Here is a 139,288-nt window from a genome sequence, read left to right as displayed (position 1 = left end):
GCCGGAGGCTGCCCCGGCCAGGGCGCACGGGAAAGGCGAGAGCCGGCTGAAGCGGCCCGGGGTGCTGATCTCCGCCCTCACCTGGAAGCGCCTGGTGGCCGCCTCGGCCAAGAAGAAGAAAAACGCCAAGAAGGTGACCCCCAAGCCGGGCAGCGCCGGGGCCCAGCCCGACCCGCTGGTGCAGCAGCGCAACCGCGAGAACCTGCGCAAATCCCTAGGGGCGCCGCAGGCGGCGGGCGCGCCCGGCCCCAAGCAGGGGCCCCTGGCCGTGCCGGTGCCCACGGTGCCGGCCGGCCCGCAGCAGCTGCCGTCGGGCGGGGGCAAGCCGCCTCCGCCGCCTCCTCCGCCCCCTCCGCCCCCGCCGCCCGGCAGCCGCGCCCCGGGCTCCCCGCGCCGGGTCATCGTCCAGGCCTCCACCGGGGAGCTGCTCCGCTGCCTGGGGGACTTCGTGTGCCGCCGCTGCTACCGCCTGAAGGAGCTGAGCCCCGGCGAGCTCATCGCCTGGTTCCGCAGCGTGGACCGGGCGCTGCTGCTGCAGGGCTGGCAGGACCAGGGCTTCATCACCCCGGCCAACCTGGTGTTCGTCTATCTGCTGTGCCGAGAGGCGCTGCGGGGCGAGGAGATCGGCAGCCCGGGCGAGCTGCAGGCCGCCTTCCTCACCTGCCTCTACCTGGCCTACTCCTACATGGGCAACGAGATCTCCTACCCGCTCAAGCCCTTCCTGGTGGAGGGCGACAAGGAGCGGTTCTGGGAGCGCTGCCTGGCCCTCATCCAGCGCCTCAGCGCCAAGATGCTGCAGATCAACTCGGACCCGCACTACTTCACCCAGGTCTTCCAGGACCTCAAGAGCGAAGGGGAGACCGGCGGCAGGCGGGACTCCGGCCCCAAGCACTGGACTATCAGCCTGGACCGCTAGGAGGTCCCTGGGGCTCCCTCCCTCTGCCCCCACCGCCGCCAGGGAGCGGCCCGCTGGAGGGGGAGCTGCTGGACTTCCCTTCCCCCCAACGTCGCCCGCCGGAGCCGCCTCCAAAAACTGCCCAACCCCTGGAGCTGCCGAGAAGGCAGCGAGGACCGGGCCCGTGTGAAGGCGGCGGGGAGGGAGGGGAGGGGCACTGCCGGTTCGCATCTCCTGGGGTGGGGCTTCATGCTGTATGGGGGGGGGGACAGGCTGCTCTGGCCAAGGGAGACCCTAAACCATCAGCCGAGGTCTTGGCGGCGGCTGCCTTCCCCGGAAGGGAGCGGGCTGCATGGCAGAGCTGGGGGGGGGGGAGGAGGGGTGACTTGTCCTCCCAAATGGGGGGGGACTCTTGGATTTGGGGCTTTGTGGCTGGCCTGAGGCATGATTAGCCGGGTTACGTCTTTACGAGGGGAAGTGGCAGCCTCTCCGTGCCCTAACCTCACCTTCAAGGGAGGGGACCCGGCCCCCAACACCCCGTGTCCTTAGCCGCTACTGTGAATCACAGCACGGCGGGGGCCAGGGGTCGGGTTTGGTTTGTTTTTTTTTTAACCGAAAAGAGAAGGCTGAAATTCTGCATGCGAGTGTCTGTCCGGCTCTGCCGTTGTGGGTGTGTCACACGCAGCGCTGCGATCACAGCCCCTGGGTCCGGAGACTGGCTGACGGAACGGGGTGTCCCGCGCGGAGCTGACTGGGGGTCCCTGGGGGGGGGAATCCCGGCTAGGAGCAGTATTCCCCCGCTCCGCACACACACACACCGAGTTTTGGTCTCCATCCACCCCCCTCCGCCCGCTCTCTGGGGCTGGGGAGGGTCTGGCCCCTTCCGCTCTGCCTTGCCCACTGGGAGCCGAGCCGAGAGGGCAGCCGCCCGCCTGCTGTCTGAACGTAACGAGCCCCCGTCTGCCTGCGGGATGTTCGCCGTGCCAGTGTTGCTCAAATGTACAAACCAGAAGCAGATTGTTTTATATTGTATATTGCAAAGAGAGATAAACCTACGGAGACCAAGCAGAGCCCGGCGGCGGGCGGTGAATTTCTTAGCCCGGGGGCAGGGGAAGAAGCTGGATCACTGGGGTGGGTGTTTACGGTGAATACGTTTGGGATTTTGTGCTGAGCCGGGGCCAAGCATTTGCTCTTGGCTGCTGGTTGTTAAAATAGCAGCTTGGCAGTGGCTCCTTGGTTCCCTAGCTCTCAGCCCACTGGGGGGGCCTCCAGCAGGTTTCAGGGGGGCCGCCAAGCAGGGCCAGAGTTAGACTCGCTGGGGTCCAGGGCAAAAAGCCGCAGCCCCTCTGCCTGGGGCTGAAATCCAGGGTCCTGAGCCCCACCACCCAGAGCTGAAACAGAAGCCTGAGCAATGTAGCTTGGTGGGGGCCCCTGTGGTGTGGGGCACCGGGAAATTGCCCTGCTTGCTAACCCCTAACCCGGTCCTGGTTTATATATGCAGAAAACCAGTTATTGGGCACAGTTGGGCCATAGAATTTTTATAGCATGTTGGGGGGGGGGGCTCAGAAAGGAAAAAGATTGAGAACCTCTGGCCTAATGGAATATAATATCCAGTGGCCCTGCGAGCCAGCCCCTCCTGTCCCATCACTACACTGTGTTCCCCAGAACACTCGCAGGACTAGGTGCATTGCAAGAGCCGATCTGTCTCTTCCCCCCCCCCCCTCCCCATCTCTGTCTCTTTCTTTGTAACTTGCACTCCAAGCAGAACCTGCTCTGGGCTTTCGCACGACGGGGGTGTGACTGTATGTACTCCCTTGCAGTCTTTTCTGAATGACACAAAGAGACGCATTCTCTCCAATCCCATGCACCTAATCAAATAATCTGACAGCCAGCCTGTCCCTCCCAATGCAATGAATGCAAATGGTGCCTGCTTTAGGAGGCATTGTTCGTGTCTATCCTTCCCCCCCAGCCTTCGCTCTTTCCAGACAGGAAGTCTGGTTCGAGCCTGGGAGACCACCCCGGGTGCAGCCACCCCTGCTGGGCACCTTTTAATGACATCAGTCCGGGTTCGGGTTCGGAGGTCTCCGGGGGACTCTCTTTTTTTAGCAAGTCACGGGGCATTATTTGTCCCCCCGTGGTAACTTCACAGAGTCACGGATCCGCAGGGAGCGAGGCAGCACTGGATGGGCAAGGCCTGGCTGAATAATACACTCGCGCTTTAGTCACTTTCAAATTATTTACTTAGGATAATAATAATTTGCCCGGCTCCGAAGGTGGCCGTGTGATCTTCCGCTGCTCCTTGTGGTTTTCAGTTCAATTCGGAGTTGATTGCTCCCCGAGCTGGCGGGTCTAGTATGAGGAGAGCAATGGAGAGCGAGTGCTGTCCAAGGTACTGAAGTAGCTGGTCTAGTTGAGTTTGCTTTGCTTGCAAATCGCAGGAGTGATTTTCCCTCTAAGCAGGATGTTTTGGTGGCAGGCCAGGCCTTTCCGCCTTCCCCCCCGCCCCCCAGCAGTGATCTCTGCGTCTGGGGCTCACAATGTACAATTCTATGGGGTTAAACCCACAGCTCTGGTACTATGGTGACACCCCTCCTCCCCCATCCCCCACACACATACACTCAATATGGCTTGTGAGCCGCCTGGCATTCCAGCACTGTCCTCTCAACCTTCCTGCAGCTTCCTACCTACAAAGAAATGGTAACACAGTGTTTCCTTTTGATACACTAAGGTCCTGAGACACAGGTAGCAAGAGTGTGAGGGGGTAAAGCATTTAATTTAAGCCTGGGAAGAATCCAAGTGAAGTCAATGCTATGACTTGCACACTTAGTTCAAGCAGGTGCTTAAATGCTTTGCTGGATCAGGCCCAAATCCTTGCCCCCAGGCAGAATTGAGCCATGAGGATAATCTAGAGTTACAGGTGACATACAGAGGAGTAAAGAACCAGGCATTTTGAATTTGCTGCTTTGCAGCATATAAAGACCTGGAAGGGGGTTATTTTATTTTGAACATTCGGCTCACTAGGTAATCTCAATATTTGCTTGGTGGATTCCCCAAATGGTGGCAAACTGGAGTGAAAGTTTTTGCAGTGCTTCCTGGGAGGGATGGGGAGTCAAAAACGATCATAGTCTCCCAAGGTGCCAGAGTCATACAGAGGTGGTGTTGAAAACTTCACACAGCCCATCTAAAGTCCCTTCCCCTCTCCATAGCTTGGAGCTCCCTTGTGATGACAAAGGCTCTAGATCTCCAGTGCCTTCCAGGAGTCCTCAGCCAAAAGATAACTTCTCTTCCCCACGGAGAGATCAGCGTATACAGCTTGGACTCTGCTGGGAGTCAATGCACCACGGGAGAGTGAGGGGACAGGTAGGCTAGGGGTATCTGCACCCCTACTGGCCCATCTCCTGCTTGGCATTCTGCCTGGTCAGCATCTCTTCCCTGCTGTCCTTTGTGAGCCCCTGAGCCTGCATTTGCTGGATATTGAAGTGTAACCGGTGTGAGAGCAACGGCCTACCTGTATTTCAGAACATCAGACCCATACTCACCATTCCGGCAGCACTTGTCCATGCTAGATGTGCCTTTTACATGTCTAATGTACTTGTCCAGCCTGCATTACCATTGTATCTGAGCGCCTCACAAGGGAATCTGCGGGAGAGCCAGCACCCAAACCCAGGTCTCCCAGATTTTAGTCTAGTGCTCTAACCATTGGACCATCTTCCTTTTGCTGCTTTCTAATAATAATTTGCTGCCACATAGCACCTGTCAGCAATGGCTGTTAAAGGACTTCATTCTCGCCTTGGTGTGTAAGAGGTAAATCTTATCCACAGATCACAGTTGAGGAATTGCAGGGCCAGGGCCCATTAGCGGCCCAAGCCAGGAGAAGGAGTTGCTGCCACAGCCATGGTTAGAAACTGATAGACCCCAATTCCCAGCCCTGAACTTAAACACCCGAACTCCTCTATTTAACCCACCATCTCATCCCCCATCACAGAGGTCTTTAGGGGCCATCTCGGCTCTTAGTCAATGATTAATGTTCACTTAAAGTGCAATTCTACACCGAGAAGTGTCTGTGTGAAAATGGCACCTTCACGCTCCCCAAACCTGCTTCCTCTGTACCAGCCACACTTGCTCATTTCGGTGATGGAGACAGATGCCTGTGGTGTTAGCTCTGGCTGCAGCACGAGAACTGGATTCTACCTCTGTGTGCATGTGCAGAGCTCTTAATTCAGTTCTGATCTGGTTCACCTCTGCAAACCACGTCGCTGAGAGCTGGCTGTGAAAGTGGTGCGGGTAGGCGTGGTGTGAAAAGTCTTCATTCTCAGACTCCAGGGAGTGTGCAGGGCTGGCCATTTAAAATCCCACTGTTTGGCTTGTAGCAATAACAACACCTAGCTCTTGTCATCAGCAGACCACAAAGGAGGTAAATATCATAGCCCCATTTGACGGGAGGAACTAAGGCACAGAACAGTGAAGTGACTGGCCCATGGTGACCCAGCAGGTTAGTGGCAGCAGTGAAGTTGGGTCTTGTGATTTCCAGACCAATGCTTTCTCCGCTAGGCCTGGATCACCCTGGCAAGCTGCATGCGTTTGGCTGGAGTCTGTGCCAATCCCCCAGGTGGAGCTGGGCTCTGCAATATGTAGCGTCATTGTTTGCAGAGCTGGACCATGCCTCAAGAAGCATCACACATTTTAGATCAAGGAAACCCTCCGAGGCCAAGCTTGAAGTCATGTCAGCTCCAGAGCCAGGCGTTCAAAACACTGTTGCAGGGAAAGGATCTGCCGTGCACACAAGGAACCGTGCCCTTCCTGCACTTAATGTATTAAAAGCACCGGGCCAAACTGTGGATTTAGTAAAGCTAATTGCACCAAGGTAATTGAAGGCAGCTTGGAGTCACTAGAAATACACCCAGAATGAAAGATGATCTTACATGCTCTTGTGCATTTAAAAGCACGTATACACCAGCCAAGTGCTTCTCTCATCCGAAGCGTCATTAGAGCAGAGAGGGTCTTTGCCTAAGCCATGAGCTGGCCAGAGGCAGCACTGAAGTGAAGGCCAGCCCTGCTGTTGGCCCTCTGAACAGGGATAATTGTCACACTAAGGGAATGGAAATAAGAAAAGGAGTACTTGTGGCACCTAAGAGACTAACAAATTTATTTGAGCATAAGCTTTCGTGAGCTACAGCTCACTTCATCGGATGCATTTGGTGGAAAACACTGCACCAAATGCATCCGATGAAGTGAGCTGTAGCTCACGAAAGCTTATGCTCAAATAAATTTGTTAGTCTCTAAGCTGCCACAAGTACTCCTTTTCTTTTTGCAAATACAGACTAACACGGCTGCTACTCTGAAACCTGGAATGGAAATAGAGATTCAATTTAAAGTGGTTGCATCCGCTATTTGTCATCCCACTGGGTGTGACTTTCGCAGCTGCCTCAGGCAGTCCAGACACATGCAGGCACCAAGGGGTTAAAATCCAACCTTTTCTCTCTCCTGGGGGTCTGGCTATTTTAAAACATATCTCCCTGCATGGTATTCTAAGGAGTCATCAAGGATGGGGAAGGAGGGGGTTAACACAAGCTTCTACCCTCGCTTGAAGTCGTCCTTCTCCCACTCAGAATGGTGGATGGATGGGCCTTGCAGTGTGGTGGGGAATTTTAAATGACCATAACCACAGTCAATAGGAAACCCTCAGCAATGTCTTAGAAGGAACAAAGGGTAAGATTTTCAGCAGCCCTAAGCGACTTGGGAGGGCAAGTCCCACTGAATGTCAGTGGAGGTTGGGCCTTGCCTATGCTAAAAAGCTGTATTGGTTACAACTTTTCTCTGATCTTGGATTGGCAGATGCTCCCACTACCCCAAATGAAGAACCCCTGTGAGAGCCCAGGAAGGTGCACTTGGGAATTCCTTCCTGAAGGGTACCCTCAAGCTCTTTCACCCCACCTCCGGGGAAGAGCTGAGAAAGAAAAGAAAAAAAAGGAGATCAGCTATTGGCCCCAGCTAATTAAACAACGTGCACAAACCTCTTAAGACACAAAAATCCAATTCTGGATTTCTTAAAAAAGATAAATTTTATTAAAAAAAAAAGAAAAAATACTTCTGGGAACTTAGGCTATTGCTAGATTTTAAAAGAGTAACTCCAAGGATTAAGCCCCAAGAATAGCTTTCTTGAGGTCCAACAAGCAAAACAAAAGCACCTGGGGTTAGCATAGAGGAATCCACAAACCATAAAGAAATGAAAGGGACAAACCTCATCACGTCTTCCTAGACATTTCCTGATCCACTTACAATGAGGAGTTTCTAGGGATAAGTCTGATGATTTTTTTCATACCTGGCCCAAGCTTTTCACAGCACAGCTCTGCCCTGTCCCCTCTGCCCAGGAGAACAACCACCGACAGCCATTTGGGAGTCTTTGCTCCACTTTAAAAAGTTCTCACCTTCCCATTGGTTCTTTGGGCCAGGTGCCCACTCAGTGCCTTTTACCTGTGCATGGTAGTGAGACTTTTTAACCCTTTCCAGGTAGAGCAATCAGAGAACAGCTACTAAGAGGGATTTTATAGCTACTGGCTGGCTGGGTGTCCATCAAAGGGAGCTCCCCTGCCACCTCATTTATCACACACTTTGAAGTAGCTTTATGCAGAGGCATGGCTGGGGTGACTTGCAAACCCTGCTGTCCCTGGCAGTGTCAGCGATAGGTTGTCATGGGAGCCCTGGTGGGACAGTGACTTTAGCACCAGGCGGCAAACGGAAAGCCTGGGCTAAAGGCCGAAAGGCCAATCGGCCCTGACACTTCTCATCACCTCAAGGACAAAGCGGTTTGCACTGCGGGGGATGGAAGCTTGTTCTAGCCCATCAGGTCTCTGCTGCATCCAAGATGCTCTTTAATGGCCCTCTCCGTGGCCCTGGCAAACCTACCATTGACTTCAATGAGAGCCTGCAGGAAGCCACAGCTCTCTCTTGGGCCCAGCAGTGCAGGGCCCGCACCTGCTCCTGGAGGCGTCAAGGGGAGTTTGGGGGAGCGGGATCAGGTGGATAAAGAGGCCGGGCCAGGAGCCAAGAAGGCAGGACAGCGGGTGGTGTTGCACCTACAAGCTCTAGGGGCTGCTGACCCCACTTGGCTCCTTCTCCTGTGTGCTCCCTGAGCGAGCCAGGGGCTGTGTGTGAATTTCCCTGATCAGCTCCTGGAAAAAAATCTGTGGCCTGGATGAGTGCTTCTGGCCAGCCCTCCCACTCGAACCCGCACGAAGCTCTCAAACAGCCACCTCCTTTGCTTCCCTTTTGTTATTCCCCCCTCCCTGGCCTCGGCCAGCAGACTGGGTTCTGATGTCCCTGGCTGGGCCCGGGCTGGACTGAGTGGGGGTATCGACAGCCTGCATCGCTGCTAGCTAATTGTAATGTCCCCGGGCCAGGCACCCAAACTCGATTCTGAGCAACCCTCCGGGTCCCCTAGCGATTCCCACGGCAGCAGCCACCTTATCCCTGGGGCAGCTTCTCTGCTGGGGGGTCATGTGAAACACAGCTGCAGCCGATGAAGCTGAGCCCATTTATCGCCCTCCCCCCGGCCAGGAGCTGTCCCCCAGTGTGCTGGGTGCAGTACAAAGGACGAGGCATTCTGGTCCCAAGGAATTCACACCTGCAAGCTCGGGTGAACACAGCCCTGGGCCGGTGGGCTAACAGTGTACTCTGGGAGTAGTCCCCTGGAAGCGGAAGGGCTCAGGTGCTACTCAGCTGAGTGAAGGGGTCAGAATCCGGCTCTTAGGGTGAAAGACAAGGGCAGCTGCCTGGAGGCATTAACCAGGGCAAGAAGACAGAGGCAGCTCCATGTCCCTGTTATTGTATCAGCAGGGGGATAATATGGAGGGGGCCTGTTCTATCATGGTGAAGAAACAGACGTGAGCTCAATAGATGTTTATGGCTCCCTGGCTCATTACATCTCCACCGACGAAACTAACTTCAGCCCCAAACTGTCTTTGTCAAGGCAAGTTCTGTTTTCCCAGGAGGCTGGGCCTGGATCACACCCTTCCGTCAGGGCTCTGCATTAGCGCTGAATCCGGCATTAGAGTGTATTTATCTAGTCTGCTCGGGAAAGGGGCAGGATGGAGCCTGGAGGCCAGCCCTCCCCTCACTCCAGGGTGTAAAAGCTGGACCTGGCCTGCCTGATCCCTGCCTGTTGCCAGTGTAGAAATGCACCAGGACGTGAAGCAGGTCTCCACACATCCTGCACAAGAAGTGAGGAAGGCCCCCCCGGGAGCCGTCTCCTCTGCCAGCTCTTGCCGGCTCTGTGCTGCGCTCAGCCTGACTAGCGTTGTCTTTTGATCAATGAGCCTCTTCCCCTCCCCTGGTCCCTCCGTTCCCCGCCCCCCTTGGCATGGAGAGCAGGCGGCTGATTACACAGACTCTGCGATGCGACACCGGCAGTGCAGAAATCTGCTATATTAAGCAGCAGGTCCTGGAACAGGGTGTGCAGAAAAGCCCAGCACAGCGTGAGGGGGGAAGCACTGAGCGGCAGCAGGCCTGGCAGAGAGACACAGGTGGCTTTTCCAGGCGGAGCCATCAGACTGGGGGGGGCTACAAAAGGCATCACTGCAGATCCCCCTCCCGCCTGTCTGGCGTCCCATGTATAGTTGCCATTCATTGTGCCCATGTTCTTCCAGGCCAGGTCATCTTCCCACCTACCCCTACACCCCCACACCCCTTAAACCTTTGCTCCCAGGCCAGCTCCTGCCTGTTGCCCCATACGCTTGCCTTTTCACCTCCACATTCTTGCCCCTTAACCTTTTCCTTTGCTGGGCTTTCATGGGGCTTGGTTTTATAGCACAGCCAGGGCAGCTGCCACTCTGGGAAGAAAAAGCGAATGGGGGAGAGAAAAAAAACCCAGTTCCCGCCACAGAGACTGGCTCTGAGCTTAGCTGGGATCTAGCAGAGTGAACTGGCCAACGAGCAGGCAGCTGACCTGCTCCCCAGCCAGCCCACGGCACAGGGCAGTGATGGGCAGTGGGAGAGGCCTAAGGTTGGGGCTTGGATTCTGACGGCCAGGGCTGGGTTGCTGACTCCTTCTTGCTGTGCAGGGGCTGAGGCCAAGGGGCAGGCCTGGGGGCTAGATGGTGCCAGAGTAACAGCTTGACTCTCGGGGGGGATGTGGGGAGCTGGTGCCTCCCGGCCCATGCAGGAGTTAGACGCGAACAAAGGATCCTGCAGAGCTGGGCCACTGGGGAGCGGGACCGTGGCCTGGGGAGAGCCACTGAGCAGGGTCGTGTCCCACATCTGGCAGTGTCCAGGGCTGCTTCCCTTAGGGGAAAAGTGAGGGCTCAGCAGAGGGAGGAGATGAGCCCGTGGATGTCTGGGGAGCCGGCTAGGCTGGGGCATGCCTGCCCTGCAGTGGAGTGGGGAAGGAGGCTGCTAGGGGGAGTCTGGCTGGGGGAAAAGCCCAGGGCTTAGTTGGCACCGGACCCCCTTTTAGCTTTCCCCCACCACTGGCGAGTGTGGTCTCTGCTGGGGGTTAGGAGCAGAGGCTAAGGAGTTTGGACTCCATACAATTTAATCACCCTAAATACAGTCACTGGTGGAAGCTAGGAGCCTAAATACCTTTGGACTCTGGGCCTGAGTCACTGCAGCAAAACCCTCATTCCTCCACTGCCCCTCCTGGCCTCCAAGAGACCAGTAACTGCCAGGGGCTTCCCCTGCTCTTTGTCTGGGCTTAAGGGTGCGCTCAGGCCCCGGGGCCTGTGGGCAGGAGAAGGAGCCCATGAGCAGAGAGCTGCGGTGCCCTTCTCCAAAGCAGAGAGAGAAACGGGAAGGAAGGTGGCCATCAGCTCCATCCTCCTGGTCACACTGCAGAGCGGGGACCTGCCAAGGCGGGGAGGGAGGAGAAGCTGCAGGGGGTGACACATAGCTTCGCCTGGGATTGAGCCTAAATCCAGCTGGGCTCATCTCTCTGAAACAGAACACACCACCCGCTCCGCCAGAGCCTCTTGCTTTGTGTGAGGAAATGAGGGGGAATGGGGGGGGCCCGAGCCAGCTCCCAGGTTATTGTCAGGCCTCTGCTGAGCGGTCACAAGTGGCAGGTCGATTTCCCAGTTGAGGTGAAATCAGTGACTCAGAGACTGGGTGTTTGCTTAGTGCCAGGTGTTTATGTACTCACTGTGCCTCAGGCCTGGGACAGAAGTGGTCCCAAACGGCACTCCAGCAATCCCCTCATTCAGGGATCTCAGCTGAGCCACCAATACCTGCTACTCAAGGGGCTCTTCTGCCTCAAGAACTGACTAGCTGGAAAGGTTAAGACAGGGGACAAACTCCTTTGCTGCGTGCAACAGCTCCTTAGAGGAACTGTATCACAAAACTGAACAGGGCAGCGGTTTCTTCCATGCCCTGTCCCAGCGCCCCCTGGAGACTCCTGCTGTGACACCATGGCCTATGCCCGGTGGGTTGGGGACTGGAGGCCCTTTGCTGTTGTAGAGGGACAAGGAGCAAGGCTTCTCCCAAAGGATGGAGGGGAGGGTGGTGTTTACCTCCGTTTGCAAACAGGGCGAGCTGCAATCCGTGTCAAGAGGGGACAAATGCCTCGTCTTTGCTGGTCAGGCTTTGGCCAGGTCTGACCTTTGACATGCTGGGGTGCGAGCATGCCCGGCTTGTGAATTGGACCCGTGTGTGTCCCATGTGGATGAAAAACCCAATGAGGGAGGAGTGGGTCTTCCCGTGCGGGAGGTTGCCCGGATTGCCTTGAGGAATGCCAGGGCGTCGGCTTCCATTAAGTGGGTCACAAGGTCCATGCTGAAGAACCCAGACCCATGCTGACAGCCCTGACAGCTCTCACCCGCTCGCTCTGGCAAGGGTTGTAGTGAAGGCTTCAGACCCCCCCAGGCTCTGTCAATCTGGCTTTGGGCCTGCTATGGCTCGGAGACCTCCCTAGTCACCTTGGCCAGCAGGCGCCTCCTAGATGGGCCAGCAGACTCCGGGACCGGGGCTGTGCTGAGCAGGTTCTCTGGAGCTGACTGGGATGGGTGGGATGCTCTTGAGAGTTTCCTCGGGGAGAGATGAAGGGCAATGCACCACTCTTTGGGCTGGAGAGCGGCCGGGTTCAGTTCTGCTCACACCGGTGGGGCTGAGCCCTGGTACCGGAAAACCCCCGTGTAGCCGAAGCTGTGGCTGTTTGATCCCGCGAATGAGCACACGTGAGTGTTCGCATGGCCACATGGAGCTCGCGGGGTCAGCACTCTGCCCAGCAGCAGCTCTGATTAGCTGGCCAACAAATACCAGCAGAAAGGAAGTGTGGAAATGCTCACACAACAATGTCTGAAATGGCTGGGGGGGGCGTGGCATGGCTCTTTGTCTAGCCTAGGATCTTACCCGTGGATGACCCAACAGCAGTAGCCAGTCCCTGCCGAGCGCAGACAAGGCCTTGATGAACAATGGGAGGGGTGGTTTTCAGAGAGGAGGGGCAGGTTAGTGGTGACAGCTGGGCGAGGCTGCTGCTTTCGAATAAACCTTCCATCACAAGCCACCTGAGAGAGACCAACATGCACCCAAGCAGTGGAGGAAGCAGCTTGACAGCAGTAGCTGCTGCTGGGTGCCCGGTACTCCGAGCCCCCCAGATAGATGCGGGGTTACAGACCAGGCTTGCAGAGCATGTGCTCTGGCAGCTCTTCCTCTGGGGGTGGCACCACTTCTGGGACTAGGCTGATACAGCTGTCTCCCTGGCTTGGTGCAGTCTGGGATGTACAGATGCCGAGAAAGCGTGCGCGAGCCTGACTCCGGAGACAGGTGCTAAACCCTCTGAGGACATCCTGGAGGCTGCTGAGCCAAGCTGACGCCCTGACCCTGGCTCCGGGTGCGTTTGCGGATGGAAACAGCCTTTCCGAAGCGTCTTGGTTCATTTGCAGCATCTCGTGCTGCGACGCAGAGCTCTGCCCCCGATCCTTCGGGATCCCCCTTCACGCCACGCTGGGCCGGGCGCACTAGACAGGGGGACAGGCTGAAGATAGAGAGGAAAGGGAGGTTCTGAGGTGGCGTCCAGAGAGAGGTCACTGCAGAGTGAAGAAGGGTCCCCATCCAGGTGCAGACCCCCGAGGACATGGGCCCGGGGAATAGTTTCCCCACAGTGAGCGGTGGAACCCCCACCCCCGGAGGCAGCCAGAGCCTGCTGTAGGGAACAACATTGTCTTGGCAGGGCCGACAGCCCTGACCCTGCTGATCTGACCTGCTCGTCCCATTCCTAGATTTCACAGGCCAGACGTGCGGAGCGACAGCCAGGCTCTGTCCTGGGGGGTGATTGGAAGGTTTCCTCCAACCATCTGTAACTCCGGCAATGGCAGTTCAGCGGTGTTAAAAGCCAGATGCAGGGCACGCAGCCAGGGCTCTGGGGAGGGGGAGCTCAGCCAACCGCTGCCCCACCTGCAGGCCAGGAGCCAGAGGCACCCAGTTAGGGCCCCATCCTGCAGCTCCAACGTGGGTGAGTAAGGTGTTCCCAGCATTCAAGGAGCTGTCCATAAATTACGTAATGCAGTGGGGGCAGTAGGGGGAGGGGCCTTAATGTGGCATGTTTGTTTCAGTGTCGCAAAGTATTCCAAGGGGTGGGTGGGTCTTGAAAATCAGCAAAACACGTGTTATGTGGCTTGGGGGCTGCCCCACAGGGGGCTCGCAAAGGATTTTTACAAACTTTGTGTCTTTATGGGGGATCAGCAGGGCCTGAAAACGTGGGATTTTTCCCCATCTTTTTCTTTTTTGCTTTAGAACTATAAAAAAAATTTATGTCCATTCCTCCCTGGCTTTGCTTCCCCGTGGGGCAGGTACTCCAGGGCATTTAGTGAGAGTGGGGCTGGCCAGGAAGCAAGAATTCCAGAGCATGAAAAATTTTTAAGTTTTGAAATTGGTTTTAGTTCTGTCTGCACTGGACAGAACCGAGACCTTTTGAAAATGTGTGTGAGAAAAGCAAGAGAGGGAGGCTGACTCTATGGCCCAGTTGTGACGAAACGGGACTGTTCTTATGTTTCCTTTGAATACTGTAGGGGTGCCTCAGTTTCCCCTATGCAGTTCTTAAGTATCTAGGTGGAGGGATAAGGGTGTATGGTCATTGCAGATCCCTAGAGGGCAGGTCGTGTGCAGGGGTCTGGACACAGAGAATGGCCGACACCCTGTTTCCTGACACCTGATGGCCTGGCCCTTCCCCCCTGCAAGGTGAGAGCTAAAGGGTTGGAGAACAAGGAATCCGGTGACCTTCTGGCCCGGGAAAGGTACAAAGCCCAGAGGAGAAGGGGCTGGAGAGAGTTTCAGTTTGGGGCTGGCTGGGGACATGGAGTGAAGTGTAGATGGGGTTGTCTGGCACACTGGCCCCCAAAATGGACCCAGCTGAGGGGTCCTGGTCTCTGTACCTACAATCTCTGTATTAGACCATGTTCCTTCGTCTAATAAACCTTCTGTTTTACTGGCTGGCTGAGAGTCACGTCTGACTGGGAAGTTGGGGTGCAGGACCCTCTGGCTTCCCCAGGACCTCACCTGGGCGGACTGGCTGTGGGAAGTGCACGGAGGGGCAGAGGATGCTGGATGCTCTGAGGTCAGACCCAGGAAGGGGGAAGCCGGGTGAGCTGTGTCCCCTGCAGACAGGCTGCTCCCAGAGAGGAGACTCCCCCAGAGTCCTGCCTGGCTTCGTAGGGAGCAGTTCCCGAGCATCGCCCGGGGACTCCGTGACACCAGTCACTAAGGGTATTCTGGGGTGAGTCTCTTCACTCAGACCTGGGAAACATTCCCAACAAAAGTTTAATTGTAATGGCCCTTTCCCACAAAAAGCTCTAATTTGGTGAATTGGCATTTTCTACTGAAAAAAATATTTTGTTGAAAAATTCCCACCCAGCTTTGACACCGTCACTGAAGGGGCTGGGGGTGGGAGGGTTTGGTGGTGCTGGATCTTTGTCAAAGAGTACCTTTCTCCCAAGTGTGCAATAGCCATCAGAGTGAAGTGTGGATGGACAAAACTAAAGAGTTTCGAAGAGCCTTACTATAGACCCATAGACATGTGGGACTGGTGGTTGTCTGGCCCAGACCAGATGTTCGTAAGTGTCCCTCTGGCTTTAAAACTGAGGAATCTCTTATTGTCTCCAACCACACACAGGCCGCTGCAGCCCACTGGGGCCTCTGTTCATGCCAGAAACAAATTGCAGTCAACCCTGCTTGTAGCCTATGAAAATGATACCAGCCTGACTGTGTTTGTCTGCCACCCGCACCCTGTTGATCCATCTGGGAAATGATTAAATGCAGCCTGCTGACTCCCCAAGGTAGGCGGCTTATCCTACCCAGCGCTGGGCATGGCTCTCTGAAGGGAGAGGATCTAGTGTGTGGGCTGAGCAGGCCAGAAGGAGGAGGGGCAGAGGCCTTTCTATTCTCTTATCGTTCACGTTTGTTAATAAGGCCAAACACTGGGGAAGTGGGGATGAGTCGGGCCAGTTCTGTACCATGCGCGCTATGTTCGAGGTGCAGCGGAGGAAAAGCACCTGCATGGTGCAGAGAGACGAAGGGCCTGGTGCAGAGCCGGTGCAAAGAATGGCTTTGGGTCAGACCCCCGTGCGTGGAAAGGTGAGTGTTTCAGAGAACTGTGAACATGCGTAAACAGGGTAATAATGGGGGCACTATAGCGATCACTCTTCTGTGCCCTCATATATCTCCTCCCCCTCTGCCCTCACCTGTTTTTCACATTTCTATTTGGCAAACAGCTACATTTGTTCGCTCCCTCCTGACGTTTGAATGACGCTTAAACCCAAGAGGACTTTCTTGGTTCAGCTGCAATGCATCCTGCTCTTCATCCATGCAAAGTATCTTTCTTTGTGCCTCCGGCATCGGTGACAAATAGCGGCCCAGCTTTGGGCTTCGTGCTTGTTCAGGAGCGAGATGTGATGTTTTTGTAGGCCCTACAGAATTATAGACTATTGTTCTTTCTTTTGATGATGGAGCGAGAGGACTTTAAAAAGCAATCCTGGACACATGGGATCCTTTAGGGTTATAACAGGTGTGAAGGCTGGTCATGTTTCTCCCCCAAAACCCTTTTGGCTCTGGAAAAAGAGCAGACACTTTGCTCTAACTTACTGTTTTCCCTTCTCCACATCTTGATAATTCCTCGCTAGCTGGGACTTAAATCCCTGAAGAACAGCAGTAAATGTACAGCAGCTGCGGGTGTTTCTCTACTTCAGTGAGCTCTGATTAAGCCAACTGGGGCTACCAACACTCCTGCCTGTGGCTGAAAGCAGATGTGCGAGACAGATGTGCCAACAAGGTAAAGCACCAAACAAAGGAGCAAAGAGATGCAGAGGAAATTGACAGAGGGCAAGGTCGGGTGGGTGAAAATGACTCCCTCTCCCCCAAAGTCCATCATCCATCCCGGCCCTTTTCTGATCCGCTCTGGGAGATTCAAAGTGGATCCCTGCCCCTCCCCTCGGCAGCCTGCTGCAGCTAATTGTTGAGCGGGGACCTTATTAGGAATTCCTGATCAAAACTTGTGAATCAGGCATATGGCACATGGCACGGGGCGCGCCGGCCTGCTGATTGGTCGGATTTTGGTGCAGTCTATTTAGAGCTGTCAGCTGGTGACTGAAAAGTGCAGGGCTTGCCGCGGCTGGGTCAGTGGCTAATGGAGAACGCAGGATGCCTCTGCAGTGTGGTAACTATGACAGCCAGGAGGAGAAGGGGGGGGTGTGTGGATGGGGGGGATGCTCAAGGCTCTGACCGTTCCGCCCTGAGCAGGGTCCCTCAGATGGGGAGTACCGACAGGAGCATCCCTAGTTGCCATGTTAACGGCGTAATGACCTAGTTACTAGGGCAAGCAGCACGCAGGCACCCTCTAATTAGGCATTTCTGTGCCCCACATGGCTGTGGTGGCTCCCAAGTGCATAAAAAGGAAGAACAATCACTCGCTCCCTCCCTTTGCAGACGGCAGGAGTAAACAGCCTGGCGATCAGCTCAGAGAGATGATGGTGGTTATTACCATGGGGAAGCCCAGTCGCAGGGATGAGTTGAGATCTAAAGCACACAGTCCCATCTCTCTAGTGGCAGGGAGTTCCCCAGTCGGGCCCCAGGGCCTGTGATGGATCTCTCTTGGTCTGGAGTCCTTGTCCTCGCTGGGCATGGCGGTGAGGGGAGGTCATGGTTACAGATGGAGCCAGCTTTGATCCCACAGGGGGAATGTGAGTCTCAGGACAGAGCCCTTGCACTTGGCCCTGTACCACAGGGCAACCAGTGGAGGAGGTGGGATGTCAGGGGGATGGGCTCGCAGCACCTGGCATTGCTGAGCAGATGGGCTGCTGGGTCTGCACCCACTGGAGCTTTCTCAGGGTGGGCAAGTCCATCCCAGGGAATAATGAGCCACTTAAATGCCACGAGACAGTACAGGAGGCTCCATGGTCCAGGTGGTACCTCATCAGACCACAGGGTGAAATCCTGGCTCTCATTGGCTCCAGTGGGACCAGGATCCCATGTGTGGCCAGTGTAGCGATGAGATGGCTGGGGGCTCTGGGTCCAGAGGGGCAGTGTGGTCCAGAGAGTAGGGCAAGTGTCTAGGACTTCCCAGCTCTGTTACTGACTCACTGGGTGACCTTGGACAAGTCACTGCCCCTCTCAGTGCCTCAGTTCCCCCTCTCTTCCATGGAGGAATGATCCTGACCCTGCTTTGCGAAGCCCCCGGCCCTCTGGGGCTGCAAGGTGCAATGTCTGGTCACCTCACGGATTGCAGTCTGCTATTGGCAAGCGCCTGTTTGAACCGAGCAAGGCCCGGCCCCAAATGAACCGAACGCCGGCTCCGCTTGAGGGTGGTTCAGTGCTGGCTGCACCCACCGGCGCTGGAGTGGGCAGGATCATCCTTGCGCCAGCCCCTGCTGAGAGACACCCTGCTGCCCCTGGGGGGGACCAAGTGTCTCTCCTTCTTTGTGCCAGCTAGCATCGACCTGGCCTGTCCCTGCCAAAGGGATGGGCGCTCTGGGGAGATTGGCAGCAGGTACCCGGGGGGGCTGCAAGTCCCAGCTGAGCCAGAGTCTGCTCATGCTGATGTCAGCCCCCAAGGGATTGCTGGAGCTACCGAGCAAAATAGCCCCAGCCCTGGGCTGAGGTGCCTTAGCGGGAGGGGGAAGGATCCAGTGACCCAGAGCTCGCAATCCAGGGTCACTCTGATGTCATGGAGGTGGTTGATCAGGGGCTTAGTCAGCAGAACCCGCTCTCCTCGCCGGCTCCCCTTGCGGATGGCAGATTGCCCCCACTCGGAACAGCTCCCTCCCTCCCGGTGCCCAAGTCTGATGCGGCTCCGCCCCGAGGAGGAGGGAAAGGGCTGCAGCGCCCGTCCCCTGCTGTTGGCAAACTCCTAGTAAGCGGCTGATCCAGTCCTCATGCAGCAGCGACGGCCGTGGCATGTTCCCTCAGCCCGGCCAGTGGCTACCTATGGGCTACCAACATCCTGCAGTGGGAGAAGGGAGTTCACTCTCCACAGCCCCTTGTGCCTGGTGCCAGGGGTACCATCACACTCGGCTCACACAGGGGCCCCATGGTGACAACTTCCAGTCAGGAGCAGCCCTGGATCCAGGAACCTGCAATGCTTCAGGGCGGGGCTGGGCCAGGGGGCTGAGCACAGACGGGGGCTGGGGAGGGGGCAGAAGGGGATTTGGAGGGGCAGAGCTGGATGAGGCAGGGCGTGCGGCTCAGTGGAGATCAGGATGCAGGAACAACCCCTCCCAGGTCCATTTTTTTTAAACCTTTTTTCCTCAATATTTTGCCTTGATCTAGCGGAAGGAAGGCGCTCGGGCTGCTCCACTCCCTCCCACAACCTGCCCCCCACAGCTAACATCCACACGCAGGCGCAGACCAGTCACCAAGATCCACTCCAGCAAGAGACCGTTCATCCCTTCTCCCTGGCACAGGAGATAACCTAACCCCTGGGCACCCGTTCCTGAAGGCACGAGGTATTTAGGCTATTTCTCTGCTTCCTAGGTGCGCCCCCAAGGGCGGTGCCAGTGAGTCAGCTTCTCCCTGTGCCTGGATTTCAGTGCGGCCTTCTCCCCAGCGGAACTGGGCCCTAGGGTTTGACTGAACGCTGCCCGCCAGGGGCCTGAATGTGAAATCGTGTCCCCAGGCGAGCGCTCCGGGCCCAACATCTGGTCAGGAACTTTTCACCGCAATTCATTGTCTGACAGTTGGGTCTTGTCTCTTGCCCCCGAGCGATAATGAGGTCGTTGAACCCTCTGGGCCTGGCTGGGCGTCTCCGTGTGGGCGCTGCCATTAGGCAGGGAGGGTAGGGGAAGGCAGAAGCAGCAAGCGCCTGGCTTTCTGGGCTGCGCGGGGTTGGCTGGTGAGTGACTGCGTCCCGGGCATCCATCACTGGTGAACGTTGGCCCTGGTTGGCAGTGCCGGAGAATGAGCCGTGAAGCTCACTGGGCACGTATAGCAGCCCTGCCCTAGCAATAAACCTTCACATGGTCATTGCCAAGGCACTATGCAGACACTAATCCCCTGGGTGCCAGGTGAGTCACTGTCATCATCTCTGTTGTACAGGTGGGGAAACCAAGGCACAGAGCAGGGACAGGGCTGCCCCAGGCCACGCAGGCTTGGACCCTGCAGGGGACTCCCTCCCTACCGGGGAGAGAGATGCTCAGCCTCCGTGGCACTTTCACCTCTTGGCCCCTTTGTGGAGACTGGGAACCAGGCAGCCAAGCAGGGCAGCAGGTTTTCCAGGGACTCCTAAATACCACATTTTACGGCCCATGGCACCCACTGGGAAACTGCCAGTGGGGAACTGCTGGTCCCCTGGCAGCCAGGGCTTGCCGCAAATCAGTGAGCGGGAGGGCCCAGCTGGGTGCTGGTCCCTGCACCTCTCCAGCAGGGGGCACTGTCAGCCCTGGGCAGCAGGGATGGGCAAACACAAGGAAGCCCCTTCCCCACAGAGGACCCAGCCGATCGCAGGGACAATAAGCCCTTCAGGGATGGATGTGGCATCTTTCGCTCCCGCCTTTCGCCTCGCCACCCTGTTGCTGCCTTTCCACGTGCCACGGAGGCTAATGGGGCTGTGGGTGTCGGCTGCACCTGCTGCCCTCTCCAAATGCATTGCAGTTCCCAAAGGGCACGCTGGGGGAGTGGGAGCCGGTGCCTGGCACAGCCTGGGGGGCTCTTAGGGCCCTCAGCAGCCGGACCAGGCCCAAGGACAAAGCATCGTCTGGCCTTGGAATGCCCATTGGCGCTGGCCTTCTGCTGTCCCTGCCCATGTCTCCCGCCCCACGCGGGCGCTTTAACTGGCATCTGTTGCTGTCTGCGTCCTTTCTAATCAGCTTAGTGAACGGGATCAAGGGGGGGCCGGGGCTCAAGACAGGAGGCAGCTCGGGGGTGACGTCAGTGGCAGCCAGAGCATGCAAAGCGCCAGGGTCGGACGGGGCTCCGTGCCCTGCTCCCTTGGCTGGGGGGAGCCAGTGGGCAGTGGGCCTGTGCTGGGGTAACTGGCGCTGCACCTGGGGAGGGCACCATCGTCCCAGACGAGCCTCTGACTGTCAAAGCCACATCCCCCTGGTGTTGGGGGGGGGGGCTGTGGGGCCAGCTGGGTGCCACGGAGCCCACGCCCAGGGCAGAATGGGCCCATTGCATGCAGTGCAGGCAGGTAGGGCACTTTCACATGTGGGGGAGGGAGCACGTGCCTGATGGGCCCGATCCTGTGGGGTGTAGCCTCATCAGGCCCAATTCTGCAGGTGAGGCACCTTATTGGGCCCGATCCTGCAGACTGAATGTTGGGATTCCCTCCAAAAACTATGAGTCACTTTTTCAGGCCTGATCATGTAGGTGAGGTACCTTATTGGGCCCGATACTGAGGGGTGGGTTGCCTTATCGGGGCCGATCCTGCAGGATGAACTATTTTATTGGGCCCAGTCCCCCACTTATTATTATTTGCATTGCCATAGTGCCTAGGAGCCCCAGGCATGAAGCAGCACCCCGTTGCGCTAGGTGCTGTACAAAGGCAGCCCCCTCAGACTGCAGCAGATGGGAGAGGAGGGTGCTCAGCACTGGCTCAGTGCCAGGGAGCTGCTGTTTTGCTTGGCAGAGGGAGGCTCCCACACACCCAGGAGCCTGTAACCCTCCCCACTGCAAGGAGAGAGCAGGAGGTTTCTCTGTTTCCCTATGGGATCGCTGTGGTGAGCTGCTTCTGCCCAAATAGCACCCAGGGACCACCAACGATAGGCCCCAGCCCTGGCAGGGTGGGGTTTTAAATACAACAGGAGATGAAGAAGAGGCAAGTGGGACAAGGCTGTGACCCACTGGCTTTGTGTGAGAGGGATGGTGCCCCCTACTGGCTGCTCAGAGGGAGGATAACAGACCTGCTAGTAGTGCTGGCTAATGGCATTTCCCTTTAGCTCAAGGGTTAGAGGCCTGTGTCTATAGCACTGAAGAAGCAGCATTTTGAGCCCGGCACCCCATGTGTGGGAGATACCTGTGCCCTGTCTGAACCCCAGGCTTCCCCCTCTCCAAGGGACTGACAGGAACAGGGGATGGGAACCTGCAGTGGAGGGTGCCATGAGGAACAACGACTATGGCACAAACTCCCCCTGGTTATAACAACAACCACAAAGTGCACAGCCTCTGCGCCCAGGCAGTGGTACTGATGTATTACAATGCAGAAATGGGAGAATTGTCAATAATAAGCTGAAATGACAAAATGTTCAAAATTTCTCCTCTATTGGGTAAAAGCCAGATGATGTGATCATAGCATATGATGCGGATGAAACATTTTCTATTTCAACCATAACTCAGGAGGATGTTAAACAGCAGCTACTAGAAGTTAAACATCTTTAAAGCAGCGGGCCAACATAATGTGCATCCAAGAGTTTTGAAAGAGCTGACTGAGGAGTGGTCTGGCCCATTAATGTTGATTTTCAATAAGTTTTGGAATACTGGGGAAGTTTCAGAAGACAGGAAGAAAGCTAAAGATGGCCAGTATTTAAAGAGGATGAACAGGATGACCAGGATAATTATAGACCCGTCAGTCTGATATTGATCCCAGGCAAAAAAATGGAACGGCTGATATAGGATTCGATTAACAAAGAATTAAAGGAGGGTAATATAATTATCAGTGATCTGAAAGAAAACATAAAATCATCACTGATAACATTTTGCAGACAACACAAAGAGTGGGAGAGTAGTAAATTGTGAAGAGGACAAGTCACTGAGACAAAGTGATCTGGATCGGCTGGTAAGCTGGGAGCAAGCAAACTGTGTGTTTTAACATGGCCAAAGGTAAAGTCATATATCTCGGAACAAAGAAAGTAGGCTGTACTTATATTGGGGGGATTCTATCCTGGGAAGCAGAGACCAGTTGGGGGTCATGATGGATAATCAGCTGGACACCAGCTTTCGGTGCGACACTGTGGCCAAGAGGGCTGATTTGATCCTGGGATGCATAAATGGGAATCTCAAGGAGGAGCAGGGAGGTTATTGTACCTCGGTATTGGTCACTGGTGCAACATCTGCTGGAATCCTGTGTCCAGTTCTGGTGCCCACAGTTCAAGGAGGCTGTTGATAAATTGGAGTGGGGTCAGAGAAGAGCCACAAGAAAGATTAAAGGACTGGAAAACCTGCTTTGGAGCGAGAGACTCCAGGAGCTCCATCTGTTTAGCTTAACAAAGAGAAGGTTCAGGGGTCACTTGATCACAGTCTGTAAGTACCTCCATGAGGAATATCTATTTATTAACGCAGCGGAAGGTCTAACACGGTCCAATGGCTGGAAGTTGAAGCTAGTCTAATTCAGACTGGAAATATGGTGCACATTTTTAACAATGGGATAAATTAACCATTGGAACATCTTCCCAAGAGCTGTGGTGGATTCTTCATCCCTGACCGTTTTGAACTCAAGTTGGGATGTTTTTCTAAGAGCTCTGCTCTAGTTCACACAGGAATTAATTCAGGGCCGGTCTGCAGCCTGGGCTATGCAGGAGGTCAGACGAGATGGTCCCGAAAGCCCCTTCTGGCCTCGGAGTCTCTAAGATGAACAATCAGAGCTCAGCAGACAGATGGTTTATATAAAACAACCCAACAGGTCACTCCACTGCACACTCAACTCGCCCCTGGGGAGAGGATGAGCAAGCAAACCAGCCACCCGCCAGATGTTAATCATGTCACTTAATGCACGAGCAGCAAGTGCGCTGATGCCCCAGTGTGGCACATGGGATAGGACGCTAGATTCCATGGCGAGACGAGAATGGAGAAGAAAAAGCCTCCTCCATTCAGCACCAGGGCCCAGGGAGGTGGTTCCTAGGGCGAGATCTCCAACCTCCGCACTAGCTTTGCTGCTTCTCTAGGGCATTGCACACCAGGGGCTCCTTCCATTCCTCCTTCAGCTTCCCCCTCCCCAACACCCTGTGTGCCACCCTCCCATCCCCCTCTATTGCAGGGACTCCCTGCAAACCCTCCCCCATGTCAGGGGCTCTGTGTCTCCCCCATTACTCCCCCCATACGAGGATCCCCCATGCCAGGGGCTCTGTGTGGCCCCTGTTACACTCCCTCTGTATAGGGGTCCCACATCCCCCGCCATGCCAGGGACTCTGCGTGACAAATAAGAAAATGCCTCTCAGCTCAGTGTCAGACCTGTGACTGCACCTGCCGGCTGAACCCCGAAGCCGAAAGCTGGGGTTCAGGTTAGGGCTGAGTTCCCCTGCCACATGGGTGAGTGCAGCACCCAGCCGCAGGCCAGGCTGAGATGTAGCTGGGAGCTGCCCTGGGCCCCATCCTGGGGGCTCATTCCCGGGCCGTCCATGGAGCTGGGTTTTGGCTGTTTCCCAGTCTTCTTCCTAGACAACCATAACACAAACTGTATGGCAGAATGCAGGTAAAACCATGGAGCAGGAGACATACAATTCTCCTCCAAGGAGTTCAGTTACAAATGTAATTAAAGCATTTTTTTAAACAAGCATCATCAGTGTGGAAGCATGTCCTCTGGAATGGTGGCCAAAGCACGAAGGGGGATACAAATGTTTAGCATGTCTGGCATGTAAATACCTTGCAATGCCCGCTACAAAAATGCCATTTCTCACTTTCAGGTGACATGGTAAATAAGAAGTGGGCAGCATGATCTCCCATAAATGTAAACAAACTTGCTTCTCTTAGCAACTAGCTGAACAAGAAGTAGGACTGAGTGGACTTGTAGGCTCTAAAGTTTTACATTCTTTTGTTATTGAGTGCAGCTATGTAACAAAATAAATCTACATTTGTAAGTTGCACTTTCACGACAAAGAAATTGCCCTACAGTACGTGTATGAGATGAATTGAAAAATACTATTTCTTTTGTTTGTCATTTTTACAATTCAAATATTTGTAATCAAAAGTAATATAAAGTGAGTGATGTACACTTTGTATACTGTGTTGTAATTGAAATCAATATATTTGAAAATGTAGAAAAACATCCAAAAATATTTAATACATTTCAATTGGTATTCTACTGGTATTTGGCTGAACAGTGTGATTAAAACTGCAATTAATCATGATTAATTTTTTTAAATCATGATTCATTTTTCTGAGTAAATCGTGTGGGTTAACTGCAATTTATCGACAGCCTTAGTTTGAACCCCGGCCTCTTATCCTGCCCCCTGTGGCAAGAGAGAACAACTTTTCTCCGTCTTTTTTATGATAGCCTTTCAAGTATCTGAAAACCGCTATCATGCCTCCCCCAGTCTCCTCTTTTCCAAACTGAACATAGTTCGTTCCTTCAGAAGAGAGCAACCCCCAAACCACAGGCCAGAATCACAGGGTGGTGAAATGTGGGGCATGGGAGCTAGGAGGCTGGGCAGTCCTGCTCCCAAGCCAGGGGTGCTCGGTCCATTGCTCTGGATGAAGGAGCCAGGACCAGACTGCTTCTCATGCAAGCGGTGTAGGGCATGGGCCCACAGGGCAGCAGGAGACAGCTAGCTCAGCAGACAGAAGATTGAGGGGTGACTGGCTGGGGTGGATAAGGACATGCCCGAAGAGGAAATGCCAGCTGCCGAGGGGCCCTTGAATCTAGCGGAGAGAGATGGGCAGGACAAGAATCAACAGCCGGAAGCTGAAGCCAGACAAAGTCCAGTTATAACCTGGGCACTGCCTGGCAGCAGCGCGGGTGATTAACCCCTGGAACCCACTCCCCAGGATGGGGGGATTCATGGTCTCCCGACGGCTTCATGCCCAGACCAGCCGCCCTCCTGGACCATGCTGCAGTCACTGGGCTCCATACGGGGGTGACAGGGTAGAAGTCTCCGGCCTGAGCTCTGTGAGTTACGTGCTGAGAAGGGGAGTCAGCCCTGGGGATGGAGGCTTTGGCCACCATCTGGTCCTGTGGCCGCTCCAGCCTTGGTCGCTCCCCCATGCCCCCTGTTTGCTTGCTGTGGCATTAAGTTGTTTGGATTCCCCTGGGCTCTGGCCAAGGAGAGGTTAAAGCCGCTTTGCTGAGTCACCAGCGCTGGCTGTTTATTCTTGTGCTGGCTCAGACAGGGCCAGTGCGCTCCCTCCGCAGGGCCGATTCCCAGCAGAGCATCCCCACGAGCCGCTGGGCACCAGGCAACCGCCTGCCTTCCTTCCATGCATGCTGCAATGTCTCTGCAGGCCCCGACTGCTCCCTGCTGCAGCTCACTGCCGGTGCTGTGCGGGATCTGGCTGTGTCCTGCACGCCCACATGTGAAACGGCTGGCCTGGGGAGGAGCAGGGGGAGCCTTGCCCCAGGAGTAGAAGAGTGGTCATTACAGCCCAGCTGGAGCTTCCCCACTCCCCTCTCTCTGTCCCACCCTGACACCCCAGTTACAAGCTCCCTCTTCTCAGAACAGGCTTTAAGGCCATCACATTCAGCAGGATTTCAGCAGCACTAGAACTCCCAAAACCAAGGCCCGTGGTCATCTGAGCTAGGAGAGAATCCCCATTAACTATCAGCAGTATAGGGCCTATGACACACTATTCAGTTACAACCACTAGAGGCCAGAGGTGATGCATAATTAAGTAGCTAGTCACTCAAGAGACAACAGTAGTTTCCTCCTAATGCCCTACTGCCAACACACAGCAGGGCTGTGTGATTAGAGGGTCAGGAGACTGCGGGGTGGGGGGGAAGTTCCCGGAAGGGGTTGGCTGGAAGGACAGTTCCTAGTGAGGGGGCAGAGGACAGCAGGAGGGGGAAAGGCACAGCTGCTTCTGTTGTTCCCCACTCCCCAGCCCTGATCCCATTGGTGGTTGTCCCTGGCCACTTGTGATGTATGTTTTTGGAGCAGCCCACACCACATACACCTCTAACGGGAACAGGGCTTCTGCCCCCAGAGGTGCCCGGGAGCTCCGAAGCCCATGGAGAGGGGCATTGGTACAGCTGTGATGTGTGGAAAATCCCAGGGCGGGAATAGCAGGGGGCTGCGGGTCAGGACTGAGGGGCGCTGGCAGAGCTGAGGGAGAGGGAGCCTGTGACAGATTCGCTCACAGAGACCCCCTTGGGACTGTTACCTGTTGTGCCAAGACTACCTCCGAGCCCGTTTTCTCTGCCAGTTTGGGACTCCAGAACCCTGCCTTGTTGAGCCAGACATGCCAGCCTGCTGCAACCCAGACTCAGGGTCTGAACCACGTCCCCAAAGCTGCAGACTTTAATCGAAAACCACTTAGCAGGTACTCCTGCCTCCAGTACCCAGATACCCAGCTCCCAATGGGATCCAAACCCCAAATAAATCCGTTTTACTCTGTATAAAGCTTATACAGTGTAAACTCATAAACTGTCCACCCTCTATAACACTGTTTCTATAAGACTGATTAATACCTGGGGGAGCTGTTTGCTCCCCCAGGTATTAATCACTTACTCTGGGTTAATTAATAAACAAAAGTGAGTTTATTAAGTATAAAAAGTAGGATTTAAGTGGTTTCAAATAATAACAGACAAAACAAAATATGCAAGTCTAAGCCTAATACATTAAGAAACTGATTACAGATGAAATCTCACCCTCAGAGATGGTCCAATAAGCTTCTTTCACAGACTGGACTCCTTCCTAGTTTCTGGGCCCAATCCTTTCCCCGGTACAGCCCTTGTTCCAGCTCAGGTGGTAGCTAGGGGATTTCTTCATGACTGGTCTCCTTTGTTCTGTTCCACCCCATTTTATAGCTTTGGCAGAAGGTGGGAATCCTTTGTCTTCCTCAGGGTCCCCACCCCTCCTTCTAAATGGAAAAGCACCAGGTTTAAGATGGATTCCAATATCATGTGACATGTTCACATGTCATAGATTCATAGATATTAAGGTCAGAAGGGACCATTATGATCATCTAGTCTAACCTCCTGCACAACGCAGGCCACAGAATCTCACCCATTCACTCCCGCAATAAACCTCTCACCTATGTCTGAGCTATTGAAGTCCTCAAATCGTGGTTTAAAGACTTCAAGGAGCAGAAAATCCTCCAGCAAGTGACCTGTGCCCCATGCTACAGAGGAAGGTGAAAAACCTCCAGGGCCTCTTCCAATCTGCCCTGGGGAAAATTCCTTCCCGACCCCAAATATGGTGATCAACTGAACCCTGAGCATGTGGGCAAGACTCACCAGCCAGACACCCAGGAAAGAACTCTCTGTAGTAACTCAGATCCCAGCCCATCTAACATCCCATCACAGGCCATTGGGACTGGCCTGCACCTATGCAGTGGAGACTTGCGGGTAAACAGAGCCATCTACAGTCAATTGTCCTAGAGATTCCAAACCACCATTAATGGCCCACACTTTGCATAATTACAATAGGTCCTCAGAGTTATATTTCATATTTCTGGTCTCAGATACAAGAACGGTACATTCATACAAATAGGATGACCACACTCAGTAGATTATAGGATTTGTAATGATACCTTACAAGAGACCTTTTGCATAAAGCATATTCTAGTTACATCATATTCACACTTATAAACATATTTTTATGGAGTGCAACATCACAGTGCCCAGGGTTGGAATAGCAGGGATTCTGTGGGTCAGGACTGAGGGGCACCAGCAGAGCTGTGGGGAACCCCGCTGTAGTATACCAGGGGTGGGAGGCTGCAGGTGGGGATTGAGGGGTGCCACGTTCTTTTAAGCCATTCGCTGCCCCTCCTCCTTACTGCCATCCCTCATCCCTTGGTTCCTTCCTTCCCTCTCCTTGTATCGATCCCCTGCTCTGTAGCCTGGAGGAAAAGCAATGCCCTTTAATGGGCGCTGCAGGAGTTTAGCTCGATATTTCTATCAACATCTGAACCAGAACTGGAAATGGGTCCCTTCTGGGTTTGGATCCAACTCAGACCCAAACCTCAGGGGCTGGTTTCTAGCTGTGTCTACCCCAGGGGACTGTGTGCTGGGGGATCTTCGGCCTGGGTGGGGCCCGCAGAGCTGGGCAGGGTACAATGGATGGCTCATTGTACAAAGGATTTGGGGATTTCTAAATCTGGCTTCGTTCCAAAAAGGAAGAACACCAACAATTCCAAAATTTCCCCGAAGGACAATTCCTGACCAGAAATTGTTTCGGGTCATTCCAAACATTGCATTTCCCTTTGGGCTGGTTTAGAAATGTTGGGTGATACCCTACCATTGCCTCTGTCACTCAGACGCTGACATATAATAGCAAATTAAAGAACAATCCAAACACAGCAGCCCGTCAGACTGAAAGCTGGGCAGGTTTGGGTCTGCCAGGGCAGAAACAGGACCTGCCGAGGTTGTGCAAACTGGTTTCCCGTGTTTTAATTGGTTTTCCAATTGAAATTCCAGAGAAATCAACCCAATTTTCCCAAACGTTTTGCTGCCTGTGGGATACAACTTCATGGAAGTTTTTCTGACCAGCCCTAGGGTTCCTCACCCCCAACCCCACCCCACTCAGCCCCTTGCCAGTTGCTTCTAGTCAAAGCTGGTTCTGCCCTCCCTCTCATTCCTTTCTCTGGCCAAGTGGGGGTGCTGTGGGTCTGATTGAGAAGGCACCGCCCCCCCCCCCGCAGTGAGAGATCAATGACTGGTGACGGGGCATCTTGAGGTCAGGTCCCCCCCTCCTGGAGCTCTGCAGGGCTTGGTCTTGCAGCTGCTGCTTGCTCTGAGCTGGTGCCTGTGCCCAGCATGGCTGACCTGCCGCTGGCGATGGGGCCAGACAGGCCCATGGTGCCTGGAGCCCTGCTGGGTGAATGGGAAAGGCAGCTCTGCGGGGAGGTTCACCATTACGTCAGGTAGCACTGGGGAGAGCGTGCCATGAGGATTATTTCAGGAACACGGTCAACAGGGCAGGTGGCCCAGTGCTGGGATCAGGGTCTGGCTTCTGTGCACCCAGCATCCGGTGGGGAAGGGCTCCAGGGACTCCATTAGCCTGAAATTTGCTCATGCAAGCCCTGTCCCCATCCCCTGGCCCCAGCTCAGGATGAGGAGGGAAGAGGGGAGTTGGGAGAGGGAGGGGTAATCTGGGGCCAGGGGAGAGACAGGGCTTGCATGAGCACATGCAGGTCAATGGGGCAGCAGCTCCTGGAGCCCTTCCCCAGCAGCCGGCCCCACAGCTCCTCCAGCCATCCGCCTCCCCAAGGAAGGGGGGCCAGGGCCATGCATGGCAGCAGCGAGCTGGGACAGAATGGGCCCATCTTCCCCCTCCTCATAGCAAATCCCCAGTGGATGTAGCCTCCTTGCAGGTCAGGCCTCGCCCGGCTCCACCTCCCGCGAGGCCCTTGCTCTGCTGTGCTGGGGTATTTCGTCCGCGTCTGTCCCTGGCGACCGTCTCACACCACGTGGGCACCGGCTGGGCAGCACCATTCCTTGGGGGACGCATTTCACAGACCGCTGCTCTTCCAGCCCACAGCACAACCGCGCCGAGGAAGCCGCCGGGCCCGACCCCACGCTGGGGTGGCCAAGTGCTCGGTTCTCAACCAGAAAGTCCAGTCAAAAAGGGGACCCGACAGCGTCCGGTCAGATCTATGACAGGACACTCAATGTCCGGTTACTGCGGCAGGGGAGGTGGGGAGGCGCCGGCGCATCGCCCGTGCCAGCCCCTACTCAGCCGGGGCCGCCTCCTACCTGCATCAGGCGGCTGCAGCCCCCAGCCCCAGCTCAGCAGGCCAGTCCCTCCTGATGTGGGGGGAGCACCGAGTGATGGGGGGGAGAGGGTTAAGGAAGTGGATGGGGGCAAGGCCTAGGGGGAAGAGGAGGGGAAGGGGAGGTTGCGGCCCTCCTGCTGGAGTGTCTGGTTTTTAAATATTACCAAACTGGCAACCGAACTCTGCTCCCAGCTCTGCCTGTGCCCATGAGCAAGTCCCTTCCCCACTCCTCCCTGCCACCTCTATTTCCCCTTCCCCTGGCCTGTTTCCCCTCCCGGATGTGTCTGCCTGGTGCGGGGGCCAGGGCCGCGTTGGCTGGCACAGTGACCGCTCTGTGTTTTCTGTATCAGCGAGTTGCCCTGCCAGAGCCCGCCCCTTGGCCACAGGGCTGGCCCATGCCCCTGCCCCATACATGCTGCAGTGCATCGCCCAGTCCTGGGCCAAACCTCCCGTGTGACATGGCTCCTCTGGCTTCGCAGGAACCAGCTCCCCACTCTACCCAAACTGGCTGCCCTGGAGCTTAGAATCATAGAATATCGGGGTTGGAAGGGACCTCAGGAGGTATCTAGTCCAACCCTCTGCTGAAAGCAGGACCAATCCCCAACTAAATCATCCCAGCCAGGGATTTGTCAAGCCTGACCTTAAAAACCTCTAAGGATGGAGATTCCACCACCTCCCTAGGGAACCCATTCTAGTGCTTCACCACCCTTCTAGTGAAACAGTGTTTCCTAATATCCAACCTAAACCTCCCTCACTGCAGCTTGAGACCATTGCTCCTTGTTCTGCCCTCTGCCACCACTGAGAACAGCCGAGCTCCATCCTCTTTGGAACCCCCCTTCAGGTAGCTGAAGGCTGCTATCAAATCCCCCCTCACTTTTCTCTTCTGCAGACTAAACAATCCCAGTTCCCTCAGCCTCTCCTCATACGTCATGTGCTCCAACCCCCTGATCATTTTCCTGGCCTCCACTGGACTCTCTCCAATTTGTTCACATCCTTTCTGTAGTGGGGGGCCCAAAACTGGACACAGTACTCCAGATGTGGCCTCACCAGTGCCGAATAGAGGGGAATAATCATTTCGCTCGATCTGCTGGCAATGCTCCTACTAATGCATCCCAATATGCCGTTAGACTTCTTGGCAACAAGGGCACACTGCTGACTCATATCCAGCTTCTCGTCCACTGTAACCCCTAGGTCCTTTTCTGCAGAACTGCCGCTTAGCCAATCGGTCCCCAGCCTGTAGCAGTGCATGGGATTCTTCCATCCTAAGTGCAGGACTTTGCACTTGTCCTTATTGAACCTCATCAGATTTCTTTTGGCCCAATCCTCTAATTTGTCTAAGTCACTCTGGACCCTATCCCTACCCTCTGGTCTATCTACCTTTCCTCCCAGTTTAGTGTCCTCTGCAAACTTGCTGAGGGTGCAATCCACACCATCCTCCAGATCATTAATGAAGACGTTGAACAAAACCGGCCCCAGGACCAACCCCTGGGGCACTCCACTTGATACCAGCTGCCAACTAGACATTGAGCCATTGATCACTACCCGTTGAGCCCGATGATCTTGCTAGCTTTCTATCCATCTTACAGTCCATTCATCCAATCCATACTTTTTTAACTTGCTGGTAAGAATACTGTGGGAGACCGTATCAAAAGCTTTGCTAAAGTCAAGGTATATCATGTCCACTGTTTTCCCCATATCTACTGAGCCAGTTATCTGATCAGAGAAGGCAATCAGGTTGGTCAGGCATGACTTGCCCTTGGTGAATCCATGTTGACTGTTCCTGATCACCTTCCTCTCCTCCAAGGCCTACAAAATGGATTCCTTGAGGACCCGCTCCATGATTTTTCCAGGGTGAGATGAGGCTGACCTGTCTGTAGTTCCCTGGATTCTCCTTCTTGCCTTTTTTAAAGATGGGCACTATATTTGCCTTTTCCCAATCGTCCGGGACCTCCCCCGATTGCTGCGAGTTTTCAAAGATAATGGCCAATGGCTCTGCAAACACATCAGCCAACTGCCTCAGCATCCTCGGATGCATTACATCTGGCCCCATGGACTTGTGCATGTCCAGCTTTTCTAAATAGCCCTTAACCTGTTCTTTCACCACTGAGGGCTGCTCACCTCCTCCCCATGCTGTGCTGCCCAGTGCAGCAGTCTGGGAGCTGACCTTGTCTGTGAAGACTGAGACAAAAAAAGCATTGAGTACTTCAGCTTTTTCCACATCATCCGTCACTAGGTTGCCTCCCCCATTCAGTAAGGGGCCCACACTTTCCCTGACCTTCTTCTTGTTTCTAACATACCTGTAGAAACCCTTCTTGTTACCCTTCACATCCCTTGCTAGCTGCAACTCCAATTGTGCTTTGGCTTTCCTGATTACACCCCTACATGCTCGAGCAATATTTTTATACTCCTCCCTAGTCATCTGTCCAAGTTTCCACTTCTTGTAAGCTTCCTTTTTGTGTTTAAGCTCACCGAAGATTTCTCTGTTAAGCCAAGCTGATCGCCAGCCATATTTGCTATTCTTTCTGCACTTTGGGATGGTTTGTTCCTGCACCCTCAATAAGGCGTCTTGAAAAAACAGCCAGCTCTCCTGGGCTCCTTTCCCCTTCATATTAGCCTCCCAGGGGATCCTGCCCATCAGTTCCCTGCGGGAGTCAAAGTCTGCTTTTCTAAAGTCCAGGGTCCATATTCCGCTGCTCTCCTTCCTTCCTTCCTTTTGTCAGGATCCTGAACTCGACCATCTCATGGGTCACTGCTGCCCAGGTTGCCACCCGCTTCTACTTCCCCTACCAATTCTTCCCTGTTTGTGAGCAGCAGGTCAGGAAGAGCTCTGCCCCTAGTTGGTTCCTCCAGCACTTACACCAGGAAGTTGTCACCAACACTCTCCAAAAACTTCCTGGATTGTCTGGGCACTCCTGTATTCCTCTCCCAGCAGATGTCAGGGTAACTGAAGTCCCCCATGTTTCAGAGTAGCAGCCGTGTTAGTCTGTATTCGCAAAAAAGAAAAGGAGTACTTGCGGTACCTTAGAGACTAACAAATTTATTTGAGCATAAGCTTTCGTGAGCATCCGATGAAGTGAGCTGTAGCTTATGCTCAAATAAATTTGTTAGTCTCTAAGGTGCCACAAGTACTCCTTTTCTTTTTTGTGAAGTTCCCCATGAAAACCAGGGCCTGCGATCTGGAAACTTCAGTTAGTTGTCGGAAGAAAGTCTCATCTACCTCCTCCCCCTGGTCTGGTGGTCTGTAGCAGACGCCCACCATGGCCTCACCCTTGCTGCTCTCGCCTCTAAACTTAACCCAAAGACTCTCAACAGGCTTTTCTCCAGTTTCCTGCTGGAGCTCTGAGCAGTCATACATCCCTGACATACAGTGCTTCCCCTGCTCCTCAGCCTGCATCTCTCTTGGTCCGCCCCAGCCTCTTCCTCCGGCTGCCCCATAGCTCAGTCTCCCCACCCACTAAGAGAGACGAGGGCCCCGCCGTCCCCCAGCGGGGTGAAGTGGTGGATCTCTGAGCTCCCCTTGGCTCTATAAAGCCCTCACCTGAGGAGATGCCCCAGAACGGCACGGTCCAGGGCTCTGTGTCCCATGAGTACAGTGCGGGGGAGCATGATTGGGAGGGTCTGGGGACAGGCCCCAGCCGGGCTGTGACTGGCGGGTCTGCAGCCCTGTCCCTCCCTGGCCCAAAGCAGGGGCTGGCTGGATGTGCCCTTAGGAGATGGGCACAGCGAGAATGTGCAGCTCCACAGGGCGCTGTGCTCAGAGGGCCCAGTTCAGCCCAGCTACAACTCTGGGGGGATGGCGCCTGCTTTCACCAGGGCTGCGTTTAGTCCATAGGCCGTGTGCCCCGTGCCCAGCAGCTGCTGCCATCCCCACCGGCAGACGTTCCCAGAAGCTCCCTGGCCACACGCCAGACCCAAAGCAGATGCTGCTGGTCGGTCAGTGCAGGCCATCAGCTTCCTCCTGGAGCAATGCCAGCAGGCATGACCAAGGGGAGGGTCTTGATGGGCCCGGCTTAGCACCCAAGACACACGCTGCCTCCCCAGAAAAACTCCCTTGCTGCCTGGATGGGTACCATGCACCCCTGCCCCTCCCCACTTTCCCCAGCCTGGCAGCAGGGCAGTCTCGGGCATAGCCAGGGAAACCCGCCAGGGCTGGCACCAGGTACACCTGTCTGCAGGTAAATCAGGGCCTTACCCGTATGCCCAAGAAAACAATGGCACCACCCCGCCGCCCAGCCCCCATCAATCACTGCAGGCCCACACCAGTCCATGCTGCCCCCCGGCTGAGTCTGCCTGGGGCTGTCTGACCGCAGCAATGACACAGCCGGCTTAGAGCGTCGGGGCAGGGCCGGGCCCAGCTGAGTGACTTGCCAGCTGGAAAGCGCTTGGCTAAGTATCCCTGCCCTTCACCCCACTGGGTCTGCTGGCTCTGGGCTTGCAGACGCACAAGGGCAGCTGGCAAAGAGCCCATGAGCCGCAGCCACAGCAGCTGCTGGCCAATTCCCACAGCTGGAGCCGGGGAACTGATGCAGGGGCCAGGAAGGCCGGGGGCCCCGCGCCAGAGCCCGGAGCACAGCACCAGCCGGCTCTTCACGGTGACAGGTGTTGGCTGGGGGCAGGGGCTGTGAGCCTGCTGTTAAACGGGACAAGGCTGCCCCACCGTGCCTTCAGATATTGGTTGGCACAAGGATCGCTTCTAAGGAGCCCTTCACCATAGTGCCTTGGCAGCTGGGTCGCACGGTATTAGCCAGGGTGCTAGAGAGCTCATCTCTTTTCCCCTCTGTGACAAAAACATGTTCTATAAGGGAGCTAATACTCCACCCCACACACACACCCTCAGGACCCTTCCTCAAATGTGAATGAGCTGTAAGATTAATCCTGTTTCTGCCATGACTGTGTTATGTCTGGGTCATTTCTCTTCTCTTGGGAAAATATCCCCGTGACGGTGTCGCAGACCCACTCTGACCGCTGGGAGGGGAACCCACACCCCTGTGCTTTGGGTTCCCAGGGCTGTTTCAAGCTCCTGCAGCCTGACCAGAGCCCAGCCGCTGCTTCAAACCCGGGGTCCCGAGGCATGCTCTCAGGGAACCCCCCAGCCGAGTGCTGGAGCCGACTGGGTGCAGCACTGGCCCTGCAGACTCCCCGGCACTTGAACAGCCCCCCAACCCTCCCCCCAAAAGGTGTGAAACTTCTGGCTAAGTCCCTCGGAGCCAGGCGCTTGCTGGGAGTCTGGGACACACTCCACTTTGTTCAGTCTGTCGTCTTTATGCCCTTGATCATTCGGCACATGAAGAGCACAGTGCAGACACGACAATCAAACATCCTGAACACAATATCCTGCCCTACGTCGCCCTTCTGGGTTCCAGCAGGCAGGGTCCTCTGCCCCCCACCTGCCCTGCCCCTGTGGCAGCCCCCCCGCCCCATCTTAATCTGCTGCAAACTGAATCTATCTCACAGTCCCCACCCCAAGTGCCTTTGTAGACTCCTGCTGGCATCACTTGCTTCTTTTGTTCTGCCTTTTGTTACTTTTCCATTGTTTCTGGCCCTCGTCCCCTTCAGACAGGAGGAGGAAGCATCTTCTCCCAGTGAGGGCAAACTCCTTGTCCCCAGGCCTTTCACTCTGACTAGCCGATCAGCTGAGCGCCGATCACGCCCCGGTGTCACTGGCCCGGCAGAGACCTGACACGGACCTGGATCCGCTTCGCATGATGGAGCCTTTTCATGAGACCAGTTCACAGTGTTGGCCACAATTCCAACGTGGCCCCGTGTGACGCAGCAGGGAGTGTTGACCTGGGAACGTGGCAGGGGAGTTTCACTGGGGATGGGAGACCTGAGAGCCTGTCACCTGAACTAGGAGGGGGAGAGGGGAGGTAACACCTCGGCCTGGGAAACTGGACAAAGGCTGCAGGAGAGTCTGCTGGGGGGGGTTGGTTTCAGTTTGGTGCTGGGTGGTGGAACGCAGGGAACCCCAGGGCCGGGGTCTAAGCTCCCTGCGCCCCAGAAGGACTTGACTGAGAGGGTTCTGGTTGTACCCACAAGCTCTGTTTTAGACTGTGTTCCTATTGTCAATAAACCTTCTGTTTTACTGGCTGACTGAGAGTCACGGTGAATCTCAGGAAGAGGGGTGCAGGGCCCGGGCTCCCCCACTCTTCGTGACACCCCGGCAGTGGCCCCAGCACAGCACGGTGGGCGCTTTCTTTCGGTCTTAGCAGCTGGAACCAGCCATTGAGAATGCACAGCCCGAGCTGGGACTGCCAGGAGCACCTGCAGCTAGCGCAGGCAATACTATGATTGACCTGGGAACTGTGTGCACTTCCCCTCTCGATCCAGCTACCGTGATTTACCTGTGGGCAGGTGAGCCGCCCGAGGGCCTGCTCAGGGGTGGGATGTCCCTGTGGACGGGCAGCTGCACCGTCTCTTCTGTTAGCCCATGACTCATGGACACCCCCCTCCCTTGCAGGCCTCTGCAATACGGGCATGCGATGCTACCAGCTGCACGCGTGCTCTGCTCAGGTGCACACGGCAGTGGAGACCGAAGCCCGAGCAAGCCTGTCCGCGTGGTCGAGAGCCCAAAAGCTGCGAGCTGCATGCACAGCTGGGGAGGGGGCTGAGGAATAGCTTGGGGCACCAGCAGGAACCGTTCCCCCGAGAGAGAAGGGATCACAGCCCAGGGACCAGGCCCTAGCCGGCCAGGCCCTGCTTTGGCAGGACGGAGCCGAGCAGAGTGGGAGAAGTGGTGTCACGCCTGTATCAAACTGGGTGCTGGCAGGAGGCCCCATTCCTGGTCTGGCGAGACTCAGCTGGGGATGCTTGGGGCAGGGGGACACCTTGTGACAGGCCCTTGTACTGCAGCCAGGAGCAAAGCTACCCGTACCGCTGATCTATGGGAAGGGGTCTGTCTGTGTGTCCTTGGACAGGGCCTGCTTGTGCCCTCAGGCGAGTATATGCGGCGCCCCCTGACGCCAGGGACGATGGCTTACGTGGGTCTGAAGCCTGTGGTGCACGCCCAGACATACACTATTGTAGTCACCTGCAGCAGGGTTGTGCATTTGCTTTGTGTGTGTGAAGGGATGAGTGCAGAGGGTTAATGCCCTTCTCCTAACGCCAGCTGCAGGAGTGCCCCTTTAGCGTCTCTGCTAAAGGCCGATGTTTTGAGGTAGAGGGACAGTCTTTCTGTTCCAGGCAGTCCCCGTATGAGCCCTACAGTCATTGTGTCTGGTGTCTAAATTTGCTTCCCAGGACTCCGAGGCAGCTTTAGACAACCACAGCGTTAGGGGTCAGGGAACGCCAGACCCCAGCGAGGCCATGTCCCCACGTTCACTCTCAAAACAGCCCCAGAAATGACACTCAGGTTCAGGTGTAGCTGGGGGTGGGAAGGCGGCTCAGTAAAGAGCCTATGGGCAAGTAGCAGCCCAGAGGCAGCCAGCTGCTGGAAAGCGCTACAGGATCAAAGCGTTAGACAGACCCCAGGATTGCTGCAAGCACAACACAGTGCTCTGTGAATGGCCGGAGCGTGCAGACCCACAGCTGCGGTGCCCACATACTCTGGGGAGCAGTTAGCATGGGCTTTCTGGGGGCTTTCATAGCATGCCTGCCATTTCTGCGGAGGTCCTAATGACTATGGTTTCACAGCATGACAGTGGTCATGATTCTGAATCCCCCCAGGGGAATTCTGCACCACTGCACAAGGCAGAATTTGTGCAGAAATTAATATTATGCGCACAGAATTCCCCACTCTGCCCCCAGAAATGGACTGCAGAGCTGCTGGCCGCCATGATGGGGGCCGCTGGACTTAGCAGAGCCCAGCTCGCAAGTAGAAGACACTGTGGGGGGGTGTGGTCGGGGGGGGGAAGAGGGGAGCTGGAGGATTCCCAGCAGCTACAATTGCCAGCCCTCCCTGAAGGAGGGAAGAGGTGTGTAGGAAACTCCATGCAAGCCTGGGACCCAGGATCAGGCTGTTTCTGTCTCTGGATCCCTGAGTTTTGGGGGGGGCAGGGGGTGTGAGTGTCTGGACTGGGGGGGCCCCGCAGCTAGGCTCTGGGGGGATGGGGTGCAGGTTATCGTAAAGGTTTCTTTAACACTCTACTCCCAGGGGAATTTTTGTGTGTGTCTGTATTGTTACTGACATACTTGCTGACAGGTGTTTTGAAATAAATTACCAAAATAATGGAAACTGGTGTGATTATATAGAGTTATTTTGACAAATAAAATATGCAGAATTTTGCAGAATTATAAAAATCTTGTGCGCAGAATTTTTAATATTTTAGTGCAGAATTCCCCCAGGAGTAGACTGCTCCAGAGTGTCCAACTTTCCACTCTGTCCTGACTTCATTCCCCATTTTAAACTAGGAACCCAGCTCTGGGGGCCAGGCGTGGGGGTGGGGCTGTACCCGCCTCTCCAGAGTCCAGTACCGTGGGATTGTGGTGTTGGCTCCTAGTGGCACTTCCATGGGTCCGTTTTTTCTCCTCACACTTGCAGACGTCACTGGCAGCCTCCAAAGCAAACACCACCTGGGCAACAGGAGTCACTCCAGCCGCTGCACCGATGCATTCACAGACTGAGCCTTGGCATTAAAGTAACTCCCCAGTTTATTGAACGTGCCAGCACCACTCATGCACCCCACATTCTGCACCCACACACGTTTACTGAACCCCCTGTAATTCAGTGGAGAGGCCGGTCTGCCCTTCGGCTGTTTCATCGTCCTCCTCGCTGCGCTAGCATCCTGCCACATGGCCAGTACTCTTATAACTGCAGGGAGGAAGCCCGAGCTTCCACCCTGAATCCCAGGGCTCTCCAACCCTGCTACTGATCGGAGCCCCCGCTACCCCACATGCATCAGGGAGCCCCCCATCCCAGCAGGGCTCAGAGTGAACCATTCATACCATCAGCCAAAGCCGCAGGAGGGGTGCAGCGTTTACTAGATGCGACTGTGTGGGGGGGAGAGCAGCGAAGCCATGCCACATGCAACCAAATGCCAGAGACAAGGGGGCTACTGAAATCCCGTCAGGGCTCACTGAGCCCTGGAACCAAACCATCAGCCTCCAGCATAGCCCAGGTCATTCCAGATGCTCTCATCTCATTACGCGACAGACGGCCCCAACTCCCCACATCCTCCTGGTCCCTTCCAACCCCGCCACGCCTGTCTGCCCCGAGCAGCCACTGTGTGAGCCCGTCACTTCCACCCCACCCGCTGGGGGCTCAACTGCTGCCAGTTTGCTGCAGCAAAACCAGGGACTGGACCCGACCCAAGGACTTTCAGACAAACAGACCCACCTAGCCTGGTATCCTGCCCCCTCCCCCCCCCCCGCCCTGCTGCCCTGGATCAGAGCAATGGACCCATCTAGAGTAACCAGATGTCCTAATTTTATAGGGACAGTCCTGATTTTTGGGTCTTTTTCTTATATAGGCTCCTATTACCCCCCACCCCGTCCCGATTTTTCACATTTGCTATCTGGTCACCCTAGGCCCATCTAGCCTGATATCCCTCCCTCTCCCCTCCCCACTGCCCTGGGTCAGAATAATGGACCCATCTACCTCAGTATCTCCCCCCTATTTTCACACTGCCCTAAATGAGACCAGGGACCCATCTAGCCTGGTCTCCCGCTTCTGACAGTGCCCCAAACCAGCTGCTTCAGAGGCAGGCAGGCATTAATCTTCCTCCGGGGGAAGAGGGGGGATTTCCTCCTGAGCCCAGGGCCTGGCTCATGCCCTGCAGCGTGAGGGTTGGCGTTTGAGCAAGACTCTCCCGGCAGCCCACAGCAGACAGAGAGGTTGGGCTAGAGATATGGTGGGCCTGGGGCCTCCGGTGACCCGCAGCCCAGTGACCCCATCCACAAGCTGCCCTCTCCCCCACCACCCCCAGATGCTGCCCTGTGAGAACCTCACCCTCCGGGCATGGCTGGCATTGCCAGTGGGGCCCTGGCTCGGCCTAATTGCCTTCCTGACTCAGAGGGCATGAGGATGAGGTCAGGAGGGCCCAGCCACCTACTCAGAAAAGCCCCCTCTCCCCCGAAAGGGCCACAGAGCAAAGAAGGGGTCCCTCGGAGTGGAACCCAAAGGCAAACCCACCCCCACCCCCATCGTGCACACCGCCCCCCGCCCCCCGGCTGGCACGCCCCGGCGGGCTCTAATGGTAGTGGTTATTCATGTTGTTGAGGTGGGAGGCAGCCATGGCACTGAAGGGGGCGGAGGGCTGCAGGCCGGGGCCGGGGTAGAGGGTGGGGGCGGACCCCGGCCAGTAGGAGAAGCTGGTGGGTGTCACCCCCGAGGCCATGAGGTTGAGTTTGGAGATTCCCGAGAAGGGCAGGGGCGCCAGGTTGCCCTGGAATTTGTAGAGGGCGTGGTCGGGGGCGGCGGGCTGGCAGACCTGGGCCAGGCCCTGGAAGTCGAACTTGTAGGCATAGCGCTTGCCGTGCACCTTGGTCATGATGCTCTTGTCGTAGTAGTAGCGCAGGGCCCGGCTCAGCTTGTCGTAGTTCATGTTGGGTTTGCTCTTGCACTTGCCCCAGCGCCGCGCCACCTCGTCCGGGTCGATCAGCTTGAACTCCCCGTTTGTGCCCTCCCAGGCGATGCAGTTCAGGTTGGCGTGGTCTGACAGGAGCTCCAGGAGGAACTGCCACAGCTGGATCTGCCCGCTGCCTGCAAGGCCAAGCGGCAGGCGGTTAGCGTGACTGCGCCCGGTGTGGGGGGGGGTCCGAGCCTGTAACCCATCGCATCTCCCCAGGGCAGACAGACATGGGTCATCGCGGGGCTATGCCCAGTCCTGGCTCTTCACCCTGCCCCTCCACAGCCCTCAGGGCTCGCATCTGTCCCTGGCAATTGCCCTGAGCCAGGCTCTCAGGATCAGGCCCCTAGGTGCCTACACAGCAGGAGCTGTAGATGTGCTATGGACACATGGGGCCCTGAGCGGGAGCCCCCAGGCACCACAATGATCATCAATTTCCATAGCGCAGCTGGGGTCAGGGGCTGACACTGGACAAGTCCCATTCCCCCCGTCCTGAAAGTCTGGAGAGCTGCCCCGAGAGCAGCGTGTTGGTGGGGATGCCCCGGCCATGCCCAGCCCAGGAGTTACAGGCATGGGCTTAGACGGTGATCGCCCATGTGCCCGAAAAGCCCCAGAGCCGCTGCTCCCTGGTGCTGCCCTCTGGGGCGGCTTGGGGAGGGAGGTGACCCGCCTTGCCTGCCCCAAGTCACTGCACCCGGTAACTGGGGCCGTCTGGCAGCGGAATCAGTGCCCTGGGCTGGGGAGCAGCCAGCCCTGTGTGGACAGGTCCCAGAGAAACACGTCTGGCCCATCCCCAGCCGTGTGCTGCCCCCAAGTGGAGCGAAACCAGCAATATTATTATTGAGAGACACGGCAGGGGAGGTGATCTCTTTTGTTGCACCAGCTTGTTGTGGGGATGTGATGTGTTCGAGCCCTGGGGAGCCCTTAATGCAGGTGGAACAGAGTGTTTAGTGCACATAGTTAGCACATGTTGTAAGGGCCCATTGAATTGTCTCATTAGACTTGGTAAGGCAACCCCCATCTTTTCATGTCCTCTGTATATATATCTTCCTACTGTATTTTCCACTCCATGCATCTGAGGAAGTGGGTCTTAGCCCACGAAAGCTTATGCCCAAATAATTTGTTAGTTTCTAAGGTGCCGCAAGGACTCCCTGTTGTTTTTGCTGATATAGACTAAAACGGCTACGCCCCTGAAACCATTCAAGGGGGAGGGGCTGGTTAAGATCTGTGCAGTCAAAAAGGGGCGCGGGCTACTGGGTGACAGATCGTTGTAATGAGCCATAAGCCCAGGGTCTCTAGCAGGCCTAGCAGAGTTATGAACTGAAGCTCCCCAGCTCTGTCTTTTCAAAATGTTGTACAGGTTCCCTTTGAGGACCAGGACGGACCGGGGCTCAGACATGGAGTGATCACAGTTGTGTTCACCCGCGGGTGACAGAGTGTTTTTGTCTTTGATCTTTTTCCTGTGTGAGTTCATTCCAGAGCGCAGGGATTGTCTGGTTTCACCCACGTCACAGTTGGGGGGGCACTGGCTGAGACACACCACATATTGTGAGGGGCGTGTGCAGGACCCAGGGATCTTGAAAGGTGTGTAGTGCTAGGTGTTGATCATTGTAGCAGTGGAGAGATGAAAAAGACAGAAACACCCTGTCACTCGCTGGTGAACACTTTTCACGGTGCAATCACTCCGTGTCTGGACAGAGACACTGGATTTATGGCTTATTACAACAGTCTGTAACCCCCTCTGCTTGTCCTATGACTCAGAGGTGTTAACCAGCCCCTCCGCCTTGAATGGGCCCTTACGACATGTGCACTAAACACTCTGTTCCTTTGTGTCTAGCTGTGACGCTGGGAGAGCCTTTCCCAGCCCTGAGAGGGCCCTGTGTGTGCGGCTGGAAAGCTCGTCTCTGTCCCCACCAGGAGTGGGTCCAATAGCAGACCTCACCTCCCCGGCTGTGTCTCTCAGACACCCTGGGGCCGACGGGGCTGTAACAACACTCAGACAACAAATATTATTAACATTTCTATGGTGGTCGCGCTGCGCCCCCAGCTGAACGCCCTGCTCCTGGTCAGTGCTGGACAAACACGTAGTGAAAGACAGTCCCTGCCCTCAGAGCCTGCAAATAACTCAGCAACAAGAGGTGCTGGGTGGGGGACGGCAGGAGGTCAAACACCGCAGGAGAAACAGAGCCACATACATCAACAAAACGGCCCCTGTAACATCCCTCTGTGTGTGTGTGCGTGTGTGAGTGTAACATAACTGTGTGTGCCTGTGTGTGTGTGTAACATGCCCATGTGGTGCTGTGTGTGTGTAACGTACCCACTTGTACCTGTGTGTGTAACATACCCACGTGTGCCCATGTGTGTGCATGTAACATATCCGTGTGGTGCTGTGTGTGTTTAACATACCCGTGTGTGCCCATGAGTGTGTAACATGCCCCTGTGCATGTAACATACCCATGTGGTGCTGCGTGTGAGCACTGTGCACCCGGGTGTGCCTGTTTCTGTGTGCGCCACTCCCTCTGAGACTGCGGCTCCTACCACAACAAGTCCCTGCCAGGCCAATGACCCGGGATGCTGGAGATCGCAGGAGACAGAGCCTCCCAGGAGTGGGGCCTCACCCAGGGGCTCCCAAACATTTTATTTGGGAGACCCTCCAACCACATTTCGTCTTTTTGTGGCCCCCACTCAGGATTCTAGTTGGGGGGAGGCAGCATCCTCCTCCTCGCCATGCCAAGGGGACGCCCTCTGCCCTAGCACCATCCCCCGAATGCTGGCCCAGCGCCTAGGGCAGGCACTGGCAGGCTGGAGAGTGAGTGTGTCTCTCACTCACCCCACAGCGGTGGCTCTGTTCCGGGGCTAGGCCCAGCTTCCCGCTCCAGGCCTCACAATCTGGTGTAAACCTGAGAGGAGCCAGGCCCAGCCCTGCACAACAGCAGCTGCCACTTTGGGGTGAGTGCAGGGCGGGCTCACTCTCCAACATCCCCCTCTCCCCCCAGGGCTTCCCCTCTGCACTGGGCCTGCGACCCATCTGGAACCTTCAGGGAGCCACCGCTTGGGAAACTCTGGCCTAGACTGTGGAACTCCCTGCCACAAGACAGAAGAGACCCCAGGCTTCAAAGCAAATGCCAATCTCCTCTCTAAAAGAAAAGGAGTACTTGTGGCACCTTAGAAACTAACAAATGTATTTGAGCATAAGCTTTCGTGAGCTACAGCTCACTTCATCGGATGCATGAAAGCTTATGCTCAAATAAATTTGTTAGTCTCTAAGGTGCCACAAGTACTCCTTTTCTTTTTGCGAATACAGACTAACACGGCTGCTACTCTGAAATCTCCTCTCTGTGACTTAGCTTCCCCTCAGTCAGCTCTTCACACAGAGACAACTAGCATACCCCCCGACACACAGCCACCCCCGATATCCCCAGAAACCAAACTACCTGTAAGCTAATCAAGTCTTTCCTCCTGCAGGTGGGGAAGGAAGAGAGAGAGACGGTGATTGGGGTGTTTGTTATTTCTACCTGAAAGACTCAAGAGGGGTCAGGCATTGCCAGGCGGTAACAGACTGACAGAGGCTAAACTCCAGTGGAATTCAATGGGGATTTTCTCTGAGTTGGGAATGAGCAAAAGTGATAAAGGGTCTGAGGACTGTACATGTGTATGTGTGTGTGTGTGTGAGAAAGAGAGAGACAGAGAGATGGATGTATGTGTCTGTGTTCATGTGATGGGGGTGTGTGTCTGTGTGTGTATGTGTTCATATGCACGTGATGTGTTTTGTGAGAGAGATGGATGTGAGTGATTGTAGTGTGTGATGGTTTGTATGTGTGCCTGTAATGTGTGTGTATGTTATGGATGTGTGTGTGAGATGATCTGCGTGTGTGTGAAAGATGGATGTGTCTCTATGTGTAATGGATGTGTATGTGTGCATGTGACTTTCGTTGGTGTGTGATGGTTGTGTGCATGTGATGTGTGCATGTGATGAATGTGTGTGTGTGTGTGAGAGAGAGAGATGTGTGTGCATGTGATGTGTGTGTGTGATGGATGTGTGTGAGGGGTGTGTGTGTGTGCAAGTGACGTGTGTGTGAGATGGAAGTGTGTGAGGGTGTGTGTGTGTGCATGTGACGTGTGTGTGATGGGTGTGTGCATGTGATATGTGTGTGTGTGCATGTGATGTGTGTGCGATGGATGTGTGTGAAGGGTGTGTGTGGGGGGGGTGCATGTGATGTCTAGGGCACCCAGCTGGGTGGCCGCCCAGTGCATACATGTGTCTCGGTGTGGGAGCTGGGTTTGAAAGCATCTCCTCAGGGAACTGCCAATGGCTCCGCGTCTGGGGAGCCGGTTGTGTTAGTTTCCCGTTACCGGCAACACCTGCAGGCCAGGAGCACTGGGTTCGACTGGAGAGGCCCGGGGCTGCCTGGAGAGCTTTGCACTCAGCTCCTTGGGCAGGACCCCGATAGTCAACCCTCCATGGCTAGCAAGCAGAGCCGGCTGAGGAGCGAGTGACCCAGCTCCAAAAAGAACCAGCCAGCCCCCTGAGACAGGTCCCTGTCCCCTATCCTGCCACCAGCCTGCCTGCCCGCTAGCCACAATGCTTCAGCCCCACGGCAGAGCACTGGCTCATGCAGACCCAAAGGAGACAGCTGGGCACAGGCACTCGCTTGCCTTCAGCAGCCACGAGCCAAGGAAATTGCTGAGGAAGGAATCCCCTTCCCGTGGCGGGCAGGAACCAGGAGCCGGAGTGGGAGTGGGGGGCAGAAAGGCCAGTGCAGTTCAGCCTCTCAGCCCCACAGATCCCCCCCAGTCCCACACACTGACCCCTCGTTGGAACCTGCTCACCACTGCACCCAGAACCCCTGCACACCCCAGCATGGAGGGTCCCCCCCCAGTTTATTGAAGTTGGTGGGACAATATGCAGCTGTCCCACCAGCAGAGCTCCCTGGGCCCTACAGGGGGGCTCCGTGGGATTTGGGGTGCAGAGAAGGTGCCACCTGTCAGGGCTGGTCCAGGTTTACTTGGTCCTGCAGCAGTGCTGGGAGCTGGACTAGATGACCTCTCCGGGTGCCTTCTCTGATTCTGTGTCACTGGTCCCCATCCCCCTCCTCACAGGAAGGGCACGGCCTCCACACAGAGGGTCCCTCCAGGGCACAGAGCTCAGCAGACCAGCAAGCTCCAGGCCACGCTGCATGGACTCATGGGGCCATATTGACCCCTGGGGACATCTGCACTGAAGCCAAGGCTATTACACCAGGGAGGAACTTGGTCCATGAGTTCTTGTTGGATCAGGTGCTGGCACAAGGCAGGAGCAGACGGCCGGCCCGGCGTCCCATCCCATTCAGTGGCTAACATGGGACACAGTCAGAGGAAGTGGTAACCCTCTCCCAACCCCCCTAAAATGCACCTCCCTGGGTAATACCATCCCACGGGGCCTGACTCCCACCCTGCAGGGGCATGCAGCCTGATGGCACTCCAGCAACACCCAAGGGCCAGCCACACTAGGCGGGAGGGGATGGGCTGGAGCACATGGGTGGTAGGGATGGAAAACACCTATCAGACCCTCCAGACCAGCTCCTGGGGCCAGGGCGGGAGGGATGCACTGTACAGCTTTGCCCAGGCCCATGTGAAACAATCCCAAGCAAGGGAGCCCTCACACCTTCCCGGGGCCCAGCTTCCAGCCAGCTCCCACTGCTTGCCAGGGGGCTTGTCCAGAGATGGGTGTGGTGAGCGGAGATTGCTTAGGTGCCAAACTCCAAGCATCGTATTGCTACCCCGTCCTGCTGGCCTTATTGGAGGGGGTGGGGGGTTGAGGGCAGAGGCGCTGACTCCGTGGGTGCTCCGGGCTCAAGCACTGCAGAATAAAATAGGGGGTCCTCAGCACCCACCAGCCACAGCTGTTTGGTGGGGGTGCCAATCAGCTGTTTGGTGGGGGTGCCAATCAGCTGTTTGGTGGCTGGCAGGAGGCGCTTGGGGGAGGGCAGAGAGCAGCGAGGGGCCTCAGGGAGGTGGCAGAGTGGGGGCAGGAAGAGGCAGAACGAAGGTGGGGCCTTGGGAGAAGGGGCGGAGTGGGACCGGGGCCTCAGGGCAGAGCGGGGGTGGAATACCCACCAGGGAAAATAAAAGTCAGCACCTGTGGTTGAGGGTTAAATATGCCAGGTTCACCTGCTGTGGGTTATACTCAGTGCTATACTGCATGCAAGGGTTATTTGTGGTGTGAATTGAAATCCTGTTAAGGGAACCTCAGGCGTCTGGAGAGGCAAAAATTGGCCAGATTGTGAGCTGCCTGCCCTCTCTCTTCCTTGTCCATGCAGCACCTAGCACATGAGCCCCTGATCTCTGACTGCGTTTAAGGCCAGAAGGGATCCACTATTAGATCTTCTCGTCTGACCACCTGTGCGGCACAGGCCAGTGAATTTCACCTCGGTAGCTCCATAGTGAGTGCGCCAAATAGCGTCAGGCCTGGTTCTGATCTCGCTAGAGACCCCACATCCCATGGTGGTTCCCCATTGACATCAGCCAGTTCCTGGTGCATTTAACATGTGCTCCCGCAATATCGCATAGTGCAAGTGCCTTACCAAAGTCAGCGTGTGGTCCAGGTATGCAGTTACCTCTGTGAGCCAAACTTGCTATCTCAGCAAAGTCTGAAATCAGGTTTGTTTGACAAGACCTATGTTGGCCTCATTCATTATATTCCTGTCTTTTAGTCCTTTATCAGCTGAACCCTGTGGGAGTTTTTCCATTATTCTGCCTGGTACTGATGTCAGACTAACTAACCTATGGTTACCTAGGTCATCCCACTTGCCCTTTTCAAATATTGGCATAACTTCCTGTCTTCTGGTATTTCCCTTGTATTCCAAAATTTATTAAAAATTAAGATGACCAGGCCATAAATCTCCTTAGCCAACTCTTTTAAGACTCTTGCTACCTGCAAGTTATCTGGTCCTGCTGATTTAAAATTATTTAGCCTTAGTAGATGTTGTTTAACATCCTCCTGAGTTACTAATGGACTGGAAAGTACTTAATCTTCCTCATGTGATACAAGTACATCAGCCTGCTTCTTTCCAAATATAGAACATAAATATTTATTGAACACTTCTACCTTTTCTGCATCATTAACAATTTCACTATCTCTATCTAGCAACGAGCCTGTACCATTACTAGTATTTCTTTTGTTCATAATATACTTTAAAAACTCCTTCTTAATTTCCTGCCAGCCATGGATTTTTTCCTGATATCTTCGGCTTCCTTTATCAATTTTCTACACTTCACTACTTCTAATTTATATCGATTGCAATCTATTTCCTCTTTTCCCCATTTGTTAGGTATGGCTTTTTTTTATTTCCAACTGCTGCCTTCACCTCACCACTGAGCAGGGATGGGCTTTAAGTCAAAGTTGTCCTTTCACAATTGTGGAACCGTGGCTTTTTGGCCACCGAGTAAACTCTTCTTAAAGAGCTATCAATTTTCACCTATGTTCTTCTCTCTAAAATTTTCCTATAGGTCAATTTCACTGATTTTTTCCTCAGCTTTGAGAATCAGCCCTTTTGAAGCAGCAGGAATTTCTGAGTGGCTGGGATTGTCCTCCGTTTTCCCCCACTGGTTTCCTAAGAGTCAGGGTACCACTCATAATAGTGCAGATGATGTTTTCCCTTTCTCAATTTCATCCCATAACTCCCAGTTCAACCCCCGGTGTCCTAAATAACCCCCCTCCATCCTCAGGGTTTGCACCCCTCAACTACTTGCAGACAGTGGCCCCTTAGTCAAGCCCAAGCTGCGTCCAGTGATGCTGCTCTGAGTTTGTCAATAGCTTCCTGGTAATACACTGCCCAGAACAGGATGTGGGTGCTACCTGCCCACCCGTGTTAGCAGCACTTGGGGCCTGGGGCAGAGCAAACAATGCCAGCCGATGTTTTCAGAGCATTGGTGGGGCTTGCTCTGAGCATTCAGAATGTGGAATGGCCCAGGAGCCTCGTCTGTGCTCCCAATGCTGCCTGTCTGGGGTTAGCACTGGGGGCGATGCCTGGGAATTTAACCCCTGCTGTGCACCAGGTCTAGAGGGAGGCGGCTCCAGGGTGCAATGGTTCTGGGCATGCAGCCACGCACTCTGCTGGAAATGGCACACCTGATACTAGAATGACAGGGTCAGCTGGAGGGCTGGCTCCTCTTAAATCGTAACATTGGGAAGAGGGGGTGACACGGCACACGCATGGCCAGAGGGGATCAGAGCTGGGGTCCACCTAGCCCAGTGTCCTGTCACCCACAGGATACCCTGGTTATTTTTTGTAATATTTACTGTAACCGCTCTGGAGAGTCTTGCTCTCCTATGAATCACGATTACAAACAATCCTGCTAAGCCTTCCGCTGCACGGATATCTTGTGGCAGCGAGTTCCACTGGCTAAGTGTGCGTTGTGTGAACAGCTTTCCTGGGCTCTGCTTTGAATTTGCCCCCTTTCATTGAATGGCCCGTTGTCCTGGTGTCATGAGACAGGGTGAAAAGAACTTCCTGGTCTAGCCCAGTCCTGAGTCTGTGTGTGTCTGTCACGTCCCCCGGTCCTGTCCTCAAGGAAGCCGGTCCCGCTGCGTCCCCTCTCGTTTCCTAGCAGATCGGTTCAATCCGGCTGCCCGAGCACCCCTGGCAGCACCCCTTCCTCCCGGATATGAGGGGCTGAGCCGTCCCACAGAGCCGGGCAGGCTGAAAGGTCCCCTCCGCCTACAGCCCCTGCGCTGCTGGGCACAGTCACCTCCCCGTCTGCAGCTCCTGCCAGCAGCCGCCCCCGCCCTGCCCCGCCAGGGCTCTTCGTGCCCCTTCCATAACCCGGCTCTTCCCCCGCTTGCTCTCGGTCCTCTCCCGCTCTCCCCGGAGCTGGGTTTGCATGAACGAGGCTCAGGCTCTGCCCGCCTGGTGTTGCAGATCCGGGCCGAGGGAATGCAGGGGGCAGGGGTACTGGGTTCTCGGGGAACCGCACCCCAAAGCCCCGGGCGGGGGGGAGGCTGCGGCTCCGGGCTGCGTTCAGACCGGCGCCGCAGCCCCTGCTGTGTCCAGTCAGACCAGCGCTCCTCCTGGAAGGCGCTCGCCCAAGGCAGCTCCCGTTCACACCAGCCCCGCTCAGTCACGGGGAAAACGAGGCACGGGGGGTGTGCGAGAGGCAGACAGCCGCACCTTGGCCACTGCAGCTCCCTTGAAGGGGCGTCCCTGCGCTCTTCCCCTGGATCATTGTCGAGCAGGGGCCAGGAGACCTTTCAAACCTGCCCCGGGGGCTGGCGGCTGCGAGCTGCCAGGCCAGTGGGTTCCTCACAGGAACCGCTGGATTCATAATTCTCGGCGGGTGCCTGGCTGGGCCCGTAGACTGGGAGAGGGAACAGGGGTAACAGGGAACCTGGCCGGCAGAAAGCGCTGGTGAGGGTCAGGCCGGTGTTTTCATAGGGCGTTTGCTGGGCACAGTAGCGGAGAGTGTCTCCTCTGTGCCCGACACACCCAGGTTAGGTGCCAGCTGCGTCTTTGCCTGACCAGCCCCCAGAGTCCTGGGGAAATCCGACACCCAATTCGAGAGCCGGCTGCCCCTGGCATCCAGCCTGCAGCCGCCCCGACCCCCCCCCCCCCCGCATGGTCTCTCCGGGCGCTACGGCCTCTGTTCTCAAACCCCGCACTGCCACACCCTGATCGGTCCCTACACTTCAATAGCGCCCGATTTCATCGCGTGCCATGAATCGCTGTTCGGACACTGGGGCTAAAGGGAACAAACCCAGACAACCGGGTATTAATCGGGACAGAATAGCCGAGCTCATCTGGGGGTTTGTTTTTCCGGGATTGTCGGGTTTGGGTTGTTCTGTCCACACCCCGTTTATATAGATCCTTGCTGGCGGCGGTGTATTAAAAATAGCCAATAGGTCCAAGGAAACGCGGTTAAACCGTTTTGAGAACATTTCAGCGGCTCAGAGACTGTCCCGTCCCCCGCACACAGGAATGGATCCGTGCCGGGTAATGCGGTGTCTGGGATAGAGACCGGGACAGGTTTGCTATTTGATCATTTCGTTTCTTGAACTCCGCGTCTTCTTATTTGACCCCCGTTTCCCCTCGAGTTCCGCTTGACATTCGGATCCAAGGACCCACAAACCAGAATTTAATCCCCGGTGAATGCACAGGCTGGAAATAGTCGAGAGCTGGGCGTGAAAGGCCAGATCCGGAACAGAAGCATGGCCAGGGCGCCCGTTTACAAGGGACAGTGTTTTAAAGGGAGCGAGACAGACGAGAGTCTGTCTGAGGGGCAGATTTATAGGTGGGCGGGTTGGGGGGGGGGTTTCTTAGGGATCGGTTTTGTTTTAAATCTACCTCTTGACCTGAACATTAGACGGTGTTTGTTACATTGGGCGCCCCGCACCGGATTTGCAAACGATCAGATCGAAATTCTCCTCTGGAAACCCCGAGGGCAGGTTTCCGCACGAGAGTTCGCGGCCAATTCGGATTCCAGTTCGGCCAGCCTCTTGGGCTACCCTCCCCACAGCTGAGGCGGTGAGATTTGGGGGTGCAGGGTGGGGGGGAAGTTTCCCTTCGTTGTTTCCAATAATCCGTCGGGGTTTGGCAGAAGCTGAGCGCTGGGTCGGAAGGAAAACGTTGGTTTCGGGGGGGAAAGACGAATTACCACCACCTCGCGCCCCCGAAAACAAAGCCCGGGTCTCCCAGCTGATGGGGAGCCCGAATCGCTGGGTCCCGTCCCAGAACGCGGCGCTCCGATGCCGCGGAGCTAAATTCCGGGGGTTGAAAAGCGTCCGTCCCACCCGGGGATCAATTTCACCGCGAGTGGGAGCGGGGATCCCCCTGCCTGCTGCCCCGCTTCCCCCAAAGGGCTGGGTCGCTCTTGTGTCTCCCTCGTATTTCCAGCCTGGCCTCAGTGCCGGGGCGGGGGGCGAATACCCCTGTCCTGGCCCCGGCAAGGCTCCCAACCCTCCGCCGGAGTCGAAGGACGCGCCGCGTCCAGCGGCCCGGCAGACGGAGGCTGCGCTGCGAAGCGCCGTGTAAAAGCTCGGGCTTGAGTCCCGGAGAGGTGAGCGCGGAGGGGCCCGGCGGGAAGGACAGACGCCGCCCTTACCTTTCTGCACGCCGGGGCTGAGCGAGCCCCACGCCGGGCTCTTCCCCTCCTTGAACAGAGTCTCTCCGACTGGATCTGGAGCGGAGACAGAGACGCGTTCGCACGGGGCCACGTCCCAACCCGCTCCGGAGTCGCTTTGCCTCTCCCCAGCGCCCGCTGGGCGGCTTTTAAAGCGCTGCCCGGTCCCCAGCCCCCTGCGCGCCGGCGGCCGCTTCCCCCCCGCTGGGGCTATGAAGCCAGGAAACGCGTCCAGGAAAAAGGAAATCCGATTTCCGACGGAGCCCGGGGCGCTTTAAATAGGGAGAAAAAGCCCGCCGCCCGGGCAGGGAGCGGCGGGGAAGGGAGAAAGCGGAGGGGGCAGACGATGAAGTGCCAAGGAGCCGGGCTGCCGGCTCGGGGAGCCAGGGGAGACGCAGGAGCGGGCGGGGAGCCCTGGGAGCCCATCCCCGTGCCCTCGGGCCGGGTCCCGGCAGGGAGGGCAGGGGCGGGGGCCGAGCGCGGAGCCAGGCTCCGGGGCGGGCGGCGGGCCGGTACCTGGCAGGTACATGTTGAGCAGCAGCGGCTGGGCTGCGGCGCCGTGTCTCATGGCAGCTCTGGGGGCGGCCCGCGGGCTGCATGGTTTATTATTCCGGCCCCGATGACTGCGGCGATTGCTGCGCTCGCGCCGGGCGCCGCCGAAGGGGGGTAACTGGCAGCGGGACCGGGACGCGGGGGGGGCAGTTTCCAGGCAACTTGCGAGGGGCGCGGGTCCCGGCTGCAGCAATTTCCTCTGCAGAGCGCGCGCTGTAATTAAAGCCGCGATCCCGCTCCGGCCCCCGCCCCCCCTATCGGGCCCGCATCAGACTCTCCTCCAGGCCCCCGCGCCAGGCGGGCGGCGGGCGGGTTTCTATGGAGCCGGGCGCGGGCGCCTCCTGCATTTTCCGCCTCCTTAACTCTTCGCAAACAGCCGCCCGCGGGCCAGCTGCGAGCCCGGGAGCTGCGGGGCGGGGGGGCATGGCCCGGGCCCCGCCGCCTCCCCCGCTCCCGGACCCCCCCGGCGCGATCACCCCCGCGCCCCGAGACACCCCAGCGCCCCCCGGCCGGGGGCGGCCCCCGCCCTCTCACACTCACCCCGCCCGTCACGCTCACCCCGCCCTGTCACACTCACCCCCGCCCTGTCACACTCACCCCGCCCGTCACACTCACCCTGCCTGTCACACTCATCCCTGCCCTATCACACTCACCCTGCCTGTCACACTCATCCCTGCCCTGTCACACTCACCCCCGCCCTGTCACACTCACCCCGCCCGTCACACTCACCCTGCCTGTCACACTCACCCCGCCCGTCACACTCACCCCCGCCCTGTCACACTCACCCCGCCCGTCACACTCACCCTGCCTGTCACACTCATCCCTGCCCTGTCACACTCACCCCCCGCCCTGTCACACTCACCCCGCCCGTCACACTCACCCTGCCTGTCACACTCATCCCTGCCCTATCACACTCACCCTGCCTGTCACACTCATCCCTGCCCTATCACACTCACCCCCGCCCTGTCACACTCACCCCGCCCGTCACACTCACCCTGCCTGTCACACTCATCCCTGCCCTATCACACTCACCCCCGCCCTGTCACACTCACCCCGCCCGTCACACTCACCCTGCCTGTCACACTCATCCCTGCCCTATCACACTCACCCCCGCCCTGTCACACTCACCCCGCCCGTCACACTCACCTCCACCCTGGTACACTCACCTCGCCCTGTCACACTCACCCCCGCCCTGTCACACTCACCCCGCCCGTCACACTCACCCCCGCCCTGTCACACTCACCTCCACCCTGTCACACTCACCTCCACCCTGGTACACTCACCCCGCCCGTCACACTCACCTCCACCCTGTCACACTCACCTCCACCCTGGTACACTCACCCCGCCCTGTCACACTCACCCCTGCCCTGTCACACTCATCCCGCCCTGTCACACTCACCTCCACCCTGTCACACTCATCCCGCCCGTCACACTCACCTCCACCCTGTCACACTCACCTCCACCCTGTCACACTTGCCTTCTCATATTCAACCTCTCACCATGTCACACTTGTCCCCTCCCCATTTCTATCTCCTCTCATCATCACACTCATCCCTTCTTGTTCCTGCCCCACAGCATCACACTCCCTGCTACTCACACCCTTTCTTGGGGGATCACGCTCCACCACACTCCTGCCCCCCATCTGCCACTCACACTGTTCTTGAGATCCTGGTAGGTGCCCAGGGCCAACCCCTGCCTGGTCAGGGGCCACCTGCGAGAGCAGGTCTGGACGCCAGGACCCAGGAGGCCCCTCCCAGCAGTATGTCCCTATGCAGAGCCAGAGGTTGGCAGATAGTGGCTAACCAACCCTGGGGCAGCCTGAGGCCCACTGGCCTCGCTGCCATGGCCTGCTAAGGGGCTTGCAGCCACCATGGGTTAGCCTGGGCACAGGATCACCCCAGCCATGCCCCCTCCTACCCAGGAATGCCTTGTGCTGGGGACTCCTGGGGGAGGGGGGCAGAGCTCTGTGTCTGTGGAGTGGGCGGTCTTTCCAGGGGGGTATTCCCTGGCTGGCTTTACAGCAGCTATGAATCAGGGTGGCACAGGGGTCGCAAGAGTGAATCAGGCCCTGAGGGGTTAATATTGACTCAGACATTCATTTTGTTCCTATTAGGTTACAGTTTTCCCTGCCCCTGTCTCTGCCCCTGCCCCATTAGAGGCTGTGAGAGCTGCCTTGTACCCAAAGAAACCAAACACCCACCTGAATCCATCCCTATGGGTGTCTAGGCATTGTCACTTGTTCCAGCCCAGAGACACCCAAGCAAAGCTCATGAACATCTGGGCTGGACTCTCCCTGTCCTGCTCCGAGTGCAGTTATCCAACCCTGTGCAAAAAGGCGGGGTCCGAGGTGGCCGGTTTGATTGGGTAGCACTTTACTCCAGCTTTGCACAGCTGTGAATCTGACTGAAAGGCAGGTAAGAGGGGGAAAGGGTTTACTGCTCTAATGACACCTCAGCTTTTCTTTTAAATTGGTGGAAATGAGGAAGTTTGTGCTGTTAACGATCATGGAAAGGAGCTAGACAAAGATTTGTCCAGTTCTTTGGTACCCCAAATGTGAATGATTCATTGTTGCAATTATCCCTGTCTATAGAAACAGCCAGTTCTGTCAAGAACTGTTATATTCATGTGTAGTGTCTCGGAGTTCAGCCACTACCAGTCTGGAACAGTTGCAAACCGGTGTCGAAGAGGTAAAAGGCCCATATCCCACTCCCCATTCCCCAACCCCCTGAGCCAGGCAGAGTCCCTGATCTGGCCAGATCAGAACCAGTTCCCTAGAGATAAAAAGCCCCATATCCCACTCCCTTTCCCCCCTCCTCTCCCACATGGAATCACAGTCTTTCTTAAACAGGAGGCATTTATTAAAGAAAACAGCTATAAACTGTAGACACAAACAAACAGACTCCTCCACAGCTTGAATTCCAGCTTTGTTTCCATTGTTTACCAGGGACTACACCCCCTCTGGCCTGCTGTACAGCACACAGAGACCTCCAGTGGATGACTAATATACCTGCAATTACATGTCATTATCCAGGGAACGAAGGAGGTAATACAGCTCCTAGCTATAACCCCGCCGGCCCAGATTGCTATGCAGAAATAATGGGGGGACAGCATCTTTCCCACTCCCGGTCCCATCCCTAAACTAAGTGTGCAGAACATCATCCCTCTGGGTGTGCACAGGGAGATGGTGCCCCAAAGCTGACTTGGTAGGGCAGCCTAAATCTACCCTGCATTCCCAGAGGCCAAGTCCCTGCCCTGATGAGCTCACAGTCTAAATAGACACGATCCACAAAAGTGTGTGATGCTTTTGCCGGGGACAGAACAGGAATGGACTCTTAGAATTTAGTAAGTAATCTAGTTAGATATGTGTTAGATTCTGTTTGTTTAAATGGCTGAGAAAATAAGCTGTGCTCAATGGAATGGATATTCCTGTTTTTGTGCCTTTTTGTAACTTAAGGTTTTGCCTAGGGGGATTCTCTATGTTTTGAATCTGATTACCCTGTAAGGTATTTACCATCCTGATTTTACAGAGGTGATTCTTTTTACTTTTTATTTTATTAAAATTCTTCTTTTAAGAAACTGATTGTTTTTTCATTGTTCTTAAGATCCAAGAGTTTGGATCTGTAGTCACCTATGCAAATTGGTGAGGATTTTTATCAAACCTTCCCCAGAAAAAAGGGGGTAAGGTTTGGGAGGATTTTGGGGGGAAAGACATTTCCAAACAAACTCTTTCCTAATAATAATAATACCAGTATTAGACGTTTGGTGATGGCAGCGAAAGTCCAAGGGCAAAGGGTAAAATAGTTTGTACCTTGGGGAAGTTTTAACCTAAGATGGTAAAATTAAGCTTAGGAGGTTTTCATGCAGGTCCCCACATCTGTACCCTAGTGTTCAGAGTGGGGAAGGAACCTTGTTAGTCTCTAAGGTGCCACGAGTACTCCTTTTCTTTTTGCGATCCACAAGAGGGAGAGGATGGCAGAGGCCCTGTGTAGATGCTCAGATAGCCTAGGGAGATCATGGTATAAGAGTCTATGGTTTTCTCATTCCCTCCTCCCCAGGAGCCATCCAAGCAGCCCCTCGGCCTGGGTGATGACTGCCATGTGGATTGGATCTGTCCCTGATGCCCCTTAATCCAAGGGCGTGGGTTAGGAGTGGGTGTCCCAGGGCGGGATGTCGGAAAGGCCTGGATAATATGGTGGCCACAGATCCCGGTTAGAGTCATGTGCTGACATAAGGACAACTGGACATTCTGACCTGAATGGGGGGGCTCAGAGGGGGATGGAAAACCATCAGCTGAAATCTGGTGATGGGGGATGGGGTGTGATCCTCAGTGTACAGAACCATTGGCTTGTTCCCCTCCCCCTTCCTCCCTGCCCACGTCCTCCCTCCCGGCTCCTTCCATTCATACATGGAGCTTCCCCTGCCCGGCGGGTTCTCCTCGCGCGTCCCAGACTTGCTTTAGCTGCCTGAGTCCTTCTAACCAACGCAGGCAACTGAAAACAAGCCCAACACACAGAGGGGGCGAAGGGGGATCCAGTCTGAGGACAGCAGGGCCGCTCGTGGGCCAGTGGATGTGCCAGGCTCTGAGCCCAGCTCCCAGGTACCTGGCCAGAGAAGATGCCTGGGTCCCACCTGTATCCGAGTGGCTCGTTCTTTCTTCCCTGAAATGTCCTGAGGTGACCAGGGTGTGGCACAAAGGAGCCGGGGCAAGGGTCGGGGGCACCAGGCCAGACGACCTCTGAGCTCAGCTGTTGTTGAGGGAAAGGACAGGACCCACTCCACCAGGGCAGCCCGTTCACACAGCTGCAGCCTGCACCAGCCCTGCTCCCCCCATGGCCAGTGCATGGAGCCTGACTGGCCTCTCCCCCACACCTGGGCACAGGCATCCAGACAGGGGGCAGCTTACGTTCACTCTGCATGGGGGTGCCAGGCAGAGGCAAGAAGCAAAGAGCAGAGACTCCTGGGGGGAGCAGGGCAGTGCTGAGCCAGGGTGCAGGGCAGCAGGTGATGGGGGGCGGGGGTGCTCCTGGACCACTCCAGGGCAGAGATGAGCCAGGCTTTGGAGAACAGGAGGAAGATCCAAACCTGCACAAATACCTACTGTACTCAGATGCCGGGGTCCTGACCTCCTGCACCTCCTGTTTCAGCTCCTGGCCCTCCCCACGGCCCAGGGGTTGGGACTAGGACCGGACTAATGGGGCTGGGGGTGCAGGACAGAGCTGAGACACTTCAGCAGAGCTTGGCGGGGGGTGAGATGCCGAGCTGAGTTCACAGGGGAGCTGTGGGATGGGATTGAGGGGCATTGGCAGGGCTGGGTACATGCCAGAGGGCAGCCCAGGGTTGAAATAGTGGAGGGGGTAAAGGTTGGCATTGAGGGGTGTTGGCAGAGCAGTGGGGTGTGGGAGGCTCAGGGCTCGGATGGCAGGGGGCTGACGAGCAGGCATGGAGGAGGGGGAGCAGCACAGCGGGGGGAGTTATTTGGGCAGCACCTTCCCATACCAGTCGAGTCTCTCCGCAGCACTGGCAGCATCTCGCCGTCCGGAGCAGGAAATCCATGCCCAGAAAAAAGAGGGGAGAGCTGGTGGGTCATCTGGTGCCCCCCCAAACCCTGCAGGGAAGTTTCCTGGCCTTAGACCAGCAGGATGAGGAAAGTCCCAGCCCAACACATCAGGGCAATTCTCCAGCCCTCCTCTCCCAGCTCGCCAGGCCTCCAGCTCCCCTCGGAACCGGCTGCACCTGGGGAGCCAAGCACCAACCCAGCCCAGCTGCCTGCCGGGGCTCGACTCAGCGGGTGGAGCGAGCAGGCAGGGGAGAGGGAGCTGAGGGCTGACGTGTCCCTGGCCGGCGCGGGGAACTCAGGTGCGCTACCTGCCTGGGCAGGGTGGGCCGCAGCACTGGCATGTGTTTGTGGAAGGGGAGAGGCTGGCCAGCACTTCCTTAGATGAGCAGTGGGGGCAGGGTGTGCCGGGGATGGAAGCCTGATTGAACCGGCAGTTGGTGGGGAAGGAAGGGGTGGCTGGTTTCCTGGAGGGGGAGAATGGGTGGGGCTGGTTTATGGGGGTGTGTGGAGAAGGGGAAGGTGTTGGACCTAATGGGATTTTCATTCAAGGAGGGGGATCAGGGGGCAAGGGGACAAAGGGGGGGTGTTGCAGGGTAATTTTAGAAACCAGGATTCCCAAGCCATGGGATTAGGGGCAGCTGCTCCCCCTCTGTGTCATGAAAACAGAGACACAGTGCCCAATCCTCAAAAGTGCCCAACTGTGATGAAGTGGGACTGTTCTTAATGTTTCCTCTGAATACTGTAAGGGTGCCTCAGTTTCCCCTAGGCATTTCTTAAGTCTCTAGGGGGTGGGATAAGGGTGTAATTGTTGCAGAGTAAAGGACCAGGGTACATAAATGGCCGACACTCTGTCTCCTGGCCACTGATGGCCTGGGCCCTTCCCCCCTGCAAGGTGAGAGCTAAAGGGCTGGAGAACAAAGGAATCAGGTGCCCTCCTGGCCCAGGAAAGGGACAAAGCCCAGAGGAGGAGGGGCTGGAGGGGGAGTCAGTTTGGGGCTGGCTGGGGACGTGGAGTGAAGTGCAGATGGGATTGTCTGGCTCACTGCCCCCCAAAATAGACCCGGCTGAAGGGTCCTGTTCTCTGCACCTACAAGCTCTGGTTTAGGAGTAGCAGCCGTGTTAGTCTGTATTCGCAAAAAGAAAAGGAGTACTTGTGGCACCTTAGAGACTAACAAATTTCCTGTTGTCTAATAAACCTTCTGTTTTACTGGCTGGCTGAGAGTCACGTCTGACTGTGGAGTTGGGGGGCAGGACCCTCTGGCTTCCACAGGACCCCACCTGGGCAGATTCGCTGGGGAAGCGCATAGAGGGGCAGAGGATGCTGGATGCTCCAAGGTCAGACCCAGGAAGGGGGAAGCCGGGTGAGCTGTGTCCCCTGCAGATTCAGACTAGCAGCTGTGTAAGTCTGTATCCGTAAAAAGAACAGGAGGACTTGTGGCACCTTAGAGACTAACAAATTTATTAGAGCATAAGCGTTGTGAGCTACAGCTCACTTTGTGGGATGCAGACAGGCTGCTCCCAGAGAGGAGACTTCCCAAGAGTCCTGCCTGGCTTCGTAGAGATCAGTTCCAGAGCGTGGCCTGGGGACGCCATGACCAACTGCCATTGAAATCAGTGGGGTTCTGGCCCCTAACTACCTCTGAGGGTCTAGACCTACACCCCTTCCTCTCCAGGGCCTGGGACCCCTCGCTGTGGCTCCCCTACCCCCGTGGGGCAGATGGAGGAGCTGGGACAGAGAAAGGCCAGAACTTGCCCCAGGGCGCCGGAGCCAGGGAGAGAACCCAGGAGTCCTGACTCCTGGTCCGCTGTTTTAGCCCCTGTAAATTCAGGGATTCCCTGAGCAGCGCCAGAGCTCAGCCCAAGTGTCTGCTCCTTACACCCTACGGGGCCCTGACCCAAAGTCCCTGTGTGCGCCCCCCTGGGGGGGTGTTTGCAGATGAGTGGCGGGAGCCCAGCGCCTGGGGGTGTCCGCCTGGGCACCCCCTGTACCGCCGAGGGGCAGCTGGGAGAGGGGGCAGGTGCTGGGCCCTGTGGGGGGAGGGGGCGGATTATCCCAGGATCCGCACGGGGAGATCCAAGGACCGGGGGCGGGTCGGGGGAGGCGGAGCCCGGCCGGCCTGGAGCCGGATCCCGGTGCGGATGTGACAGCGTGGCCGGGGCAGCCGGGCCGGGAGGCGCAGAACCGAGCGCGGCCGCTTGGCCAGGGGCGCTCGGACGCGGGGTGGGGGCCCCCGGACCCCTAGTGTGTGAGGAGGGGGATTGACCGGGGGGGCTCACGGGGGCTCCTCCTCCTGGCCAGGGTCTGCCCGGGGAGCCGGGCTGCGCCCCACACGAGATGTCCGGTAACCTCCCGCCCCCAGTGCAGCCCCTAGTGTCCCCAGATGTGCCCCTGGCCCCAGGGAGGGACTGCCCTAAAGCCCCCTGGACTAGCCCTAATGCCCCCAGGGAATCCCCTCTTCATCCCCAGGGAATACCCCTAACTGCCCCACAACTCACCCCTAACTGCCCCCACGGATCACTCCTAACTGCCCCATAACTCACCCCTAACTGCCCCCACGGATCACCCCTAACTGCCCCACAACTCACCCCTAACTGCCCCCACGAATCACTCCTAACTGCCCCACAACTCACCCATAACTGCCCCCACGAATCACTCCTAACTGCCCCACAACTCACCCATAACTGCCCCCACGGATCACCCCTAACTGCCCCATAACTCACCCCTAACTGCCCCCACGGATCACCCATAACTATCCCACAACTCATCACTAACTGCCCCCACGGATCACCCCAACTACCCCTCACAACTCACCCCTAACTGCCCCACAACTCACCCTTAACTGCCCCATAACTCACCCCTAACTCCTAACTGCCCCCTCTGTGGTTCATGTGACCATTTACTGCTTCTGTTAGGGTTATCCCCCCTCGCCCCCAGCCCACCTGCCCCATCACGCCCTGCCCAGCCCCATCCCCTGGGCCAAGGCTGATGGTGCCAAGGGCAGGCGGGAGCTGCGGGACTTGTGTGCTAATGCCCAGGGTCCTCATTCACCCCCACCCACAGGTCAGCAGCGCTGCCTCCTCCAGCCCCTGGCTACGCTGAACCCAGGGGGTGTTGAAGCCACAGGACGCTGCACCCTGGGGGAGGGGGGCTGTCTGTGGCTGGTGTTCATAGGGGCCCCAGTCCCCGCGCTGTTTGCATTGTTCCTGTCTCTCATGGTATTTGGTGTATTTCTTCAAGCCCCAGCTGCCGGAGTCATGGGACTTTGGGAGACTCTCGGCTTCCATGGAAAGAAAAGGAAGTTCCGCGCCCTCTGGGCTGTGGTGAAAAGCCTGGGAATCTGACCCCCGAGGACTCAAAAGCAAATCAACACAACCCCCTGGATCCTCTGTGAAATATCCCGGTTTTTAAGCTGGGGGCCTTGGCTGGCAATTTCTGAATGCTTGGGATTGGCACCACTGGTTCATGTGTGGGCACTTCTGCCCGCCCCATGTGGGCAAAGAAACTCCACTGCCTGCCACCCCATCTGCTGGTCCTGCCTCACCAACCCCCACTCCCCTTCTGCTGGCCCTGCCTCACCCCATCCACTTCCCGGCTGCTTGCTTCAGCTGCCCTGGCTCGGTCTCCCACCCACCCTTACCCCACATTCTCCACTCATCCAGCACCGGCCTCCTGCCCTGCTGCAGCTTCCCTGTATCCTGGACTCTCCCCCTCACCCTTCCCCTGGGCCTTAGACCTTCCACTGCCTCTCTTGCCACCTGCCATGTGAGGCCTGGCTTGCACACACGCATGCACGGTGCTGCACAAGCCCTGCACGAGGAACTGCACTCTGCTAAACAATATCCCCTGGGATAGTGATTGCAGAGGCACTGTGCGTCCAAGCCGGGGATTGTGATGGGCTCAGCTGCATGTGTTGGGATCAGACCCCACACCTCTCAGTGGCCACAGTCCCACATCAGCCACCTTCCTTCTGCCCCTGCCGGGACCCACACAAGGGACAAGGGCCCCAGCTGAGCTGTTCGAGCCCGTTCTTTGGGATAGGCAGTATAGGATGCTCACTTTGCCAGCACCCGGCTTTTGATGTTACTGATTAAATGATCTGGGCAGTCCCTGTGTGTGTGAGAGAAAGAGCGCACTGCCCTCTCCTGGCTGCACTCAGAACTGCTCCACCATGTGTCAGACTCTATACTACTAACAGAGAAGGGGATTCTCCGTTACAGCAGGTGCTTTTTGGAGAAGGGGATCTGTCCCAGCTGTTGTGCATGGTGCCTGATGGTAACCCGGAGGGGCTAAGTGGCCTCTGAGTTGTTGCACTAATTTGCAACCAGAAAGACCAGCAGGTGTGCATGGAATGGAGGCAAACTGGCAACGGCGGGAGGGGAAAGTGGAGGGGACCTCCCCACCGATTGATCTGCGAGGGAAGAACTGAGCTCATGTGCCCAATGTCTCCAGACCCAGTGACCCACCTGGCTACCCGGTGTGTGTCTGATACAGTGCCACCCTGTTATGCTGTTTTCGCAAAGACTTCTGGCGCCCGAGTGCAGGTGCACCCGTGTGCGTGCAGCTGCCTGAGTGCACGTGCAAAGCCAGTGCTCCCTTGCACACACAGGGATGTCGAGCCCTGTCCCCGGGGAAGAAACTCAGCCACCAGGGGGAGAATCGGACCCAATGATCCAATGGCCCATTCTGGCCTCTTCGGCTCTAGGTTTTTGCCCTCTCCTCAATTTCCCTTTCCCCAGGCGCCTGCCCACATCTGGGCTACGAGCCCCTCCACCAGGGACAAGCTTGGCTCCTGCGGCTGCTGCAGAGACCTGGGGGACAATGGGGGGGGCCTCCCTTTTCATTTGCTCCTTTCCCTGCCCACCGGCCTCTTCATCCCGGCTAGCGAGGAGCCCGAGGGTTTGCTGGGGCTTTGCACTCTCTTTCAGGGGGTGCAGCTTTGGGGGGGTCCCCCCGAAACAGCCCAGAGTGGTTGGTGTTTTGTCCCAGCCACAGAGAAGTGGAAGAAAGAGGCCACGTTCCCCGCCACGTCCCTGCCCCACAGCCGAGCTTTCACCCCTGACAGAGAATGCGAGCGGCCGAGTCTGGTTGAGAGACGCCTTTATTCGCGAGCGGGTGTGGGGCTCTCACCCTCCAAGCCCCGTGGTGGGGCCCTGCCTGGCTCAGTGCTGGATGCGGCGGATGGACTGGACCTGGCTGGTGTGGGCCTGGGTGCTGAACTCCGTGTACTTCGGGAACTCGCCGTTCTGCCTGTCCCGCTCCAGCACGTACTGGTAGCCCCGGTATCCTGGGTACTGGTACGCGACCCACCTGCAGGGGGCAAAGCATCGCCATGGGGCAGAGCCCCCCCACCCCCAGCTTTCCATCTTCACTCCCACCCAGCCAACCTCCCTTGGTCCCTGGGGATCCTGCTGAGTGGGTGCAGATCCCGCTTCAGGGCTGGGGAAGGGGGATGCTCTCCCCACCCTTATGGGGCCTCCCACTTCCTCCCTTTGGGGTTGACAGAGACATGCACCCTCTTCTGAGCCTCTCTTGGCCTCCCTCAAATTTGGGGCCCCTTCCTCCCCCGAATGCTCAGCTCCTCACCCATTCTCCCCCACTCACAGTGCAGGTCTCAGCCACAACCTCTGAGCCAAGCTCAGGGATCAGGATGGTGCATAGGGCCCGGGATGGTGCACAGGGCCCAGGATGGTACATAGGGACCGGGATGGTGCATAGGGACCAGGATGGTGCATAGGGACTACAATGAAGTTTAGTGCCCAGTCCAGCCAGGCATAGGTGCACCCTGGATGGCCAGTGACCCCAGTGGATGTTGGGGGTGCTGAGCACACCACCGGCCGGGCCCAGTGGGGTGACTGTCCTGGGGTCACTCAGCCCCTGGCACCCCACGGCTGGAGGCTACTTACGCTCCCGAGTTCACCTTGATAGAAGCCACCTCTTTGCTGCCCCAGCCCATGGCCTGCAGCGAGGGGAAGTCGTCGCTCAGCTCAAACTTCCGCCCCTGGAAGTTCTCCGCCTCGTAGAGGGTGACTTTGCTGTCGCTGTGGTTCTGTGCGGGCAGGAGGCCAGTCAGGATGGGCCCCCACAGCCAGACGGGGCTCCCTGCTTGCCCCCTCTCCCGCCCCCTCATCTCTTGTGCCCTCTGGGCTCCGTGCCCGGCCCCTCTCCCAGCAGCTCTGCTCTAGACGGCCCCTGCCACTCGGGGGCTGGGCTGCACTCCCCCTGGGGCCTGGGGCAGGGCAGTCGTACCCCACTCAGTCAGCGGGGTGCCCTGGAGAAGGGAGGGGGGAACTGTCGCCCTGCCAGCGCCTGGTCTTTTCTTTCTCAGCTGCCTCCTTAACTTGAAATTGCCGGCCATGGCTGGAGACACCCTGCGCCAACTCCCAGTGCAGGGGGCAAGCGGTGCCAAGGGCTGGGCCGACCAGGCTGGGCCAGGGAAATGCCAAAGGGTCCCACGCTGGTGCCAGGTGCTGCACAGACCCAGCATGAGCCGGCCCCTGCCCCAGCGACAGAGACAAGGTGGACAAAGCTGAGGACACCCTGGGGAGCTGAGACACGCAGGGTCATGCGGGGAGGGCTTGGACCAGAACCCGCTTCCCTTGAGTCCCAGCCCAGTGTGTTCACCACCAGGTCAGCCATGCAAACCTCTCCTTTCCTCTCCAGCTAACCGTGCCCATGTCATTGCTCTCCCCTTCCAGAGACACCTGCCCCGGAGTCACCCGGGGAGCTGGGGACCGGAGCTGCAGGCCCATGCTGGCCATGTCCGTCTCACTCTGGAGGATGCCCATGTGCTTGCCTCTCCTTGGTGCCAGCGCCTGCCTGGGGGATGCGCTGGTACCCCCGTGCCAGGGAGAGCCAGAGGCAGGTGCGAAGATGCCAAATGCCCAGTGGTCTTGGCGCCAACACAGTGACTAGCCCTGCTTTGGCTCTCGGGGCTTCTCAAGGCCTGAGTTGTCTCTGCTACAGAGGGATGATGCAGACGCTCCAGGCAGCCATGGCCTGCGGCTGCCCATTGGGCACCAAGAGCCAAGGTCGGTACTTAGCCCGTGCCTGGGTGCCGGCTGGCTGGGAGACTGGCAGGCACTGAGGGGTTAATCTCAAGGACCACACTAGATGTGGCGCTATCCCCCACCCCCACCCGTCTGCGTTCTTCCCCACCGAGCAGCCCTGCCAGCGAGCAGCGATCTTATCTCAGCCCCTTTATTAAAGCCTGAGCATATCTGCCTGGCGGTTATTAAAACGCTGGAGCGGGATGCGGTGCTGGAGCCAGGGGACGTGCCAGGGTTTAAAGCCCTCGTGTCTCTGCAGATGGAGTGATAGGGCCACAGCCTGGCATGGGGGAGAGCCGAGCCCTGGGTGGGAATGTCCGGCGAGGCCCCAGCAATGTCCCTTCCTGGTGTCACTGGCCCCAGCTGGCAGGAGCGTGCACCCCATGCTAGGCTGCCCCTTTGCGACCAGGCACCCCCCTTCTCTGGGGAGCCTGGCACAGCCCAAACAGTGACACTTCGGTTCCCCTGCGCTAGCCCCACCTGCTCCCGGGTTGGGGGTGGTTTAAACCCAAGCACTGCCAGCTGCCTGGTGTGTTTAGAATCACAAAATCGATCCGTGAGAGGGATCCTAGAAGGGCTTTTAACCTCAGCAACCTACTGCTGTCCTGTAAAGGCAGTGACCTGGTACCTGTATGACTGTCTGTCTATCCATCCCCATACAACCGCTGTCTGTCTGTCTATCCATCCATCCCCATGCACCCCATCTATCTATCTATCCCTCCCTGCTCATCACCCAGGCATGAAGACAATTCGAGATTTCCAGGAGACTTTCCATTGTCTCCTTGGCCCCAGACCCCCTGCTGTGTCGTGGCCCCTGGGCCAGCTTGACGGGCGCATGGGCCAGCGTGGAGGGAGATGGGGACAATCTGGGGAGCGCGCGTCCGAAGGCGCGTCTGACTCACTGCGCATTTGATGGGCCGGAATGACAGCAGGTGCTCAGTTCGGTAGCCACTGTTTCCGCTCCAGGCCTCCCAGCGTGGGTAGTCACCCTTCTCCAGGATAAACTGCTGCCCCTGGTACTCCGGGTACTCGAAGCCCACCCAGCTGTGCGAGAGCGGGAGGGGACAGTGTCAGCAGCGCCAGCACATCTGCGGGAACCTGCCCCGGAAAGCGGGGCTGGCAAAGTCCCCAGGAGGAGGGGGCAGGGCAGGCCCCCAAGGGACCCAGGCTGGGTTGCCCCCGCCTGGACAGATCAGCTACCCCTTGCCCTCAGCATGGCCTGCAGGGAGGGAGCCCGTCTCTAGCCCCCTGCAGCCTTGGCCTCACCCTCATGCTACCCATTTCACAGCGGGAGAAACCTAGTCAAAGAGCAGGGAAGCAACTTGCCCAAGGTCACCCAGCAAGTCCGTGGCAGAGCTGGGGATAGGACCCGGGTGTCCTGCCTCTCTGGCGTGTGCTCTGACCCCTGCTGTGCTGTGGAGCTGCCCTACGGCCTGGCGCCTCGCGGGAGGCAGCGGCAAGGGACCTGCCGTGCTGCAAAGCAGCTGCCAGCACGAAGGGGCCCCCGGGCAGGTGAGGCTGGGGCCTGGGGCCTGGGGCCTGGGGCACTTACGGGCCATTCTCCACCTTAATGGAGCGGATCTTGCGGAAGCCACGGTCCATGATGCTGGGACACTCCTGCAGGAACTCGCTGCGCTTGCCCTGGAAGTTCTCCTCCTCCCAGGCTGTGAGCTTGAACTGGCCCAGGGCCTCCATGGGCGGGCTGGTCATTGGGAGCTCTCCAGCTGCAGAGACAAAGCCCACCTCAGCCCCACGAGACCTCTGCCCTGGCCCCCCAGAGCGACACGGCTCCAGCCAGGGCAGGGCACGAGTCTCAGCTAGGACCATGGGGGAATCTGGGGTCCTACAGCTCAATCGGCCCCATGGTTTGCCCCGAGGGGGAATAGCAGCAGGGCTGGGGCAGCTACGTGTTGGGATTGAGGAGTTAGGGGCATGAAGCCCAGGGCTGGGCTAGCAGGGGGCTGCGGGTCGGGAGTGAGGGGCACCGGCAGAGCTGGGGGTAGCCCAGGGCTGGGCTAGCAGGGGGCTGTGGGTCAGAAGTGAGGGGCACCAGCAAAGGTGTGCTGGAGCCAGGTTGCATTGTGCCATCCGTCCCATTCCCATCTCTCCCCAGTGCTCTCAGCCCCTCACATTTCAATCCATCTATTTCCTCCAACAGCTGGGAGAGCAACAGGCTCTCCTGCCAGCCCGGGGGGGAGGCCGGGGGGTGGAGGGATGACAGGACAGACCCTGGCTGGCAAATTCCTGAGAAACTCACTCCCGCAAAGGTGTGGCAGCAGCTGAGACCTCCCCCGCTCCCACCGCCCCAGGTCCAGGCCCAGCATCCTCTCCCCAGTGCCCAGCCCCAGTGGCCCCCCATTCCGCTGCCCACAGGGGCCGGCAGTACAGTAGGGGTCCTGCTGTGAGCCCTGCCCTTCCCCCCGCAAGCAGGGGACAGTGCAGCCACTGGGGCTGAGAGACAGAGCAGCCCCACAGCTCAGCCCCACGGGGTTCCGTCCTGTCCCAGCGCCAGGGCAGGATCATCCCATCTCTGGGGCGGAGCCCAGCAAGGGGGCTCCCACTCCCCATCCAGGGAGAATCCTGCTGCCCACGGTTGGATCCAAAGGAGGCTGCGGCTGGGGGTGGATGGCAGCTCAGTAAGTGGTGCCTGGATCCCCCAACAGGCTGAGCCTCTGTCCCATAAAGCTGAGGGGCCCCACATGGAAAGACGCCCCCCGCCCCAGCCCAGCCCAGCCACCTCCCCGCCCAGATCAGAGGGGCTCCTCTTTCTCCCACCCTGTGTCCTCGGCCTTCCCAGCTATGCCCTGCCGCTCTCTACACAGGGCTGCAGCCTGGCGCCCCTTTGCCCCAGGGCCAGGGCCAAGGATCCTTCCTGCCGTAGCCTGTCTGCACCCAGGTCGTGTTCCTGGACAAAGACAGGAGGGGTAACTGGCTGGGCAGCGCCGGGTCCATGAGCCAGGACCCCAACACAGCCAGGGACATGCTGCAGAGGTGTGGCACAGCATCAGGGTACCATGCGCTGGCTGCAGGCTGCCCCCCCCACAGGAGCCCCCCACACCCTAAAATCAGGGCAGCACGCAGGGCATGGGCAGGCTCCCTGTTCTAACACTGACTGGGACGCTCACACAGCAGCGGGGTGACTCCACGGCACGGTTATTAGGGTGCATGGTAGATATTCCCTTGTGGGAGGGCTCTGCCCCCCAGCTTCCCTAATCCCATGCCAGGGGGAGAGTGGGGGGGGGAGAAAGAGGCAGGGGGCAGCCAAGAACATGGGTAAGCAAGTCCCCGAAACCAGGATCCAACCCCAAAATACCAACGTGCCACACAAGCCGCCCCCCCAAGCGCCCCCAGAGAGTCTCGTGGGTGGTGGATGCAGGGGCACCGGAGGTTCATAGCCTGGTACTTACTTGGTCTGCAGGGACAAAGGCGAGGGTGGCGCTGCGGGGCTGGGGGCCTCCCAGGGCCTCTTATAGCCCGGCCGGCTCAGTGCAGCGTGTGCACAAGCAGGCAGGGCTGAGTCAGCGGGTGGGAGCCCAGGGGGGCGCGGGGGGCCAGGCGCCGGCTTGTCCATTCCACTCAGCCATTGTGGGGAGATCAGCTGCCAGGGCCGCACAATGGAAAGTGCTCGCTCCGGGGCTCAGGGGCACAATAGGGACAGGCCTGACGTGCCACTTTCCTTTCTCCCGCGGCACAATGCACCCGCACTGGGGGGATTAGGGGCAGAGCCCGGGCCAGGTGGGACGCCAGCCAGGGTGGGCAGGGGATAGTGGTGCCATGGGGGAGGGCAGGAGCTGCACTGATCACTGGGCCGCTTGACGAAATGCCAAAGGGACGCTGGGGCAGCCGCTTCCCTTCCTTGGGTCCCTGATGCCAACTTGTGCCAGGCCCCAGGCCCGGGGCTCACTACCCTGGGGCTTCTGGGGGGCTTGGCCCACCCCCCTCCCTCGTCAGACCCTCTCGCCAGCCTGTCCCCCACCTCGGCAGTGTCAAGCTGGGGCGGTGGGTCACAGCCCTGGGATGGGGATCGGCCCATCCCGGCGCTCCTCCTGCGGCCCCACACGCTGCTCCAGCAGCCAGCCAGGAACCCTGAGCTAGTCTGTGACCAGCGGGGGGGCTGTTCAGGGGTGGCCCCACAGTGGGAGCAAGGCTAGTGAGCCGCAGGGGGAGGAATAGAGCAGATTTCAGGGGATTCCCCCTTCTGTGCTCAAATCGGGCCCCTCTGGCCGTTCTTTTCTTCTCGCTGTATGGGTGGGGCCGGGCCGGTGGGCGATGCATGTGCCCAATTCCCATCCCTGTCTTCCCCCCCTCCACCCCAGGGGCACTGGGCTTTGCAGGGGGGCTGAGGCCGCCCTGTCTGGGGAGGGACCATTTTGGTTAAAAGCGGAGGCCACAGGGAGCAACTTTGCCTTTAGCTCCTGACATGGGGCCCGGCCCCAGCCCCAAACTGGCCCCGGCCTGCCTCCTCCCACACCGTCTGGCTGACAGCTGTGGTGTGAAAGGTGTTCCGGGGAAGGGGCAGGGACCGGGCACTCCTGTCTGGGAATGCCCCTAGGAAATGTCTAGATCCCCCTGGGCTCCCGGGAGAACAGGAGCAGCCCCCAAAGAGCCGTTCTGGCCTATTTGGGGGTGAGGGAGTGCTTAGAGTATGGGGCGGGGGTGGGGGTGCCCGGGGAGTCAGGACTCCTGGGTTCTCTGCCCTGTTCCGCCACTGACTTGCAGTGGGACCTTCAGCGAGTCCCTTTCCCCACCCCGTGCCTTAGTTTCCCCAGCGGGGGGTGACACTGGGGCGCTTTGCGAGCCCAGGGTGACGTGCGCCAGCTCCCCGCAGGGCTGACGCAGGAGCCAGACTGTCCGGCTTCACCCTGCTCCTGCCATGACCCAAGGGCCCCGAGGCTGAGAGCGGACAATCCCCCAAGCCCCCACTAGAGGGCGCAGGAGGGCAGGGATTGCGCCCGGGAGGACCAGACACCCGGGGCTGGGGCTGGGGCCGGGGCTGGGGCTGGGGCCAGGACATGGGCGGGGACGGGGGACCCGCTTTGCTGGGTGTTTTCTAATGCAGGAGGCAGCGCGGGGCCCCCGGAGCCGGACTGTGGGGATGAGGCTCCGGTGGGGCCCTGCCACGCTCTCGGCCGGGGATGGGAGCGCCCGGAAAGTGCCCAGGGCCGGCCGCGGGACCCCACAGGCCGGGCGCTGGCGTTGCTGTGGGTGCTTCGAGCATCTCCCCTCCTGCCAGCCCGGGAGCCCCTGGCAAGGCGGGGCGGGGGCTGGGGAGTCGGGCTGGGAACGGCGTCCCTTGCCGAGGGGGGCGGGAGTGGGAGCAGGGGGTGTCCCTGCCCGGCGGAAGGGGACGGGGAGGACGCAAAAAGTCAGAGGGTTCTGAAGGCGATGCCAGGGCCCAGTGCCAGCCAGGGCCCCGGGGCTCTGGGTCTTTCCCAGGCCAGCGGCTCCGGCTGGGCTCGCTGGGCGTTGTGCGAAGCTGGGGAGAGGCAGGGGGCAGGGAGTGCTCGACTCTGCCCCCAGGACGCAGGATCAGCCTCGCCCGCTCCCCAGCGCCCGGGCAGCGATGCCGCCCATCCCCTGGAACAAGCCGGCTCCCGGCGCGGCTGCCCCTGCGGCCATGCTGCCAGCGGCAGGCGTCTCCAGGCGACAGACACCCCGGGCTGGGGACTCGTCGGCCTCGAGGGCAGCTGCCGACACCAGCTCAGCCAGCACATTGGTGTGCCCGGGGCTTGCAGACCGGCTGAGCCCTTGGTCCTTCTGCCACCCTCCCCTCCCCCACCGGGGCCCTTGGTCCTTCTGCCACCTTCCCCTCCCCACCAGGGCCCTGGGTCTTTCTGCCTCCTTCCCCTCCCACCCTAGGGGCCTGGGCCGATCTCGCCCTCTCTGGAGAAGCAGCAGGTCAGAGACTGGACGTGAGGCAGGAGCTGGGGCTTCGGTGAGGCTGCTCCGAGGGCAGAGGGGGCGGCTCTTGGGCCTGCAGTGGGGAGGGACGGTGCTAGGGAAGAAGCAGGGTGCCCCGTGGCTCATGGGACAGCAGGGGCCAGGGCAGCCCCATTTCCTAGGCGCAGACCCCAGCAGTGCCCTCCCAGCAGAGCAGAGCTGGGGACGGGCTCTAGGCCAGGCGGGGCAATGCCAAGGCGCTGGGCAGGCAAAGGGAATGGGGGAGAGGATTGTTGCCCCCCACCGTGGGGGCCCTCGGTAATATTGACCGGGATCGGTCACAAGAACAAATGGGTATAAACTGGCCACCAGGAAGTTTAGACTCGAAATTAGACGAAGGTTTCTAACCATCAGAGGAGTGAAGTTTTGGAATAGCCTTCCAAGGGAAGCGGTGGGGGCAAAAGATCTATCTGGCTTTAAGATTCTCCTCAATAAGTTTATGGAGGAGATGGTATGATGGGATAATGGGATTTTGGTAATTAATTGATCTTTAAATATTCATGGTAAATAGGCCTAATCCCCTGAGATGGGATATTAGATGGGTGGGATCTGAGTTACCCAGGAAAGAATTTTCTGTAGTATCTGGCTGGTGAATCTTGCCCATATGCTCAGGGTTTAGCTGATCGCCATATTTGGGGTCAGGAAGGAATTTTCCTCCAGGGCAGATTGGAAGAGGCCCTGGAGGTTTTGCGCCTTCCTCTGTAGCATGGGGCACGGGTCACTTGAGGGAGGATTCTCTGCTCCTTGAAGTCTTTAAACCACGATTTGAGGACTTCAATAGCTCAGACATAGGTGAGGTTTTTCGTAGGAGTGGGTGGGTGAGATTCTGTGGCCTGCGCTGTGCAGGAGGTCGGACTAGGTGATCAGAATGGTCCCTTCTGACGTTAGTATCTATGAATCTATGAATCTATGAAGGAAAGGCTGCCTCGTTACCCTGTGGGACTTCCCACAGCAGGGTGTTCGGGCAGCAGAGGGGTCAGTGAGGGGTAACGACGCAGCGGGGGCAAGGGACCAGCTGTACACACTGACAGCCTGGCTTCTTCTCTGCTCCCCCCTAGAGCGAAGATCACTGCAGGGTTCCCATGCTAGCCCCCAACCCACCCCCTTTGGGGCAGTGAAGTCCCCGGTTGGGGCAGTGCCTGGGAGGGAGCTGGGCTGACCCCTGCGCCAACAGCAGCGGGCATTGGGTGGTGCTGGGGTGGGGATGGACCTGGGCCCTGAGCTGCATGGAAGGCACAGGTCAAGACCAGGCAATGGTTGGGCAGGAGGTAGGATGAGCCATTGGCCTGATCCGGAGCAGCCAGAGGTGTGGTTCTAGACTAGCTGGGCTGAACCAATGCAGCCGGAGGTGGGTTCTGGATTAACTGGTCTGAACCAAATCTTCAGAAGGTTGGTTCTAGACAAGCTGGCCTGAACCAACGCAGCAGAAAGCAGGCCACCATGGCTAGCGCTATGAGCCAGGGCCTGTGTCCCTAGTGAGCTGGCCTGGCCCCACATCTCTGCCCCAGCCCCCTGGATATTGACAGAGTCAGAGGGCAGCTCTGAGTCTCTGCCCCCAGTGGAGAGGGAAGTTCGGGGCCTGAGTGGGGAGCTGCCCTCCCCCCCAGCAGATGGAGCTGAGGCCAGGCCCTGTTTATCTTGCTCCCAGTTGCCTGGTGCCGTGTTTGCTCTGGGGATTGTTTCCTGCCACCAGCGCAGACACAGGTGGCTTTTATTTGCAGGGTCTGGCTGATTAGATCAGGGCGAGTGCGGCCTGGGGGAGCCTCATTTCCCTGCAGACTCACCCGACAGGGAAGGGATGCAAATTCACCCGGGGCTGGGCGAGGCCATTATCCTGCAGGGCTTGCCACCGCCAACCCCCCTGAGCCCCAGATCAGGGCCTGGCGAGCTGACCCGCTCCCCAGCCACCAGGCCGCCCTGTGCCTCTCTGCTCCAGGGACACCGGGGAGCGGTCACGCCGAGCCCCGCGGCACACACACGTGTGCTCACACACGTGCTCTGTGCCGGCGTGTGCATGCAGCGAGACATGCTGACACCCGCCGCCCCCGCTGCACCCCCAGCCACGCACCCCATCATGTCGGAGCCCAGGCCCACGCCCCTCGCTGGCCTGGACACGTGTGAGTGCACCCAGCCCCCGCCTGCCCTGACAGCAGCTCCTGACTGCAAACAGGCTGGCAGATGTTGCTGGGATTAGCCCCCCCGTCCCTCCCCCTGCAGATGGGGAGCGGCTGTAACCTGCTCTGCCTGCGGCTGCTACAGCCCCTTGCCCCCCCCCCCAGCGCCTGCTGCTTTGTGCCAAGGAATTTGGGGAGCATGAAGATGAGATCAAGGGGACAGGGGCTGGCAAAGCTTCCCCCACAAAGCTCTGCTGGTGCCCCTCACTCCCAACCTGCACCCCTGCTAGCCCCTGGGTGCCCCCCTGACACACTGCTTTGCCGATGTCTCTCCCTCTGGACATTTAGCCTCATTGCTGGGAGATCCCCGCCACCCGTGCCCCAGAGGAATGGTAGCCAGAGGCAGCGCGGCACAGCTGGATGGGCATCTCTGTGCCAGGGAATGGGGGGTGGGGGGGCAGCCGCTCCGGGTGGGACTGTGCTAAGCACTGAGTGTGTCTTTGCTCTAAGTAGGGGGCGGGGGTGGAGCAGCATGGGGCTCAGCCCCACTGAGCTCCTATTGGTACTGAGTGGGCTGGGTCCCTGCCCGCGGAGCCACCAGCCCAGTCAAGACAGCACCCGCGGTGGGGCGCAGCCGTTATGTTGGGGGCTGGGGTCCTGCCTGGAGCCAGGACATGCAGCGGGACCTTCCCCAGGGCACGTTCCAGAGCCCCTGGCACCCAGGCACTGTCTGTCCCCACCCTGTCCACCCCCACCCCCGTGAGCGGGAGCAGCCCATTACATGTGCCACCTTCATGCCTGCCAGGGACACGCTGCTGTGCCCGCCTGCCCCGGGACTGGGATGTGTGCTACCCCCAGATGCCCCCCCCGGGGGACCCCACACTAGGCTGCGACAGATAGAGCCTGGCTCCCAGGTGTGTGCCCCCCGGCGAGGCCCACGCTGCATGGCCTGCAATGGGGAAGTGGAGCCAGCGCTGGCTCCTGTTCCCATGGGGATTAATCCCATGTGAAGGTCACCGGAGCCCCGCCAGCTGCCGCTCTCCTGCCGGTGGATTACTGCCTAGGTGCGTACAGGGCCTGACGCCAGCACGGGCAGCACGCGCCACTGGGGCCAAGTCCCAGCGGCACCTGCTGGAAGCCCTTAAAGACCTTCGGGGCTCGGAGACAGGGCTTGGGGGGTCCTCTCCATCCAGCATTAGAGCTGGTCTACAAGCCACCCACCAGGCCTGCCTGGAAACGCCGGGCTCCATCCCAAAGGAGGCAAAGACACCCAGCCCCTCACGGGCACCCCACCAGCTGGGCACTGGGGATCTCTGGGCACCGTCTGCCCTCCCTGCCAGCTGGGGCCTGCAGGAGTGAGGGGCTGGGAGGGTGTAATGCTGGGAAAGGCCCAGCCTGGTCCTGCCCTGGAGGCGGACAATGGTAATGAATCCCCAGAGCCCTGGGTGCCCCCGGGCCCCATGAGGAGGCATCAGGCCCAGGGGGGCTGGGGAGGGGGCACCCGCCAGCCCATTGCCATGTCAGCCACAGCCCGAGCTCCCTGGGCCCCCTGCCAGGCCCGGCCAGCTGCCTGCGCCTCACCCTGCCCACCGCGCCCCGGACCACGCTCACCCGGCCTCCCCAGTGCCCAGCTCCCCCGGGCCCACAGGGGCTGAAAAGGGGTCTGGGCCATTAACCCTTCACTGGGCAGCTGCTCTGCCAGGCCAGGAACGTCTTCTCCGGGGCAGTTCGCCCTCAGGGCTTTGCCCAGCAATGCTAGCCGGCAGCGCCCAGCGCTAGAGTGTGAACCTGGGACGGTGCCGCTCCCCCCCCCAGGGGAATCTGAAGCTGTCCCTCTGCCCAGCAACCCCCGGGCACCTGAGCCCATCCACCTGGCGTCCCACCCCCTGCCAGCACTCCATGGATACAGGGCCCAGTGCAAGGTCTCTGGCCAGACATTCAAGCCCCCTCCCCACACGGGATCAGCCCCAGCCTCCCTCTACGAACATGAATCCCCCCCACCCCTCCCAAGGAGGCGGCTGCACCTGCCAGATGAGCCTGTCCACACGGACTGAGAACAAGCTTTGACCCTCAGTGCCAGTTGGGGGGCGGGGAAAGTTGGCGTCCCCATGGTGTAGTTGGGGAAACTGAGGCACTGGGCAGGGCAGTGTCACACCCAGTCAGAGGTAGAGCTGGGAATGGCTCACAGCTCTCCTAGGCCAAGCAGCCAATGCGGGGATTGGAGGCGGGGCACGGTGCCGCAGGGAACCTTGTCTGGGCGCATTCGATCGACACAGCACCCTCCTCCTAAGGGAAAGCCGGGGGGACCCTACTCCCTCCCTGGTGCTGGGGCGTAGCCCCCCTCAGACGGGCCAGGCAGCCACAGGCCAAGTGCCCCTGCCCAGTGCGTGCTGTGTGCACCAGGGACCTGGCTGGGCGCAGGGAGACGGGGACATGGGGTTCCTATAATGGGGTGCCCAGCACCTCCTGGGCATTCAAGGGCCGGGCAAGGCATCCCAGCCAGCCAATCAGAGCTGGTGTAGTGGCCTCCCTTACCAGCCAGTCAGGAAGCCCCATGCCAGCTTGCCGAGCCCCATCCCGGGCGCGGCATCGTGTTAGCCTGGCATTACCCACCACCGGGGGTGCCAACCCAGCCAGCCCCCCCCATGACAGCAATGTCTCCACAGCGACACAGATGTTTCCAAGAGGGGGGAGGCAAGAGACATTCGGCGGGAGGGGAAGAGCCCCACAGTGCATGGGGGGCTGGCCCCATGCCGGCCGCCCCTGCCCCCGCCCGGGTGAAGGCCCAGCTCCCTGCTGGCGTGAGGTGCACCAGGATGCAGCTGCAGGACGCTCTCGTCTGTTCAGCTTTCATTACCGTGAGCAAACAGCAGCGCCGCTGAGGCGATAACAGCAACAGGTGTGGCCGGGGCTGGGCCTGGGGGGAGGGAGCCTGGCAGCCACGGACCCCCTGGACCACCGGGCCAGATCCTCAGCTGACGCAGGACGGCCCCGCTTCTGGCAGCACCGTGGCTGTTCGCGCCGGCTGGGGATCTGGCCCACCCCCTCGCTGCCCCAGCTCCACCCTGGCCAGGGGCAGACAGGGCCTTTCCCCCCACAGTGCTGTCCTCCCCTTGCCCCACATTAGCGCTGCCCATGTGCCCAGCACGGGGCTGGGTGAGGAGGTCTCTGGCTTCTCCTGTGCCCCAGCACGGGCATCCCTCTGCTGCTCAGCAGGGAAACGGGCCCTCAGGACTCCTGGTTCCATTCCCGGGAGAGGAAACGGCAAGCGGTCAGAGCAGGGGGAGTCGGGGCTCTAGGGACTCCACCCTGAGCCCAGGGAAGGCACGAGAACAAGTGGCTGTGCCCGTCTCCAGTCTGACACTGAGCTGGTCCAGCTCCCTGCGCAGGGGCCGCCTTTCTGTCCTGTGTCTGTGCAGCGCCCAGCCTGGTGGGTCCTGGGCCAGGCCAGGCTCCTGGGTGCTGCGGCTACACAAATAACAACACAACGCTACACAGTTAGGTACCTGGCCGTCTGCTCGGGAAAGGTCCAGGGCTGGGCTAGCAGGGGGCTGCAGGTTGGGAGTGAGGGGCACCGGCAGAGCTGGGGGGAAGCCCAGGGCTGGGCTAGCAGGGGGCTGCAGGTCCAGAGTGAGGGGCACTGGCAGAGCTGGGGATGGGGGGTATCCAGGGTTGGGCTAGCAGGGGGCTGCAGGTCTGGAGTGAGGGGCACTGGCAGAGCTGGGGACGGGGGATATCCAGCGTTGGGCTAGCAGGGGGTTGCAGATTGGGAATGGGGGGCTCCAGCAGAGCTGTAGGGGTGGGGGTCTGGGGCTGGGATAGAAGGAGGCTGCGGGTCGGGAGTGAGGGGCACCAGCAGAGCTGGGGGCGGGGGTGTCCAGGCTGTACCAGTGGGGAGAAGCAGGGGATTCAGCCCCCAGAAGCAGCCGGGCCGGCCCCTTTCACCAGCACAAAATTAATCTAATGAGAAGGGAGACAATCCAGGCAGGTGGAACCGACCCTCCCCCACCTGCAATTAAAATCCCAGGCGGGGGCGGGGGGGGCGAGCGCTGCAGCGAGAACAGAACATCCTGCCCCCGGCACTCAGCTCTGCGACAGCTGGGCCTGGCCCCTGACGACAGCCCGGCTGCTGTGACAGCCTTGCACCCCCCCTGCCCCCCTCAGCTGCCTGTCCCAGGCGCCCGCATCTCCAGCACCTCTGCTCTGCTGGGGCCAGTTGGGACGCCCCCACCCCACACACACACCTGATGGGAGAGGGACCCTCCCCACTCTAAGGGGGCCAAAGGGGACCTGGAGCCGTTGGGGGCTGTGGCACTGTGACTGCATCTGCTCAGATTTATGCCATGACTGGCTGGGGGCCGGGGAGTGCTGGGCTCAACCCGTTCGTCCACCTGGCCCCGGCCTGTGCCACCCGGCGTGGGCACCCCAACCTGCTTCCCCAGGTGCCGCGTGGGGCGGACTCCTGGGCTTTCCTCGCGCCCCTTCCCTGGGGGCGATGGGACATCCAGCCCCTTGGGCCTGGCCACTCAGGGAGCCGCCCGCAGCTGCATCCCCTGCCCAGAGCGCAGGAGCCCGGCCGGTATCACCCTGCGACACCTGCTCCACTGGGGGGCTCCAGCCTGCCCCTTTGCCAGCCCCACGCCCGCTGGCTCGCTGCTACGGACACGTCTCCCTGGATGGCAAACTGCCAAGGATTCCCTCGAGGATGCTGGGGCCCAATAGGGGGCGCTGTCCCCTGGCAGTCACTGCTGACCCCAGTGTGGGGCTAGGGGGTGCCGTGCTCAGGGAGCAGGGCAGGGGGGCCAATAGGGGGCGCTGTCCCCTGGCAGTCACTGCTGACCCCAGTGTGGGGCTAGGGGGCGCCGTGCTCAGGGAGCAGGGCAGGGGGGCCAATAGGGGGCGCTGTCCCCTGGCAGTCACCGCTGACCCCAGTGTGGGGCTAGGGGGCGCCGTGCTCAGGGAGCAGGGCAGGGGTCCAATAGGGGGCGCTGTCCCCTGGCAGTCACTGCTGACCCCAGTGTGGGGCTGGGGGCGCCGTGCTCAGGGAGCAGGGCAGGGGGGCCAATAGGGGGCGCTGTCCCCTGGCAGTCACTGCTGACCCCAGTGTGGGGCTAGGGGGCGCCGTGCTCAGGGAGCAGGGCAGGGGGGCCAATAGGGGACGCTGTCCCCTGGCAGTCACTGCTGACCCCAGTGTGGGGCTAGGGGGCGCCGTGCTCAGGGAGCAGGGCAGGGGGGCCAATAGGGGGCGCTGTCCCCTGGCAGTCACCGCTGACCCCAGTGTGGGGCTAGGGGGCGCCGTGCTCAGGGAGCAGGGCAGGGGTCCAATAGGGGGCGCTGTCCCCTGGCAGTCACTGCTGACCCCAGTGTGGGGCTAGGGGGCGCCGTGCTCAGGGAGCAGGGCAGGGGTCCAATAGGGGGTGCTGTCCCCTGGCAGTCACTGCTGACCCCAGTGTGGGGCTAGGGGGCGCCGTGCTGCAGCGGGTGCCATCTTTCAGCCGAGAGGCAGCGCTGTGGCCCTGACCCCTGTGCTCATGGCAGGACCAGGGCATTTTCTCCAGGAGTCAGCTGTCAGCCTGGTGTCCTGGTCAAAACCCAGCACAGGTGATTCCATCCTGCCGCCCTCCCGCTGGTTCTGAGCTGCCTCCTCACTGCCTGTCCTAGGCTGCCGCACGCTGTGAAGCAGCTGCCATGTTCCACCCCAGAGGTGGCTACATTGCAGTGATGGGCAAAAGGATCCCTGTGCGTGGAGTCTGGGGCAGGCGACAGGAGGCCCAGCTGGCTCCCCTCGGCCTTCCCTTGGGCGACTGTGCCCCGGCCCTTCTCCTCCAGCCGGCTGGGGCCACCTTCTCCCTGGGGAAGGGGCAGCATCTCTCTGTGGCCCCGGTGGCTTCCCATTGTTACCCAGGTGGATGCAGCCCCAACTCCAGGACGTCGGCTCCTTCTGCAGCCCCTGGCTTCTCCCCCATGGACAAACTCCTGAGCCCCCTTCAGGCTCCCAAAGCAAGCCAGGGCCAGAGGCTGCTTCTCCAGTGGGCATGGCCGACTGGATCCAGGAAGGGGCACAGTCACGGGCGGTGCCCAGCGCCCAAGGGAAGGCTGGTTCGACCTCCCTGTCTGGTGTGAGACTGCTCGCTCTTCTGCAGCTCCCCCTCCCGGCTCTGGATCCGGCTGGCTCTCGGGGGGGCAGGGGGCAGGCTGGCGTCTCCCAAGCCGGAATGCTGTGATGCTGGCAAAGCACCCAGGGGCAGTGCCAGCCCCTGGGGCGGTGCGACCCTCCTGGGCGGGGAGGACCCATTCATCACCCTGCTGAGAACTGCAGGGGTGGAGCTCTGGGCTGCGGAGCCGGCAGGCATCCGCAGGGAGCAGCCTCTGGCCCGGGCGACTGCGCGCCCCCATGGGCACACAGGGCGGCTCGGTTGCACCCGCCCTTTGTCCGTCTGTCCATCCATCCGTGTCCCCCACGGGCTGCTGGAGAGGAGCCTTTGGAGGCACCGCACTTGGTACTCAGCCCTCCCCAGAATCCCCCAGGCCCTGGCGCCCTGGGGAGCCTGTGAGCAGCCAGCATCTGCTCCCGGCCGGCCCTGCCTGGCTCCACCTGGCTGCCTCTGCCCACGGCCTGCTTTCCCGCCAGCCAACCAGCACCTCCAGGGCACAGCACGCTGCAGAATCACACACACACACACAATCACACATACACACAATCACAAACATGCACAATCATATGCACACACAATCACACATACACACATACACACAATCACACACATGCACAATCACATGCCCACACAAACACACATGCACAATCATATGCACACACAGTCACACAAATGCACAATCATCGACATGCACAATCACATTCATATGTAATGACACACATGCATGATCACACACACACACAATCACACAAATGCACAAACATGCACATACAATCATCCCACATACACAATCTCATGCACACACCATCACACATGCACACACCCAATCGCATGTTCACACACTATCACATGGCCACAATCACACACAATCTCTCACATACAGTGGCGAGGGTGGCAGCAAGACCGACCGAGACAGCTCCTCCGGCTCCCCCCAGCCCTGTGGCTTCGTGTTGCTATTGCCGTGTGGGTCCCAGGACATTAGACGGACAGGGTGGGGGTGGGACCATCCTTTATTGGACCCACTCCGGTTGAGGCGAGGACAGAGACTGGAGACTTGGGTCTCTCTCACGAACAGAAGCGGGTCCAGTAAAAGCTCGTCCCTCCCCTGCCCAGCCACTTGGGAAGACACAATCGCACACACATGCCCATGCAAATCGCCCAGCCCAAATCCCACACACACTCTGCCCCAGCCATGCAAATCGCCCGCCCCAGGCCAGGTCTCATACCCACATACACAAAACACATGCAAATCCTGCCCCCACTGCCCCACTGCCGACACAATACCACGCACTCCAGGCTCCCTCCCTGTGTCTCTCACACCACAAATCGTAGCAATATTCAGGCTACGCCCTGCCCCAAAGGACCAGTCACTTGCCTCAGGCCAGTTACACCTTAGATCTCACACCAAAGAAAACACTTGTAGCCAATCCTATAATAAACTATCTCAGGTTTATTAAACAGGAAAAGGAAACAAGAGAGTTATTTACCAGGTTAAAGCAGGTAACCATAGCTACACAATGAGTTTCTAGCTTAAGTTTCCAAAGGTAATAGAAGGGTCTATGATAGACAAGTTTTATAGCTAGTTTTAGCTAGGGCTAACCCAGGCTGATTACCAGCACTAACACACAGGGGAGCCGGAAAGGGAGAGATAATAGACAGAAAATATCACAATGCCACTATCTAAATCCCTGGGACGCCCACACCTTGAACAAGGCGTGCAGATGTGGTCATCGCATCTCAAAAAAGATACATTGGAATTGGAAAAGGTTCAGGAAAGGGCAACAAAACCGATGAGGGGGATGGACCAGCTGCTGGATGAGGAGAGATTAATAAGAGTGGGACTTTTCAGCTTGGAAAAAAGATGACTAAAGAGCGGGGCTGGGCGGACATGACCAAGGTCTATAAAATCATGTCTGGTGTGGAGAGAGCGACTAGGAAAGTGTTATTTGCCCCTCTGTGTAACACAAGAACCAGGGGTCACCCAATGAAATTAACAGGCAGCAAGTTTAAAACAAACAGAAGGAAGGACTTCTTCCCTGTGACAAAGTGGGAATTTTTTAAAATATTTTTATGGTGCCTCAGTTTCCCCAATATGCTGCATTGTTACCTGGGGGGTGGGAGGTCTGTTCGCTGTCTGGGCAGGCCAAGACACAGGTGTGAATATTTCTCAGCTGTCTGGCCTTAGGTCCCACATCAAGGGAGCTCTTGAGAAGACAATGGCAGCTCCAGTGGCCCAGACATGGACACCTGGCAACCAAGGAGGCAGAGAGATACGGACTTCCCCGCCTCTTGGCAGGGGGCTGAGCCACATCTCCGCAACTCGGGAACAAAGGACTGGGGCAGGGGGATGAGGCAACAGTCAAGTATGGGCTGTCCCTGCAGATGTTTATGGAGGTGCAGTGTTCCCTAAGGTGGTACACATCTCCCTCCGGGACTGCCTCAGCTGGCTCGCTGATCGGAGCTCAAAGTGGGAAGCAGGGGGGCTGAAGGAACAGGGGCCCAGCCTGAGGAAGTGGTGAAGCCACAGGGCCTGCCCTGCTGGGGGCTGGCTCACTGACCCCCAAGAGATTGTTCCAAAGGTGGGGGTCACAGCATTGGTCCCGTGGATATATGATAATCACACAACACCCAAAAAGAAAAGGAGGACTTGTGGCACCTTAGAGACTAACACATTTATTTGAGCATAAGCTTTCATGAGCTACAGCTCACTTCATCGAATGCATCCAATGAAGTGAGCTCTAGCTTATGAAAGCTTATGCTCAAATAAATGTGTTAGTCTCTAAGGTGCCACAAGTACTCCGTTTCTTTTTACACAACACCCAGTACACCTGTGGAACTCATTGCTAGGGGGTGTTGTGAAGGCCAAAAGTATAACTGGGTTCAAAAAAGAACTAGATAAGTTCCTGGAGAATAGATCCAGCAATGGCTATTAGCCAGGATGGGCAGGGTCACAACCCCCTGCTCTTGGTGTCCCTAAACCTCTGACTTCAGAAGCTGGGAGTAGAGGATGGGGTGGATCAGTCGATAATTGCCCTGTTCTGTTCATTGCCCCTGAAGCGCCTGGCACCAGCCCCTGTTGGACGACAGGACACTGGGCTAGATGAACCATTGCTCTGGCTCAGTGTGGCCATTTTTATGCTGGCTCGTTCCTGGACCCATGCCAAGCCTCACACGTGAGTTAGGGACGGCGATGGGCGTGAACCAAGCGTGGCTGGTGAGCTGTTGTTATTAATTTGTTCTGCGGGAGCCTGGAGCCCACGGCCCTGCAGAGCCCAGTGCCGCACACACAGACAGCGCAGGGATGGGCCAGCTCACATCCCTGTCTGGGGACAAGACAAGAGATGGATTCTTGGGCACTGGGCCCGCTGCCCTGGCAGGCGCAGGGATCCCCAGGCCGGCTGCTGTTTGTTTCCATGGGGTTGGGGGTTGGCAGGACCTTGCACACGCTCTTTGTGAATAAACAAGCCTGCCCCAAAGAATGGCCCTGGCCTGCAGCATCCATTTCTCCTCCTTGTGGAAAGCCCCAAAACCGGGGGAACTGCTCTGGCATCGGGCACGGCCAGGGTCTTCGCCCTGGTTCTGCCACTGCCTCAGGCCGTGAGTGTGTTGCTGCGGTCTCTGCTGGTGCCTCTAGTTACCGTAATGCCCCTGAAGACATGCAGGGTTTGCCAAAGCACTGACCTGATTTAGGGGCAAAGTCCCAGGGTCATCCAGTGGGACACAGTCCTACCCAGCGCCCAGCGCCCGTCTCTTTAGGGCGAAACCTCACGAGAAGGACAAGCAGCGTCTGGGCCGGGTGTCCTTATGTACCTGGCTGCGGAGCTGTCGCTAGCGTGTGGGGCTCTCCCCCGCAGCCGGGTGTGTTATCTGAGTGAGCCCGGTGCTAGTGAAGGAGGCAGGGGCCCTGGGGCACCTGGTTTTGGTCAGGACTCTTGGCAGGGTGGGGTGGGGTGGGGTTGGGCTGGTCTTTTTCTGGGCTGTGTTTGTTGCAGGGGTTTTTCTTTCTTTCTTTTTAACTTTGTCAAACTTTTACTGCAAAAGGAAAAGGGGAACCGGGGCCAGAATCCGAACTCAGAGGGAAGCCCCGGGCTCGGCCACGGGGGAAACCGGCTGGTAGCTATTCCGGCTTAGCTCCTGCTGCAGCTGTGCTACTGCGGAATAGCTAGTCCGGGCGAATCCCCACGTGGACGAGTCCCCAGAGCCGAGCTCGGCAGGGTACAAACGTCCCCTTCTGGCTGTAACTGAGACCTGTCCACTGGCAACGGCCTTGCTCCAGTCGCATGCTTGGCCTATGGCCACCCCACGACCCCCGGGGTGCACTTTAGCTGCCCCGGCATGGGGCTGCCCTCCAGTGCCACCTGTGGGGGTCAGAGAGCCCACCAGGCAGGTGCACCTGAGACAGCGCCCCCCACAGGATGGCTGATGCCAGGTCAGCTGCATCCCGTCCTCAGACAGCTGCAGTCGGTCAAACCCACTTCTGTGCAGAGGGAACCTCCCCACACCCCCTGGGCAGCGCGGCCTCAGCCCAATGGGCCAGCAGGGCAGCGGGGCGCTGCTCCCACGTCCCAGCGGCTAGAGCTGCAGGAGGCCCATCAGGCTGGACCCTGCTGTTAAGCCCTCGTGTCAGAGTCACTGGTGCTGGGCTCTGGCTGGTTGCCTCGCTGGTGCAGTGTGATGCAGCCCCAGTGGGACCCCACCCAACCTGCAGGGCTTGGACTCCACGTCTTTCACCCACCCACCATCTCCGCCCCGGCCCCCAGCCCCTCTCTGCAGCCAGATTCCTGCTGAGCTTGCCAGGACTCCCACGTTCTGGGGAGCCCCAGGTTGCTGAGCCAGAGGAGGGAGGGGGTTGTCAGCAGGAGCAGTGATTTGTCCTGCAGTGTTGCCGAGGGGCCCTAGGCTGGGATCGGGGCCCATAGTGCTGGGCAGGTGATGACAGGCAGCAGACAGTCCCTGCCTTGCTCAGAGACAAAAGCTGGAGCCAGCCAGCTGAGGGGGCACAAGGGACCAGGGCGAAATCCATCCTCCCTCTTCCCCACTGCCCCAGGGGCTCCTCAGCCTTGACTCGCCCAGGAGAACCGCCCCGTGGGTCTCCTCGCTACGCCACTATGGGGCAAGGTCCTCCCCAGGGAGTCCTAGTGGCTGTGGGGGACCTGGGTTGTGGAGCCTTCCAGCTCTGAGTCCCTGGCCCCAAAGTAGCCCGGGTTGCACAGAGGACAGCCCGATGGTGAAGCGACACAGGGAGTCTTAGCTCCGGCCCTAGGGGAACCAAGGGGTGCACATCACACCAGGCCCTGTGGCTGGCAATCCCAGCAGAGAGCCCTCTCACCCCCAGGGTCCCTCTGGGGAAGACGAGGTGCTGGGAAGCTCACCCAGGCACGGCCCATGCTGTGGGTAAGGGCTTGTCTTCCCGTACAGCGGTGGGCGTCATCCCCCACCTCCCCAGGAGCGGGCGCTGGGCGAAGCTCTGTACTGGCTGCACGGGGGCTCGGTTGGTATCACTCCGTCGCTGGGGGCTGGATTTTTCACACCCCAGTGATGGAGTTACGCTGACGGGTCTGCAGCATAGACTCGGCCTTCAGAGAGAGCGGGCTCCCTGGGGCCCCCAGCCCAGCCCTCGCCCCCATGCGAGTCAGTTACCAAGTGTCTCACTGGGCACTAGGAGGGGGGGGTTAGCACAGGTGAGAGCCAGGTGCCCACTGCCCCTGCAGCTGGGGCTGGCTAAGGGGACAGAGCCATAGGGGGCCAGGCCCTGCTCTGTCACTTGGCACAAGGCAGCAGCTGACTACAAATACTTAATGACACCAAGTATGGGGGAGGGGGCTGAACTGAGAGATGCGACCCTCCCACCCCATCCCCCTATTGCTGCCCTGCTTGCCCTCCCCGCCCCGTGGGGGTGCTGGCAGCTGCTGAGAGTCCCCTGAACTCAGGGGAACAGTGAGACCTGCCTGGGGTGAAATACTGGTGAGCACCGCCCCTGCTGAGCCAGTCCCCGCGGCAAGGCAGGTGAGCTCCCGCTGGCTTTGAATGGACGGCACTCATGGGCAGGGGGTAACTCTGGCATTCCCATCTCTCCCCCCAGACTCCCCAGAGTTGCTGCCGGGAGCTCCATGGGGCTGTATGTGTACCTTGCACGCTGGAGGTGTGCACACTGCGTGGCTGGCACATCTCATGGGTGTACATTGCGTGTACCTCATCTGACATGTATGTAGGTTCCAGGCATGTTGGCCAGGGGGGCTGTATGCCACTTGTGTATATTGCATGTCACACATGATTCGCAGGTCATGGCAGTGGCACGTTGCATGTCCACCGGGAGTGCACCTTGCACGGGCATTGCATGGCGTGCGTGCACGTTGCACACATGTCACAGGTGTGTCACAGGCGTGCCGACAGGCTGGACCTGCCTAACGCGAGCCGAACGAACAAAACGTTCACGTCAGGTCTTGCACGTGGGGCTCGACGCCAGGCAAGTGCAGAGGTTGCTCCGGGCTCGGCCTGCTTACGCCCGTCCCTGGCCCAAGCCGACAACTGGACTGGGGGAAGACACCTGGGCAGGTCCCTCTGCCCCTTGGATCTGACGTGCAGGAGTGGGGTCCTGCCATTGCCCTGGGTTTGGAACCGGTTCACCCCAGGGGAAAGTCCGGAAGGCGCAGCCTGGGGGAACAAACAGAGCAGGGAAAAGGGGAGTTAAATGGCTGGGGGCAGGGGCAGAGCAGTGAAAAGAGAAGGAAGGAAATTAAATCCCCAGGGAGAGAGGGGCAGAGAAAGGCAGAGAGCAAGAGAGGAAGGGAAAAGCGAGGAGAGGGAGCAAGAGAGACACCGAATGTGGCAAAGCAGGTGGATCAGTGACTCCGGCTGAGCTGACCCCCGTTCCCTCTGCTCTCTGGGGTGAGTCCCTGGGGCATCGGAGGAAAAGTCCCTGGTATTGCCTCCCTTGCAACCCGACAGTTGGGGTGCAGCCCCCATGAGCCCTGAACACTGACCCCTCAGTCTAAGCTGAGGACAGTCCTGCTCCCAGCCGCAACCCCAGGCCCCAAAGGCAGCAGGGCTGGCAGGATCTCACCTGGTTCCGGGGACACGCTGGCAGCTGGCAGGTGAGTCGCTCACCTTCTCCGGATGGCTCCCAAGCAGAAAATGAGGGCGCCGGCGGCGCGGTGGGGCTTTTATAGCCCTGATAAAAATAGCGCTGACTCCCAGTGAGCAAGGGGGGCCGGGGAGCTGGGGCTGTGCAGAGCCCGGGGAGAGGGCTGGGTCGGCAATGGAGAGCTTCTCCCAGCACACCTGTCACAGGCTCTGTGTTTGCTCAGCGCAAATATTGACCCAGAGGAGGCAGGCTGGGCAGGGGAGGTGATTAGCCCACCTAGATTAGAGCCAGAGCAGGGCTCTCTGCAAACTCCCCAGGGCTGCTTTGTTAATGGGAGCCTGATGGGCTGACAGGAGCCAGGAGCCTGGGCGCTGGAGGGGGGGCGAAGGGGGCCAGAGGAGGAGACACTCATTAACCTGCCCTGGAACAACACCAGCTGTCACTTTTCCGCCCACCTGCCTGGCTCACTTTGCAGCCACGGGGCGGGGCAGGGGGAAGGGGGGGGGAGCTGTGGGGGTGCGCAGAGGAGCCGGGCCTGAAGGCAACCTGCATCGTTCCAAATGGAAAGGAAGGAAGGAGGGAATGGGGCAAAGGAGCGAGAGATGGGGTGAGGGTAAACAGCTCCCCTCCTGGGTGGGCTCTGGCAGGGCCTGGCAGAACATGGGTTTGGCTGGCATTGGGAAAGCCGGGGGAGAGTCCCCCATCCTCCATGCGGCCTGCGTTCCCTGTTCCCAGATGTGTCCGTTCCCCTCCAGCCGTGTTCAGACGCAGATTGTGAGCAGGTGCCCAGTTTGCCAAGCAAGCTGGATCACTCGGGATCTGGGACCTGTCACTTCATTATTTACCCCTCCCTCCATTCCTGTGTCACCTGCAGAACGTATTCGGGAGATTTGGGGGTTTTCTCCCAGGTCATTGCCAAAGATGTTAAACAGTGTTAGGCCAAGAACCGATCCCTGCAGGACCCCACTGGACACTCCCTGGTTCGAGGAGGAATCTCTGTTCACAATTACACCTGGAGACCTCTCCGTGAGCCTGTTTTTAATCCATTTCAGGGGGCCCCGTTCATTTGATAGGGGTCTGCTTTTTCATCGAAATGCTGTGCGGTACCAAGCCAATGGTAATGCCAGGGGATTAAGCAACCACATCTCCAGTTCCAGCAGACGCCCCCCAGAACGTGTCCAAGATACGGCAACAGGCTCCAGGAGAAACGCTCCAGAGCTCCCTGCCCGTAAGGCACCCGCGGGATCCCCAGGGCCTGCTCCGACTCTGAACTACGCTGGGATAAAGCAAGAGTCACTCCCCTGCAGTCAACAGAGCGACCCCAGCGTGAACACAGTGGGGGTGAGGAGAGCTCTCGCCCAGCTCGGTGAGGGGCTCTGTGCCAGACGGCCGTTGGATGGACTAGCTTCCCTCCACATGCAGGAGCCCTGGCAGGTAAATCGATGCTGCGGCTGCGTGTGACCCTTTCTCCCAGACAGACTGCCCTGGAGCCCGAGTCCACTATGTACTCGCACAGCATGGGCAGGACAAGCTTCCCCCGAACCCGCCAAGGGATGGTGGGCTTGTGATGCAGGCCCCTGGCCCTCCTAGGAACCAGACTGAGACACTCCCCCCACCCAACCCACTGCAAACACCAAGCAGCCATCAGGGAAAGGGGCCTCCAGTTCCTGCTGGCCTGGCCTGGGTTAGACACGTCCAGGGGAGGCTCCAGGCCCAACCCTTAGAGCAATCCAGAGCCCTGTCCCAGAGCACTGAGTTGCTGGAGCTGTTCGGCCTAGTGGGTGGGGACTGAGAGTCAGTTCGATGCCTGGCTCCGCCACTGTCCTGCTGCGTGACCTTGGGGAAGTTACTTCATCCTCTTTCCCCTCTCATCCTTTGTCTGTTTGGCTATTTACACTGCAATCTCCTTCGGCCAGGGACCGTCTCTCGTGGTGTTTCTACAGCACCATGTGCGCTGGGGTCCTGATCTGCACTGGGGTCTGTGCAGCACTGTGTGCTCTGGGGCTCTGATCTGTACTGAGATTTGTATAGCACCGTGTGTGCTGGGGCCCTGATCTGTGCTTGGATCTGTACAGCACCATGCACGCTGGAGCCCTGATCCGCACTGGGGTCTGTACAGCACCCGGCGCGCTGCAGCCATGACCTGCATTGGGGTCTGTGCAGCACCCGGCGAGCTCAGGCCCTGATCTGTGCTGGGATCTGTACAGCACCGTGCACGCTGGAGCCCTGATCTGCACTGGGGTCTGTACAGCACCCAGCGCGCTGCAGCCCTGACCTGCGTTGGGGTCTGTGCAGCCTGCATTGGGGCCTCTAGGTACCACCACACTAATAATGAATTGTACAGACCAAGGGGACACCCCCATACAAGGGAAAGGAGTCCAAGGGACCTGTGGAGCCATTCACTGCTCCTCGGCACACGGTGCCAGGTAACCCATGGTGAGGACTATCTCTAGGGCTGAGGCTCTCCCCGTCTTTCTGCCACACACGAGGCTGTGCTGCCAGGATGGACAGAGCGCATCAGCAGCAGGTCATGGCGGGGCTGCGGAGCCGTGCGGTGCAGACACACGGTTCTCACCGGTGCTCCCAGCCCAGGTGCTGTTTTGTTCTCATCTCATTGTCTCCCAGACAATGGCATGACTCGCCTGGTGTTAAATGTTTTAAGGAGTCAGGATCCCTTCTGTTCTCCCACCCCCCCCCCCCCGGGCTCTCCCCAGAAGCAGGGTCCAGGCCGCAGAGCAGCAGGCAGAGAAGAAAAGGCAGGGTTGCATATCGTATGAAATCCATGGCGACGGATCTCTCTGCTATCTAGCACTGGGCGGAGAGCATCTCATTAGAGCTGCGCCGCTGGTGAGAGCTCCCTGCTCCTACTCAGAGGAGACGTCAGTCCTCACCCCTAGGAGATCTATCGATTGCCCTCCTGGGAAACATCCAACACCCCAACCTGCAGGGAACAGACCACAAAAGTGCTCCCTTCTTTCCCTCTAAACATGTCCCAGGCAAAAGCAGGTCCTGAGTCTGCAGCACCTCCTAGGGCTGGAAATGACACTGCCCCGAGTGCTGGGCAGCCAGTATTCAGGCCTGGCCCGTGGGCAGAGTTAACGTGCAATTTCTCAGCAAACAGCAAGGCTACATTCCCAAGCTTCCTCCCAAGAGAGCTGGGCAAGCAGGTTTCCAGCACTACAGCCAGCTTGTCCCTCCATCCCTGGGGCTTCTCACGGTGTTTCCCTCTGTCCCTGCAGCTTCTCGTGATGACAGGTCACAAAACAATGGCACCCTGGCATCTTGAAATGAGCGCTTGGCATGTCTACAGCATCTTCCATCTCATGGCAGCACTTCCCAAGCCTCCGTGAATTCAGTCTCTCCTCCATGAACGAGCAAGTTTCAGTGTTGACCATTGTACAAATGAGATAAACAAGATGAAGCCACTTGCCCAAGATCATATGGCAAACGGGTAGAAAAGCTGGGTGTAGAACCCAAGAGTCCTGGCCCCCACATCCTGTGGTGGTGCCATAAGGTTTAGCAGCTAGCTGGAGACATTCTCCAAGCTCTTTAGACCTTTGGTAGAAGTTTTGTAATTGTATGCAGGTTCTCCTGTCATGCCTGGATATGGTACCAATGGCAACCTGGGTTTGCAGGTGGAGGGAGATGAAAACTGGCACCAAAGCAAAACGTTCAGCAACTTTTCTCCAGAACAGCCAAGGCAGAATCTATGATGGTGGGTGGAGCAAGCTGTATTTCCAACTTGTTAGCATCATCTCTCAATCCTTCTAAAGAGATGCTCCCTGGAGAGCCAGCACCATCTCTGGCATAACTCTGCGGAAGCCAGCAACCCCCAAGATTAAATACAGCCCCAGAGAGAGAGAATAAGAGTAGTTGTACCTAACAGCCATGGACCAATGTGTGAGAAAAGGCCAATAGGGCGCTACAGCTGGGGGAATCTCTGTTCATCACAGCCTGGTGGCAGAGAACGGACAATAAACATCAATCTCCGCTTTCTTGAGAAGGGTCGGATCTGTCACCAACAACCCCCCCCCCCAGCACCCAGGGCAGGATGTGAGCTGTTAACAACAGGAAAGCTGTTCTCCAGGCATCACACTGCATCTAGGCTACACATGCGGTCTGTTTGCTTTTCAATATTATGCCTTTAAACACATAATAATGCTTAGCACTTTCCAAACATTAACTCGGTCCATCCTGCCGCCCCATGAGGGAGGGGAGCTGAGACCCAGAACGACTCCGGCCAGACAACAGAGCGCATCAGACTAGAAGGCAGGAGTGCTTGTTCCCATGCTCAGACGACTAGATCATCCTGCCTCTCCGAGCTTTCCAGATCATCCCTGGTTCTGTTCCCCATCTTGATCCAGTGGGACCCCACCCATGGGGCGCACAGGTGCATCTTGGCGCAATGATGTGGTTCCGAGGACAGAGATGGAAGAGGGGAGCAGATCCCGGGCTGGTTTTGCAGATCTAGAGCTGAATGTTGTGAACAAGGGTAGAGGACTGTGGAGAAATACCCCTTTGAGGTGACTGTCTGAGATGCTTGCTGAGCCCGGGGAGGGGGGTCCCCTGGAAGTCTGGGATCGTGCTGCTGGTGGGACAGGAGTTGGTGCATCTTTGTGCTGTTTCTCCCTATTGAATTTGCCCCAATCACTATATTTTAAGAGCACAGTACAGGGCAGAGCAAAGACTCTCCTGTCACACCACCGCTACAGAGCTTTCTTCCAAGGGACAGACAGAATCGGGATGCGCCTGGGAAGAAATTAGCCAAAAGAATCCCTGTGAACCCTATGGCATGGGTCTATCTGTCCAGGGGTAGCCTACTGTCTAAGTACTTCTGTGGCTCTCGGCACCGGTCTCTGCGCTTCTCTGACAAAGGAAAAGTCTTGCTTTTCGGCCATTCTACTGGCCACGTGCTGTCACCAAGATTAGAAATACCCGCAGGAAACAGGGATCCCACCCACGACTGACGCCCAGGAACCCTCCCTTTGCTGATTCAGCCCCATCCTTGCTGAGCTGGAGGGGCGAGGAAGAGCTCTCGCCACCAGGGAGCTGGCCTCCCCGGGAGTTCAAAGCAATCTAATGAATGGGATCCCTGCTGCATGAGGATTGTCTGGGCCTTTCCCATTCTAGGGGTCAGTTGGCTTAAGAGCCGTAGATTCCAAAGCGAGAAGGGACCATTGTGATCATCTCGTCTGATCCCGTTTAACACAGGCCAGAGAACTGCCCCCAAGTAATTAAGAGGGTAACGGTCTACATTAGTTGCCAGCTAATGAAGTTGCCCCTTTAGCTCAGGCGGTAGAGGCCCGTGCTTTCAACCTGCTGGTCCCGGGAGCAGTTCCCACTGAGGAGCGATTTGATACCTTTGCTGGACAGCCCCCAGGATTCCTTTGGCCCAGGACTGCAGCTGGGCAGCCCTGAAGGTTATTACTGGAAGGAGCCTGCAGCCAGCTGCCATGGCAGAAGGGAGGCCCCTGTGTCAGGATTCCACCTGGGCACTAGGTTCACCCCCATTTGTGGTGTGATCCCGGAGTCCATAGGTCTATTTCACACCTCATTAAAAGTGTTCCCTCCAGCGGCATAGTGCCCCATACCCCGAGCTGGGACACTGAGGTCAGCACGGGCTCAGAGGGGTGGGGCACAGCACCCCCTAAAGATTCACCCACCCTGCTCCCTGCAGTACAGCACCCCTAGACTAGAACCATGCTGGGTCAGCACGGACAGACAGCATGGACAGTGCCCCCTATTGAATTACCAGCACCAGCTCTTCCCCTCCCCAGCCAGGGTGAGCTTGCATGATGTGCCAGGATCCCAACCCAAGCTGTGCCAAGCATTCCACGGACTGGGACAGGGTCACCCCGGAGCACAGGTTCCGCCTAGGCAGAGAAAGCAGCCAGCGCCCTGGTGCAATGAGCTGTGGATCACAATGGGCTGGGCGGTGGTGGCACCTCACGCTGTGCTCTCAGCTCAGGCGAGCAGAAGGCCCTGCTGGGGAGAACTGGAGCCCCAGCTTGGAGGAGGGGAGCAGGTTGCTCAGGAGAAGGATCCAGACTCCATCTGGAGCCCCCAGGCACCTGGCTGAGCTCTGGAGCAGCCAGATGGGCCCTCGCTGTCTCTGACAACAGGAACAGCCCAGCCCTGCGGCTTGGGGACATTTACAAACATGCAACTGCTGCTTGTAGCTGAGTGCAGGGTTCAGCTGTCACGTCCCCGGGTACAGCAAGCGGGAGGTGCCTCCTGCACCCACTGCCAGTACTGCTCTGGGCAGCTGGGGCAATACACCCCTCCCTCACTCCCCAGGCACTGGGGTATCGGGTCAGTACCACAGGACCCAAATACAGAGGAACATACAGTACCAGCACTGCCCTGGCACCAGGCACAATGCACTGCCCAGGCTGCTGCACCAGGGCCATGGTGCCCACACTGCCTGTGTGCTAGGCACAGTACGGCTGGCCTGGCTCATGGCCAGGCACGTGCCCAAAAGATGGCTGAAAAAAGGGGTAGAGGTGGGAGGCCAGAGCTGTGTCTTGTGTCCTGTGTTACCCCACACAGGAGCTAGCCGGAGGGGTGGGGCCCACTCTGACTCAGCCACACTCCTCAGAGTGACTCCCCCGCCCAGCCACTCCCCAGAGCCCACAAAGCCTGGGAGCAGGGGAGGCCTCGGCCAGGCGTCTGGGTGAACCATCTGGTACTTTTACTAATGGTGCTGGTGCCACCTATTGGCAATTGCTGACCCTGCCTGTTTCGGGTGAATCTCTCTCCTCTGACACTCGGGTCTTGGCTTGCCTGCCAGGCCACGGGGTGCTGAGGGGGAGACACAGACAGGCCATGCACAGTCCACAGGGGTCCCAATTCCCCCCACCCCCGGGGGAGCAGCATGAACGGCTCTGCAGGGGCCCATGTGCCATAACAGGACTCTGAGCGGCGAGGGGGGCCCCAGCTTGGCAGGAGCTCAGTCCAAGCATTAGCCACCTCACACTCTCCCAGAGAAGGGCACAGCCATACAGCACATTTTATTTGGGGGTAGCACCCGAGGGAGTCAGTCCTGCAGCCAGTCAGGTAGCTGCACGGCAGGCCGGCCGTTCCTGAGTGGAGCTGCCCCAGTTTCACTGACGTTGGGCATCGTGGCAGCAGAAGGGCCCGGGTTCCTGCTGCCGCTGCAGAGAGAGATTGAGAACCGGAACAGCGTGCAGGGAGGGAGTCGTCAGTGGCAGGCTCAATTTCAAAGTAGGCATGTTCAAAACCCGCGTCCCACCCACAGGGACAACCTGGGGCATGCGGGGGACACTTCACCGACAGAGTCCCGCTCCAAATGCCCAGCTCGCTGCAAAGCAAGATGCCCTCCACACTCAGTGCCAGGTGGCTGAACTCCCCTAGGCACAGCCACCCACCTCAGGTCTTGGGGCTGGCTCCTCTCTGACCTGGCCAGCAGTGGAGAAGGCCTGGTCCCCAGGAGCCAGCTGCCGTGGGGGATTCCAGTAGGGGCTGTGGCCGCTGCTGTTCCTCAGAGATCAGACTGAGCGCTGAACTCGGCTCGCATGGGCAGCGGTTCTGAGACATGCAGGCTATCTAGGCAGACCGGTTAATCTGAGGGTGACCCTCAGTTTCCTTCCCTTCGGTGGGGAGGCTGGGCCCAGGCCCTGGCTTGTGCGACAGCGATGCAGGGTGGCCAGGCATGGCTGGGCTGATGCCTCTGAAAGAGAAGAGATTCCCTTTGGATCTGGCAGCATCCAGCCTGCGGCCTCTCCTCAGGGCCTCCTGCACATCACCTTCCTCCTCCACCACACAGCCCTGGGGGATCCAGCAGGAGGAGCTGTCCCAGTAATGCCGGGAGATGGGCAGGTCAACCACCGAGCCTCTCCCACCCCATCCCAAACACTGTGCCTCTGGCCTTGCCCCAAATGCCGCTGCCCTGCCCATACTCCCCTTCCTCAGCACCCACAGCTGCCCCTTCCCTCAGGCAAATGGTTTCTCAGTGCCCGGCCCTGCTAGATGAAACCACTCGGCCCTGCCTCCCTTGGCCTCTCTGGCCCAACCCACAAGCAGTGGGTGTGACAAAGCGGGACTGTTCTTAATGTCTCCTCTGAATATTGTGGGGGTGCCTCAGTTTCCCCTAGGCAGTTCTTAAGTATCTGGGGGGTGGGATAAGGGGGTATGATCGTTGCAGAGCCCTAGAGGGCAGGTGTGTGCAGGGGTCTGGACACAGAGAATGGCCGACACCCTGTTTCCTGGCAACTGATGGCCTGGCCCTTCCCCCCTGCAAGGTGAGAGCTAAAAGGTTGGAGAACAAAGGAATCAGGTGTCCTCCTGGCCCGGGAAAGGGACAAAGCCCAGAGGAGGAGGGGCTGGGGAGAGTTTTCAGTTTGGGGCTGGTTGGGGAAATGGAGTTGGGGTGCGGGACCCTCTGGCTTCCCTAGGACCCCGCCTGGGCGGACTCGCTGTGGGAAGCGTACGGAGGGGCAGAGGATGCTGAATGCTCCGAGGTCAGACCCAGGAAGGGGGGAGCCGGGTGAGCTGTGTGTCCTGCAGACAGGCTGCTCCCAGAGAGGAGGCTCCCCCAGAGTCCTGCCTGACTTCACAGGGAGCAGATCCAGAGCATCGCCCGGGGACTCTGTGACAACTGGTGGCAGCGGTGGGATGTACTGCGCCCCATGGATGGTGCTTCCTGCAGTAAGTGACTGGGGAGCAGTAAAACAAAAGGGGATTGACGAGAACCAGGCATGCTGAAGGCTCAGAGAGGAGCGGTTTCGGGGGGCGGTTAACCCCTGGGAGTGTGTGACCAGCGAGAAGGACTGGGCAGTAATGGGGTCCCCCTGGGGACTGCAGTGAGCAGTCTCAGGGGTGGAGGAGCCTGCGGCTTGGCCCTGGGAGAGAGAAGGACTTTTGCAGTAACAGGGTTCCCCTGCGGATTGCAGCGAGTGGTCCCAGGGGTGGTGGAGTCTGCAGCTCGACCCTGGCAAAGAGGTGGTGACCTTGAGAAGGGCTGGCACCCTAGGGGCTCTCCCTGGAGACCGTGGGGAGCTGAGAGCACACAGGCCTGTGAGTCCACAGCAACTTGGGAACAGCAGAGTGAGGGCCTGTCACCATCTCCTTAAGAAGGACATTGTAACCCTGTGCAAAAAGAGAGGGTTGTGCATGGGAAAGTTCACCAAGGCACAGTTCATCGTGCAGCTGGAGGAGGATGATCACTCTAAGGAGCAGATTCCTGATCCCAAATGGGGCTATAGCAGGATCTGGGAGCAGCTGGAGTGGTAGCCAGGCATCCCCAAGACTCCTGTCCCCGACCAGACGAGGGTCTTCACGATCGGGTTCCCCATCGGGGGATCGGAGACGGACGGGATTGGAGCTGAGTCCGAGAGAGCAAGAGGACTGTGAGAGACAGCGAGAGGCCAAGAAAGAGCTGCAGAAACAGCAGCAGCATGAACTGGCGATGGTGGAGCGGAGAGGCAGAGGGGACCTCCCAGGGGTGAGTGGGGATAGATCCCGGGGTGCCAGTTCCACAGGGAATCTCGATACTAAATAGCTGCCCCTGGTTAAGGGGGGGATGTGGATGCCACCTCACTGCCTTTGAGCAGGTTGGCGATTTGAACCAGGAGGACCCTCCGGAAAAGCCCCGGTGTCTAGCTCCCTTGCTGGGTCCCAAGGCCATAGACTCCATCAGCCAGAGGGGTGGGGAGGTGGACAGGCTCCCACTTCTGACCCCAAACTATATGTCTGTGTGGAGTCTCCTGGGCTCAGGCCCCTCGGACCCCCAGTGGGAGCGGAAGGTGATGGTCAATGGGGAGACATTCTGGGGTGGCGAGATCCTGGGACAGAGAGAACTGTTGTCAGGCCCTGGGTGGTGCAGCCTCAGATGCTGTGGGGCTGTGTGAGGGTCCCAGGGATGAAGCCCCTCGCCCTGCCTATGGCCCAGATCCCTGTGCAGACCCAGGATGGGTGGGGCTGGCTGGTCGTTGGGGTTCTCCAGGATACCAGCTGCGAGACCCTGTTGGGGAGTGACTGTGTCTCTTTGGGACAGGATCCAGGCCCTGCTCCTGTAACGGCCGAGGGTTTGAATTTGAATCCAGGGAACCAATCGGCGGAGAGAGAAATGGTCAGTGAAAATGCAGCTGACTTGGCTGGCAGTGGGGAGGAGCTGCTAGGCTCAGGATACCTGCCTGCCTGTAACCAGACCCCTGGGGCTGGGTGGGACAGAGAGATGCTCCCCACCCCCTTGCACACCGGAGAGGGGGCTCACGCTGGCTCTGATGCAGTGAGGAAAGCAGCGAGCTCGCTGCCTACCCCCACTGGGACAGCAAGGGCAGCGCTGAGCACAGTGGGAGCTGAGACCCCAGCTGAGTGTGGGGAGACACAGGCAGGGCAGGGGATCTGTTGGGAGTGGCAAGGTGCTTGGTAAGGAAAGTCTGGATGAGCCTAGGCAGCCTTGTGAGCTGATGGCTTTGTCTAGTCAGCAGGGTGGGAAGACGAGGAAAGCGGCAGATGAGTGTCCCTGCACCTTACCTGTTACCTGGGTGGAGAATTGGGACAGTGAAGGAAACGTCCCTGTGTCTGTCAGGGGTATTGACTTGCCTATGGAGGGAGCTACCCTGATCTCCAAGCTGTTGTCTGTGAACAGCCCTGTGTGCTGGGACCAGGGGAATGATCCCGAGCTGGGTGTCTGGGAAAGGAGAAAGTGTGTCCGGCTCTTCTTTGTCTGTGGAGCAGACAGAAGGGGCCTTTCAGCCTGGGATGGTGAGAATAGTGCAGTTGTCTCAGAGTTGGTTCTGGATTCAGCTAAAGCCCAGGAAGGGAATGGCCCTAAGTTTGTGTCTGCTCGGGAGACTGGCCCTGTAACTAGCTCGCATCCAGTTAGTGTCTATGTAAAATCCCAGAGACCAGACAATTCTGGTGCTTGTATTTTGCCTGTTGGTAGTGTGTTGTTGGGAAAGGGTGAAGCAACTCTGTCTAATCAGGGTGAGATCCTAGCCAGGGCACAAGGAGAGCAGAAAGGTGATTTGATTGTGTTACCTACTGAGGGTGTGGAAACCTGTAGCAAGAAGGAAAAGATTCCTGAACTTGTGTGTGCCAAAGGGAAGGAGAAGGCTTCTAACCTTTTATCTAGGAAGTCTGTGAGTTTACCTGAAAGGGGATTGTGTAGGAATCCACCTGATGGGCCAGAGGTGATTCTGGATGTAAGTGAGACCCAGAAAGAGTCTGTTGTTGCTCAGGAAAGTGTTCCTCTAGAGCAAGCCCTATGTGAAGACGGTACGGGCAGAATTTCTGTGAAGGGTGAATTGTTGCATAGAAAAGCCCCTAGGGAAAGGAATCCTCATGGAGTCTTTGCAAGCAGTTTACTGCAACTGAAGGGTGTGAAAGTGATTTAATCAAGAAAGTTTCAGTTCCTAACAGCCAGAAAGTTTATGTTGTGAATGGATCCACTGACTTTCCTGTTGAAGGATCCAGTGTGGATAGCTCTGAGAAGGTCTCAGATGGAGTGAAAGCTGTTAAGAAAGTTGAACAGTCCTATAACCAAGTGGCTGTGTTTGGCCAGCTTGTTGGGGAGACAAGGTTGTTGAGAAAGGGATGTCTCCATGCTAGTTCTGTAAGTGAACAGTATGTGGCCCAGGTCAAGATGGGGTCCCTAAACCAAGAGAGCCTGAATTGCAGGCCTCCAGACTGGAGAGCTGGGGGAAGACCCGATCCCAGTTTGACCCCCCGGGGGTTTTGGGGTGGCAAAAGGGCACAGGCCGCATAAACCTTCCCACATGCGGCATGCGAGTGCTATCGACCAGCCCCGACCTAAGGGAGGGCGTGAAACTGGAAGGACCTGGTGTAACTCCCACCAAGGAACAGGAGAGATGCTGGGGCATCCATGGGAACGTTGGTGGCTTCGAACTTCCCCAGGTCACCGGCTAAAGTGACCCCGCTCAGTTCGGTCTCAAAGGGGGGAGAGATGTGACGAAGCGGGACTGACCTTAATGTCTCCTCTGAATAGTGTTGGGGTGCCTCAGTTTCCCCTATGCAGTTCTTAAGTATCTAGGGGGTGGGATAAGGGTGTATGATCTTTGCAGAGCCCTAGAGGGCAGAGAATGGCCAACACCCTGTTTCCTGGCAACTGATGGCCTGGGCCTTCCCCCCTGCAAGGTGAGAGCTAAAGGTTTGGAGAACAAAGGAATCAGGTGACCTCCTGGCCCGGGAAAGGGACAAAGCCCAGAGGAGGAGGGGCTGGGGAGAGTTTTCAGTTTGCGGCTGGCTGGGGACATGGAGTGAAGTGCCGACGTGGTTGTCTGGCTCACTGCCCCCCAAAATGGACCCAGCTGAGGGGTCCTGGTCTCTGTACCTACAAGCTCTGTGTTAGACCGTGTTCCTGTCGTCTAATAAACCTTCTGTTTTACTGGCTGGCTGAGAGTCGCATGTGACTGCGGAGTTGGGGGGCAGGACCCTCTGGCTTCCCCAGGACCCCGCCTGGGTGGACTCGCTGTGGGAAGTGCACGGAGGGGCAGAGGATGCTGAATGCTCCGAGATCAGACCCAGGAAAGTGGAAGCTGTGTGAGCTTTTTGCCCTGCAGACAGGCTGCTCACAGAAAGGAGACTTCCCCAGAGTCCTGACTGGCTTCATAGGGAGCAGTTCCAGAGCATCGCCCGAGGACTCCGTGACAGCGGGCAAGAGCTCTGCCATTTAAGGAAGTGCCCCCAACCCCACAGGTTTCTCTTGGTGGGTCAGAGCTCAGGAGAGGTGTGCGGGTTCTCAGCTGCAGTGAAGCCCTGGTATGGGGCTGCCAAGCGTAAGCGTCGGAGCTTGGCTGCTGCTCCATTATGCTCTGGGATATAGATACCTACTGAGGATCGTTCGCCCGCTGACCCAGCCCAGCTCAGGACTCGTTGTGGAAATCCAGAATCGCACAGACATGCTTACGAAGGGTGGGATTTCATCCTCACACACAGCCGGCCCCCTAGCCTCACCCAGCACCACCTCCTCTAGCACATCCACAGGCGCTAAGATACGGCATGACTGCCTGCATGTCGCGCCAGGAATTCCACATGGATGTGGAGCGTGTGCCCATGAGGAGGCTGGGGTTGGACCCACGTTCCTCCCCCACCGCACTCCCAATTTTAAAATGTGATCCAGAGTAAGGAAGGTTTGGATGTTTGCTCAGCCACCCCCTATTAAACAGGGGTGCACTGTAGGGCTCCAAACGACGGGTGTCCACCCATCCTCCCCCTTCTCCCGCTGGAAGGGAATTAGACGACACAAAGGGAGACTCCCCCCTGGAGCCTACACCCTTGGCCTGGATTCTCCAGTGCCTTGGCCATTCCTGCTGCCTCCCTCTGGATCCTGGAGCGGGCTGGTGGTCGCACTCTCTGGGAGGAACCTGCCCATTTCACAACTGGCGCATGAGCTGTTGGCAGACGGAATGACAGAGTCAAGCCCTGTCGCCAGGAGTGGAGATGTGCTACAGCCGGATACAGGAGGCATTCCCTCTCCTTACCTTTGGGTGGAGGAGGGGGGCAGGGCGATCACCCTGGGACGGGCCGTCAGAACCACCTCACCACGGCTGGCCTCCACCATTATGTTCTGGAGCGTGTTCTCCAGCACCAACTCCAGCAGGTTCCCGAATGCAGGCAGCCTAGAGAGCCCAGAAGTGCAGGCTGGGGATGTTTAATGCCGCAGCGAGAACAGCTGAGATTCCCCTGGCACACACCGGGCTCCAGCAGGTGCTCCTAGCACACAGGTGGGTGCCAAGGTGCCACGGCCAGTCGCACTGAGAGTGGAGAAATGCAGCACCGGACCCCACGCCCTCCCCTGGAGTAGCCCAGCCACTCTCTCGGCACAGACTGTGCCTGAATCACGGGCTGATGGGCAGGAGCCTCCAAACCGCCTCTTCTGAAAACCCTGCCTCATCTGCACTGAATCACTCTGTCCACAGCTGCTCTCATCTGCAATGCTGCGTCGGGTCAGGAGCACTGCATGCTGGGGCCTGTCACCTGCACAGGCTGCACCGCTGTACACAGGAGGGTGGCTAGCAGACTGCGCGGGAGAACTCAGTGGGTGGCCACACATAGTGCATGGCTAGCCCACTGGAGGTACAGTGTGGGAGGGGGAGACAGATTCATGTCGAAGGTGACACCAATGCCACACAGTGGGCTCCCCATGGCCATGCTCCCTGTATCACACCAGCCGGGGCTCCTCCTCACCTGGTGATTGTCTCCTTCTCCTCCCGTAGCTGTTCCTGCTGAAGGATGTCACGCAAGCTATCCGGAGGCTCCTCCCCAGCCGCCCTGGGAGAGGTGACCAGGCTCATCTCACATTCTTCCTGACTCTCCCCCTCCTCCTCCTCTCCCGGCTTGTCCTTCGCACAAGGGGCTGGGGAAAGAGACGCTCTGGAGGAGCCGCCCGGGCTCCGCTTCCTGCCCTGGTGCTTTGCTGATCCTGCAGCCCTGACCTGGTGGAAGTAAGGCAGGGGCTCATCCAGGCTCCTGCTCATCGCCTGGTGGAACTCGGTGTCCTCCAAGAGGCCTCTGCGATGGGAGGGAAAGGGACAAAGGAATCAGAAACAACAGGCCATGGTCCTCTCTGACATAAGTAGACACATGCCCGCGGGACTGATGTCCTTGCCAGTGTAGTGACCCCCTAGGGATCATTCTAAGCCAGCTGTTCACACTTGAGTCAGTGGCCAACTTGGCCCCCTGCTAGCCCTAGGGAAGATGGCATCGATCCCTGAGTGCCTATGCCCAGAGCCTGTACAGCTAGTTAGTCTTAATGTAGCATCCTCCAGTAGGATCTCGCACTCCGCAGATGGGTGTGGTCCAAAGGCCACAGCCGGGGGATTGGCAGTGCCTCTGAAGCCAGGACAAACAACACTTCCAGAATCCAGCAAGCCACTGGGAGCCACACCGGAGGACAAGCGGCACTCATATTTATTACAGCTCCTCCCCAGCAGCTGGCGGGCACGCGAGGGAGCACACCCCCTCTGGTCAGCCCTCACATTCCTGGCTTAGCCTGGCTGGCGATGCACAACCCCCAGGGTAGGGCTCCTGCACTTCTGTCTTTCACAGGCCCAATTCCCCATTCCACGCCATTGGTCCGACACAACGTTCCTGCCAGTGGAAGGCCAGTAGAACGAAGCGGAGAATTGGGCCCATCTCCAGCAGTCCACCCCCCCTACCCCCATTTCAGTGGGGGGACACTGATTCTGAAAGGAAAGGGGAGCCTGTACCTGATCACAGCAGCCAGCAGGTCAGTCACCACCTGCATCTCCTGTTCGGAAGAGCCAGTCAGTGCCAGAAGAACAGGGTCTGTCCTGACGCCTCCCTCGTCCTTCCGCCTGTCCACAGCCTTGTCTCCCACCATCTCCTTGAGACGCCTGCAAAATAAGAAAACCTAGAGGGGGCCTCAGAGACAAAGTACAGTGCCTGGAACATGGGAGGGGGCCTGAGGGAAACCAGGACATGATCAGGTAATTAGAATTGGTAGCTTCAAGCACATCACTAGGGACTGGAGCGGGACACCTGACTCACCCAACCTTGCACCAAGTAAGTTTTGGTGCAGAGAGAATTGTTTTTACCACAGCTCTGAGGATACATAACAACAGGGCTTTGGAAAGACATGGCCCCTGCCTCTCTTGGGACCCTGCAGCATCCAACGGAGGGACGATGTTGTAGAGCAGAGGGCCTGCAGTGCTGGCAAACAGCTGGAAGCAAAAGAGAACAAGGGAGGGCACAGAAGTGCCAGTGTGGAGCGGAGAGGCACCTCTGGGTGAGAAAATGGACTGAAAGAGCACCCCCCTGTGCCACATGCAGGCACTGCTGAGACAAGCAGCAACCACCTCTGTTGACACATGCAATGACCAGATCCATGTAGTTCCACAGGGAATTACGGATGCCAATAAATTGCAGCCAGTCTGAAACCTGTCTCTCAGCGCCTGGCTGAGTGACCTGTGCTCCCTGCCTACGATTCCAAGCAGCAGCCTTGTGCACCAGCTGACATGCATTACCTGGGCCAACAGAAGACTCGGGGAAGGTGTGAGCAGGGAGGCTGCCAGCAGGAGAGAGGACATGCGCTGGCAGCTCACTTGAGAGAGCTATGATTGAAACCCTCAGTCACCATCCCCCAAAGGGCCCGAATTGCCCCTCCAGAGGAACAGCTCCTGATTCACATCAGGACCAGTGAGAGGGGACCAAGGCCCCAGCTGTCTGCCAGGAGCCTTCCCAGTCTGTTCCCAACTCCCCAGGCAAGTGCCAGTGCATGCGGGGGTTACAGTGCACATACATCGATGGCAGAGAGCTGTGAGCTCAGCTCTTGCTCGGCTCCAACCCGGGGCACTCAGCGTTGAGGGATTTAATGCTGCTGACAATGAGCAGAGCACCTTGAGCCCCACCAGCATCAGAGCCCTGCAAGCACAGATCAGAGGATCGTTTTTCCTGGGCGGGGCAGGGAATCAGCTGGTGGTTTCTGAGTTAGGGCTGGAGGCAGCAGAGGGGAAGACAAGGTGCCACTTGGTGGTTCTCAAACTTTTGTCCTAGTGACTCTTTTACACAGCAAGCCTCTGAGTGCAACCCCACCATATAAATTAAAAACACAGATTTTTAAATATTTAACACCATTATAAATGTTGGAGGGAAGCAGGGTTTGAGGTGTAGGCTGACAGCTTGCGACCCCCCATGTAATAACCTCACGATCCCCTGAGGAGTCACAACCCCCAGTTTGAGAACCCCTGAGGTAAAGGGACACAGTGGCATTACAGATCCCCAGGTTCACTTCCCAAGAGCCAGGTGTCAAGCCAGATCTCAACTCAGGTTTCTGGATTCAGCCACCCTAAATTCCCCCTGCAGCTCACAGAGAAACATCCTTTGTCACTTGCTGTCCCAATGCAATTGCTGTGCACTGTGAAACAGCTGCCATGTTTCTAGTCCAAGGGTTGAGTCGACGTACACGGGCATGCGTCGTAGCAGGAAGAGCTCTGCGTCAGGTGGAGATGTAATTCCAAACAAGAAGCCTGTCTTTTCTTACCGGCAAAGGAAGTATTTGGGGAGCTCGGAGCAGAAGTTACTCAGGAAGTCGTCCATGGAATGGGACCTGGCTGTCACTCCGAGATGTAGCAGATGGGACTTGGGAGGCTTTGGTTTAGCCCACAGTCTACTGGCTTCTTTGTCCATCAGGTGCCTCCTCTGACTGCGGCTGACGGGTGGATTGGGTGCAGGGAGGTTTTTAATGGGGGGCAGAGTCTGTTGGGGAAGAAGAAAAATTAGCCTTTTAATGAGCCTACTGCCGGCACTAACTTCTCCTTCAGTACTGAGCCCTGGTGGAGGAAATGACCAGAACTGGATGTGGATATCTGATCTCACATCACCATCCACACAGTGACCAGAGAAGGAGGAAGCGTCAAAACACGGAGGCCAAAAGGGATGAAATGGAGACTGACCCCTCTACCCAGCCTTGCAACAGGTTAGCAGCAGAGCCAACTTCCTCTTTACATTGCCCAAGACCCAGGGCCTCAGCTCATTTCATGGCAGTACTAGCCTGGGTGATCAGCGCCCAGGTCTGAGTGCCCAGGTTAGTCCAGCCCAGGGGTGAGCAGCTGCACTGCAAAGCCCTGCCCAAGTCACTGCGCACCCCCATGTGTGTCGCTTGGATCTCTGGAGGCAGACCCCAGAGTTCTCTGTGCTGCATTAAGCTGAGTCCCTCTGATTCTTTCCCAGTGAACTGGAGACAACTAGTCTGTCGAGCTGGATACAGGTGGAATTGTGGGAAGGCACTGGAAGACTGTCGGCACTCAAGTGATTTAGCCTGCATCTTCACTCAGAGTGGAGTGCTACCAGCCCACGTGAAAGCCTATACTCCCAGTCATGCCAACTAGACTCAGTTCCCACCACCATCAGTCTCAGGTGAGAGGGTTTTGTGTACAGATGGGAAAGGGTTGGGGCAACACCCGGGAAGCGTTTGTGTTAACTCTGCAGTGAAGTCAGATCCACAGGTGAAAGGGCAATTCACTCTCTATAGTCACACCCTGGCTTCTCCGCTGACAAGGGAGAATTAGTAACATTTCTGTCAAGGACGCCCAAGTAGGCCGAGATCTCCCTACACATTTCACACAGGGAAGGTGGGTCATTGCCAGCAGGTTCGAAACAGCGTGCAGCTTCCACCTAAACTGCTCACCCCTTCTCAGTCATCTCCCTTCCCAGCCAGCCTCCCTTCCATTCCAGTCTGATGTATGGCGAATGCCCCCAGTTCCCCAGCCCCAGCCTCGGCCCAGGAAACTCCCCAGGCTGGCTCTGGCAGGTCAAGAGACTCACCATGCTAGATGCACAGAACCATCTTCAGTCTCAGTCTGTCCTACAATCCCTGCTCTTGGAACTCCCTGGGTCCTGAGACCCTCTCTAAGGTCACACCCTTCATCTCACAGCCCTTTAGTACAGCCCCCCACAGAGCGGCCCACATTCAAGACACCCTGACACACTGCCAATGAACTGCGTGGCAGGCACCACCCTCTGTCCACGGTGCCAAAACTTTCACTCAGCAGCATCTTATCTCCAGCCATCAATGTATGTTTGGTTCTAATTTAACCCACCTCTTCTGTAAAGCTAGCAGCCGACAGTCATAGCCAAACAGCCTAATTCTTCTATGTATGAACATCTCCTCCCAGCTTGGCAGTCTAGCCTTTCAAGCAAGAGTTTTACTGGCTCTGTGCACCCTGTCCAGCCAGCCTCCTTGCCCCGCATTCCCCAGTATCTCACTGCTGGGCTCAGTCCACTTCCGGGGATGGAGCTGTCTTACCTTGCACTGTCTGGTCACAGCGGGCGACTTAGTGAGTTTTTCTTCTGCAGAGGAGTTTGATGAGCTCTAAACAGAGGAAAGCAAACGAGAACCAGGTTCTGTTTTACCTCCTCCCAACCGCAACAGAGCAATCGCACTCCCCAGTTAGTCAGTTTCCAGAGCCTCCGGTTCTGCTCTTCACCAGGCTCTGATCAGATATTCTCTTCCAAATGTCAGATGATCTTTAGTAAATTCAGAGTTTGCTGGACAAGGATCATTTTGATTTCCTTACAAAGCTACCACATATGCCAGCCCTTCTCCAGTGTTACACATGCAGCCGAAGGGACTGAGGTATTCTTGTGGGTAAAGCAAAAGACTTGGAGCCAAGATCATCTTGGGTTCTAGTAGCCATGGAGCAACTGACCACATGAGCTTGGGAAAATCACATGATCCCCTTGCCTGTCATCGGCCCAGAGGGGTTTATTTTTAGAGAAGGCTCCTCACTGAAACCCAGATGCTCCTCTGCAGCTGAGAAGCTGGAAAAACAAATTACACACAAAGAAGCGTCTTGTTCCCTTGGGGAACTGAGAATTCCCAGGAGCTGTTCCTTACTCTGGCATGCTGCTTTAGATTGCTCTCGGCCCCAAGGTCCTGCTCGGTGATGGTGAATTCCACAGTTTGCCGTTCCTTCTCAGCCTCCCACTCCTGGAGCTCCTTCTCGTACTTAGCCAGTGGCTGCTGCATGACAACCTAGGAAACTAACCTGAGATTAGAAGGAGCAAGGCCAGCAGGAAGGTGTAGAGAGCTGCCCATGCCACATTCTTCCTGCAACAGCGTAAGACCATGGACAGTGTATGGTTCATGCTCTCTGGCTCATAATACATGATCGTCAATAATCATGCGAACCAGCCTTCAAACCCGCGGTCCTTTTCCGTTGCCATGCCTTCCAGGACCTTGGAGGATATGCCCTGAGTCCTGCAGAGATGTGGACTGATCTCATATCAAGAGAACTCAAGAGAGTATTAGCAGTATAGGTGTATCACACATTCTGCTCCTAGCAGTACAAGAAGCAAGTGCCCCCATTCAGTGACTGCCCCAGCTCAGTACATTACTCATTACACAAGCATTTCTCACAGTTAATCTTAGTGTGACGAGCCACAGCCACACCTTTGTCACAAGTGGGGATTGAACCCCAAATGCCTAGTGCTAAACACCAATGGCCTCCAGCCCATGAGCTAAAGAACTCTGTTGTCAGTAGTAGGCTGTTAATAGCTGGGGCCACCCTAGCGGGAGAATGACAGCATCACTGAGCCAATGAAAGAGGCAGGTACCCCCCACGTCTCACCTCACACACCAGATCCGCATTGTAGAAGCATGGGTTCCCAGATGCTTGCAGCGTGATGATGCAGTGGGTACCATCCCCGGGCTGCACGACTCCCATCTCTGGTACAATCTGTAGCGTCTAAGACACAGTGAGGACTCATTACTGTGACCTCTGTCCGGTATGGGTAACACAGGCCTCGGGAATTCTCCCGGGCTGCCCTCCACATGAAATTACTAGACCTGGGAGGGATCCTGGAGCTACCCCAGGTTTCACTGGTGTGGAAGGGTGATGGGGACCCAGGCTGCCGAACAGGAGGCGTGATGCACTACTGCTGATTCTGTGCAGCTAGGATCCACTCAAGTCCACTCTCCAGACCTCCCGTTCCCTATCTTCCTCTGAGCTCTGCTGCTTTGCCCAAATCCCCAGTCATCTCCTTCAGGTTTCTAAGTACCCTTCTTCCCCCATGTGCTAATGTACATGCCACCTCCATCAGACTGCCTGCTCTCCCATTGTTCTGACGCAATCAGACAGCAGGGTCCTTTCACGGCCCAGTGCTGCAGAGCTGAAAGCAGAACTTACCTCGCTGACGCTAGAAGTGCCAACGTGCCAGGCAAAGATGACTGCCTCGCTCTCGGAGGCATTGTTGAGAAAGACGAGCCGGCTGGACTTGCTGAAGACTGGGATGTTTCCAAGGCAAATCCTGTGCTGGGATAAGAAGGCTGTCTGGAAAAGAGAAACCGGGCAGGAACTTCAGCCAGAGAAGATGGGTTCACATTCCAGAGAGACGAGCACAGCTCTATTCTGTATCTGTCTGATGTCCAGCAATCGATGGGTCACGTTTGGCTAGCACCAGATACACTAGTCACTTATATAATGCTGGACATACAAAAAAAAAAGGAAAAAAAAAAAAAAAAGGAGGACTTGTGGCACCTTAGAGACTAACAAATTTATTAGAGCATAAGCTTTCGTGAGCTACAGCTCACTTCATCGGATGCATACAGTGGAAAATATAGTGGGGGAGATTTTATATACACAGAGAACATGAAACAATGGGTGTTACCATACACATTGTAAGGAGAGTGATCACTTAAGGTGAGCTATTACCAGCAGGACAGTGGGGGTGGGGGGGGAACCTTTTGTAGTGATAATCAAGGTTGGCCATTTCTAGCACTTTACAAGAACAGTAGGAGGGGAAATAAACAAGGGGCAATAGTTTTACTTTGTGTAATGACACATCCACTCTCAGTCTTTATTCAAGCCTAAGTTAATTGTATCCAGTTTGCAAATTAATTCCAATTCAGCAGTCTCTCGTTGGAGTCTGTTTTTGAAGCTTTTTTGTTGAAGATCTCTATCAAGCGTTCTTACAACTACAATACCCACCTGCTATAGTGAAGAAACAGATTGACAGAGCCAGAAGAGTACCCAGAAGTTTCCTACTACAGGACAGGCCCAACAAAGAAAATAACAGAATGCCACTAGCCATCACCTTCAGCCCCCAACTAAAACTTCTCCAACGCATCATCAAGGATCTACAACCTATCCTGAAGGACGACCCATCACTCTCACAGATCTTGGGAGACAGGCCAGTCCTTGCTTACAGACAGCCCCCCAACCAGAAGCAAATACTCACCAACAACCACACACCACACAAGAAAAACAGTAACCCAGGAACCTATTCTTGCAACAAAGCTCGTTGCCAACTATGTCCACATATTTATTCAGGGGACACCATCATAGGGCCTAATCACATTAGCCACACTATCAGAGGCTCATTCACCTGTGCATCTACCAATGTGATATATGCCATCATGTGCCAGCAATGCCCCTCTGCCATGTACATTGGTCAAACTGGACAGTCTCTATGTAAAAGAATAAATGGACACAAATCAGACGAAAAGAATTATAACATTCAAAAACCAGTCAGAGAACACTTCAATCTCTTTGGTCACTCGATTACAGACCTAAAAGTGGCAATTCTTCAACAAAAAAAACTTCAAAAACAGACTTCAACGAGAGACTGCTGAATTGGAATTAATTTGCAAACTGGATACAATTAACTTAGGCTTGAATAAAGACTGAGAGTGGATGTGTCATTACACAAAGTAAAACTATTGCCCCTTGTTTATTTCCCCTCCTTCTGTTCTTGTAAAGTGCTGGAAATGGCCCACCTTGATTATCACTACAAAAGGCCCCCCCCCCCGGCCCTCCTGCTGGTAATAGCTCACCTTTCTTGGTCACTCTTGTTACAGTCTGTATGGTAACACCCATTGTTTCATGTTCTCTGTGTATATAAAATCTCCCCACTATATTTTCCACTGTCTGCATCCGATGAAGTGAGCTGTAGCTCACGAAAGCTTAATGCTCTAATAAATTTGTTAGTCTCTAAGGTGCCACAAGTATGCCTTTTCTTTTTACAGATACAAACTAACACGGCGGCTACTCTGAAACCTGTCATCTTCCTTACAGGAAGTCTGCTCCGCTCTTACTAAGACCTTGTCTACATTACAGGTTATGTTAGTCTAACTTTCACACCCCTGCGTGATGTAAATAATCCCCTGAGCAACGTGACCTAAGTGCCGGTGTAGACAGAGCTCTCTCAGCACAAGAGCTTCTCCCGCTGACATAGCTGCTGCCTCTTGCAGAAGCAGCGTTAGTAAGCCAACCGGAGAGCTCTCTCCTGCCAGCTTAGAGCATCTCAACTATAAGTGATCACATTGAATCCTCTCAACTTGTGTTACACCACTGGAGCACTGGATCCGGGCTCTGGCAGGCCAGCTCTCACCTGGGCCACGCAGCCCGCAAACAAGTCCCACGACACTTTTCACTGTGAACAAGCTGTTAGTTGCCTGTTTAAGTAGCCACCCTGCTGTCTGTGTCTGGATCAAGTGATGCCTAGTGTACTGCTGTTAGCACATGGGTGTGCGAGCCTGGCCCAGGAACGAAAGGAGCATAGCTTTCTTTTAATGAATAAATGAGCAAGGAAAAGCTGCTGTACTCACTAAAGGTGACCGTTAGCTATCTTTAATCTTTAATAATGCAATGGTCACATGACAACACCCCAACAACCATCTTGATTCTGGTTCCAGTGGAGATGGAATTGCAAGTAAATAGTCTTTCAGGACAACAGCTACCATGGGCAGGAATCTGGCTTTTCCAATATCAGGCCAAGGTGCTCCCCATGCAATCAGAGCCTCTAGAAAAGAGGCCACCCACCAATTTCAAACCTTTTCATGCACTTCTGGAATGATTGCCTTTATCATGCTGTGGCTATGGTAATATCACACCTGGTGCTTACCTGCCCGGGCACTGTTAGTTTTGAAGAACCTGGAGTCACTGAAGGAGACAAGACTTGGTCGAACTGGGCAGTCTGTCCCATAATATGTGGATCGTAGCCTATTCCCTGGAAGGTGATCAGAGCCGAATCTCCCTCCAAGATGTGGATGGGAACATCCACCTGCCACAGAAAGGGCAACAGGGATAAATTCAGGGCTGCATTTTGAGGGACCCCCTTACAAAGCAATGTCTTTGCGAATGGAGCTGGACTGCAGCCTCCTCATTTGGAGTAAGTGACCTGTGCAGTGGGATTCTTAGAGACACTGACTAGCCAAGTCCCCCGAGACCCACTAAGTGCAGGGAGACTCGCTGCCTGCTGGGTATGTGGGTTACATAACAGTACTGTACAACAGATACCTCTTTGGAGTAACTACTTTTGAAAGACTTCCCAGTCTGGTCCTATAGCCAATTATGGATGTGTTGCAACTTCAAGAGCCTAATTCTCCTTTGCACCAAGGCCCCTTTACACCACGCAGACCCAAAGTCTCTAGTATTTAGGCTCTCTCTGTTCTCATCCTGATTCCTCGCCCCACAGTTTCATGGTGGGGCTACAGGGGGCTCCATGTCTGGCCACGGGGCCAGTGACACTAGATCCCTGCAAGCACAAGGTGCAGGGAAAGCTACAGTTCTGGCGAGGCAGAGCAGAGACCCCTGGCCAGGGGCACGAGGAGGAGAACAAGACCCCAGCTGTGGGGCACACCACCCATTACTGAATGGCTCCTGCCAGGGGATGGCCCCGCACTCCCAGCAGTAAGTGCGTGAGCAGGGTCATGACAACAGGGCTGCAGAGGGCAGCTGAACAGTACCAGACCCAGAAGTGACACCAGGCCCCTGCAGGCGCTAAGGCCAGCAGGGGCTGTGCTTCCCCATTGTAACCAACAGATTTTTTTTGGTCAATGTCAGTGTGCCAGGTGAAATTAATGTTTCCCGAGGACCAATGATTTAAATCAGATCCTACCAAGCCAATTTCTGATGTGAACAGAGAGGGCTGCAGGATCTTGGACTCTTCAGCTGCCCCAGGGAAAGCACTTTACACGATCACTCATTTAAACTGAGGAGCATCTTACAGAGTATGTTCTGGCTTCCAGTGGTGAGAAGACCCACTCGATGTGGCTTGTCATGCCGGGAAGGATCTCCCCCCTGGGATTCAAACAGACAAACACGGGATGCTGGAAATTCTCCTCCTGGATTTTCATCACAGAGTCCAGCTGAATCTCATAAGCCACAGCCATGGAGCCCCCATTGTACAGCTCATAGATCTGCAGGTAACAGAAGAGGGGTGTAGTGCTCACTGTACCAGGCTGAAGTTAAACTAGTTAGCAACAGCCCTCAGGCCTGAGATGAGGATAAATAAAGTTCATAAGTCAGGGCATTTAATAGAACAGAGGGTCAGAGGGAGGAGACCCCATAATGCCAGAATTTATAACAAAGGGTCTGGTAGGTGACCATACAAAGCCAACATCTATCACCACATCTACATACACTCTTTCTGCTAGCGCCTCCCACACACTGCCCACCGAACGCAGTTCTACTCAGGTCCAGTGGCAGCAGGCTGCAGGAATCAACAATATAAGCTAGCATCTTATGGGACAATCAGTCCAGTCAGATCTTTGGAGATGGGAATCAGAGATGGTGACCTCCCGCCCGCCTCCTCAGTGCAGAACAGGCCCTACTGCCCATCTCAAGGGCTTGGGTTAGTTCCAGTCTCAAACCACCCATGTGATGGGGCCTCACTACTTCTCTTGAGAGGCTATTCCACAGCCTAACAAGTGCCATTGCTTCCTTCCCTCCCCAGCACAGACCAGCATTCTAGCTATTTTGCTCTGCCTACTGGTAGGTGAGAGTCATGACCACTCACCTGTTTGGGTGGGCTGGAGCTGCCAATGGCGATGGGGGTGAACAGATGCTTAGTGGAGGTAAAATGAACGTACCGCTGCTCCCGTTCCACCGTCACGCCAATGAAATTCAACTACAGTGCAGGCCAGGGAAAAGAACAAGTAATTCTCTCCAGGAAGAAAGCATCATGCTATTACAGTTACAGAACTAAATCAGTAATAACAGGAGAGGCAGACAGAAGCTAAGAGGCATAAGCAAGGAAGTTACTGACCTGTACATTCTTCCTCCCGGAAGGTTTGAATTGCACTAATCCCCACCCCCGCCCCATAGGTGCACACTCCCAGCCCGACAGCTGTGAGACAGAGCTTTGGTGCTTTATCCCCTGTACTAGGAGATGGTACCCGCCTTATCAGGGAAGAGCTGTAAGTGATTCCCTTCCTCCAGTTCTCAGTCACAGGCCCTCACGCTCGGACAGTGACCCATTCCAGGGAGCTCTCTAAAGCGTAGGAGCCTAAAAGCTGCCACAGGAACCAACAAGCATAAATGTGAAGTGGCAAACCAGTGGAGTTATCAACAATGTCCCCTCTGCAACGCAGCAGAAAGGAACCTCAGAAGCTGGATGTCCTCCCCTCACCAGCTCTAAGGAGCCCCTGAGAGGGCAGACCTCGAGCCACACGGGGCAGGGAACTGCAAGCTACAATTCCCCGTTGGAGTGCACTGGAGAAACCCAGAGCTGTTTGATCTAGAGCATGACTTCAGCGTTGAGGTGGAGACTGCTGAGGAAGCCCCAGATACAGCCATTGGACAGGGTGTAGGCAGGGTTCACAAGAAGCTTAGAAGCCTCAGAACTCCACAGCGAAATGGCTGAGCCGGTTTCTCTTCCGATCGTATAAATCTTTCACCTTTTACTAAAGATTTCCATGGAGAGGAACATTTATGAGTTTCTACCCAATTTTTTTGTGAAACTTTTTTAAGAGCCCAGGTGGGAGAGCTACTAAAGCAAGGGGGAGACAGGAGCTGCGATGATCCACAGAATTCCTGGGTTCTCAGAAACCCACAGGAGATACTGATGTAGTTCTGTAGTTAAACAAGAGCCGAGTAGACAAGAGGCTGGTGGTGCCTCTAAAGTACCTCCTCACCCTGATCAGGAAGCTGATCCTGACACAAGAAGAGAACAGGCAGTAACAGATTCCCAAGGCACGATATCAGTATTTATCATCTCAAAGCACCGTACAAATACTTAGCGCCCCAAGGATCAGGGCTCCATTGTGCCAGGCTCTGCACAAATACAAGGGAAGACAGTTCCTGCTCCAGACAATTCACAATCGAGACAGAGAAGCAAGAGTGGGCATGAGATAGTCCCCAAACCCTGCACTCCGATGAGAGCGGGAGATTCCATTTCCTGAGCTTGACTCAGGGAGCCAGGCCTGCTGGCTTTATCCAGCGGGCCCTGTTTTCACAGGACTCTGATCCCCAAGGTGAGACACCTGTTCCCCTGGACACAGGGAATGTTACCTACAGGCGGTTGTCTCCATACAACTGACAATCGAAGTAGCAGGATGGAAATCGGAGAAAGATCAAAAGGCTCAGACTTGCTGAGATCAATACTTTCAATCCTGGCTGAGACCAATACTGATGGACTCTGTAGGCACTGGAAGTCTGCCCGTGACGATCACTGTCTGTCTAAGCATGCAAAGCCCAGAGACGGACACCCCCGCAGGGAGCAGGGATGCTCAGAGAATGCCAGCTCCAGATAACTATATGCAATGACCAGTTAATAAGCTTTTGAAAGCTTGAAGCAATTAGGGGTCCATCCTATGGATTCCACATGCCAGTGGGTATCCCCCCAAGATCCTGCCCTTCAGTGGAAGTGATCAAGCCCCCTCTCTGATCTGAGCTCTGGGAATCAGGCTCTATGTCTCAGAATCTCTCAACATCTACAGCCTGCAGTCGGCTTTCTTTCAAAGCCACTGATGGCAGCAAATTCTGCCCAGCCCACTCTCCTGATCCACCACTGTGCTCTGACAGTGAAGTCAGAGCTGCAGTGCTATGGATAATGGAGATTGGTCAAGCAAAGGGTTTCCCATGCCAAAAGCTACCACCTTTCTGGAAGGGTGGAGCATGCAGGTTCCCAGAGCGGGGGATTTGCTCCTGCAAAAAGTTTCCTGCAGGAAATCAATGTGGTTTCCTTCAAAACCCCCACAAACCTAGAGTCACCTCAAAGCCAGAACAAGTCACTTTAGACCATTAGCCTGCACCCCAGTGGGAGGGGAGGGGTGAAGGCCCCATAAGAGACCAGACTCCAGATGGAAAAAGTCACTTATGAAGAGAGGCAGTCCCAGGGGAGGGAGAGAGAGGTGGGAACAAATCCATCATCTTGATCCTTTCCGGGCTGGCTTGCTAGTGATCAGCACCAAGCTGTGCTTAGGGCTCAAAGATGGACAAAGAAAATCCATGCCTTGGGTTGGCCCACATGCCCCTAACATTATCATACAGACCCCGGCCTGCAGGCAGTCTGCTCTCCAGTCTGGAAGCTCACAGATGGCAATGACCCCCACCCCAGAGCTGCTTACTGATGCCATCTGAGATATCCCAGGTCCAGCTCTTGGGACAAATACTAAAGCAGCTGTTTCCCTTGAGGCTACGATGGATTCTCCAAATGGCTCCAAGCCCCAGTGAATTCCCAGGCATGTCTCTGTTCCTCTTCTTTCCTATCAGTGCAGGCAAAGAGCAATCTTCTGCACCATTCCTGCTCCTCTTGAGGGAGAGGAGCCATATTAGCAGGAGTGTGGTAAGCAATACACAAGAACTAATTGTTCCACTCTACTCCATGCTGATTAGGCCTCAAGTGGAGTATTGTGTTCAGTTCTGGGCGCCACATTCAGGAAAGATGGGAAAAATTGGAGAAAGTCCAGAGAAGAGCAACAAAAATGATTAATGGTCTAGAAAACATGACCTATGAGGGAAGATTGAAAAAATTGGGTTTGTTTAGTCTGGAGAAGAGAAGACTGAGAGGGGACATGAGAACAGTTTCAGGTACATAACAGGCTTTTACAAGGAGCAGGGAGAAAAATTGTTCTCCTTAACCTCTGAACAGGGGTCAGCAACATGTCCATGGTAAAAATGTTGAGGTCTGTGGTAATTTTTCAAGAAACGTTGAATGACTGATTAACATAACCCCCCCCACAGTGTCTGTCACTCAATACGGTAATTTTGTCAAGTGTCCATCGCGCAACACGGTGGTGCATAGGACAAGCAGCAATGGGCTTAAATTGTAGCAAGGGAGGTTTCGGTTGGACATTAGGAAAAACTTCCTCTCAGGGTGGTTAAGCACTGGAATAAATTGCCCAGGGAGGTTGTGGAATCTCCATCACTGGAGATTGTTAAGAGCAGGTGGGACAAACACCTGTCAGGGATGGTCTAGATAACACTTAGTTCTGCCATGAGTGCAGGGGACTGGACTGGACGACCTCTCAAGGTCCCTTCCAGTCCTATGATTCTATGGTTCTATATCATGCTTCAGCTCCTGTCTAGCATCCTCCATGTGCCATGGGCAGTGGGGGGGGGGGCATGCGGAAGGGTTTCCTCAATATCTCTCCCTTTTCCCCTTCTCTCTCTCCCCACAATGTATCAGTGCAGGAGAGGGAAAGTGTGGGGGAAGGGCAGCTCCTTTCTGATGCAGCATATCAGCACCCTTGACACATGGGTGCACTGTAGCCTGTACTACACTTGTGAGTGCACGGGGGGGTGGTGTTCCCTTCAGTGCACAGATGCTGCATCTGCCCCTCCACTGGTCCAGGTCTCCCTGAGCATGGGGGCCAGCGCAGCTCTCTGTATTGGCTGTGGCAGCTCCTACAGCACCGAGCTCTCTCCAAGACTCCTTCAGCATCATTCCATTCTCACTCTCCTCTGCACCTTGGTCTGGGGCAGGGTGGTGGCCAGTGGTCTTAAGCCACCAGAGTCTCTACCAGGCAAGTCAGAGCCATGTGCTCTACTGTCCTCTGGAGCTCTAGGCCTAATCCCTTGCTGGCTGGCTGGCAGGAAGCTGCCGGCCCCTCTCTGGAGCATGCCAAGCCGGCATCGCACAGGGAGCCTGTCCAAGGGCTTCTGGGAAAGGTACAGTTAAGCCACTGTTTGAACAACTTGTTCAACGGGCTGGATTCCCAGCTGACGATAGCCCTGAAAGAATGGAACGGAAAATAAAACACAATGTGAACTCAAAGCTCTCTGAGGAAACTTCAGAGACAGACAGGAAGGTTCAGGGGGTCTGAGCCGTGCCCAGCAGAGCATAAGGTGACTTTGGCTCTAACTGAGAAAGAGAAATTAGTTCCAACCCCAAGGAAACTCTCAGGGAAAAATGCAAAACAGGAGCAGCTCTTAGCTGCTTTGGTGATCTGCAAGGCAGGGAGAACAAGTGGCAGCTCCTCACTCATGGGTGGGGAGAAAGGAACTGACAGATGAAGGCATGTGGGCTGCTGTCCCCACCTTTGTACAGGCAGGACAAAATGTACCACCTGCTGGCACTGAAGGAATAGCTGCCTCCACACCTCAGAAGCTGTGGGAGATCCTGCCGATCACATGCTGGATCTCAGAGCAGGGATCCAACGCAGCTGGTGCTTTAGGAGAAGGCCCAACTCAGAGGGATCTGAAGTGAGACAGTGCTGATGAGGAGTGATGAAGGGAGGGTAAATATACCAGAGAGAGGGCATGAACTGCAGAGGTGAAGACTCTTGCACCAAATGTGTGGAGCGGCAGAGAACCAGCCAGTGTGAAACTAGGAAAGGGAGCCTGGAAGCAAGTAGAGAAACAAGGTCCATGAAATACCGCAGGGTGGGCAAGTGTGTGGAAGACTGAAAAACCCGGAAGGCCGTTTTGAGTTGGCTCCTGAAATGAGTGTGGAGCCAGTGGAGCCATCGAAAGATGGGGCTGCTCTGCACCCGCTGTACCATGTAACAATCCTCAGGGCAGAATCCCAGACCCCCTCCAAGGAGAACGCCAGTGGGGTTCAGGTGGCAGGACGTTGGCACCCATGTGGGAATTTTGCCATGGCGCTGACATTTGTAGCCCACTCTACAGGGTTCAACTGATAAAGGATAGGAACTTAATTAATGCCAGTCAACGTGGTTTTAAATGCACTGAGAACTGACTAACTCACAGATCTCCAAAAACAGCCATCGGGGGAACCCTTGTCGAATAGGGCGTTTCTATGGGGTCCAACAGAGAGCAGTTCTAGGCTTGATGCTATTCAACATTTTCATCCATGATCGGGATGTAAATATAAAATTGCTGCTGATAAAATTTGCAGATGACATAAATGTTGGCGGAATGGTAGTAATGAGGTAGGGCTGTCCTACAGAGTGAGCTGGATCACTTGATGAGCTGAGCTCATTCAAACAAACTGCATTTCATTACAGCCAACTGCAAGGTCACACATTCAGGAACAATGACTTCAGGCCACACCTACAGAATGGGGGACTGGAAAGCAGGGATGCTGAAAAGGGTTTAGGGATCAGAGTGGGAAAGCAGCTGAACGTGAGCTCCCAGTGCGATGACATGGCAAAGACGGTCCACATTTTAAAGAGGACATTGAAAAACTGGAGATGGTGCAGAAAAGAGCCACAAAAATTATTCAAAGGCTGGAAAAATATCCTAGAGGGAGACTCAAAGAGCTCAAAAAGAACAGGAGTATTTGTGGCACCTAAGAGACTAACAAATTTATTTGAGCATAAGCGTTCGTGAGCTACTTATATGCTCAGATAAATGTGTGAGTCTCTGAGGTGCCCCAAGTCCTCCTGTTCTTTTTGTGGATACAGACTGACAGGGCCGCCGCTGCGCTGGCACCTGCCAAAAAGCTCAGTCTGTTTCATTTCTCCAAAGGAAGGCTGAGGGGAGAAAACACTAGGTAGTAGAGGGCCTGTAATCTCAGTAGTCAGGGAAAGGCAGAATAAGAGCCAAGGGCTGGAAGCTGAAGCCAGACAAAGTCCAATTCCAAATAAAGCACAATTTTTTAACAGAAGGTGATTAACCAGTGGAACCAACTCCCACGGGAAGGGCTGGATTCTCCTTCTCTTGATGTCGTCAGCTCTAGACTGGAACCTTTCTGGAAGCTGTTCTAATGAAAGTTCTTGGGCTCAATCCTGGTGTAACTGGGTGAATGTCAATGGCCTGTGCCATGCAGGTGGACAGACTAGATGATTTAGTGGTCCCTAATCTATGAAAGGTGTCATGGGACCACAAACTGATTGAATCTGGGTTTCATGCCTCGTCCGCAAGAAGGCACCTCCATCACAGCACCCCCTAGCCCCAGGCTAAGGTATTGGTTTGATACTGACCCCACGGGAAGGCCACCATTTAGTGAATGCTTCGTGACTCCTGCATAAAGTACCTCCGTGTGGATTCAGCTCCTGGAACTCACTGGCCTACTAGCTGCGCTACAAGCAACGCCTGCTATCTTACCAGAATCTCACGGCCATGGGAGACCTTCAGCAGGACCGGGAGCCGATCAGTGCCGATGAAATCATGTCTAGCAGGGCAAGAAAAACCACCAGGGTCAGCAAGAGAGAGAGAGGAAAACATTAAAAATCTAACCCTATGCCTGGAGTGACAGAATCAGGGATCACACAGTGAATGAGAGACAATTCATTTCCCTGCTAAAGAGAGTCACTGTAGAATAAGGGCCACTGATGCAGGAAGGGGCACAATTGTATTTGATATAGACACGTACCAATTTACAGGCCCGAGCCCTGGAGTTTCTGAATTCCGGAAGAGTTAAAGATCCAGGATTAGACCCCAAGTAAATGCAAAGCTGGTTAATTTTTCTATACGGAGCCACTGTCGCTGACACAGCCAGTCTCTGGGCCCAGCCTGATTTTTTTTAAAACTACTAATAGATAAAACCACACAAACGGGCTCTGGAAAGAAGCTATCCAGCCATCTTTCCATTCCCCACTCTGTCCAGCTAGCACAGGGTTGGTCCAGAGAGCCCATTCCTGAATGCCTTGGCCAATCCAGTGTTAAAAGATATTAACGTGATTGCTGTAAAGACCACATTGGGGTCAGAAAAAAAGGGACAAAGTCAGAGAGACTTCTCTGGGGGTCTGCTGGGGATGCACCATGTGATGGGAGTGGTTCCAGTATTGAGGTACAGGAGGATCCTGGCAGGTACGCACTGACCCCTGTGGAAGGGAAGGCCCAGGAGAGGGGGGCATGAACTGTCACCTGTGTGAGAGCTGCACTGTTTGCTCCTGTTCTGGGAAGAGTCTTCCTGACTTTGGGGAAACACTGAAGAGCTGGTTCTCCTGAACTCTCATCTGGTGCAGCTCACTGGGGTTGAACTCTGTTTTTTCTGCCCAGTGCTCCACATCAATCTTCTGGTCAGACGGGAACAGAAAGGCCCTATGGACCCAGCAAAGCCAGTCAGGAAGCATGAGTGAGAATGGGCATCACTCCCTTGTTCTCATGGTAAATGTGCCAAGGTCTGGGATCATGAAGTTATCAGCTTTAGCACAAGTCACGGAAGTGTTGGAAATTCCTCACCACTACCATCCTGCCAGTCCCGCTTCCCCCCCCCCCCGGCTTGGTCTGCAGAACCCTCTGGAAACCCATCTGTGGGTTCCCCACACAGATAGAGCCATGAGTCTCAGGCCTGACCTGCAGGACACAAGATGGAGCCATGAAAACTGGAACAGTCCCGCACAGTTTGTGATGGGCAGTGACCCTTGCTTTTCCTCTGTAGAAGGGCCCCAGGCAGGTGATGGGATGGAGTTCAGCCCAGCCGGGTATTCAGAACCCTCCCGCTGAAGTCCCCTGTCAAATCTCCTCCAGTTCACCCCCCGAGAACATAGAGTCCCTTGGATGCCAACTGCACTCAGTGCCCCGGCAGCAGCTCTGTGTCCTGGGGCAGCAGCTCTGATTCCAGAGGAAGGCACTGGGTTTAACAAGAGCTACGTACCATTCCACCGGCACCACCCCATTGTTCTCCAGCATGAGGATAACCACAGACGGCTCGGCTTCAATTGGAGCAGCCCCAAAGTTGAAATCCAACAGGACGGGGGTATGCACGGGAGGGACTGGGCAGATGCTGTGAAGGGCAGAGAAAGAGGAGATGAAATCAAGCCAAGAGGAGGGAAAGCTCACTTGAGGTGCTGCAGGAGCTGGATGTAACACAACTCTGGGAGGCTCCTCCCTTGGGTACCAGCAGAAGCTAGTGACCTTCACTCCTCTCGAGGGCTCCACGCTCCAGGAACATCAGCTGCCCAGAGAGGAGGCACCCAGATGCTTAAATACTTTCCCCTCCTCCTGAGAGCTGCCTCTATCTAAGGTGGCTCTTCCCTCCACACTCATAAACTGCCACATGGGGAATCTCAACTCCTAGCGGGGGCTGAGCACTCTGGGTAGGCACAGCGCACTTAGTGCCTAGAGCGGGCACAACACAGGTCATAGCAAGGAACCCCCCTGGCTGACCCAGGAGGGCTACTGCCCTCCTGAAAAGAGAGATGACTCCACACAGCACAGCCAGAATGGAAGTTCAGCCAGACGCTGGGCCCTGGAGAGGAGATGGGGACCTGAGGGAGAGCAGGGCCCATCCAAGCTCACTGCATCACCTCTGGATGGCAGCACACAGGGGAACGGGGTGGGACTCATTCCCGTTCTCCATGCCCTGCTACTATCCAGCAGGCTCACACACACGCAGCAGGGCAATGCTGAGTCCATGGAGATGGACCCGAGAGGAGAGGGAGAAAGGCGAGGTGAAATTCCAAGGGTTACAGCCTCCCCGCAGAGGGGAAAGGACAAGACAGGGAGCACAGGCCACGGGCCAGGGAGAGGTGAGGAGCTGCCTGCTTTGGGGCTGAGAAGGAGTCAGCAAAGTTTCTAGGTGACACTGAGCTGCAAATCACACCCTCTGGCCATGCTTTCCCTGCCTGGATTGTACTGCAGGTGACAGACTCCTCTGGGCCAGGTCTCTAGTCACCTGTGCCTTGTGGGAACCCTGTAGGTGAGCTCTGCGGAGGTGGGGTCTCGCTCCAGGTACTGGTTCAGAGTTTCCAGTGCAAAGAGCCTCCAGAGGTGCAGCTTGCTGATGCCGCGGGCACTTCCTGCTGCACACACATCCGTGACGCAGATAGAGGGGTAGATGCCCGTCGCTACTACACAGCAGAGGGCCTGCTGCTCCCCTACGGTGTTTGCAGGATCCAGAGCTTGCGGGAGGAGAGACAAGAACTAGTCAGTGCAAATGCTGAGGGAAGCTGCCCAGGCTGGGCTAGAAGTAGGGTCTGGATCCTCAACGGATAGCCAGACCCCTGCCTGGGATACCCGGGCACAAGTTTCAGAAGCAACCAACACATGACCATGTCTGTTATAAGACACATAAAGGGAAGCTGCCTGGGTGGGCCATCGGCATGTGGAGGAGAAGAGACAATGTGGGGCCTGGGTGGACTAGGAACCATCTCTGCCTCAGCACCCCAGGGCTCAGCTGTGTCAAACACCATCTCTGCAGACAGCACAGGGGCAAGGGAGAAAGCAAAACATCCCCTGTGAGTCCAGTCAAGCTGTACAGCACAGAGACTCCCGCCGGCAGGAATAATCCTGGGAATGGAGGGAGGGACGCAGCTGGGAGCTGACATCTTCGCAGATTCAGACACAGTTTATGTCTGGCGTGGAAAGGGCCCCCTGGCTGGATGGGATGGAATGGCCTTTTTGGTTCTTCCCAGCAAGCCAGGGCTCTCACCTTTTGGCGTTGAAATGGTGTAACTGATTGACCAGGTGTAATGCAGTTGACGGGCTGGGCTGACGGTTACTTGGACAATGGCCTTTGACCTTGCAGGAATCATCCCCTTGTAATGATCCAGCTCTAAAGCTACGAGAGAAAGGAAAGGGAGTCAGTACCGGGAGGGCACTGACTTCTTGGTCTCAGTATAATTCTCTCTCTATGTATATATCACACTATATCATATATATACCGTGTTCAGAATGTACTTATTTGTTCTGCACACACCCAGTGTGCCATTTTCAGTCCAAACCAAACACGGAAACACACTAGTCCTCATGGAGGACTCTCCAGGACAAGCTCCAAGTGTCAATCTGGAGATTGTTTTGCTTCTAGCCCTGTTTAAAAAAGTGTGCACTGATGTCATTTTTAAAAGAAAGGTTTTTTTCCCCAAATCCAAAAACTTCTGAACTGATTTTGCTCAAAATTTTACCCTTTGAGCTGAAACTTTGAGCAGGACCCCAGCATGGAAATTTTCAGCTGAAGTGAGCAATACTGGTGGAACTGGTGAATGATGAGAACAGGAAGCTTTTGTTTTAGTAGAAATTTGTTACACCTTTAACAATATTGGCAGAGGTTTGTACTAGGTACCCGGTATAAAATGAGAGACAGACAGAGAGACACACCTGTACCTTCTCAAACAGACCAGCTGTCACAGAAAGAATAGGTGTTTCTTGAGCTAGCAAGAGCAATTCATCCATTTTAGAATGCCTTTGTCTGCAATAAAACAAGGCCCAGTGCCCCCCACTCCACCTCCCCAAACATTCTTTCAATACCTAGCGGATCGCTGAGGACTTCCTCAGGGTCACACGGTCCTGTGATCATCTGCTCCACGTGGAGGATGTAGTTCAGAGAACAGGTCCCATTATTCAACAATACAAGGTCACAGGACTGCAGGCTGCCAACCAGAATGTTCCCTAGGTCCAGCTGCTCCTCTTGAGCCTAGAGCCCAAAGCCAGCACACAAGAAGCAGGGTGGTATTGTTACATCACCGCCAACTGCTCAGGGGGCAGGACAAGGCTGCTATTGGGCTAGGCCAATATACACAGTGTAGCGCAGGGATGTGCAAAATTTGACTAGAGGACCCAGTATGTACCATAGAGATTATAAAGCATTGCCTGCTGGGACTTGTAGTCTTACTATGGACCTTTGCCCAACACATAGAGCAGGGGAGCTGCATAGGCACCTGATAACAAAAGGCCAACCCAGAAGCACAGCAGAGCGGGAGTAACATTCTTTCCTCTACCACCACCTCCCTCTCTCTGGAAAGAAGCCACCACTGGGCTCCAAGCACCCTCCTCTAGTACATTACTAGGAGGCTGGAGATTCTGCTTAGCCAATTAATCCCCCGGGGAGACACTCCTTCTCTTCCCCCTCTCCCACATGCTGGTACTTACCCCAATGGTGCCCAGTGCCCCCTCGCCAATAATCCGCAGGGTGTAGCGGGTGCTCTCAGGAGACTCAGGGGTTGAACTCCCTTGGGCTCTCCACACTGACACCCAGCTTCGCAGGAGATACTTGGTCTCCTTGCCAGGAGTAAAGGTCCATAACTGAGCCTAGAATCACAGGAGGGAGAGGGCATTCACTGGTGTTCCCAACCTCTCCGCTGCCCGGGCCAGGGAGTCAATTCCAAACACATTATGGAGCAGCTGACAATCCTGAGTGTATAAGACAGACAGCACCTTCCTCCCTCACTGGTGTCTTGGTCACACTCCAGCTACCATCCTTCCATTCAGCTTTGGCCTGATCCTGATTGTGTCTCTGCCCATTACCTGACCCCTGTTTTGGGGGTTCTTACTGGGAACACACGCCCAGACACTCACAGCCAGGCCTTCTCATATGCACCAGTTCTTGCTGCCCTCCACAGGAGGTGCAAAGGGAAACCTGCATAGTGGTTTACAATATATTTGCTCCTAGTGTCTGGAAGGAAACAAGCATGTGCTGGAGCAAATCTACTTCAAGATCAAGCTGGAGGAAGCTGGCTAGCTACCCTACCCAAGTCATGTACTGGCACCCTCCACCCTTGGCCTATGGGGCTGTGAACTACTGCCATGTGTTTTTGCTCTCAGCTCTCTACAGCTCTATGGTGGGTGGCGAAAGAAAATGACTTCAGCAGAACTCACCAAGGCTTCGCTGGGCTGGATGACCCCTGTGGCGGGCTTGACGGACAGGACCTTGCTGTCAGACTCCTGGATCTTCCACTTGAAGTGCATTGGCAACCTTGTGCAGTTCTTTATGGTGTAAGTGCGTGTGGTTGAGGTCCCCACACAGGTAGGCTTGAAGTACAGATTCCCATCTCCTTCTAAGAGCAACAGAAGGGACTCGCCATTGCTCTGGAGCAGGATCTCCTATGGGACTCAGGGAAAGGGAATATACCGTAGCAGAAAACCTTAGCTGAGCTCTGAAAGAATCAGGCAAATTTGCATCTCCTTCCAAAAGGCACCTGGGATCACAACAGGGCTGAGCTCAGAGGGGGAAGGACTCCGGACCTGCCTGTCATGCTGTCACGGAGAGTTCTGAAGAGAGCTTGGCACAAGGCAGGCAGGAGAACAAGGGGCACCAGGCCCTGGAAGGCACCTGATGTGCCAATAAGAAATGGGCATATTGATAACACCCTAAGGACATTTTAGAAGACTTTAAATTCCCATTTCCAAAACAGAAGAAACCAAACTACCAAAAAGGAGAAATAACCAGGCCCACGGTGAAGGTTATCACAAAGGGAGAGAACAGAATACAAAACAGCCCTTCTACCCTCGCCCTACCTGGGTGTACTCGGGATAGGAGTTCAGCTGCAAGGACAGGATGTGCTGGTGTGTGGCCATGTCCACCGGCTGCGTTGAGAGAAGGAAGATTTGGTGGGCTCCTGGGCCTATGTACCCTGAACAGGGTTTGACCAAAACGGAGGGACAGATGTCCTGGTTCATGCAGAAGGTGATAGGGGAAGTGCCAACGTTCCAGAGCAGCACACTGCGGTAGGTGTTGGTGTTTGGACCCACCGCAGGGAACACCTGATGGACAGAAAGCGAGCCGGGAGGGCTGGGTTTATTTCAGAAGGCCAGTTTACACAGGAAATGTTTGTCCAGTTGAATTTCCCTTTCCGAAGTCTGACAAGCACCAGCCTGAGCCCTAGGTGAACCCTGCCACTACTTCTAAGGAAGCAAGAGAAGAAAGTGAATTCACTCTAAGGTGGGCAAAGTGCAGCCAGCAGGCCGACAGCAACCCGTGGAGCTGTGAGGACTGCACCTGCCCACTCCTTTATTTGTCTGAAGTGGCCTGCTGAGACTCCAAGCCCAGCATGCAATGCTTTTTACCAATCCAAACAGTCAGGCTGCACACTGGGACCAGTGGCCTCTGCAGGCCCTGCTTCTGGGTTAAAGACAAAGATGGCTGCAATCTGCTCCACTTTATGCAAATCATGTGCGGCTATTGGGTTCTTGGCAAGTTACCAAGGCGGCCTCTGGGCTAGCTGGGGAGTCTCGCCTGACGTCTCAGGAGGACTCTTCCTAGAAGGCTGCAGGTTCCCGGAGACGGAGCAAGTCAGATATTCCTTAGCCTCATGGGAAGGACGACCCCTGTGCGGGAGAAGCAGCAGCAAGAGCACGGCTTACGTCGCACTTTGCCTTGCAGGAGACGTCTCTTCCAATGAAGTCTTGGTGCACTGCTCTGCTGCTGACCCCCCAGCCCAGTGGATGGAGACTGGCTAAAGGCACATGGGGAGAGGGGCTATCTCAGCAGTCCTTACCAGTGACAAGATCAGCTTTGACAGGAAGGACCAAGATGTTCACTGCAAGCTGGGACACAAGAGAACTGGGATACAGGGGGACCCCCCTTCACCTGTCCTAAGCTGGGAGTCTCCATACAGTAGGAAGCCACCCAAAGCATGTCTCTGACTAGGACAGCAGGAGAGAGGGTTCTGTACTCCGGGACTTTCCACATCAAAGATTCACCACATACTTCCATATGACACATGCTGACCACACTCACCTTGGGGGAGTCCAGGACATAATGCGGGATGAAGTGCTGCCGATCTGCTTCAAAGGTGTGGCCCCTCAGCCGGATGGTCAGGCACCAGGATGGACACATGGTGCTGTCCTCCTCAATGTTACTATAGTGTCTCAGCACCTGCAGGCAAAGGAGAGAGAGAATCGTGCATCTGTGGGGAAGGAATGTGTCATAGAACCGTCTTCAAATGAGATAGCACATGGGCCAGCATGAGCAGCCATTCATATAATTGCCACCCTCAGAGGATACAAAGGAGATGACATGCGTCAGGGAAGCAGGGCCGGTCAGGAATGACCTCCAGAGAATGACATCCCAATGCCTGGAGACCTTCGCTGTCTATCTTATGTACTTCTCTGGCCCCCACTACTACAGGTATCTGAGCTTCACAATTTTTAATGCATTTACCCTCACCACACGCCTATGACATGCTCTTATCCCCATATTACAGCAACTGAACCCCTGAGAAACTAAGTGACATGCCCAAGGTGACACAGAAAGCCTGTGGAAGAGCTGGGAATTCAACCTTGGTCTTCTGAGTCCTGGTCGAGTGTCCCAACTATTGAACCAACTCTTCGCTCCGCAGCCATCCTGCTGCTCACACTGACGGGCCTGAACTCAGGACATGGCAAGAGGAGGGTGTCAGTGAAATGATTCTCAACCATTTTGTTGTCAAACTTTGTGGGCATTTCCAAGCCCACCCACAGAGAGGGAAGGATCAGCAATGGAACAGGCAGCTGGTTGGGGAGCATTTATCCTCCTTAGGTTACTCACTAAGACCAGAGAAAGTCTGATATAACAAAACGCCATTTAAAGAAAGCCAACTCAGCCTAACCCACCCAGGCAGTGTTGTAGCAATGTGATTTCTCCTTTACTCACTCCCTACCTTGGGACTGGAGCACTGGGGTGGACAGATTTTAGGCCCAACAAAGTGAAAGCCATAGGTCTAGATTTCAGTCAAGCCCTTGACATTAATGCTGCTGCATTTGGTGTGGATACTGGTAATTCTTACTGACCTTGTAGAAGGCAAAGCCTTCCAGCTCTGCTGCATACAGAGTGTTGAGCTGAGAGGGCTGGAAAATGAGGCGAAAGGCTGTGGATTTCAGAGGTGGGATGTCACAGGTTTCAGGGGTCACCCGGAAGGGACTCTCCGGCCTGCATGTCCACGTAACAGTGATTTTTCCTTTGGTGTGATTGGTCAGGCAGAGAGGAAGTGGTTCCACCTCTTGGAGCCGCACACAGCAACCAAAATCAAACTCCCTCACGCTGACACTGATGTGAGGGGGAAAGATGGTGAGGTCGCTGGTTATGCCATCATGGAAATATTCGGTCATGGGGTCAATGTATGGGTACTCCTCAGGGGGCTTGTCTTCAGGGACCTAGGAGAAGGAAACAGATCTCTGTCTAGCTCAGGGGTAAACACTACAGCAAAGCACACTCCCTTGAGGGAAATGACTCCCAAGACATGGGAGCCAGGTGACCCCACAGCCCTGGCTGCCAATGCAACCAACAAGCTGTAGCTAAGCACAGAGGACTTCCCCTTTATAGCATGTTTCCCAGGAAAGCTCAGCATTTAGGATCCAAGAAGGCTCCTGCTTTTTAGCCAAATTTCAATCTGAAGTTGACTGAGGCAAGAGAAAGTCCAGCGATTCGTTCAATGGCACACAGTGGGATAAGTCGGGATAAGTCGGGATAAGAACTCAGGCAGATGAATGCCAATATATGCTATGTACATTTGTAACTGCACAATTAGCATGAAGGCATCTGCAGTGAGCAACCGGTTCCCTGCTGGGCAGAGCAAGGGCAGCGTGGCATCTGCCCAGGGCAGCCCATACCTGTGGAGGCAGCTTGAGTGCTCTGTATTCATCCATCTGCAGCTTCCCTGCCCTCAGCATTGAGCTCAGGATGTCCGGTGGGTAGAAAGTCAGTCCTCGTGCCATGTTGGTCCTGTACCACGAGAGGTGTCTTGGCTGCAGGATGGCTGGTTTAGTTGTATCAGAATGGCAGGTACCAAACAAATCCAGGAACAATGGATTCTGGGGAAGTGCCAGAAACACTTGCAGGAAACAGGCTACTTTGACTGCCCTCCGGCTGGCTGCTTTTCCTGTTATGCATCACCCCATCCCCCAGAGTGTAAGTTACAGTTACTGTGTAAACACACACCACCATTGACATTGCCTCTGGATTTGGCCCAATATTTTTGCTAGAATTAAGGAGGGATGTAGGTGACACACGATGCAAGGTCAGTGCACCAGACTTTCACTTCCAGACACCTAACCTGACTTACAAGTGAGAGGAGTATGCAGATCTCCCTCTAGTACCGGTGAACATCAACAATTTACCACACCACCCGGCAGAATACACCCCAGTGAAGAGTCTGCTCAGAAAAGGCCCAGACTGGATTAGCAGGAGACACAGTGATGGATTTACAGGGCTATGTAGGGGAGCCCAGGACTAGAAGAGAAGGAAGCGCTGCAGACAGGTCAGGGTTGAGGTGGGGGGCCCTGTAGGCCAGGCTGTGAAAGAGAGCCCCACCCTGGAACAGGAGGGTACTGCAGGTCAGGATTGAGGTGTGCTGGCAGAGCCATGTGGGGGAAGCTCATGTAGCACAACCTGTACCAACACAGTCTATGTTCATAGCCCTACATTCATCAACAAACAAGGTAGGGGAGGCAATTTGTGTTTCATTTTTTAACCTGGTGTTGGAGACAGACGTCTTGCTCTGAAATGAGCGCAGTTGCCTGGTATCTAACACAGCCAGACCGAATAGACGACACTAGCCCTTGATCCTATGCACATCTCCTCAGCAGAATGACAGGTAGCACTCTCCTGCCACTTGCAGATCCCTTCCTTCTCTGGAGACACATAACCACGAGATGAGCAGGGCTCTGCAACAGCATGTTACCCATCTCCTCTCTGATGCAAGTTCCCAAACAGAAAAGGTTTCCTTCGTTCTTGGACATCTCAGTAACAGCGTCACCTGTTGCCCCTCCTACCTGGTGATGGACGAGGCACACCACTCTGCGATAACAGATGATAGGGTGAGCAGGCCGAAACGTCACCCTCAGGATGAGAGTGGCCATCCCGCTTAGGACTCCACAAGGGCAATCAAAGGAGAAGACGCTCTCTCTGCCATCAATGTCAAACTGGTAATAGGCAGGGACATCCGAAATGTTGCTGATTTCCAAAGACTGCGTCAAACATTCTCCAAGGTTGAGCCAGCCAAAGTTCACGAAGGAACGTTGCAGGAACACTAAAGGACCTAGAACAACAACCAATGCCTGGGTCTTTCATACCAATTTCTGTCCCTCCAGCACACTCTATTCCAGCCAAAGTGGATCATCCCAAGTCAGAAGCGAATCATCTGACAGGTTCCCCGAATCAATCTGCCTCAGCAAACAGCTGGACGTGCTCTTCCAATAGCCTCATGCCTGAGCACAAGCGAGTGGTAGAATTTACACCCCAATATGGCCAAGAAGAACATGGAACCCTGCAGAAGGCCAGTCCCAGCCCATGTACTGGGGCACTCCGTCAGCCACTCCACTACCCCACAATGAGAAGGGGGCCTGAAGACACGGGGACTGTCCTTTGATACCTTTGCATGATCCAATCACCTTCAGGACCTTTTGTGTGAGGTTCCCTACTGGCTTGATGATGAAATAGTCCACACTCTGCACCCCTACTGTGTGGGGGCTAAAGCGCACAGAGATAAGCAGCTTCCCGTTGGCTGGAACCATGGCCTGTGTGACATCACAAGAGAAGACATAATCCCGGAGCAGAGGTTCCTTTGCTCTCTCAATCCTAAACGGGATGCTGACCTGAGGGGAAGACGAGCAGGTTCATATAGTTCTGGTCCAGACTAGATTGCTCTGCATTTTGAAGACTATCAGTTTAAGATCTGTGTTCTTATATCAACTGAGCCCTGCGTAGGCAAATGTACTTGTCTTTCACCTTGGAGAGCTGGGTCTTATTTACAGCGAGTCACAAGTGACGTGAGTTGGGGAGAACCTCCACCTGCTTTCTAGTGGGCATCTGCCTACATTCCCGAAGCAGCAAGGTTAGCTGCTTCTGTTCAGGAGACACCAAGAACGGGTTTGCCACAGGGTGCGGCAGGTCAGAACTGAGGTGCATTGCAGAGCTGTCTGAGGAAGCCAGCACAGCACCCACCTGCATGGTCACTGACTATCTGCCCCTCAGTCTGTTCAGTAGCAAACTCAGTCAAAACACTAAGCAACAATGAGGCCTGACAGCAAAATGCCCATCCGGAGAAGGGAGCTCACCCTCCTTTGGGGTCATCTGGCTACACAGTTTAAAGAAGGTGCCTTTCCTGATTTCCCAGGAAATGCTGCCATCTGCTGGGCTGCTTTTAGGGATGGTAGAGAGACAAGGTCAGCGAGGTAATATCTTTTATTGGACCAACTTCTGGTGGTGAGAGAGACCAGCTTACAGGCTTACACAGAGCTCTGCTTCTTTAGGGATGGTTGTCATTTGTGTCCCAGAAAGCATCAGCCAATGGAATGTAAAGCTGCAGAAGGGTGCGGCTAGCTACTGTTATTCCCACTCAGACTGATACCCATCTCTACTGCTTCCTGTCCCCTACCCCCGTCTGGCTGTTCAGCCACCTGTTTTACCGTGTAAGAATCTTAGACAAGGGCAGGGACTGACTGACTAACAGGGCTCTGGTCCCTGCTTGGGGCTTCTGGGTGCTTTCACAACAGAAATAAGAATAATCTAAAGGAGAAGGCTTCCTTAGTCTGTTTCTCAGGCTTTACAACCTGTGGTTGATTCTCCTCTCCTCTGTGCTTTTATCTTCTAAATCAATGATCCCCTTCCACATCCAACCCGTAAAGTGGGTGAGAACTGGCTGGCCGAACAGTGTGAAACAGGCGGTTTGTTTTGATGGAAAACAAACAAGGTTCTCGAGCCCCAAGGTAGAGCATGTCCTCCTCACTAGCGAGGCTCAGCCAAGCCCCAGGGGCACATCAAACAAGTTGCAGGAGAGGCACTTGGGAATGAGAAACCACCCATCTGAGAAAGACATCTCTCTGGCACCAGGACAGACAGGGATCACTTTGAAACCCAGGGCAGGCTGGTTTTTCCTCTCAGTTAGAACTATGCAACCCCATCGAAGTCAGCAGGGTTCGTGAGTGTATCAGAGCAGATTTTAGCCCCATCATTAAAGAGCATTGAAAGGCAGTTTGCTTGGCTAGTTAGAACACCATGGTATTATTTATATCGTGTGTTGCCACCTCTGACATTTGACTAATCAGCATTGGCAGATCTGGGTGCAGGGTGGCCAGGACCAGAATAGCATGGGGCTACGGGTTAGGAGTGAGGTGCCCTGGCAGAACTGTAGGGGTGCGGGAAGCCTGCGCAGTGCCTGTCTGCACTATGCCTGGCTCGAGCTCACTGCTAACTGCATCCACCCACCCTTTCCTCAAGCGTATTATTCATTTGCAAAGTTCAGTTTTGCTCTGAGAAGTGGCTGATGCCCAATGAAACAAGAGAGAAATGCATGGCTTTTCTTCACTGGCTATCAATCGATTGGTCTCTCTCGAATTCATCAGCCTTATTCCGTGCCCACGCTCCCAGCTTCCTAACACAGACCCCCCACTGCGCTCTCCCCTGCACACACCCATGTTATTTGTACAGCTTTGGTAGGGAGAATAAAGCACGCTAGCTGCCGAGGTCTGGGGGGAACACAGACTTACACCCACCTTGCCAACTCACCATGGATGGGTTGCAGATCTCCACGTGTCTCTCTACGGCGGCACCAACAGCCACAGAACCAAAACACAGCACGTCCCGGAAGTCCCCAGTTTCAACATCTTCACACAGGTCCCCAAGCACACTCACCAGAAGGCGAGGATATTTGGCTATTAAAAATTAGAACACACGATCAAGAGGCAAGTCCTTTTGTTTGTCACTCCACTGATAATGCACATCAGGCCCCTAGCTGTTCTCTTTACATCAGCAGGGCCCTTGGCAAAAAACAGTTCTATATCTTAGTAATTGTGGTTGTTCAAGATAATCGCCCACATGGAGCCACACTTTGGCCTTAGAAAAAAACTCCCATTGGCAGCACTCATGAGAGTACAGGCAAGGCTCCTGCCGCTTCTAGTGTTTTTACTACTGTGCAAATTAAATCACCTTATCTACCCCCATCAAGTTACTGAAGTGCAAGAGAATTGCCAGTTTGGACCAAGCTGCAGCATTGCATGCTGGGACCTGTAGTCTCCAAACTCTCTCTGTATTAAAGATGAGGATGACCACAAGTCATATTACAGAATTTCATGGGCCAATTTCAACCTGCGGGCTTCACTTTGGCCACCCCTGGTTCGCATGGGACAACAGGAGGGCCATTAGTCATGGCCTCTTGATGCATTTGTCTGGAATATGATTCCACAGACTCCTACGCTTATGGACTGTGCTGGCTTCTTTTGCCTTTACACTCTAGAAAGCCTCACCGATGGCTCTTAGCTTGATGGTCCTCTTCCATTCCTCACTGTCTCCAAACCAACACACTGCTATCGCATCATACACCAGTGCCATCTGGGGCTGGAAGGTCACCTTCACCACGCACTCAGAGCCTGGCTCCAGCATGCCACTGACAGGAGTCAGGTGAAAAGGGCTTGCCGTCTCCCAGTTAAATAAGGTAATTAGATCGCTAGGGAAATGGAGATGTGTGGTAAGCAGACATCAAACCCCCAACCCATCTCTTGGTGCTTCTCTCCCAGCATATTCACGCCAAGGCTGTGCCTCCCCAGTTGGCCCTTTGGGGCCAGTGCCCCACCTCCTGCAGCAGCCAACCCCTATGGTTTCAGCAGAAGGCAAGAGCCCTCCACAGTGCACTTGGACACTTAAAATGGTTTGTGGTAGATCCATCTGCACCTGGCTCCCTTTGTGCCATCTGTGCCATCTAGCCACAATTTATTGCCAATGGCCCCACACACTCACCATCCCAGGTTTAGAACATGTTAGAACATGTGACAGTTTCCAAACAAGAAAGGTCATTTCACTCCAGGGGAAGCCTGACTCGTTCCAGTTGGCCTGAAGCCCACCTACCTGCTTTCCCACCATAGCCCTCTTTCCCCACCTGCCCTGAATGTCCCATCACTGCTGGCCCTTTTACCAAGCCCTTCCCACTGCTTTGGTGATCTCCTCTGGTATGACACCCCCTGAGCCTACTGCCTTTTCATTCAAAAACAATCAAACCCATGAGGACTCCTAGTTTCCTTATTCTTAGATGACATCCTCAGGTGGCCGAGTCCCTCACCAGAGTAACTGGTTTGTATTGAGAAACAGTGAGCCCACTTTACAGCATCCCTGTGGCACCCATCCAGTTCAAGAAAAGATGATGTAAGCACAAAGTAGTTCAGTTACGGTGTGTGCCGCTGCAGCATTGCGAGGAGCTAACCAGTCCAGTTCTCGAGTGACAGTCCTTGGCATAGATAACACAGATGTAACACGCCGGGCCAGAGGATACCAACACACAACCAGTACTTGATGCTTGCTACGCTTTCCTCTTCGCTCTCTCTGCCTTCCTTTTTCTCAGCCACCTCTCTTCAGCCTCTTTGAGAATCAGCAGTTTCTATGCTGTCTGCCTCATCATGGAAGTGATGCACTATAGAACGGACTCGGTCCTGAAAGCCCTGCTGTCATTTCTGTGCTGCTCATTTACCAGGGAGGAGAGGCAAACTCAGAGAAGGGCTGAATGAACAAGCTCAGCCACCAGCCCATCTGCCTGCTCCCTAGGAAGGGGTGGGAATTTACTAACAAATATCTCCACCCTTTTCTGTGGGCTTGGGCATTGTTCAGGATCCCGACTCTTTGTGTACGGGGAAATGGGGTGCACACATGGAGACTGGAGGCAACTGAACCCCAGGGGCTGAACAGTGAAATCAGAGACCTGCTCACACAAACAGAGAGGAACCTCACGCCTCAGTGAAATGTATTGTACAGCAATCTCCAACACTCCCCTTCCCGGGCACACCTGTGCATTATGAAGAGAAGTGGTTGTTAGCCAGATACCGGAGGGGAGGAATGTTCAGAGAGGGAAGGAAATGTGATTGTTTCGACAGACAGTTATTGTGTGCAATTCACAGAGAAAGCACTTCGACCCTGGAGCGGGATTCGCTTTTTCAAATCAGATACATTGAAAGACAGAACTATGGACCACTGGGCCCGGTTGAAAGGCTGTGTTGAGGAACAGGCACTAGAGTGCCCTGGAGGTTTGGATCCCTTGGATACCTGGCATCTCCCTGCCACCATTCCCAGCATCAGAACCCCAGCCCACACAGGAGACACTAACCGCCAATAGCAGGGCCAGCAGGCTTTCACTCTTCTTTCACTAGAGGAAATTAAGGCTGGATCGTCAGCCCTAGAGACTGAAGGTTTCTGTTTACTCACAGAGCAGGCTCAGTACAGCAAGCTTCCCACACACTCTGCCCTGCCAGCATGCCCCAGCCCTGCCCTGGAGAGTCCACTTCTAGAAGTGAAAGGAGAGTTTAGTCTCCAGGGCTTCATTAGCCAAGACTCCCACCAGCGTGCCAGGTGTTCTGCTGGTGGGTGATGTAGACACCTGCCCTGTGAGGAATCACAGAAATATAGGGGCTGGCAAAGGCCTTGAGAGCTTACCTAGTGCATCCTCCCCGATGGCCTGTTATGCAAGTCAGACTAGATATAACAGTCCCTTCTGGCCTTAAAATGTAGGAGAGCCTCCCAATGCATTCCCCAGGCCAGGTAACAGGCTACAGAGATGAGACTTTACTTTCAATCAACAAAGGCCTGGGCTACACTAGAAAATTAGGTCATTTTAGTTATGTCAATCAAGGGTGTGAAAAATCCACACCCCTGAGTGACATCGTTAAGCTGACCTAAGTCCCTATGTAGACAGTGTTCAGGATCCTGAACAATGCCCAAGTCGAGAGCAGAAACAATCCGTTGACCTAGCTACCATCTCTCAGGGCGGTGGATTACCTACACCGACAGGAGAACCCCTCCCATCGGTGTCAGTAGTGTCTACACTGAAGCGCTGCAGCTGTCCTGCTGTAGCATTTCAAGTGTAGACAAGCTCTAATAAAATAGTGACCTAGATCTGAAAGGCTGTTTCCCACTTCCGTCCTCTTGAGCCAGCCAGTCCTCTTGATCAGGTGGAACTGGTGCACAGCAATGAACTGGTGCCTCGAATCCCAGTCCCAGCCCCTGAGCCCTCCCCTTTAGAACCTAACCCTGGAAAGTCTTGCACTGCAGAGATGGCTTTCCAGAGGAATGATGTCAGCCTACAATGGGAATCGTGGCAAGATCTAAACAATGAGTCAAATTTCAGAATAGCAGCCGTGTTAGTCTGTATTTGCAAAAAGAAAAGGAGTACTTGTGGCACCTTAGAGACTAACAAATTTATTTGAGCATAAGCTTTCGTGAGCTACAGCTCACTTCATCGGATGCATCCAATGAAGTGAGCTGTAGCTCACGAAAGCTTATGCTCAAATAAATTTGTTAGTCTCTAAGGTGCCACAAGTACTCCTTTTCTTTTTGCGAATGAGCCAAAGAAGCCAAATTGGCCCGAGGGCACAAAGAGGATGGCTCAGCCCCGGCAGGTCTGAAACGAGGTTCTGCTCAACCTGAAGCAGCCTTGCAGACTCACTCACCCAACGTTGCACAGGGGAAACGAGGCTTCTGTAAAATCGTGGACGGCACAGAGAGGCAGCTGGATGGTGTCTGGGAAGAACAGCTTGTGGCGTGGAAGCGTAGCTCGCAGGGCAATAGAGAACTCACCCTCAGGCTTTTCAAAGCAGATGCTGTCTTCATACTCCTTCTGCACAAAAAATAAGAAGAGAGAGAGCTGGGCAGTTAAACAAGACCCAGCTCCCACCTCACCAGCTGGGGCTCTTTCCCTGGCCACTCACCCTCCTCTGGGCACAGGGGATTCTGTCATTCCAGCACCATAGGAAGAGTGTTGGCGATGGAGTATGCACGATGGAGGGTAGGACGTGAGAGGTGCTAGGGACTGGCAATCACTGTCTCATGGAAGTGAATCATGCAGCCCCAGAGAGCACAGCGTTTGAATTACCAGATACATTCATTTAACCTTTGTTTGTTTCCCAGCAGTTTTCTTTTTTCAACCTCTTTAAGACCCTGATCCAGCAAAACACTTTTGCATGTACTTAATTTCAGCCTGCAAGACCTCCCCTTGCCTTCAGTGGGGCTCCTCAAGCACAAGCAGTTATGCATATGACTAAGTGCTTTGCTGGACTGGGGCCTAACTACATTTTATGTGGATGGAAGATGCCAGATTGAGTGTTGCAGACTGATGGCCTCTGTTTATCCAGCACAGGGAACTGCAAGGCACACATCTTCCACACTCCACAACCCCAGGGGGCCACACTCGTGCCTCGGAACTAATACTTGTGTGGGTGAGATGGCACCCCACTCTCTACGGACCAGTCAATCCTTGGTGTCTCTGCCAGCAGGCAGACAATTGCACGGGTGGCACGGTGTGATGTGGACCCCTGCCTGCCTGAAAATGGAACGAGACCATCAACTCATTTCACACAGGTGACCAAATCAGACGTGGAAGGTAACACCTTTCATGTCACCACTGACATAGTCCTGACTCAGACACAGACCTCTAGGCAAAATGTTCCATATCCCCTGCCCAAATGCCTACGCCAAACTCACCAAACTCAGACCGGAGTGGAACTAATGCCCTCAGCTGAAAGGCTTCCTACAGTATGCTGTGGGGGCTCAGATATACAAGTTCACAGTACATAGAGTTATATAAAGCAGCTGTGCACCTTGGCCAAGTTATAGATGCTGTGGGAGCCAGCACTTTGAATCCCTGACTTTTGTTTGCTCACATATCTTTTTTATTTAACCATGCACTCCACACACACACCGCCCCATCACCATCTCTCTAGTCCCAGCGCATGGACAACACATAAAAGCACACAATAATAATCAAGATTAACACATGACCAAAATGACACTAAATGAATTCCCGTCGACTGGAAAGAAAAGTGGGGGGAGGTTCTTGCCACTCGACCTGTCCTGCAGTCAATCAATAGCCCACGCACTGTGCCCAGAAGGTCAGTGTACTCAGGCTTTGTCGGGCCAACGGGGAAAGTGAGTTCCAGAATCAAGGGCTCTTCACTAAACCCCCCCAGTTCCAGGCCCCATATGGACAACAAGGGACTGTCAACTCAAGCATCACTGAGTTGAGAAGGCAGAGGCAATGTGTAAAATACAGAGAATGTACCCTGTGGAAACCACGTGTTGGCATACTCTGCAGAGAAGCCATGATCCCTCCATAGGAGGTCCCTTCAGGGCAGGACTGAGGCATACTAGCATGGGGTGTAAAGTTACCCTACTGCTGCCCATGCTGTACCCATTCTGAGGATGAACAGAAGCTGTTGGTCTCCAGGGCTGCCATTTCAGCACCTTCCCGCAGTGATGCATTTGCTCAAGAAATTTAAAAAAACCCCTAAAAAAAACCCCAAAGGACATCTGAGAAAGGGATCTGCTGACCCCTACGGCCCATTCCCTCCCTTCCCAGAGTCTCGCCTGGACGCAGATGTGATATAAGCAGCAGAAAGGCTTGTGGGAGGTACTGTTTTACCTTTTCCAAGGGACGGAAAATGATGGGAAGAGTTAAGGACATCCCAGGGCTCAGGACAATCGGCTGTGGGAAAACAGTGATGAAAAATCTTGTGGCAGGAGGTCTAGAAAATCAAATCAAAACAAGAGAGACATCAGAGGAGATGATGTCAGCACCTGGGTCAATTACCCCAACCATGATAACTTTTACCCTTCCATATCACCTTCCTCAGTCTCACCTCCCCCCGGCAGGTAGGGAAGCAGTATTACCCCATTCAACAGGGCACGGAGATGCTAAGGACAGTGTCTGCAAAACCAGCCTCTAATTTCAGGTGTCCAGATTGAAAAACTTTAGACCTCATCCTCAGAAATCCTGGGCACCCAAACTCCAACCAAACGCAGCAGGAGCTGCAGTTGCTCAGCATCCCCGAAAAAAATCAGGCCCCGGGTGTCTTAAGATGAGCATCCAAATACTTAAGGAACCCAAAATTAAAGGCCACTTTCAAAACTTTCGGCACCTGAGAGACTAACAAATTTATTAGAGCATAAGCTTTCGTGAGCTACAGCTCACTTCATCGGATGCACTGAGCTGTAGCTCACGAAAGCTTATGCTCTAATAAATTTGTTAGTCTCTAAGGTGCCACAAGTACTCCTTTTCTTTTTGCGAATACAGACTAACACGGCTGCTACTCTGAAACCTTTCAAAACTTTGAGTCCAAGGTCACCTAGCAAATCAGCAGCAGAAGCAAAAACAAAACCCTGGTGTTCTGACAATACCCATTTCTAAGCACTAGACCCCTTTCCTTCCCTGAATAATATTTTTGCATTGCCCCCCACCCAAGCAACCCAGCATGACTTATAAAGCTGCAAAGGGCAGAAACATGACAGTCAGAGCTGAGATGGTCTCAAGGGATGTGGGAGTAGTGGACTTACCAGATGCACTGGTTCTAGGCCACACCAGCGAGAACCTAATACTCATCCTACCTGAATTTCTATCCCCACTAGAAGCTGATTCACATTAGGGTTAGAAACAGCTCAAGGGCAGAAGTATTATTTTAAAGAAAAAAGCCATTTCACTTGAAAAACTATTGCCAGGAACAAAGCTTCTGTACCCAAGTTGGCACGTTTCAGATGGGGCATGCCCTGAAGCAAAGAGCACAGCCCTGCCCTGTGATTCGGAATGCATATTCTCCATCCCACTGCAAATGGGAGAAGGGACCCATGGAAGGGTCCATGGGGGTATCAGCATGATAGGAGGGATAGGGATGGATTGTTCCCACTAGTGAGGGGGCTCTCCCCTCCCCCCACTTACCTGTAACGCAGCTTCTGGGTTTTCATGTGAACGTTTTTCAAGGATAAATGTTTGGTAAACTCCTTTCCCAGCTCCCAGCCATGCCAGTGGAGAGCCTCTGCCACTTCAATGCCCCAGAAAGTGCATTTCTTCTCCTTGGCCTTCCTCACAGAGCGTTTGGGAGGCCTCAGTGGGGACATTGGCTTTTCCTGAAGGATGAGGGAGAAGTCACTCATACTGGTCACTTGCCTGTGCTGGGATCTCCAACTGCCACAAGAGGGGCGAGGGTCCATCCATCCTACAGCGCAGCCCCAAGGGTCGCTGGATGACTTTCATCACCCTGTTTCACGACAACACAGTGGCCTCCCCGAAAAACCACAGAAGTTATAGGGCTCCATGAAACAGGCAAGTAGCAATGAGAATGTCCTTGAAGGCCCCTTGCTTTAGCCACTCACCTGCCTGATGCAGCTGCACCCAAGTCTCTGGCTGGAGTCAGTGCTTAGCAGCCCCCTGGGCATCTGAGTGAGCATCAGGCACCTGGAACAAATGGGGGCAGGTTGTTCCTGTGTCCTGAGGGAACGTCCCACAGGGAACAGCCTGGCCTGGGAAACGGGCTGAACGGGGCTGTCCAGCTCCAACCGACAAATCCCATTTGAGCCACTGCCCGGGGCCAGGCTGTTCCCCCATGCTCGCTCCAGTCCAGCCATGGGACCCCCCCCAGGCTCCCACCCTCGACACCCACCAAGCTGGGCGAGGAAGCAGGGCCCCCCTCTTGGGTCCTGGTCAGGGCCCAGGCAGCCTGCAGGGAGCACAGTGCTCTGGGTGGGTGCTACCAAAAAGGTGTGGTCCTGGGGTGTGACTTCCCAGGGTGGGGGGGTCCCTGTCCAGGTGGTGAGGGGTACCTGGGGCTCCCCAGGGGGCAGGGGTTCAGTGGGGTCCTGGAGTACAGGTGAGGTTACCTGAGGAGGGGGAGGGGTGGGGGTAGCTGAGAAGGGGAGGGGCGGGGATGGGGGAGGGGTGCCTGGGGCTCCCCCGGGGGCGGGGGCTCAGTGGGGTCCCAGGATGGGGGGTAGCTGAGGGGAGAGGGGAGGGGGGAGGGGTGCCTGGGGCTCCCCAGGGACGGGGGTTCAGTGGGGTCCCAGGGTGGGGGTAGCTGAGGAGGGGGAGTGGAGAGGGGCGGGGTACCTCAGGAGGGGGGAGGGGGGCCTGGGGCCCCCCCGGGGGCGGGGGTTCAGTAGGGTCTCAGGACGGGGATGGGGGTAGCTGAGGGGGGAGGGGCGGGGTACCTCAGGAGGGGGGAGGGGTGCCTGGGGCCCCCCCGGGGGCGGGGGTTCAGTGGGGTCCCGGGGGGGTGGGGGTACCCGAGGACAGGGGAGGGGCGGGGGCTCAGCGCCGCGGGGCCCCGCACGCCGCCATCTTGCCGTCTCTATGGAAACTGGACGCGGCGGCGGCATCGCCCCGAGCAACGACGGCGGCCGGGAG

General features: G+C 56.2%; 4 protein-coding genes and 1 non-coding gene across 8 annotated transcripts in view; 2 read left to right on the top strand and 3 right to left on the bottom strand.

The window, feature by feature from the left end:
- CDK5R2 (cyclin dependent kinase 5 regulatory subunit 2) overlaps positions 1-1,135 on the top strand; it is a 1,365-nt gene extending 230 nt beyond the window's left edge. The window contains exon 1 of the mRNA XM_038422170.2: positions 1-1,135. This exon is cut by the window's left edge and continues 230 nt beyond it. Within this exon, the coding sequence (XP_038278098.1) occupies positions 1-916 (916 nt within the window). The 3' untranslated portion in view covers positions 917-1,135.
- Positions 1,136-38,357: 37,222 nt separating this feature from the next.
- FEV (FEV transcription factor, ETS family member) lies at positions 38,358-60,272 on the bottom strand. Its single transcript, XM_043504846.1, has 5 exons — positions 60,269-60,272; positions 59,659-59,831; positions 52,000-52,153; positions 51,466-51,693; positions 38,358-40,523 (listed from the first exon to the last, which is right to left on the bottom strand). The coding sequence occupies exons 1-5, from the start codon at positions 60,270-60,272 to the stop codon at positions 40,012-40,014; spliced, it is 1,071 nt and encodes a 356-aa protein (XP_043360781.1). The 3' UTR covers positions 38,358-40,011.
- Positions 60,273-62,752: 2,480 nt separating this feature from the next.
- CRYBA2 (crystallin beta A2) lies at positions 62,753-66,349 on the bottom strand. The gene is made up of 4 exons (XM_038422256.1): positions 66,192-66,349; positions 65,542-65,683; positions 63,497-63,639; positions 62,753-62,900 (listed from the first exon to the last, which is right to left on the bottom strand). Exons 1-4 carry the CDS (start codon positions 66,347-66,349, stop codon positions 62,753-62,755), a joined length of 591 nt encoding a protein of 196 aa, XP_038278184.1.
- A 26,256-nt stretch (positions 66,350-92,605) lies between these two features.
- Positions 92,606-138,362, bottom strand: CFAP65 (cilia and flagella associated protein 65). 4 transcript variants are annotated; one of them, XM_038421873.2, is made up of 32 exons: positions 138,262-138,362; positions 137,828-138,015; positions 136,538-136,640; positions 134,571-134,737; positions 131,388-131,587; positions 130,651-130,796; positions 128,516-128,738; positions 127,917-128,182; positions 126,756-126,956; positions 125,937-126,299; positions 124,906-125,043; positions 123,684-123,929; positions 123,045-123,269; positions 122,319-122,477; positions 121,698-121,863; positions 120,883-121,011; positions 120,127-120,352; positions 119,107-119,235; positions 118,374-118,550; positions 117,612-117,678; positions 111,178-111,288; positions 110,387-110,578; positions 109,282-109,440; positions 106,566-106,709; positions 106,008-106,124; positions 105,275-105,412; positions 104,684-104,749; positions 102,920-103,134; positions 101,127-101,273; positions 100,105-100,428; positions 99,399-99,536; positions 92,606-93,622 (listed from the first exon to the last, which is right to left on the bottom strand). In XM_038421873.2, the coding sequence occupies exons 1-32, from the start codon at positions 138,334-138,336 to the stop codon at positions 93,499-93,501; spliced, it is 5,469 nt and encodes a 1,822-aa protein (XP_038277801.1). In that variant the 5' UTR covers positions 138,337-138,362; the 3' UTR covers positions 92,606-93,498. The 4 variants fall into 4 exon arrangements, with proteins under 4 accessions (XP_038277801.1, XP_043360713.1, XP_038277803.2 ...); XM_043504778.1 differs by lacking the exon at positions 138,262-138,362 and having other exon boundaries at positions 137,828-138,223; XM_038421875.2 differs by lacking the exons at positions 127,917-128,182; positions 128,516-128,738; positions 138,262-138,362 and having other exon boundaries at positions 92,607-93,622; positions 137,828-138,222.
- Positions 112,021-112,135, top strand: LOC119840935. Its single transcript, XR_005288349.1, has one exon. It is a non-coding gene; the product is annotated as a U5 spliceosomal RNA (small nuclear RNA).
- Positions 138,363-139,288: the final 926 nt, after the last annotated feature.

This window comes from Dermochelys coriacea, chromosome 11, assembly GCF_009764565.3.
Source record: "Dermochelys coriacea isolate rDerCor1 chromosome 11, rDerCor1.pri.v4, whole genome shotgun sequence".
NCBI classification, from domain to species: Eukaryota; Metazoa; Chordata; order Testudines; family Dermochelyidae; genus Dermochelys; species Dermochelys coriacea.
The sequence above is the reverse complement of the archived record's forward strand: the minus strand, read 5'-3'. Positions and strand labels throughout refer to the sequence as shown.

Excerpts from the sequence above, each read along its gene's own strand:
- FEV (XM_043504846.1), bottom strand. Across the intron at positions 52,154-59,658 it reads CCCGGTCCTTGGATCTCCCC|TTACCCCCCTTCGGCGGCGC; the intron begins GTGCGGATCCTG and ends TCCCGCTGCCAG. Across the intron at positions 40,524-51,465 it reads CAGCCCCGGCGTGCAGAAAG|GCAGCGGGCAGATCCAGCTG; the intron begins GTAAGGGCGGCG and ends TTGGCCTTGCAG.
- CRYBA2 (XM_038422256.1), bottom strand. The coding sequence starts at position 66,349 with ATGACCAGCCCGCCCATGGAGGCCCTGGGCCAGTTCAAGCTCACAGCC. Across the intron at positions 65,684-66,191 it reads ATTAAGGTGGAGAATGGCCC|CTGGGTGGGCTTCGAGTACC; the intron begins GTAAGTGCCCCA and ends GCTCTCGCACAG. Across the intron at positions 62,901-63,496 it reads ATCAAGGTGAACTCGGGAGC|GTGGGTCGCGTACCAGTACC; the intron begins GTAAGTAGCCTC and ends TGCCCCCTGCAG.
- CFAP65 (XM_043504778.1), bottom strand. The coding sequence starts at position 138,099 with ATGGACCCTCGCCCCTCTTGTGGCAGTTGGAGATCCCAGCACAGGCAA. Across the intron at positions 118,551-119,106 it reads GGGGTGGTGCCGGTGGAATG|GGCCTTTCTGTTCCCGTCTG; the intron begins GTACGTAGCTCT and ends CTGGGTCCATAG. Across the intron at positions 100,429-101,126 it reads CTGCTGGCTGCTGTGATCAG|AGGCCTCTTGGAGGACACCG; the intron begins GTACAGGCTCCC and ends CTCCCATCGCAG.